The following is a 143,247-nucleotide window of genomic DNA, read 5'->3' as shown; positions in this document are numbered from 1 at the left end:
GGCGGCCATTAGCAATGGCCATCCCTGGACCCCCTTTTTTGATTTAGAACAGCTGGTCATACAATACAGGGTGTAAAATGCACACAGCTCAAAACTAACACACCTAAGCTGAAGCTCAGCTCTGACACTTTGGAGATATCAATTAAAGCACTTTAGCAAAATTTCAGCATCTGTTCCAGCTGTTTTAACTGATCAAGTGAAAGCAGCTGAATGGATATGCTACGTTTTACAAGTGACTGCTCACAACAAGGAAAGTTAACATGGGCAGATAGGAAGCCCCTAGATACTGAGATGTCCCCTGCCATTAATACAACTGACTGCAGGTAGCAGGATTCACTGAGCTAACTGATGGATGCTTTGGACTGGAGAGAATCAGGATCCCAGAGCAAAGCAGTTATCTCATACAGACCAGTAACAATTAGACAACTTGGACAGGGGGATATCTCCTGCTATCAGCACCCCAAAATAAACAAGACCATCTGACTCATATGTTCCAAGGTGCCATTCCTTTGAGCCCACACCATCATGAGAGTAACTGAGTTCCTGACATAAATCCCACTGGAACAACTGGTGATGGGTGGGTGAAACTTGACAGGAAAAACAGCCAGATGTTCAGGTGCTTGGCTTAACACTTAAGTGGTGCTAAATCAAACTCTGAATCTTGCAGCGAGGATGCGGATACTGCATATTAAGGACAATATGTACAAAGTAACTAGGTTGTATATCAACAGAGTCTCTTCTCCATACTACCCCATGAGCTTCCTTAAATATTATACACTCAGAGTAGCAGGTGTTTGCCCCTCCGCATGTTACAACTATTTCCTTTTAATTTTTTTGGAGTGAATTTAGTGTTGCTGAATTGACACCCTCAAGTCCTCTCTGTGTACTCAGAGCAGGTATAGCAAAGGCAGCTGCAGTTCAAACTCTTCCCCCTACCATCCCATGACATCCATGCCCTGGAGAGAGACCCCTCTCTCCAAGGGTTTCTCATTGGCAGTCTCAGCAGAGAGGCAAGTCCAGGGGCAATTAATGCCAACTGTGGTGGCTTTGTGATACTGACACTTACCCATTAGGAACTGGACTGAGAAATACCAACTCAATTCACATAAGACACCAGTTTTCAGACACTTGCCACCATCCTGATCTGTGACTTAGAGGCAAATGCCTCTATATCCCATTCAACTTCTTGAGCCATAACTGACATATTTATGTGGTGCACTTTGCAGGACAACGGCCTACAATTTATTTTCAAGAGCCTTTCAGACGGTTTCACTAGCCACAAGAGTTTACCTGGCTATATGGTGGGATGTCCTTGAAGGGCCCATATTCAATCATGTCCTCTGACCGGGTGGGATTGCCCAGCTTGGTGTAGTTCTCTACGTTCCTGGAGGCCAGTTTCACACGCGTAGTTTGGGTCTTCGTTGGGTATGGCGAGTAGAAATAATGATTCCCTTCAAAGACCACAAACTGTTTCTCTGCCTGTGTGATGTGCGTGGGGTACGGCTGCAGGACATGCGTGAAAACTGTTTCGATGGATAAACGGATTTTGGCACCTGGCGCCAGAGGCGATGGCAACTTCACGGTGAAGAATTTGCCACTGAAAGGGAGAACAGCAGGAAAGGTATAAACACCAAGATCTCCACTGGCCTGATGCACACTCTTAAGCCCCTGCAACACACACTGGTGCAAAGGGGAACCTGGAAGTTTTCTATTTGCTCTTAAAGGGCTCCCTCCAGCAAAACTGGGAGTGCTGTACAAAGGCCTTGCAGGATCAGGCCTAACGTAGATTTCTGCCAGTAGCCTGGTGCTTGTTCCTCAGGAGGAGATTTCTGTTGTACTGTGTGGGTATATTTACACACAAATGGTGACAGGGCAGTCTATAATTGGATATCATTTGGCACAGGCCTGAATGGATACTCAAAGGGAATCAAGCCAACATACCATCTGTGTGATGTTTTTGGGGTAGACATACTGGTGTGTTCCTTTCACCATTTCTCTACAGCTGCACTTCACTGTGGATTTTCCATTATTCTCTCGGTGGAGAGAATAATATAAAATGGAGCATGGGCAATGATCTGACAGGAAAACAAGCATCCTAAGTTCCTACTCCTAGGAGTCTGTTACCTCTCAAGTCGGCACTACTTGTTCTCCCATTGGACTGAAGCTGAATAAGGATTAGGGTGACCAGACAGCAAATGTGAAAAATTGGGACTGGGGGTGAGGGGTAATAGGAGCCTATATAAGAAAAAGACCCAAAAATCGGGACTGTCCCTATAAAATTGGGACATCTGGTCACCCTAATAAGGATGTCCATGGCCAGGGACCCAGCAGGGGTATCATGCAGACAGTGAATTTTGGAGGTGTGGGACTACAGAAAACAACTTTTCACCTAACCCACAGCAGAGTTCTCTTGCAGCCTTCAAAGAAACAGATACCTCCACAGCAGGTTCACAGAACCTAGCAAGAGCTGCTGCCCAGACAATGGAAGGAGAGTAGCTAACAGCCCCATTGGATGGACCTTGGCAGTTGCAGGAAGGGAGCAGTCTCTAACTCACTGGTGATGCAGCCCTCCAGCTGGATTAGTTGGGGCACCTTCAGCCAATCATAGCTATGAAGTGGGCACTGATCTGCCTTGATAATTCAGTGTTTCACTCCATAGCTACCAACCTCTTGAGATCACCAGCAACTAGTGCTGAACCAGTTTAAAAAGCTCACCTTATTTAATAGCTAACATGCACAGCCTCTGAAAGAGCCTTGCACTACAAATTTTTGCTCTCCCTAGCATGGTGCAAATATGGGATACTTCCCCAAGTGTGGCAGATGTGGAGCCTCTGGCAAGAAAGAGTGCTCTATCTTTGGGTTAGGGGCTACAGGCCCATTTTAAGCTGCAGAATCTAACACCCTGCAGCAAAAATATGGTTCAGTATTGCAGTGTAAACAGAGCCAAACCAAATTTGTAACTGTATGTGATGGGCAGTACAGACCCTTAAGGGGCCCATGTGGTTCTAATGCATCTCCACCCCAGTTTCCCTAATAGTTGCCAGGGAGGTGGCAACAGATGTTCTGACAGGAGGGTTTCATAAGATGTTAGGGTCCAGGGGGAGTTCCCTACATAGCACAGGGGAGCTGAGGAAGACACCTGTACTGCATCCCTAAAGAAAGAGCAGTCTCTAGGAGGAGAGGCTGCCAGACAGACTTCTTCATTTCCCCAGGAAACTGAGGGCATCTACTTTTGCTGACCTGGGAATCAGCCTACAGTGTAGGACCTATCTGGTTCATTTGAGTAGCCAACACAGAGACCTAGAATTACATGCAGGACCTCCCAGAGGAGGAGGGGATTTTTTGTTTTGTTTAAGCAGAGGAGCTTCTGGAGCTTGCGGTTGGGACTGGAACTGGGGTTCTGCCATTATGTGTTACCTGTATTCTCAAATTGTGCTACAGGCTGTGGTGTGAAAGGTAAGATGGGTCAGGCTGTGGTGTGAAACATAAGATGGGCCTCTGAAAGAATAAAGGACACCCAACCACCATCAAGATTGTTGTAGGGGCTGCGTGATGAAATATTTAAGACCTGAACTTGTTCTTTAGATTCACATCTCTCTTGATTCTGCTATTACTCGACTGGGGAGGTCCAATTTGAATGAGTAAGTTACAAATACTGGTCCCTAACAGAACTGCTCCCTGTTATTTGGCATTACAGGCTAAGACTCACCTTTTACCTTTCACCTTAGTCTCCCGCACCTCCAGGGTGTTCTCCTCCTCTTCCTCCCCTTTCACCTGTTCCAAAACAAAACATTACAGCCTGATCACCATGTCACCATTTAGGCTTCCCATGTGAAGCAGCTGAATTTAGCAGGTCAAATACTACACCATTCCTATTCATTTCTTAATGGAGGACACACAACGCATACTAGTTGACAAAAAAATTGTTTATTAAAAACCCAATATCTATTAGCTTCACAGTCATTAGTACTGGCCAACTCAACAAATTGTGGTCTGTATCCAAGAATAGAAACTGGAGGCTCCTGTTGAACTTTTTGAAGCTTTTGCCAGTGTCCTAGGCTGATTCCCAAGCTAGCAAAGGCATGGAACTGAGTCTGTCAATGGCCGACCCTACTCCTCCAGCAGGCCCTTTTACAGAGTTTCTCTCACTGGAGCTCCTAGGAGAGTGGCCACCAAATGAAAAAGCAAAGACTGGCACAACCGTCTCATTCTGTTGTCATCAGAAAGCAGCACCTGCACAGCTACTCTCTCAAACCTCTTGAGGAAAAGAGTGCTGGATTGATAGCCCTAGAATTGGAAAGTCAAGTCTTCTAAGCATCCATAGGACAAATGCAGCCTGAAAGACGAAAGCTTTCCCCATGCATCTCGGAGTCCTGCTCCAACATGTATCCATACTGCTCTGGAAAGACCACATTTAGATGTGGTAAATGAGACACACCGATTAGCATCATTCTCCATGTCTCATTCCCTTTTGAGACACTATAAGCAAGGTTACCCAGCCTCCTTGTTTCACAGTCATCATAATGGCCTTTTAGTAGCCTAATTATTTGTAGAGCACCAGCAGCATGCTAGGAACTTTATAGACATCTGATGGTGACAACCCTCAGTCACTACCAAACTGAGCTGACTTTGAACAGGGGACCTAGAAGTGAAAGTCTCTGTATCCTACCACACTTGAGTGCTATCAAAAGCAGCACACAGAATACGCATGCAAAAGCCTTTGTTTCAGTACCACATTAACACAATGTGGACCAAAGTCTGCTCTGTTACACCAGCATAAGCCTGGAGTAACCCTTCTGAAGTTGATCCAGATTTATGCTGGCATAGGATAATGATTTATTCTTCGTACTGCAATGGTGCCTGAAGTGTGTTAAACTCTACTCACAGAAGCAGTTGCTGTCCAAGTGTGTACAGCTCAAGAACCTGAAAGCAAAATTTAGATCAAAGCAGAACTTGATCCTTTGTGTTTCAGTGGAGTTCTATTGATAATCTCTACTACTACTTTAAATCCCAACTGTATTTTTAAAGCATTAGGCTATTATTCTAATACTTTGCTCTTTTATAGGATACACCAGGAAATTTCAAAGGCTTAAGACTTACATCTCAAGCTCTAAGGTAGGGCAGCATTATTTATCCTTTATGGTAGGGGAAAATGAGGCAGAGTGGTGAAGTGACTTTGCCCAGGGTGATACAGTAAGTCAGTCGCAGAGCTGGAATCAAAGCCCAAAAATCCTAGCTCCCAGCTCCTTGAACTAACAACTGCTTTTCGGAATCATTCACCACTAAATACTGTAAGTGGTTCAAGTGCTTGAAAAAGGTTATAAGTGGATGAAAGGGTTAGGCAGCCATCTGACAGTTGCCCATTCAGACTCAGGGCCCAGCTTGTATTTACATCTTTCACTCTCCCGTTTATATGGATCTCCTTCTAAACTTCAAGCCACACCAAGCTGAATCCAAACAACTGCAAGGCTATGAATGTTAACCGTCAAATCACTAACCCGCCTACCCATGGCATAACAAAACCACCCTTTGCCCATGCCAAAAATAAAAACTTAAATCTACACTATAAGAGCAGGTGGGGTCCCTACTACTAAAGACATCCAGAAAGTGCAGCGAAATAATAAGGTTTAAGAAGCTGGATGGATCTCACGCAAGTGGCCTGCAGCAGCCAGCATTATGCCTTAGGGAACACCCATGGGGAGGTTTCTACTAAGACACCTCTTGGATTTCTCCATCTCCCCCCACGGTGTGGTTAGTGGTTGCATTGCAGCGGCTGAGGCACTTATGCTTACGTGTCAGTATCTGCCAGGCAGGGAAGTGGCTGTCACTGCACCATCAGCCCAGAGTCAAAGGCAGGAGAAAAAACAACGGCCACCAGCGGGGAAAGAAATAAGCACGCGGCTGGGGCTGCCCGGGCAGCCAGCTCTGCCCAGGCGCTGCCCTAGCTTGGCAGGCCGCTCGCACGCCCCGGAGGTGTCCATGCCTGCAATGAGTGACCGTTGGTTCCCCAGCACCGAACCGCTCACACATGAGGGGGGCCCGTGCAGGGGTAGGGGCCGCCCCCCGCCACAGGGGCACCGCCGTGCGGAGGGGGGTCCCGCCACGCAGAGGCCGCGCAGCAGAACGGGCCAGGCCGAGGGTCACTGAGGGGACGGGGACGGGGCCCCTGCGGAAGAGCGGGCGAAGCACAACCCTGGCGCACTGCCACGCGGGCCGGGGAGCGCACTCACCTGCACCCCGAGGTAGGCCAGGTGGCTCTCCAGGCCGGGGTCCAGCGCCAGCAGGAAGGAGCTAGCGGCCCCGGAGCCCCCCGCCGGGTTGGCCAGGCTCAGCTCGGCCGTCACCTTGGCCAGGTGGGTGCTGAGATCCACCGTCCGCTTCACCTCCTCATTGAGCAGCTCCGGGGCGGCCAGGGCGCAGCCCAGGCAGAGAAGCAGGCGGCAGGCGAGGCCCTCCATGGCCGGCCAGGCAGCGGATGAAACCGGATGGACTCACACAGTTAGCGGCGGGAGCCCTCATCCATCGGGGAGGGCACAAGATGGCAGCGCCCATGCCGAGGGAGGGACAAGATGGCGGCGCCCACCAATGGACCAGGGCACAAGATGGCGGCGCGCATAACAGCAAGGACCCCGTCAGTCTCTGCGACTAAGGGGGCTACGCGGATGCCTAACTAAAAATGCTATGGCCAAGGACAGCGCTGAGCATGCCAATTCTCCTGTAGGATCAGAATCCTAAGTTAGTGAGAGTTCAGACCTCATTGCAGAGAGCAGAGATTGTCCATATATTGTGCAGGGGGTGGATACTGAGTCTGTTCTTCATAGCTTCCTCCTGGAACCTAGATAGATCTGGGCAGAGCCTGGCCATGAAGCTTACAGTGAGGCCAACCCTCAGAAACCACAGAACAGGCTCCCGTATCATGAGAGTTCATTCAAACAATAAATGTGGGTATTTCCCCCTTTACTGTCTAGTTTCTGAGCCACCTTTAGGGTGCATTGGGGTCAAGCTTTTCAACCATGAGGGTTAGAGACTTTTTTAAAATTGAAAGATGAGCCTCTCATCATCATGACTCCAAGAGCTGGGGCTTTAAGAAAACCACCAAATATCATAAGTAGCATGATAAAATCATAAGAACTGGCAATGCTGCTGTCAATATCACTAACCCTTAGCTGCAAATTAATTAGTTGGGCCTAAAAATAATAAGGTTGGCTTAATAATAATGAGATTTTTAAAATATGTTTTTGTTTTCTGGTTTCCAAGCTATTTTGGATGCCATTGGTTCATGTTTTCAAGCTTTTTTCTCTGTGATCATGGAAGCTAGAAACTTGGAAGAACAAGAAGAAAAAGACAGCTGAGATTCTCATGTAATGACAGGATTCCAGGAGCTGGGGCTTCATGAAAAGCACCAAATAATGCAGGCCTTGCAATAATATTGTGAAAGTTGAAAAAAGGCTAAAATAGAGTACCTAATCACGGACTGTTGAGCCCAGCTGGAGAGCTGAGACAACTCAAGGGCCTTTGCCAGATTTTGGCTGGAAACTGTCCACAGAGATTTGACCCTTAACCAGCCATGAAGCCGTAAGCATTGTGTTTTGGGGCTGAAGGGGAAATGGGCTGTTATGTTTTCCAGGAGTCAGGGAAGATGTGTTTTGGGGCTGGTGCAGGAAATCGGGTGTTGTATTCTGTGGCTATCAGGGAGGGCAGGGAATGGAGAGGGGTGTTGAAGGTGTGTTTTGAGGGCTCTGAGAAGGGGTTTTAGTTGTTGGGTGTGGATATGATTATGATGCTCTTTACATGGAGTTCTGGTGCTTGTTTCATTGTCTCTTCCATTCTGAATTTATGAGCTGTATATGTTGAGAGTTGCCTTGTTTGTTTGGCATCTGACATTTTGTTTATCCAGGAGAAGGAGAGTAACAAAGGAAAGTTTAAACTGAATCAAAATATGATGTTCTTAAAAGGGAGCAAAATCACCTAGTGCTTAAAAAAGAAGCCAATAACTTAATCAATGGTGAAATAAAGCTGAAGTTTGAAAGATCCAAGACAGCCAAAGACATAGTAACCACAACTGACCTAACCCAGGCAAAGGAGAAGTTCTAGCAGTAAAAGCACCTAAAATAGGTAATGGCAAGAATCTGGCATTTTTTACTGTGATTGCAGGATTGGGGCCTTAGACTGCAATTTCTTTGGCGCAACAATCATCTTTTTATACTATTTGTACAGCACTAACACAATGGGGCCCCTACGTGCTACCATAATACAAATAATAAATCCTAATTTCTCTGAGCTGAGACTGCAAAATATGAGAAGGGTGTTAGCTAAAGATAGTCCTAAACTGCAATGTTTGGATCTAGAGGCAAACTCTCCCAAAGTTTGGGGGAGATTAGATCAGATCCAGAATTCCAGGTGAGGCCTTTTCTAGTACAGAAGAGGAGGGAGAGCCTTTTTTAATTTTCTGCCCCCTCCCTTCTTGCCAAACATGCTACCTCAGTATTTTTCCTTTATTTTGATATTAGTGCTGTTGAAACTTGTAAGATTGACAGCTCTGGATACTGAATACATTGAACACCAGAACAAGTATAGGATGGGCCAGCTTCCCTCACCCAGCCCCGCCAATGTGCCTCAGACATGCACTGTGCCTCACTGTGTCTGTGGTGACGTTTCTGGACAATACCAGCAACAAAAATGTGACATAATGGGTTGGTCTCATGTGCAGTCTAAGGCTCCCCTCTTGTGCTCTGGGGAGCAGGCAAGATAAGGAAATACACAAGGTTCCCTAAACATTTCAGATGAGTTGTGCTTACCATGCCCCTATTCTCCAGAGCCATCCGAGAGCAGTAATTTTGTAAATGGGAACATCCTTCGTGCTTTGAGAAAGCGAGATCAGAGCAGGCGGAAATGTGATGTATGGGATCCAAAACAAAGTTGCTGCTGGGTCTAATTTAAGGCCTGTCAGCCTGGCTGATGTTCTTGGGAGTTGTGGCTGATTTATGGTGATATTGTATGCGTGCAGTTTATTTTCTTCTGAAAGTTAATCTGCTCAAGATTCTCGTTTCACCTTTCTGGCCCTCAGCCTGAATCTTTGTTTTTTGCCTCCATTTCAACAGCAATAAATCCACTCTTAACTGTGGCTTCAGTAACTCTTCATACACCCAGCTCCAGGCACTATCCGACCCGGATTCCCAGGAACAATTCATCCTTGCAGCATAGGACCTTCACTGCTACAAAAACAAATGAACATTTCTGTGCATATTAGAGATGAATGGGCCCAAACAAAACCCCATCTTTAATCTTTGGATCCAGAGTTCTCTTTCTTGAATGGGCACAACCAGGGCCGGCTCTGGCTTTTTTGCCGCCCCAGGCAAAAAAGCCTCCGGCCGCTCCCCTCCCCCCCCCCCAGCGCGGGGGGGGGGGGGGGGGAGGGGAGGGCGGCCAGAGCGCCGGGGGGAGGGCGGCGAGCCCGGCCGGGGCCCCGCTCTCCCCGGCGGCCGGAGCCGGAGCACCGCGCCGCCCCCCTCCAGGTGCCGCCCCAAGCACAAGCTTGGTGGGCTGGTGCCTAGAGCCGGCCCTGGGCACAACCCAAACCCCAGATCTACTCTACTGAATTTGAACGAGGAGTACTTGTGGCACCTTAGAGACTAACAAATTTATTTGAGCATAAGCTTTCATGGGCTAAAACAGCCCACGAAAGCTTATGCTCAAATAAATTTTAGTCTCTAAGGTGCCACAAGTATTCCTCGTTCTTTTTGCTGATACAGACTAACACAGCTACCACTCTGAAACCTATCTACTGAATTTGTATCAGAGAGGTAGTGGTGTTAGTCTGTATCCACAAAAACAATGAGGAATCTGGTGGCACCTTAAAGACTAACAGATTTATTTGGGCATAAGCTTTCGTGGGTAAAAAAACCCACTTCTTGAAGAAATGGGTTTCTTATCCACGAAAGCTTATGCCCAAATAAATCTATTAGTCTTTAAGGTGCCACCGGACTCCTCATCTACTGAATTTGGAGATTCAAATTCTGAATCCAAATTTGAACCACCCCAAAGTCTGGTGTGTTCAGAATCAGATGTTACATACCATAGCATCAAGGTGCAAGTCAGATCTGACTCCATTGTTCGGATCCAGGCCTTTGTCCCATCTCTAATTTAAATCACTAAGTCACACTTTAATATTAGTATTAATGCTGCTTCTGATTTAAATTAAAAAGATTTAAATCTTGTCAATATGGGCCTAATTCATTCTTAGTGTGACTGTGTTGTTTTCAGAGATCTTGCATCAAGGATCATTTTGGCCCTGTAGCCCAATTCACCGGTGCACCTGACACCCTTCTGGCATTGAAACCTCTTGCACAGATGTAAATTAATACACAAGGTGCAGGGCATCAGAGAATGGGGCCCCCCTGTTTATTCACTGTGTCTGTGAGTAGTTTACATACTGCACTTGCACAGGAAGGGAGAGGCTGGTTTTTAAAAATAAAAAATATTATAGGTCACTTGCCGAATAGTGCATCAGATAATTGCTAGAGCATGTTTGCATAGTTGCAAATTTCTCAGCCTTACTATCCCTGATCAGACACTGCCCTGCTTCTCCCTCTTTCTTTCTTGTACTATGGGAGTCACCTTAAAATCATCTGTTTTGGATTAATATTTATTAAATAAAGCCAAGGAGCAAAGAAAAGAGTCCCAGCAGGTGTGCTGATAATATGCACTGAGTGGGAGGTTAGTTGCTTGTTAAAAGAGCTTTGAAAATCAGACGTCTGGTGACAAAGCATTACAGAAAGGCCAGGTGCAGGCCTGCATCATCAGCGCTGCCCCTCTCTCTGAGTGATATTAGATTAATAAGGGGGTTTTGGCTGTACTTCTGAGTGATCCTAGGACTCAAGTCTCCCCCCAAGGGACTTGAATGGAAGCAGGATTAATCCCTGAGAATAAATCTCCTTCATGTTACCATAGCAAAAATTCCAATTTTATTCATGGACTAGAGGCAGCAGCTGTACCCTGCTGTCACGAGGGAGCCTTTCAGAAGCCTGTGTGCTACAAGTGGCCTGTGGCCAGAATTATAAATCCTGCATGCAGCCAGAAGAGTGCCAGAGTTTAGCAAATGACTTCAGAGTCCACACATCAGAATCGGGGACAAGACGCTATCGCGTTGTTGTGGGGGTCATGTCCTAATCCCCCTTGAGCCCCTGACTGGCCTTTCTTTGGCCAGACAAATGCCCAGTGGCAAGGCATCACTCACTACCCTTTAAATGCTGAATATTGAGCACTCTGTCCCTCTCATCTCCAGGTGTGTGCATAGCCTGGATCACTCTGGATTTCCCACCTGTCCTGGAATGATGTCAGTTCATTGTTTTTTTTAAACTCTTGTTTCATTCAAAATAGGAGCTGGATGCAACGCATAAGAAATATCTTGTCTGAAAACCCCAACACTGATGACAATGTAGTGATGATGCTAATACTCTGCCCTTCTCTGACACCTTTTAGCCAAGGCTCTCAAACTGCTTTGCAGTAACTATACTTGACAACACCACAGAGGATCCAATAGGTACACATGCTATTGAAATAAAGGCAACCCTAGGGTAGAATAAGGCACTTGTTTAACAGTCATACAAGAGTGCTACAAAGGTATTGGACGGGAAGTGAATAAGAATCCTGTATCCAGATGAAACTGCAGGGGGAATTTTGATCAGCCCATAGTAATTAACTGAGATGGAGTATGATTAGGATGCATAATAATACAACTGCTCCTTAGCATTTTGAGATCAGTAACATTTTACAGCTGCATAAACAAATTCTCACAATGCTCTTCTGCGATAGGTAGGATCCCTTATTTGACAGAATCTGTTTTGAAGAGATGCAGCGACTTGCCCACGGTCACACAGGAAGTGAGTGACAGCCAGGATTAGACCCTTGGATACCCAGAGTTATAACAGTTAATGCTAACAAAGTAGCAGCAGGCAGATAAAATCTCCTCTTTCAGGACTTCAGTCAGACTATTAGGGATTAGGATGAGACCTTGTGGGGGTCAGAAATCCCTCATCTGCCTATGGTGGGGTTTCTTGCAACTTCCTCTGAAGACTCTGATGCTGCCTACTGTCAGAGACAGGTTCCTGGATTAGATGGGCCATGGGTGAGATTGAGCATGGTAGTTCCTGTATTCATGTAGCTTCTCTATAGTTAACACCCATATTTTGATGCAAAATGACATGAGAGCTTAATGACCATCATAAGACTTGACATTTTTAAGCTTCAAAAGTCAGTACAAGCCTTAGCTCATTGATCCTCCCAACACCCCTGTGAGAGAGAGAGGGTGTAGAGAATAAGTGGCCTGGCTTCTCTTTCATATCATATTTGAATAGGTGATGACCAATCTAGCAACACAGCGATCCCTCGCACCAGGCTGGGGCATCTGTTCCTTACAGAGATGGAAAAGCACCGCCTACTGTGTTACCCATATTTCTTCACAATGCCCCTAGGCTATCCTTGGAAATCTCCCATCTAAGTGATAACATTTCTTAGACTGTGGCATGTGATTAATAATCCTGGGTGCTGGGGCACAGGTGCTGTGTGATATGCTGAGAAAAAAATGAATTGATGGACTTAGCATCATCCTGGGCCTCATTTTTTTTCCGTTGGCAACAAATAATCCTGCTGGTGATGAAATTGGACTAAGTACCCCATCCAAAATATTAAAGAACCAAAATCTTACTGTACCCCCAGGGTAACTGTGCCCTTTACCCTTTTAGGAGAGATGACTCAAAAACTGGAGGACTGTGTTAAAGTCCACAAATATTAAACATACAGGACCAAATTTGTCCCTGGTGTAAGCCCACTGACTGCAGTGAAGTTACACCAGTAATACCCGTGGCTCATTGCATAATGTTTTGTTCTTTGAACAGTCTAGGTAAGGAGCGACAAAGAGTCCTGTGGCACCTTATAGACTAACAGACGTATTGGAGCATAAGCTTTTGTGGGTGAATACCCACTTCGTACTAAATAGTAGCACAATATACTGGATCAGCGGTGATAAACATTTTAAAACTGGGCCCAGTCCTACACCTTAGAAGTCATTGGGAGTGTTGCTATTGGTTTGCAACTTGTGAATGGCACTTTGAAATATTTTTTACTCTGTGATGTTGGCAATACCAGTAAGTGTGTTGCTCTCTGAGCTGCTAATGTAGTCCGCTTTAGACTTTAATAGTTTACTGTATGTACAGTGTTATATTTCAATAATCTAAGCAGCCTTTGAGATCTGTTTTTTTTCCTCCTGCTGCTGATAGCTCATCTCAATTGATTGGCCTCTTACAGTTGGTATGCGTACTTCCACCTTTTCATGTTCTCTGTATGTATAAATATCTTCTGTCTGTGTGTTCCATTCTATGCATCCGAAGAAGTGAGCTGTAGCCCACGAAAGCTTATGCTGAAATAAATTTGTTAGTCTCTAAGGTGCCACAAGTACTCCTGTTCTTTTTGCCGATACAGACTAACATGGCTACCACTCTGAAACCTGAGATCTGTCAGTAGCAGTTAGCAATAAACACCTCCTTGCTACTAGCCTATATTAAGGCCTTCTGAGGTTTTGAAATATCCACCAATGAGAATGTAGGTAAGACTTGGTCAACCAATGGCAAAGTTTGTTTGGTAACTCACTGAAAATCAACAGGAAGACAAGATCCTTGAAAAGCTGCTGAAAACCCCAGTGTCTGAGTTTCAGCATTTTCACAGCCCGAGTTTTCAGCCAGTCAGCAAATCCAGTTGTGGAGTCTTAGCCAATCAAAACATCATGTGGTTTTTTGGTATGGTTTAGTCACTGATTTTCATGAGAAATGCATAGGAGTGGCAGGCGTGGAGTGTGATTGTTCAGGATTTCATACACAGTGCTTTCTTCTGTATCCTGAAAATTCAGGCTGAAATCACACAAGGATATTGTTAAAGGGGCATCATCAATTTGAGCTCTAGTCAGTTTCAAAACAAAACAAAAAGGTACAGTTGAATCAGATACCTACCCCCGAGTTTCCCTGACGATTTTTGTAGTTTTAAAAGCACATTTTTCTGGAGTGTTTAAAGATGTTTTTCCTTCCCCTGTTACTATGTGAAAGATCCAAACTAGAAAAAAAAAAACCAAAGAAATTATTTTTCTGTAATCTTTTTCAGTCACAGTACTAGGCACAAACAGTATTTTACAGGGACTATAACAATGGTAGGTAAAAACTTACAGTGTGGGTTTTATGTTGACAGTATCCTTTTAACTCACTGTATAGACTAGAACTCGGAACTGCCATTTATGCAGTGGAAAGCGCTCTAGACAGACATTGCCTGAGATGTTGCTGTTGGAAGCAGCATTATATATATAATACAGTTAAAACACTGGCACCAATCCTGCAATTTTATCTGCATAGCATTGTGCATGCAAAGAGCCTCACTTCAGTTAAAGCTAGGAGGGATCCAATTGTAGAATCAGGCCAACGTTTATTTTTGCTGGGTAGAGGGGACCGAATAGAGTTCCGATTGTGTCAGGGGATTACAACAAGCTGCAGAGCTGAGGGGTGAGGAAGGGAGCATGGTGGGACCACTTTTTGGCTGGGCCAAACCAGAGTAGTGTGGCAATGCTGTGCACCAGGTTGCAACACCACTCACTCAGATTTGGAGAGGATCCGTGTAGGGGCTCATGGGCTCTATGTGTGTGTGTCAGACTGCTAATATGTGTGTTTGGGGAGTGCCTGAGAGGAGAAGAGGAGTGTCGGGTGTGTGGGGGTCAAATCTTTGGCCACCCCACTCTCATGTAGTGTGAATAGCGTAGGTGCAGGAAGGAGGCTGTGATTATTACTGGCACTTTCACACCTGAAAATACTCTGCAAACAATCACTGTCACATCACACATTCCACTTTATAGAAGGGGAAACTGAAGCAGAGAGAGATGCAGAGCAGGGGCATAGCCACCTATAGCCTCGCCAGAGGGTATGTCAGAGAGATACTCCGGCTAGCTCTCTATGTGGCCCTGGCAGTGCCCGTGGTGGGAGGGGCTAGCCACCCTGAATGCATGCCCAGCAGGGACACCAGGTACATACTAGGGCAGCTGGTCCCTCCTGCTGCTCATGCTGCCACGGCTACACTTCTGATTTGAGGCACCAGCTTGAGCAGAACTAGCATGGGTATGTCTACACAAGCAGGGGATCACACTCTTGCAGCTCAAATGTGAACAAGGGCATGTCTACACTGCACCTGGGAGCGCTTCCCAAGCTTAGGGAGACAGACACAGCTCTGAGCTAGCCTGCCTGAGGGTAGCATGGGCAGCAGTTCGGGCTAGCCACCTGAGTATGTACCAGGGGGTCTGAGCGGGTTTGTACTCAGGAGGAGGCTGCCCAAGCTGCCATCCGGGGACAGAGCAGGGATTTACCCTGGGACAGACACTTCCTAGCCATCTCCAGAAACAGCAATGCCGCCCAGAACATGTCCCTTCCCCGTGCCCATCCCATTCCCCTCCGGAGCAAGATGCACCACCTCATGCAGGAGTTGTTCGGTCTCCCCCACATCCACAGACAGATCATTGCCCTTTCACCATAATTTGGGGCCCACATTTCCACCCCTCTCTGGCCCTGCTGCAGAGCCTTGCCCAAAGCACACAAGACTAGGGCTGGAGCAGGAGCATGCCTGGCTCCCGAGTGCTCAGCCCGCCCAGCACAGACCCATGTACCCTGCCCATGGGGCTCACGTGTGTCACCCACAGATCTCTGTGCCATGCACCTCTGCCCTCTGGGCTGCGGGGCTGCTAGCTGCCAAGCGCCACCACCAGGAGCAGCAATGCCCCCTCGCAGCCAGGCCGGCAGCTGTGGCCTGGCTCAGCCCCTAGCCCAGGAGGGCAGAGAGAAGCTGTGATGCCAGATAATGGACCTTGGCATATGCCAGCCTCTTGGACCACCTCCCTGCCAGGAATTCGGTGGCCCCAGGCTGACCCTGGCGCTGTACCCCCCACTCCCAGCTATGCTAAGCAGTAACTCACCCCTGCTCCTGTGGGATAACAAGCCCTGGGGGCCAGGGCACCAGCCCCACCTCAGCTGGAGGTCAGGGTCCAATTTGCCAGGGGACCAAACTCAAACTCTTGGTCCAAGTTGGCCCGGCAAACTCATCTCTATGATGAGCCCACCCCAAGCCCTCTGCACTCCAGGCTGGGGCTGGCTTTAGAGCCAGTTCATGTGATCTGACTTCAGAGCTGAGTTTCAGTTTGGGCTCCTCTGAAGCTCAAATCCTCACTCAAGCTGTACGTGAAAATGTGTCGGGGATGCATTGCTAAGCACTGCATGGGTAGCCCTGGACTGGGCTAGCTGGGGGGCTGCAGGTCAGGGTTGAGGGGCAGCCACAGAACTGAATGAGGGTTCCAAGACTGGCATAGCAGGGAGTGCTGCAGGTCTGGCCTCAGGTGCACCGGCTGAGCTGGGGTCTAGGAGCGGAATAATCAGAGGTGATGCAGATCAGGATTGTGCGGAGGGTAGGAAAAGCTTGCTCAGTACCAGGCCAGTCCACTGCTATTTAGTCCTTTGCTTTTATAAATTCATGCAAAAAAGAGAAATTATTCATCATGATTCACTTCTAATATCTGGCTTCAATCTCATCCTCTTTTTGTCAGATCTATAAATATCAGGTGCTGAAGATGGACAAGGTGGGTGAGATAATATCTTAATAGAATCTTAGGACTGGAAGGGACATGAGATGTCATCTAGTCCAGTCCCCTGCACATGTGGCAGGACTAAGTATTAGACCATCCCTGACAGGTGTTTGTCTAACCTGCGCTTAAAAATCTCCAGTGATGGAGATTCCAAAACCTCCCTAGGCAATTTATTCCAGTGATTAACTACTTTGACAGGTAGGAAGTTTTTCCTAATGTGCAACCTAAACCACTTGCTGCAATTTAAGCCCATTGCTTCTTGTGCTATCCTCAGAGGTTAAGAAGAACATTTTTTCTCCCTCCTCCCTGTAACAACCTTTTATGTACTTGAAAACTGTTATCATGCCCTTACTTAGTCTTCTCTTCTCCAGACTAAACAAACCTAATTTTTTCAATCTTCCCTCATAGGTCATGTTTTCTAGACCTTTAATCATTTTTGTTGCTCTTCTCTGGACTTTCTCCAGTTTGTCCACATCTTTCCTGAAATGTGGTGCCCAGATCTGGATACAACATTCCAGTTGAAGCCTAATCAGCATGGAGTAGAGCGGAAGAATTACTTCTCGTGTCTTGCTTACTACGCTCCTGCTAATACATCCCAGAATGATGTTTGGTTTTTTTGCAACAGTGTTACACTGTTGACTCATATTTAGCTTGTGATCCACTATGGCCCCCAGATCCCTTTCTGCAGTACTCCTTCCTAGGCAGTCATTTCCCATTTTGTATGTGTGCAACTGATTGTTCCTTCCTAAGTGGAGTACTTTGCATTTGTCCGTATTGAATTTCATCCTATTTACTTCAGACCATTTCTTCAGTTTGTCCAGATCATTTTGAATTTTAATCCTATCTCCAAAGCACTTGCAACCCCCTCCCAGCTTGGTATTGTCTGCAAACTTTACAAGTGTACTCTTTATGCCATTATCTAAATCATTGATGCAGATATTGAACAGAACCGGATCCAGAACTGATCCCTGCGGGACCCCACTCGTTATGCCCTTCCAGCATGACTGTGAACAACTGATAACTACTCTCTGGGAACGGTTTTCCAACTAGTTATGCACCCACCTTATAGTAGCTCCATCTAAGTTGCATTTCCCTAGTTTATTTATGAGAAGGTCATGTGAGACAGTATCAAAAGCCTTACTAAAGTCAAGATCTACCACATCTACTGCTTCCCCCTATCCACAAGGCTTGTTATCCTGTCAAAGAAAGCTATTAGGTTGGTTCAATATGATTTGTTCTTGACAAATCCATGGTGACTGTTACTTATCACCTTGTTATCTTCTAGATGTTTGCAAATTGATTGGTTAATTATTTGCTCCATTATCTTTTCAGGTACTGAAGTTAAGATGACTGGTCTGTAATTCCCTGGGTTGTCCTTATTTCCCTTTTTATAGATTGGCACTGTATTTCCCCTTTTCCAGTCCTCTTAATCTCTCCTGTCTTCCATGACTTTTTGAAGATAATCGCTAATGGCTCAGATATCTCCTCAGTCAGCTGAGTATTTTAGGATGTATTTCATCAGGCCCTGGTGACAAAGACATCTAACTTATTTAGGTAATTTTTAACTTGTTCTTTCCCTATTTTAGCCACTGATCCTACCTCATTTCCACTAGCATTCACTATGTTAGGCGTCCAATTGCCACTAACTTTTTGGTGAAAAACTAAACAAAAAGGTCATTTATCACTTCTGCCATTTCCACATTTGTTTTCCCCCCCTCATTGAGTAACAGGCCTACCCTGTCCTTGGTTTTCCTCTTGCTTCTAATGTAGTTGTAGAATGTTTTCTTGTTACCCTTTATGTCTCTAGCTAGTTTAATCTAGTTTTGTGTCTTGGCCTTTCTAATTTTGTCCCTACATGCTGTGTTATTTGTTTATATTCATCCTTTATAATTTGACCTAGTTTACACTTTTTGTAGGACTCTTTTTTGAGTTTCAGATAATTGAAAATCTCCCGGTTAAGCCAGGGTGGTCTCTTGCCATACTTCCTATCTTTCTACGCAGTGGGATAGTTTGCTCTTGTGCCCTTAATAATGTCTCTTTGAAAAACTGCCAACTCTCTTGAACTGTTTTTCCCTGTAGACTTGCTTCCCGTGCAGTAGCGTAGCTAGGGGGGTTCAGGTGAAGCGGCTGCTTCCCCTGACCACATTCCCCAAAAGTGGCGCCTTTTTAATTTTCATACTTACTCGGCGCCACTTCTGGGTCCTTCCGCTGTCTCTTCTCTCTTGCTACTACTTCATCAACAATAAAAGAAGTCTCCTCCCCCGACTGGAACTCGTTCATCTTTCCTCCGGCTTGGACCGCAGCCGCTCACGCCGCCAGCCTGTAGCGAACGCCCCGTCCCCGTCCCCTGATAACTCCTCCGCCATTATCAGGGGACGGGGCATTCGCTACAGGCTGGTGGCGTGAGCGGCTGCGGTCCGAGCCGGAGGAAAGATGGACGAGTTCCAGTAGGGGGAGGAGACTTCTTTTGTTGTTGATGAAGTGAGTAGCAACAGCAGCGGTGCACTGACCGCCCCCCCCGCCCACCTGGGCACCCCCCCTCCTCCTCGGCTGCTTCCGGGTTTTTCTTTTCTTTTTTTCGCGGGCTGGCCTGCTGGCTCCCACCTCCCGGCGCTCCGGGCGGCCGGCGGAACGGGGCCACGGGCTCCCAGCGCTCCAGCCAGCGCAGCAGGGCCGCGGGCTCCCGGCGCTCCGGCCGGGACTCTGGCCCTGAGAGCGGGGCCGGGGGTCTCGGTGCCCCGGATAGTGCTCCGGATGGGGAAGCGAGGCGGCCCTCCGCATGCGCCGCTCTGTCTTTCGGCAGCATTTCGGCGCACGCGCAGGGCCGCCGAAATGCCACCGAAGGACCGGCGCCTTTTTTCGCCGCCGCTCCTCCTCGGCTGCAACCCTGGCTATGCCACTGTTCCCATGGGATCTTACCTACCAACTCCCTAAGTTTGCTAAAGTCTGCCTTCTTGAAATCTATTAGCTTTATTGTGCTGTTTTCCCTTCTACTATTCCTTAGAATTATGAACTCTACCATTTCATGATCACTTTCACCTAAGCTGCCTTCCACTTTCAAATTCTCAACCAGTTACTCCCTATTTGTCAAAATCAAATCTACAAAAGCCTCTCCCCTAGTTGCTTTCCACCTTCTGACATAAAAAAATGTCTCCAATACATTTCAAGAACTTGTTGGCAGAGGCGCCGAGGCTGGAGCACCCATGGAAAAAAACAGTGGATGTTCAGAACCTACCAGCCACAGCTGTTTGGCGGCACGCCCAATCAGCTAATCGGGAGCACTGCCAAACAGCTGATCGGTGGCTTGGGGAGCGGTTTGGGGGAGGGCAGAGGGCAGTGAGCAGGTGGGGGTCTCGGTGAGGGAGTGGAGCAGGGGCGGGAAGAGGTGGAGTGAGGGTGGGACCTTGGGGGTGGAGCATGGGCAGGAAGAGGTGGAGCAAGTGCAGGGCCTTGGGGGAAGGGTGGAGTGGGGGCGGGGCCTTGGGGTGGAGTGGGGGTGGAGCACCCCCTTAGAAAACTAAAAGTTGGCACATAGGCTTGTTGGACAATCTGTGCCCTGCCGTATTATTTTCTCAACAGATGTCTGTCTGGGTACTTGAGGTCCCCCATCACCACCAAGTCCTTTTATTGGACCAACTTCTGTTGGTGAAAGAGAGACGCTTTCGAGCTACACAGAGCTCTTCTTCAGGTCCGGTGCTGAAGGGTAAGCTGTTCTAAGCCTTCTGTCATTAGAAATTAAAACTAAAGTCTTTTTAAGCCATCAAAAGTCACCCTTAAACCACTACAGTCGCATAGTTGCATTGCTGCAGCACTGTAGTGCTTCAGTGTAGACACTACCTGTGCCGACGGGAGGGGTTCTCCCATTGGCGTAGGTAATCCACCTCCCCGAGAGTCGGTAGCTAGGCTGACAGAATAATTTTTCTGTTGACCTAGTGCTGTCTACACCGGGGGATGTAAGTTTTCAGTGTAGACCAGCCCTTAGTCTGATAAGGTTGATTCCCCACCTTTCGCTCCTCCCAATCCTTATGGTTTACAAATGTCAATACAATCTAACCCTCAATTGCCCACTTCATTTGTAAGTGGTTTCCTACAGCATGTTTGAACCCTTTATGCTTAACAATGTGCCCCAGCTTGTAGTTAGCTTAGACACTCTGGTTCATAGTTACCTACCTTCCCCAGACCTGAAGAAGAGCTCTGTGAAGCTTGAAAGCTTGTCCTTCCCACCAACAGAAGTTGGTCCAAAAAAAGGTATTACCTCACCTACTTTGTCTTTCTCATATCCTGTTGCCAACTGGCTACAACAACACTGCAAACATTAATTACTATTGTGCATTTGAAAAGTTGAGGTGAACTGCATTTATTTTGTTCTAAACAAGTGGTATGTGAATTACCAGTTTTCAGTGAATTCACTTATAAATTATAATATGTATATACTGTGACAGACCCAGACCAGTGGGGTACAGGAGTCTGGTAGAGGGAAAATATACTGGTCACTGGATGAGTAGTTTTCTGTTCCCTGAGTGACCAGAGCAGGGGCTGCACTAGAGTAATCAGGAACCTGCTAGAACCAAATAAGACAGGCAGGATAATTAAGACACCTGGAGCCAATTAAGAAACTGCTAGAATCGATTAGGACAGGCTAGCTAATCAGGGCACCTGAGTTTAAAAAGGACCTCACTTCAGTTTGTGGTGTGCATGCGAGGAGCTGGAAGCAAGAGGCACTAGGAGCTGAGAGTGAGAAGCCATATTGCTGGAAGACTGAGGAGTATAAGCATTATCAAACACCAGGAGGAAGGTCCTGTGGTGAGGATAAAGAAGGTGTTGGGAGGAGGCCATGGGGAAGTAGCCCAGGGAGTTGTAGCTGTCGCGCAGTTGTATCAAGAGGCACTCTAGACAGCTGCAGTCCACAGGGCCCTGGGCTGGAACCTGGAGTAGAGGGCGGGCCCGGGTTCCCCCCCAAACCTCCCAACTCCTGATCAGACACAGGAGGAATTGACCTGGACTGTGGCTTCTACCAGAGGGGAATGTCTCTGGGCTGTTTCCCGACCCACATGGTGAATCTGTGAGGTGAGCAAATTCACTAATAAGCGCAGGACCCACCAAGGTAGAGGAGGAACTTTGTCACAATACACATAGACAATCTGGCTTTAAACATACACAACTTCCCAGTACACATGCAAAACAGGAGCAGGAAATTGGGCTGGGCAGGGGAACTATTTACTTCCTAAATGCACACCCCTTGCTCATTAAATGGTTCAAATTTTGGGTCCCAAGTACACCATTCTGAAGTTTCCAGGGCAGTACTGATTTCACAGGTCTTCAGAACAGCCAGACTTTCAGGATGTTTGGAGCACCCAATGTGACTTCAGGTTAGATTCAATGTCATTGTGTTACAACATTGCAAGGGAAACATTTTGGCTCAGATCCTCAGAGATATTAAGCTCCTAACTTCCACTGAAATCAATCAAATTAGATGGTCAAATATCTTTTGAGGATTTGGGCCCTTGTTCTTTAGAGAAAGGGCATAGCGAAAACGCCTCTATCAAGGAGAGAAGTAACGAGGGTTGCCACTTTTCCCTGCTTGACAAGACAAACTCATGTATAAGAACATGACAACTTAATGTAAGAATGTGGTGTGACAAAACATTGCTGTGTTTATTTTGCTTGATGGCTCAAATTGGTTATTTTCTGATCCTTTAGCACCCTGCAAATTAGGATGCCAGATCACAATTCAGAGCTGGTGCAGTCCCAGAAATGCAACCCTTCCTTGTTAGTAAAGCCTGTGGAACAATTGCTACACTATTCTCTTTTTCTGTGGAATATGTGAGTTTCCATTTTCTAATGGAATCTTTTTCATTGAGAGAACAACTCTCATCTGTCATAGTTGTATATTTGTGGAAGGACGAGGTTGCTGTTGTATTTACCTTGGAACACAGCATATGCGTATAAAGCCGTGATTCTCAAAGTTTTGTGCTGGTGACCTCTTTCACACAGCAAGCCTCTGAGTACGACCCCCGCTTATAAATTAAAAACACTTTTTAATATATTTAACACCATTATAAATACTGGAGGCAAAGTGGGGTTTGGGGTGGAGGCTGACAGCTCGTGACCCCTGATGTAATAACCTCGTGACCCCCTGAGGGGTCCCGACCCCCAGTTTGAGAACCCCTGATATAGAGTGTGGCGAACCTGTGCTGTTAATGCATTACAGTAGGCTATAGTTGTTGGCAAGGACTGTGCCTAACCAGAATGTTGTAAGGGATGCTCAAACTTGCAAAACCTACTCTGGATTGCATGGAAACTTTTGGGTTTCTTTACAGGGTGTAGTTAACTGGCTTACAATTATTGACTTGCTTTGGGTCTCATTAAGGAAAATTGTGGCTGTACTGTTTTCAGTCTGACTGAGATAATGTGAAATTCATGCCAGATTATTAAGGAGTGTGTTGTTCGTTATTTGGAAGCAACAAACAGTGGATTTGATTAGATGGTACCATTCAAATTATTTATTTTTCGCTGGGAAAGGGAGACCTAGTTCCTATGAAGGTATACAATTAAAACCTCTGGACCGAGCCTGGCTATTTGCCAGGAAGACCTTTTCATGGTCCTATCAATATGTTTGTCCTTCATGAGCTGCAATAACCCCTCTCCTGGGGGAGATTTGGCTGTGTCATGTCAAATGTCTGATAAGGATTCCAAAGAGACTATCAAACAGGAGAGCATTAACTCTCTGTGTACACAAGCCACCCTTCAGTGTTGTCTGGCACTGGCAGGGTGTCGTATACCATTTCCTGATTACAGAAACTGTTGATCGGCTGTAAAAATCAAAACTCGGTGCCAGAAAAAAGTCTTTTTTTTTTTTTTTTTTGCAGGTGTGGAGATCATCATGGACAACTCACCTATACCCTGCCAAATTGATGACGGATGTATTTTGTGAAGTTTGTGGTGTTCTTTTCTGAAGCATTTGGTATTGGTCAATGGACTGATCCAAGGTAGCAGAAGGACTGTTAGGATAACCCTGTTGTTTGCACCAATGTGACAGAAGGCAGGACTCCAGAGCAGATGCTCCCATGTGGCATGTTCCCCATATTCTGCATTCTGAGCCCCTACGTCTGACCTTTGGGCTGATGTGGGCTTGGTGTGGCACTTTTCAGAGCCTAATTGCTCTTGGATTGACTGCAGGAAAGGCAAGGAAAACAAGGAGAAAATCCTAGTGGCTCGGCCCGCACTGCTTTCAGCAGCTCCCATTGGCCCAGAGCAGCGAACCGCGGCCACTGGGAGCCACGATCGGCCGAACCTGCGGACGTGGCAGGTACACAAACCGGCCCGGCCCGCCAGGGGCTTTCCCTGCACAAGCGGCGGAACAAATTTGGGAACCACTGTCCTAGGGAAATCTCTCCACCCAAACAAACAGGGAGAACAAAGAAGTATAATTTTCAATGTACACATTGATTTTGTCAGCAATTTGGAACCATAAACTACAGTTTTGACATGTAGTAACTGAAGCTTTACAGATCACCTTTAACAGATATTTTTAATAAGTCAGCAGCTTTTTAAAGAGCATCACTTCAACTTGGTCGATCAGTGTTTCTGAAGCAGTGGGTCATGACCTCAAGGGGAGATAAAAAAGCAATCCGGGACTAAAGCAAAGAAAATCTCGCCCCCACCCCCGCAGTCCCCGCACACTCTTGAGTTACCTTCAATATTGAGTTCCCTTTAAGACCAAGTCATCTCTTTCAACCTTTCGAAACACACACAAATAAATGACACAAGCTTATCATTATTATCACTGACACCTTATTTGCTCTTACATTTTATAACAAATGTAAGGGGGTTGTGAACATTTTTGACTTTGTAAAAGTGGTCAACAACCTGAAAAGGTTGAGAAACATTGGAGTATAGCAGTGGCAGATAGGTATTGGGCACGTATGCATGGCCAAATGGCATGTAATTGCAGCCTCTCTCTCCTTGCTGAACCTGTCGGAAAGGTATTTTGAGTATGGGAGGTTAAATTGTGCCTTCAGATAGGCTAGCAATTCCCAGTGACTTCAACAGGAATTGCATGTGTGTATCTAAGGACAGAGTTTGTTCCTAAGTGTACAGTTTTAAAAACTGGGACCAACAGATCTTGAAAAGTGTGACTATTAGGCCTTGTTGACAGTTGGTATCATATGCCCATATAGTCCACCTCTGAGAATCTCCAAGGTACTTTTTTTTTTCAGCTAGTAGTCTCTGAAAGGATGCCTTTCAGCACTGACACTGTGATCTCACATGACAAAATCAATACTATTATTCAGGAATAGCAACATGACAGAGTCCACCTGTCCCATGAAAGATTCAATTTACAGTGGTCACATAGCACAATGCACCTGTCACATGAAGCATTCTGGGTACAATAGCAACATGACACAATCCACCTGGTTCAGGAAACATTCCAGTTAAGAGTGGTGATGCGACTATTCCACCTGTCACACAAAACATTTTGGGTGCAATAGCAACATGACACAATCCACCCATCCCACAAAGCATTCCATTTACAATGGCCACATGCTTTTCTGTTTTCCAGTATGTACTATCTGACCATAGTACCTTGGACTGTCTTGTACCCATTTGAACTGTTGGACTGTAAGTTCTTTGGGGCAAGGATTTGGCACAGTATCTCTGTGTTATCTATCTACTTATCTGGCCCCCATCATGTAGAATTTGAACAAATATGTACACTCCTACCTTGTAAAGATCATGTCTGCTTACAGTGCTATATAACAGTAACAGGCAGAATCTACTACATAGGTTACCTGCTGCAATAGCAAACACTTTACTTAAAAAAGAATGCCCTTTACTATGTTTATAAAAGCATCACCTACTTACATGTTTATTGCATACACATTTTGTAATAATCTCTACAAATACACCATATCAAATACCTCCCTGTGTACTTATCTGGATGACTTCCTGTATTTATATACAGTTTTTCATAGTGTCTATATTTAGATAGATGTGGCCTAGGAACTCCAAGGTTCTAATTCTGACTTTGCCACTGACTCAATGTGTGACCTCAGGCAAGTTACTTCACCTCTCTGTGTCTGTTTCCCCATTTGTAAAGTAGCTCCTAGGCACTTGTAAAAATTAATTATCTAATATTCAGCATGAGGTGTAAAGGAAGGGTGTAATTCGTTCACCCTAATTTGCTGTATTACTAAAACCTGTGGCACACGAGAGTGTAAAACAGGAAATCATCACAGAACCTGTTGCACTGGGAAATCCAAACCTCATAATTTCACTATATGCTGCTGACAGACTCCTATATGTTAAATGCTCTCTTTTAGATACTACACAGACTCCTTAAAATCAGTTATTCCAGTCAGTGGTGACTCTTCTGTGTAAATGCCACTGAGATGGATGTCAGGTAAGTATAAATGTTTGGGTATTTGGTTTGCTCGGAGAAATTTAGAGTTGACAGGCAAGAGCTTCAAAAGGAGGAGCCAAATTTAGGTTTCTAAGTCCATATTTAGGCTCCTGAATAAGTGGCCTGATTTTGATACACTGAGCAGCCAGCAGCTCCCCTTAGAAAGGGGAAAGAGTATACTTTCCTATCAGCTAATAATCCCTTCCTCACTCCATCACACTCCCTCTACATTAACAGAAACATGAATAAGAACTGCTGTCAGTATTTGGTGTCAAGTGCTCAAGCACTAGTCATTATTAAGAATATAATACAATTTTCTCAAATTTTCCAGGGAAATTTTTTTTTAGACAGTGGAAAGATCTTAGGATTCAAACTTTGTCAATGTAATGCCATTGGAGAACAATTTAATATCCCCAAAACTCACTTCTTTAAGTTCCTACTGTTAGGACATTTCCTAGAAGAAGAAACTAAACTGAGAATGTCTGATGCGCCAAATTTTCAACCCTTTGGAGTAGATACTCTCCAGCGTAACCGTCACCCAGCAGTAATTCATTTCTGATAGGGAAACATTAAGGGTTAGGATGAAAAAATATTAAGTGAGTGAGGGATTTAAGAAGAGTATATGCTTATGACAAGTGGTCAGATACCTGTGAACAAGTCCAGAGAGCTTCCATGAATAAAGGATAAGTGTATTAACAGAACATATGACACAAGCAATAAAGACCACAATGAGAAATGTAATAAGCATCAAACTGAGACCAGAAGGGAGGATATGCTGTTGTTATTAGTATCCGTACAGCAGGATAGATGGTCAGGACTTTTTCAGACAAATTGAGAAGACAGGAACTGAGGTGTACAGGTTGTAAGCAGCCCCTATGAGGTACTCAGAACTCTCACTGCTATAAAAGTCAATTGGAATTGAAGGCATTGTACACCTTGCAATAAGTACTCAAAACCACACTAGCCCAGACCCTAAAGCCTTGTGTACACAGGCTTTTCACTTAAATCTGCCATTGTTGTAGTACCAGTGTAGATCCATCGATGGTAGCCACAGTGAAAGCACTAGTGCTGACCACTAGCTCAGCATTCATACTGCAAACGGGTTAGACAATACGGTGGTGAAAAGGCAGGTGATCAACCTACAGTAGCTTCCACCAGTGGAATTGCATAAGTGGTAATGCAACAATGGGAGATTTTTAAGAAATATGCTAGTGAGGTCACAGCTTCGATTAGCCAAAATGAATCAAAGGATGACAAATAAAGGATTGAGTCGGGAGAAAACTAGACTACTCCAGAGTTACAAAAGTAAGAGATCTTGTGTTCACATCTTGTTGCTTCCTCTTTTTTTTTTTTTTTTTTTTAAGTAAGTTAAAATATAATGTTAGTTTGAGGAAGTCAGTCAGAGGGTAGAGGTGGTGGAATTGAGATTAACATTGGAAAGCTAGTCAAGAGAAGTGAGTCTTAAGGAAGGATTTGGAGGAGGGGAGTGAGGTTTCATTGAGAACGGTTAAATCTTTTTATAGCTGGTGCTGAATATTCCCAACATTCACAATCCACAAGTCTGTCTCTTCCTTCTCGGTAAGTCAGGCTAAACACCCAGGGAAGTTCTTGAGGAGCTATTCAGTGATGTACTGGAGCAAAGGATTGCAGCCATCTGAAGGGGGTGGATTAATGTGCTCTGGAGGGGAAAAAATGAAAATGAACAGAATTAGTCCAGTCTTTTGATAAAATATGTAGCATGTGCCCAGACATGGGCTAACTGTAGGCCAGCATCTTTGTAATCCTCTGAACTTTGAACATTCAGACTGTGTTATAGAACTAGGGTCCAGAATTGGACCCTTAACGTGCACTCCCTGTTTGGGGCCAGATCTTAACTGTGGAATGCCCCTAAACTGTAGCTTCATGCTATCTAGCATTGCCTGAATATCTAGTTGTAGTTTTTTGTAGAGATCTATTTTAAAGTTAATAAACAATGTATACCAACAATAATTATTTCATATTTGTAAAGTGAATATTAAGATGAAAAGTGCATTATAAATGCAGGCACCATTGAGAATTTGAGAGATTTACAGCCAAAAGCACCAATTGAAGGTCCAATACCATGTCATGAATTGGAATTCAAGATACAACAGGGACTGGGTCCATTAAATCGAAATAAGATTAGATATAGATGGACTTTTCTGCTGATTCTTCTATTAAAATGTTGAATATGTTCTAATATGCTATGACATTCCAGGGTGCAATCCAGACCAGTGAGGGGCTGTCACCATCTCCCCTGCAACCTGCGGTGCCTCACAATGCTTTACTGCTGTAGATCCCACCTGGATAGCTCATAAACAGCCTGCCAGTAGGCAGGTAACACCCTGAGTGTCTGTCTATAGCTGCAGCCTGTCAACACGTGTCAGTCACACTCTGGCTTCCACCAGTCTTGGTTACCACCTGCAGGATAACCCCAACACACACCCAGTCCTGGATTTTCCCCAAAAAACCTGTTCTGTACTGTCCAGACCTGTGATGGACAGATGATATATATTCTGTCTCTTGCCCCTCTAAATGAACTTACCCACACAGTTCACAACACTGGGATTGTTTTGATTAAAGAATAAAATAAGTGTATTTAACAAAACAAGATAAGCTTTTAAGTGAGTACAAGTAATGAGGCTTTGTGGTCAGAAATGGTTAAAAGAAAAATAAAGATAAAATTCTTCCTATTACTAAACTTAACAAACTAGACTTGGGTCAGGGTGGAATTCTTACCACAAGTTTTTCAGTAGCATTCATGACCAAATTTTAGGTCTGGATCTACTCCCAAGGTCCAACGGCTGTTTCTTTTGTTGTCTTAGTTGCAAAAAGAGAAATGGACAGGGAGAGATAACTCGGGGTGTTTTTGCCCCTCACTTTTATAGTTCAGTCACCCTTTGAAATGCATTTTCCTGAGAGTGACCCCCTAGATAGAATTCTTTTCAGCTGAGAACAAGGAGATATGGAGTCTGGTGGGAGAAGAGATGTTATGCTGTTGCTGTTCACCTGTTTGCTAAGCTGCAGATCTGTTTGTCTCTTGCCTTACCCCCCTTCAATGCCAAAGAATGGCCACTTGATAGGTGACTGCCCATAAGCTTTGATGACACCTGACTAGACAAACTTGTCCTTTGTCTTTGAGAAACAGGTTTACCTACTTCCCAGACTTGTCTGGTAAACACACTTCAGTTGTGATTTCATCTTATGTTCATAATTTTACATATAATGTTGTTACATACATTTTGCCATATTATTGACCAGCAAGTTATCGGTTTTCAAATGATACTTTACAAGGCATATTTTGTACAAAGATTAGTGTGCAGGGTATGAATACAGGGGTGCATTTCATCACACATGCGTTCATCCAAGAAAAAAATAGCACATTGTCTGGTTTACATAAATAGGATTGTATTGATACATTTACTCTTATTTGCACTGATACAATGGAGAGAATGAACTATCTTGTATAGCAGGAAAAAGGAGGGGCCACGTTGAAACAAAAGCCATGGAAGGAGGCATTACAAGGGATCTCACATACTATTGTATTTAGTTGGAGTAGGCAGGTTGGATTGTTTGTCACATGAGGATCAGGACAAGGATGGGGGAATTCTTATTTCCTAATGTGGAGGGATTAGTGTATGGAGTGTGTTGATGTGTATTATCTTGGTGAAACTGACAACCAGAAGTCAGGCAATTATGAAAAGGGACACATCCACTAACACTTGTGAGACCACTGATTTCCCCAGTAACATTTTTACCTGGAAACAACTGACATTTGGTTTCAAAATGATCCAATTTTTAAGGTTTCCATTTTGTTTTTCTCAACCAAACTGGTCTGTCAAGAAACACTGACTTCCTAATAGGCTATGAAAACTATTTGTGCTGGCCAGTCACCTTATCAGGGTTTCCACTGCATTACACTTTTTATTTTAGCCTACGCTTGTTTTCATTTTCATTGATAGGTGTGTCAATATGATGCAGATAGAAAAATCAAAGAAGAAAGATGTAACTATAAAGAGATGCAGGTATGGATTGAAGCCTCATGATTATTCTATCTTTTAATTTAACTATGATGTTTGCAACAAGCTGTGGCCCTTACATATACAACTCCATATCCTGCTCAATGACAAAATTCCCATTCACTTCAATGGGAGCAGGATTGGGCCATGTTAGTCTGATGAGAGAAAGCATTACCTGCAGGGATTAGCAAGCCATGATAAGAGAATATTGCATGGCACAGCTGCTGGTTGTGCAAAGGAAGAAATAAAATATCATCCCAGCCTTGTGTTAGGTTTTCTCTAACAATGCATAAAAAAAATATCCCATTTAAAATAAACGTGTTGCACTTTTGCCAGAACTCCTGTGCTCCACAGAAGGCACAATTTTCAAACACTGAAACTGGCTCCTCTGAGTACTGTACAGAAAAAAAGGAACCTTTAGAAGTGGGCAGAGCAGCACCTTATAGCCTGTCAGTAATGTCTGTTCTTTGCCCACCCAGCATTTTATGGTCTTTTTTCAGGAAACATACAGGTGGAGAAGTTGAATGCTGTAGCCACTGCATGTCTGGACCCTGTGGTAATTAGTCTGCACAGAGAGGATGGCACGAGCAACATGGCCAAAGCAGTGATGCACCTTCACGAGTTCTGTTCTTGAGCTTTTCCCTAAGTCTTTCTTCTTTTGTTCAATGAAGCATCATCATAATAATTAACACATTGTCCAGCACTTTCCATCCAATCTCAAAGCACTTTATAACCATTAATAAATTTTAAAAAAATCATCCCCCCTGTGAGAAGGGTCAGTATAATTAACACCATCCAATAGATGGAGTAATTGAGGCACAGAGGAGGTAGAAGATCTTGCGCAATCTCACACGTCAGGGATCGAACCTAGTGTCCTGACTCCAACATCCTCTGCTCTGATCCAGCTCCTATTGCAGTCAACATTAAGACTTGTATAAACTGCAGTGGGCTAGATCAGGCTGTAAGATCCCATTCTCACTTAAACCTAGATCTGAACCTATATAGAGAACTACATACAAATTATGAGAGATGGGATGTAATGAAAAGCAAGTGATCAAAGTAATTAACACTGGTGTGGATTTATCTATTTAATCCATCATATCTGTCCTTATCCATCTTTTCTATCCCATTTATCTGCCTGGTCACTCATCTATCCATGGTAGGGCGACCAGACAGCCAGTGTGAAAAAATCAGGATTGGGGTGGAGGGTAATAGGAACCTATGTAAGAAAAAGACCCCAAAATCGAGACTGTCCCTATAAAATCAGGATATCTGGTCATCCTAACATGGTATTTCTAGTGTGCCCTTAACCATAATGACTAAAAGTGTGGCTACGTGGGGAAATTCACCAGCGTGCTGGTACCCCCCAAGTTATGCAGTGTAACTCCCCCCAGGCGGATACATTTCGGGATACATCCACGTGGGCAGGGATACCACTATAGCTATGGTGGTGTGACTGCACCCCTGTAGCCGTGCCCTCAATTTCCCCCAGGCCCTTGCAAAAGTTGCACTGTCTGCTCTTCCAGGAGGGCCAAATCCACTGCCGGCCCAGAAGGGACGAGGAACCCCGTGCCGTGCGGGGCTGCCCACAGCGAGCTGAGCCGTGCGGGCCACTGGGCCGGGACCATGCCCCTCGGGCGGGCGGCTCCAGGCCACCGTCGGAATGCACGTGCCTCACGCCGAGGGCCCAGGCCCCAGGATGTGCACGTGACACAGCAACGGGGCGAGGGCGGGGCTGACTCGGACGCTCCACACCAGGGCCTGGAATCCAAGATGGCCACCCAGGTGACGCCAAGGCGAGCGTGCTTGTACATGTGACGCGGGTCCAGCTGGAGACTGCCCCACGGCCTATCCCGTGCGTGCTGACGTCGCAGCGCCGGATGGTCCCGTGACCGGAAGCTGGCGAGGGAGAGGCGGAAGTGAAAGCGGGGAGGCTGTTTGGCCCCATTAAAGCGGAGCCGAAGGGAGCAGAGGAGGTAGCGAGGCTTGGAGCAGGTGTCGTGGGGATACTGAGCGCGGTGAGTGGCCGAGCTGGCGGGGTCGGCGCCGTGGGGCTCTCTTCTTTCCGGGTGGGCCTAGGGCCGTGGCCTACTCTCTGCTTCCCCTCTCTCCCCTTGGGGCTTTGTGGGGGGGATGGAGGCGGGGGTGTTCTCCTCTTGGGAGCGGTCCGGGGGGGCGGTTCCCCGGCGGGGTGGCTGTGGCTGGGCAGAGGCAGCGGGTTGTCGCCGGGGTTTGTGTTGTGGGCAGTGTTTCGCTCGGGCCGGGAACGTAGGCCCGGCGCTGCGAGCGAAGGAGGTAGCGGAGCTCGCTCTTCCGAATCGGAGGGGGGCAGCTGCTCCCCGCTCTTCCGAATCGGAGGGGGGGGGGGGCAGCTCCTCCCCTCCCCCACCCACACACACGCACAAGTTTTCTGAGGCTAGGGGGAAGGCAGCCGGCTCCACCCTACCCTCTGTGAGGAGGGGGTGGCAGTAGGTCCCGATATCTAGGACTAAAGCGAGAGGAGGGGCTCCGGGAGGAGGCGGCAGCGGGGCTCCTCCCTTGTTGGAGTAGGAGGGGGAGCGGGCCTGTGAGGGGGCCTTCTCTTCCCAGCTGCAGGCACTAAGGAGGGGGGGGGAGATGATGAACCCGGAAGCTTGTTCCTTTGTGTCTCGTGCTGTGCCAGATAAAGGGGCTCTTCCCTAATAGTGGGATTTGCATGATTGAGAACTCATTGAGCTAGGCGTTGTGGGGCTGACAGAGGTGGAGTGTATAAGGACTGAGACAGGCTTAGGGATTTCTCTTTTTCTCAGCCCTCCTGTGTAACAATGAAGCTTTCTTAATGCTTCAGAATCATTTAATAAGAAAACTGATTGTTTTGAATATAAACCCCCTGTGATCAATGTGGATGCTGTAGCTAAATTTAGTTCTTCTTTTTTGGGGAAGAGGCTATCCCTTCAGCCTTTCTAGGTGTCTGTATTGTTCAGATGCATTGTGGTCTACATGAAAATCAGTAAGGGCTGAAGTAGGATTGAGGATGAAATTTATTATAGGAACGAGTTTCATTTTCTTTCCTTTTTTCTTTTTGGTCACACATAGCTACCATATTTTGTGCTCAGATTCCTGCAAAGACTCTGGATAGAGGAGGGGGGTAGCTAGAGGCTAGGAATATCCCTAAGTGTTCTTCAGAAAGAAATACTATAATCATTTGCTTGAAATATACTCAGTGTAATCAGTGGACATAATTATCTTACTAGCAGACTGCCCTTAATAAATTAATAACAGGACAACACAGGCAGCTGAAAAGACTGGCAGTTATTGTGCAAGTAACTTCTTTGCATGTGTAAGGACTGAGTCAATGATGGAAAGAATTAAACCAAATGCTAGTGCTGTAGGCTGTGATAGTATCTTATGGGCTAAATTAAGCATGATAGCAATGTTTAACTTTTTTAAATATATAGAAGCTAAGTTAATGAGGGACTTAAGTACTTGATATTCATATTTAACTACTAGTATAGATGTATCTTAAAACAAGTTCTGATCATACTGACTTGTTACAAGCTTTTTAGCTTCAGGCTAATTAGTTGGTGCGCGCTGTGTGTGTGTGTGTGTGTGTGTGTGTAAAATATATCTATCTAATTCTAAAACTCTTTACGTCTTAAAGTGCCTCGGTAAGACATAAACATGCTGGCCATTGTTTTAACTTTTTTCCCTTGCATAATTTTTCAAAAACTCTTCCTGGTGGAACTAAGCTGCTATAACATATAAGGAACTGTGTGCAGACACGTAAACTGAAAACACAGGGTGGCACAAACTCCTCCCAAACAAGGACCTTTACTTTTGTACAAGAATTATAAGGGCTTAAGATTAAAATAGCTTTTTCACTAACAATGCTACTGCAATAACATGTCTAGTAGTGAACTGTTACCAGACACTACCCACCTCTTCTGTGCTATGCAAATTGCAAGTCAACATCTTGCACCTGATAAAGAAACATAGATGGGATAATAAAAATATGTACATAACCCAGCCCACTCTACTAGAGTATCTGAATTCATTTGTCAGGTTATGGCTTTAAATAACTAACTTAGAACTCTTCTTTACAGCCAAGACAGCTAGTATTTGATAAATGCTTTACATCTCAGCTTGGCCCCTGCACTTAATAAGCATGGCTGTCTGGAGTGTACTAACTCTTGTTTATAATAGTCTGTTGGAGTGAAGTTTGGTTAAAGTAGGTAGACTAGTATGTATTCACTGTTTAAATCAGTAGTTCTATGCCATGCCCTCATAGTCAGAAAGAACGCATATTCTGTCTTTTCCTTGTGACTTCAGCAGCTGACAAAACACATGACTTGTTATCCACAAACTAATAATACTTTGTCTAGATTTGGTGGATCAAGTTCAGAATGTGAAGTATCTTGTTTTCCAAGTGTAAGAAAATAAAATGCTTAGGCACTTAAAATGTAATCCCAAACTACATGTGCTGTTATAGTCTAATGCGATTCCAGACTTCTATTGCAGAAAGGTACAAGATTGGGTTAAGCTATAAAGCCATACAACAGTCTTTGACTCTGTCAACAAGTAATCTACTGCAACTGCAGAATCTAATATATGAAGATCTTCAGAAATTGTAATCAATTAGTAAGGTCAAGAAACACTTCTCAGACTCTTAAAGTACAGTATAACAAATTGTTCTTTCTAGAGTACTACTCTACAAAGATGTTTAAGGCAGAACACTAGATATTGTGAAGCATGGCTTAAAACACTCAAACTCTAATGTAATTGGTCACACTGGAACAGCTCTGAAATAAAAATCTAACTAGCTTCTCCATAGCTGTCTGTGTGGTGTGTGGTTTTCTTTTTTTGTTGTTGGTGGTGGTAAGTCAAAGTGGCTTCTAGCTTAATGCCTATTTGCTTTTGTACCATACTCAATGTCCAAGGACAAGATTGCCTTTGGACTCTGAACTTCAGTAGCAGGTTTTATTAAGAGTTTCATGCTGTAAGATTACATCTTCTGTGTGGGCAGTTTATGTGACTTACCTGTCAGGAACAAATTTATGGGCAAAACTTGTCTTTGGGGAGAGCCCATTGTTGTGTGAAATTTATAGATAGCTTTCAATTTCTAACTTGTATTCGACTCTATCTCTCTCCTGGGGAAGAGGAGAATGGCTCTTCCTAGAAAATTAACAGTTGCTGCAGAATATTTGCAAGTGTTCGTAATGTCATGCTGTGAAACTTTAGTGTCTTACCTTCGGACTGGTATAAAATGCCATTAAGTAGTGTGTACACACAACTGCCTACTTCACTGCTGTTGGAGGCAGTTGTTCTGACAGACCTAAATTATTTTGATGTAGGTGGCCTACAAAGCCTGGCCTAAAACTAAAGATTAAGGAATAGGGCAAAGGATGCCACCATACTACTAAGGTGCATTAAGAAACTACGGATCCTCTAGAATGGTGGTGGATTGCTGTGTAGCAGGATGCCAAAAAACTTTGGGCTTTCTGACTATAGGCTACTCAATTCAAAATGTGCACCAGTTTAATTATTCCATTTTGGAATCCATTTTGTTAAAATGGTGCAGTTTTTGTAGACAAACCTAGAGAAAACAGGACTAGTCTACACTTAATTTTGAAGTCAACATAGCTGTGCTGGTCATGATTGGGTTGGGGGGGGGGGGGGGAATATACCCCTGGCTGATAGAACTATGCTGATCTAACCTCCAGGGTAGACCCAGATAAGAATGCCTCCGCTGGCCTAACTACTTTTGCTCAAGGATGGTGGTTTTACACCAACTGGGGAAAAAACCCTTCAGTCAGCATAGATAAACTGTGTCTATATTATGGCAGCGTCGCTATGCTGGCATAGACTCTGTAGTGCAGACATACCTTTATACTATAAACATACAATATAGACTCTTCTAGCTAAGGCTGTCTACTTCAAGTTTTTGCAGAAAAGCCTGGTGTTTTATCACTGGGTCACATTACCAGTGGTAGAATTCTCTTTCCTAGTGTCAAAAAATCTCAGGGCTGTGACTTGCAGAAAGTAACTCTCTTCCCACCTCTCCCTAAAAAGCTTGCTTTCGTTATGCAGCCAGAGTAGGAAACGTCAAGTGCCGCTTAAGTTCAGTTTTCTGTACTGAGGAAAACATGGTGCAGACAAACGCTGGAGCAGTTGCAGTTTAGGTAAAAGACTCTGAATTGGCATGACAACATAGCAAGCATTTCAGTGGTAATATTAGTCTTCAAATGCTGACTTTACAGTTAAAAACTGTGCCCTAATCTAGCTGTCTGAAGGCAAAGCTTCACATATGAAGAATATGCTACTTGTAAAAACATTCTGACTTCTATTCTAACACAACATTGTATTGGTAATCACTGTCAACTATTAATATCAGCTTGCTTTTCATCTGTGTGGTCTTCTAAAACAATGATCTCTTAGCAACTGCCTCTGTCAAGGCTAAACTTAATTTTTCCCTCTCTTTAGAGAATACAGCTCACAAATAATTTTAAATTAGCCTGGTCAACTTAAAGACCATGTCCCTGTCTGGTCCTGTAAACTGTGTAGTTAAACTGACATAGTTGATAAAATACTACTGTCCTGCAGCTAAATACTGGAATAGGGCATCTTTAAACAGTTGGAAGCATGACTTATGGAAGCACAGAGGATCAAGTAAATTTCTAAACTTTGTCTTGACTAGGTTTTCTTAGCCAATGTACAAGCACAGTAACCCAATATGTTTCTTAGAAAATACAGACAGCACGGTTTTTGTCACATATTGGATTTTCTTCCCTGATGTTCCCTAATTCATATGTCCTTGCTGATCTTGTGCTCCTTTCTTGAGCAAGCAGCTCTTAAGGTTCAGTTTGCTGTTACATTTTCTGCTCAGTACAGATCTGCCTCAGTGATGTCATTGTTGCTGTATTTTAGCCCAGTGTTCCTGTGAGACTGCTCCATTGCTTCTACAGCCAGGAATGAGAAATTCCATGCATGAGGCAAGTTGTTTCTCAAACAGTGCTTTTTGCTAATGCATACTTGCAGTGATGGTGAGGAAAGCAAGACTTGTCAAGGCCACAGATACGTCAGTTTATAGCTAATCTCATGACCTTGGGTTTTGTCCCTGGGGAACCTTTTCTTAGGGAGCACCAGCTATTCTCTTAGTATAATAAACTTCATACGTTCAGCTTTCAGTGAGACAAGGTTAAAGTAAATCTTGTACAAAACTACAACATAAATCCCTCCTACAAACTATTTGGGGATGATGAGTCTTTTTGTTTTTTGCCTGTACACTTACAACAAACGCTGTTTTTTACATCAATTACCTCTTTATGGCATCAGTTTGCCCCAAAGACAATGGTGTAAGCATCAAAGCAGTGGAGTTGCTGTCACACTGCAGCATTGTGAGTAGCTAAAAAGTCCAATTTTTAAGTAACAGACCTCAGATAATGGAGGCACAGGGCCAGAAGATGAAACTGGCATACTACTAGCACTTCACTTTGCTCGTGTGTGCCCACACATACTACCTATCTTCAGCCTCTTGGACTCCCTGATGGAGTGCAGCCCTCCATGTAGCCTGTTAGTGGCGTCTGCCCATTATGGTATTGCTGTTTGACAGTTTTTTCAATTCCTTTTTGCAAATGTTTTTGAACCGGAGCTTGGTCAGCTCAGTGGCCTTAGAGTATCCACAAGTCTCCATGCAGAAGATCCTTTGTGACTAATTCAACATTTTATATAGCTACACTTCTAGCTTTCTCTAGGGTTTGGATTGTACGCCCCATACTTAAATTGGGTATTAATAGTAATAGCTGAAATATTCCTCTTCTGGTTTGAGATGGGCATACATGTTGGCTTTTTGTGGGGGGTGTTTTTTTCCCCACTACTGACAAATGGTGGCCATGTTTTCCTAGGAAAATATTACAAATTCCTAGTAGTACCAGATTTGAGTGAATAAACTTAAGAGGGGGGCTGATTTGAGCCTGTAAATATAAGCAGTAAGAAACTAAACTGACCAACAATGAGGTTTAATTTGGCTAATTAAAATAGCATTCCTGGTATTCTGTAACAGAAGCTTCATTAAACACTTTCTGCTGTATAACACAGACGATCTTATAAAATGTACTGCTTTAAAATTGTACTTGTGTACTAGGCTTTAGACAGGTTGGTTTATTTGGCTTTGGAGCGGACCAGATGACACTATTTCTATTATCCGTATTATCTATTGTACAAGTTCTTAGATGCAGTTAAATAGGATAGGATATCTTTGTACTGTTTAAGAGTTTGACTTTTAAAGAAAAAAAAATCAAATATGAAGAGGAAATGGGTAGCTGCTAGTTCTCATCTAATAACAAGATGTCTTCTGTTATGGTTGGGGTCTCGATCACTGTTTCATTTAGCTAATTATAATGCTTGATTTAGGCTTTTTGCCACAAGGTGTCTTGTGTTGGAGCACACTACTATTGCACCTGAGCTAGTAGGGTGAGACTAGTAAAGCTGCATAGAACTGAACTGATGTACCAAGTAAATGACTCTGCAGCTAAAGATGTCTCATCAGTAAGAAGTTACAATTGTCCTTGTTTTGAGCTGTTAATCTTATGTCACGGGACCATTTCACATTAAGTTGTCTTGGCTTGCTCCAAACCTAAAAGCTTTCAGGAAAAAGAAGTAGGACAAATAACCTTAACTGTCAACATAGCAACTGGTCCTGAAACAATGTTCTGCTCCATGAACTCTCCTGGTGCAGCTGCAGGTTCAGTTTTGTATAGCTGGCCTCCAGAGCCCTTGCAGGATGCAAGATTACTCTTCTGGAATCAATAGTCTCCTAGTGTTCCTCTGTGGCTTCATGCTGCAGTAACTCCCCTGGTTCAAGTGACCCAGAGCAGGACTTCCCTAGAACATACACATAATGCAACAAGGGCAGACAATTTAATATCAGGATGTGGTATCTACCTCTGATTCTACCAGTCTGTGGAGTAAAACACCCAAGTAAAGGGAAAAGAACCACTACTTGTTTCCCAGACAAACTTCTTCCTCCTGTAATTGAGAGGGGAGAAGAACTGTGAGTAACTTAAAGGTGATGAGGAGTCAGTGCCCTCACTTCTGTGTAGGTGTACCATGTTCATCACTGGATCTGAGCACCTTATTTGCTTTGGAAACAATGTTCAGATCTTCTTGATGTCTAGTTTCTACCATTAGAAACCTCAGTGTCTTGTAATACTATTTTTAAGGCTTTATTGGAAAACTCAGATGTCTTCGAGGGCTGAGAGAGAGCTACAAATACTCATTGGATATGCCTTTGCTAACAATAGCTTTCAGGCCCTTGAGTTAAGCATCATAAACTGAAAGAAAATCACTTCTCCTTCTCCTTTCTCTTCACTTGCACCCCCCCCACCACACCCCCCCCCCCCAAGCCCTCAGTCAGGTTTCACTACTTTAGTTCTCCAGTCTAGCCTTTAAGATGGGGTAGACAACCCATGCATGTCATTTGGTAGGCAAGCCGGCACAGTTTTAAGACCATCTAGGGCCTCCTTTGTTGCATAGAGGTTAAATAGACATTTTTTCTGTCATACTTCCACTCTTAAGGTACTATGCAGTGTTAGAAACCCAGGAAATCTAGAGTCTAAACTCAAAAGAAATCCAGTTCCTTTGCAATAGATAAACACATGTTAAACATCTAAGCAACTTTAATTCTGTCTCTGTAGAGTCCGCCTTCAACTCCATAAAACTTTCCCACTGTTACTACCAGTTAATCTCTTCTAGTGGGGAAACTAGTGTTGACATGACTAAAAATGGCAGGCGGTGTTGAGCACTCTATTGGCTAACCCTACCTAAACAGACATGAGGGTTAAAACCTGGTGCATTCCTGCAGCCTTCTCTAATCTAGAAAGGGATAGGGGATATCCTATTTTCCATGGTAGTAATACCTACTGGTATAGGCAAGACCCTAGTGATGCTCTGAGGCTGGATAAGGGCTCAATCTCAGAAGTCATTTTAGTGTTTGGTCCTGATTCAGCCTTCCTTAGGGCTTGTCCATCTGAGCAAGTGATACTAGAATAAGCTAAGGTGTGAATTTAAACCGATATAGCTTTACCTGCATAATTCTCATGTAAGCACTTATTCCTGTATGAGTGACTTTTTGTCTCTGGGGAAGGGGCTTAAACTGAACCAAAAAAGGCCACTCTTGTACTAGAATAAGTGCCCACATGGGAGTTATGCTGGTAAATCTTCCTGCATAGAGAACACCATTAACAGTAAACTTGGCTCATTGCTTGGTCTCCCAAGATCCAGAAATGCATTCAGGAAACACTTTTCTTTCACATCTTGTAAGACTTGTGGGAAGTTGTCACCTTAGGTACTAGGGTGAGGGGTTTTGTAGAATACCTGCTTTTTGCTTCAACGGGTAATTGGGTGCATGGTGAATGGAAGATTCCACTGGTACCTGATCTCTTTAAGCCAGTGGTTCTCAAACTTTTGTACTGGTGACCTGTTTCAAATAGCAAGCCTCTGAGTGTGACACACCCCCTTATAAATTAAAGACCAAAATATATTTAACACCATTATAAATGCTGTAGGCAAAGTGGAGTTTGGGATGAAGGCTGATAGCTCGCAAACCCCCATGTAATAACCTCATGACCCCCTGAGGGGTCCCGACCCCCAGTTTGAGAACCCCTGCGTTAACATTCTGTGGGGGAGGAGGAGAAAATGCCACCTGCTGGTGGCACGGCAGAGTACGCGGCAAGAACACTGCTGGTGAGGATGACACCGACATTTAAACTGCTAGGAAGTTTTAGGGTTTTTTATTTTGGGGAACAAGGATACGGATGGACACTTATTCATTTTAAATAAATTAGCTCCCCGCTAGTTGTTCAAGGTTCTGGAGAGTGGAGAAGATAACTCCTTCTCTCGGCAAGAGTGTTTAGGACTTCGTCTCACTAGAGTTTATCCAGGAGAAAGAGCTAGCAAGGACTAGGAGTAACATTGGGGGAGAAGGGGTGGAAACCCAGGACCTTTTCCTTCTAAGCAGCTAGGGGCTAGGCTTCTCATTGGGTGTTCCTCATAGGGTGGGGATGGGGTATGGCAACCCTTATCTAATATCTGAGTAGTATGTGTAGCCTTGCTAAAATTGCTCATTCTGTGAATCCATTCTAAAATTGCAAGGATGTCCCCTCTCCCTGATGGGAGAAGAATCTTACAAGGGTATGTCTATGCTGCAATTAAAAAACCCACCGCACTGAGGCTTGGAACCCAGATCAGCTGGCTTGGGCTAAGGCTGCAGGGCTAAAATTGCAGTGTGAACATCTGGGCTCAGGCTGGAGCCAGGCTTGAGGCCCTTCCCCTTGTGGGGTCTTAGGGTCTGGGCTCCAGACCAAGTCCAAACCTCTACACTGCAATGTTTAGCCCTGGAAGTCTGAGTCGGCTGACTTGGGCAATGGGTCTCTTACTGCAGTGTAGAAGTACTCATCTTTTTTTGCCTCTGCCATATTCCATCTCACTGACTGAGACCTTTGAAATCTTGCTTGAAAACACCCTGTAAAAGTTGTGTTGATCTGATAGACATCCCTTGCTAATGCTGAAGAAAATCTTATATGGTGGTTTTTCTTCAAACGGAGTGATTTTATTGGTATTAAAAACAAACCTAAGGACAGCAGTTGTGAATTTTTTGGTTATCAGGCAAGGCTGACTTACTGCACTTGCTTCCACAGTGAGGGAGTTTTCAGGTGATTAAACATGCTGAGCCCACACATGATGCTGTAATCTCAGTCTGTGCAACAGAGTGAGCCAAGTACTGTTCCTATGGACACCAAAGGGAGGGAGCAATGGCGGTAGGGGAAAACACAAGGCCAGGAGGAAATAAAAATGTAGTTGGCAATCTGATTCAACCTGTACAGAAACAAATCTCCTGACAAAGGGACACCAACCTACATTATCCTGTAAACCAGCAAATTTGCCTGTTTAACTCAGTGGTTTTTTAAATCTAATGTCCCACTATTTAGTTTTTTGGGTTGGACAAATCTATCTAGACAATTTCACTTCCAGGTTCAATGTTGCAGTGTTTTACAGCATCTCCAGTTGATTGTCCCCCCCCTCCCCCCTGTCTTTCTGGATTGCAAACACTCTTATTGGACTTGAACCTTTAGGCTCAATTTTAGGTTTGATGTCCCTCAAACTGCCAAATGCTTAATTCAAGTTTTGACTTTTACACTTGTCCATAATCCATAAGGTTATGATTTTTCAGTTGCTTTTAGTAAGTCAGACAGGTCACAGGCAATAACCAAAGGTTTACAGAAGCCCATGATCTATCTGTCTGACTTTTACTAAAAATAATTGGGGGGGGGGGGGTGCGGGCATGGCTGATTTTGGGGGAATGACTAAAGCCCAAGCAGAAGGAGGGGGGAAGTGAGAACATGAGCCCCACCGAGGGGGGCGGGGAGGGGGGGGTGTGTTCCAGCACCTACTGCCCACTGTGGCTGGGCATGAAAAATATCGTGGAGGTCTCTGAAAGACACAATCCATGACCTCTGACATAATGTTATCCTTAATCCACAATTTTAACAAACTTGTTGCTCTATGGTGCAGCTTTATGTTTGACTCTAAAATAACTTAGACACACTTTTGTGCGCAGCTAATGTTGACTCCCACCCACAATGTATTTGGAGGGCAGCAGAAGGTATTATTGAGCCATGGTATAATTTTGATTCTAAATCTTTCACAACTTTGAGACAGACTAATCACAGGTGCTGTGTCCTCAAGAATTCTGTAAACTTCAAATCCTGGGTGTCAGTTACAGGGTTAACTGTGCCTCTGATTCCCTTCTGGTTTCTTCAAGTACATCCCCCCCCCTTGGGCCTCACACTGAAGTCTCTCTTGATATGCAGTCACCTGACTTCAGCACCAGGCTGCTGCTGCAGTCCCCTCCTGTGCATCAATGATTTTTATCTTGGCAGGTCTGACTTGTGTCCAGGACTTAGGATTCTATTCCCCCGTGACAGTGGTGTGTAGTAACAAAACTGCTTCTAAATACTATGCGTTAAGAAGTCCAAGTATTTTGGAGAAAGTGGATCTTAAAGTAGCTCTGCATACAGGCGACTTGTCTACTTACTGCTTACCATCTCCTTGATGTTCGTCTGATAGGCCATCAGTCTAAAGTCGGGTGTCTGTCTCCCTCTCTCGACAACCTATGGCATCTGTCTCCTGAGATGGCTTTTTGACTGCTTTGTCCTCTTGATCTCTAGTCTCCCAGCCTGGCAAAGCAGCCTTGCAACTTCTGACTGGAGCTTGGAAGTAAGCCATTGTCCTGTAGTTTCCCCCAGTGTGTAAGTTGCTTTTCTATCACTATTGTGTTGTCGTGCTTGCTTTTTCCTATCAGTCCCCTGTCCCACCCCCTTAGGGTGACTAGACAGCAAGTGTGAAAAACCGGGACAGGGGCTGGGGGGTAATGGGAGCCAATATAAGAGACCTAAAAATTGGGACTGTCCCTATAAAATCGGGACATCTGGTCACCCTACACCCCCTTCCCCATTAAGCTAGTTTAATGTTTGTATGGGAAAGTCTAAATACGTAACTTTATGAATACTATTTCTATATTGGTATTAGATGGAACTGCTATGTATCTCTAACTTAATTGTATGCCAACATCAGTACTTGCTGTTTGGCATATACCAAATAACTATCAAAACAGAATAGCAAATCAAGTCTCTTCCTAGTAAAGCAGGAAATTAAAGTTAAATGTGTTGAGTACTAGATAAGACTCCCTGCCTCAAGGAACTTACTAGATACTTGCAAGTAATTCTTTTGGGACCCTTGAAAAAGCTACTCTTTAGCATGCCTTATCCATGATGTACAGATAAACTGAGTCACAAGAAGTTGTCCAAAGTGAAAATCCTAGTCCTGGCTCCCATCCTGTCCTCTAACTACTGGACTCCATGTCCTCTTCAGCATATAACATACTGAAAAATAAATAACAGCTTAAAGTAATGTTGTAGCTGTGTTTGAAAACTTTCCCTTCCACCCACAGAAGTATCAGTTCACCCACCTTTAAATGTCCACAAGAAACTGGCCACTGGATTGACTTCAGGCATCATTTAAGACAATGTGGCTGAATCTTAAGTTATAATGGCTGCATTGCTGCATCTTTTCTGAGTATTGGCTTCTGAAACCTGGTTGGTTGGAACCCTGCAGGATGTAGTACCCTCTGTAAAACAAAGCACTCCAGCAGCATGTCTTGCTAGCAGCATTTCAAAAGCTGACTGGAAACTGAGGCTCTAGACCAGGGGTCCCCAACGCAGTGCCCGTGGGTGCTGCAGAGCCCACCGGGGCATCTGTGCCCACCTACTGGCCGCCGGACAAGCAGCCACCGAAATGCCGCTGATAAGCAGCAGGGCCAAGAAGCGTTGCCACCGAAATGCTGCCGAATTTTGGCGGCGACGCCTCTTGATGCTGCTGCTTTTCAGCGGCTGCTTGTCCAGCGGCCGCCACATGGAAAAGGTTGGGGACCACTACTCTAGACTAACTGAAAATTGCAGTAATTAGTTTTAACATTTCTCCCAAAACAAGTCTACTGATCACTTGTTGACCCATGAGGCACTAACTGGTCACATGGTGCTAGCTGCTCATTTTCAGCTGTATCTATGGGTGTCTAATCTGCAAAGAGAGGCTGGCTGCTCCTTGTTTCCAATCTGTTCCTTAGGGTGGCTGCTATTTTTTTCTTTTGGGACTGGAGCTGCCAGCTACCACTGTGGTGGGGGGAAGAGCACAGTAAAGGGAACAAAACAGGTGGGTAGTAATATATGATTTGAGAGGGGAAGTAGTCTGTGAAACACTGAATTAACACGTTGCCCATATCAAATCTTAAACCCAACTTGGTGAAGCTTCTCAAATTATCAACTTTCTCAAAACATGCTTGATTCATATTTTTGTGCTACTGCTCATCAAGAGGTCTATTTGATATCCTAATTGGCAAGAGGATACTAAATTCTACAGAAACACCCAGTCCACTTAAGAATACCATTAACACTTCCTGTAATTTGGGAGATTTAATTATTCTCATACGTCTGACAGGAAGTTGCCATCTCCTGTTGCTACTATACAGATGCATCTGAATGTACAGGCACCATCTGAGGTGCTGTACAAGCATAGTGAGTTCCTCAAGGATGGTACTAGATACTTAAGTGTTTGGAGAAAAGCTTAAAGTGAGGTTGTTTTTGTGTAACCATAACACAGCGCACACACACACACAATTTGCCTGTAATAATAATTATTATATTTGAGTTTAAGGAGCACTTCATCATCCAAACAGTAGCTGTTAACTGACTTCAATGTAAATAACTCAGGAGCCTCCTAAAGAAATCTTCATCTTTTGGCTTTAGTTACAGTAGTTGTGTAATTCTAATGGCATAGTTTCCCTTATGGAACAAGTTAAGTCTAACTGTTGTAAATGATGCCTGAAGGGTACTTACAGATGAACAGAAGGCATTCCCTTAACATGCCAGCAAGAAGTATTTTGTTCTGTGGACCTCTGGACAATGTTCTCAAGGTAGTTTATAATCCATTTAAAAGTACTCTGTATGCACAGTGACTCAATAGGGTCAAGGAATGTTTGCCTGGCCAGAGCTCTCTAATGTCTGAGTCATAACAGAATAAGCAAGGCTGTACCTAATGCTTAACTGTGACATGCCATTCTGGGTTGCCACTCAACTGCATCACTTACTGCATCAAATCATGTCACATGGATCTGTTCATTCAGTTAGATTTCTTGTATTGGGCTCTCTACTTAATGGCATCAAAACTGGATTGGTTATAATGGATATCCCATCCTGCCCAAAACCTCTAAATGCATGGGTCAGACTAGCTGTTAACAAAGCTGTTTTAACAAGCAGCCAGTTAATTAGTTCAATCACTAAATTTGCTTCATCTCTAAACCACCTCTGGTTTAGGTCACACTAACGGCCTAATGTGGCTGAATCCTGCTGCAACAATGTGTGCTGTTCAAATTTGTCCTTTGACTGAACAGCTACCATCAACTCTAGTTCTGATATCCAGTGTCAAATGAGCATCTAAACTTCAGATGTAATTTTATTCACCAAAAGGTCACAATTTGCATTGGTGGTATGTTGAACCTATGGTAGACTTTACTTCTGACAGCACAAGTCAGAATAGAAAAAGGCACTTCAGTTAACCCATCAAGTTGAAGTATTAAATTCCTGAGAAATTGCTTTCTCGGCTGCCCAGTTAGCAGCAAAGTTCTGCTGCTCTCTTGCGAAGTATTGTAAATAGACCTCTTTCATGGGAGGTGACCAGGCCTCCGGGTATCTTGCCACTTAGAGGATGGAGTAGTGGGAAATTCAGTCACATTGCAAGCTGTAAGAATGATTCAGGACCATGAGTGTCCACTTAGCTTAGTATACCTTTTATTCTGTATTATTATTTGTCAAAAAATCCACACATACTCTTTTCACTTTAATGTGTCTTAAACTACTTTCCCTCATGCAGAATGTCTTGACTAGTGAGTAATAGAAAGATCTTGAAGCAGACACCATCCTCTGAATGTTTAGCTCAACTTATGAGTAACTTAGCATGATAGGGAAATGTCTTAGTTTCTTCCACTCCAGGGCTAGTGTAGGGAAGTCACAGTATAAGCCTTGACTGTAAGCAGTTGCATGTGAAGTTTTGTTGCATCACTTACTGAAATACTAACTTCAAATAACCTGGCATGATTTTCAGTTACACTGCTACTGGGACGCCTGCTTGGTCAAAGATCCCATAGTATTCTTCTACAAGAGCAGAGGTGTTTGCCATGGTGTCCTGGCTACCTCAGGCAGGATGAATACCTGTACCACTCTGCTTCCTACATTTTTAAAGACCTAACAGAGCACTGATTAGTGTAATGGATACTACCTGTTTAGTTTCCTCTTCCTTAACTCCATCCATCCTTTGCCTCACATGGAGGCACCAAAGAGAACACTTGTACTGTATTGTTCCATCTGCCCCACACATTCAGTGATAGTCCTTTTTCCTCTCTGCTGTTTAACACTTGCTCACCCACGATTTTGTGCATCATAGCCACTCACCTAGAACTTAAAATTTACCAGAAGATTCATAGTCACATGGCTTAAACACACTTTGCCACCACTGAAGATACAGGTGGGAAGCAACTGCCTTCCCTCTTTCTGTTGGCTGGCAAGGGGAGGAGGTAAGGGTTCAAATTGCTCTGGTTCTAACCCTTGTATGAGTCTCTACTAGTAATACCCAAGGCTATCTTTTCCACACTCTGCAGAAGGGAAAACACTGTTCCACTTCCAACCTCAGGGCTTCCAAGCTATTGTCATGAATGTCCCTGCTACTCTGCCCTCCATTTTTGGGCTGTTCTTGGCAGTATTTTCAGTTTCTCCATGCTTCCACTGCTTGGAGTGGAAAACTGGTAACCTTGCAGCTTGGCAATGCTACAAGCAACAATCACTGAGACTCTCTTCAGACCTTAAGACAACAGCAATGCATTACTTACACAGGTCCCAATTGAAAGCTTAGACTTGGCAGGAGCTGATGGCTTTCTCAGGAGAGTGCTTATTCCTTGCCCTGAAAATGAACTTTTCAAGCCCCCTTCATGCTCTAGGGCCAAGGCTCTCAACCTTTCCAGACTGCTGTACCTCTTTCAGGAGTCTGTCTTGCATACCCCAAGTTTCACCTCACTTAAAAACTAGTTGCTTACAAAAGTTACAGCACACTATTAATGAGAAATTGCTTTCTCATTTTTATCATAGAATCAACTTGAATATAAATATTGTACTTGCATTTAGTGTGTATATATGTGTGTGTGATATATATATATAAAATAAATAAATACAGGGACAGGAAACACAAGGGCACAATCACAACGGTATCATCTCATGCTGCCTCTTGACAATTGCAGAGGAATTTCTAATAAATTGCACTTTACATAAGCACTTACATTTTCTCTAATGACCATTACACCATTCTGTAGTATACTGAGTGGAGTTGGGGGAACACCACTTCCTAGGTAACTTCTGACTCTTCTTGGGAACTATCCAACAGTTTTAGCTATGAAGCTTATCTGAAATCGGAACTAGTAAAGACACAGCTCTGCTCCTTGCCTGGCTAGCAGATTTGAGCTATGGGGTTTTATCTTTTGAGAATGTAGATATCTGAATTATGCACATTTCAGTATGGCTTTTAGATTTAGCCTCCAAGGCCGCTGGATCAACCTGTGCACTTGGGAGGGAGAACTTCCTAAGTCATGAATACAGCAAAGGACTCTTTCCTGTTTAGAGACTACCTAGTTCCCCTAGCAATGATTAAGCCAGCAGAAAGGAATGCTGCTGACTGGTTTAGTGACTGACAGGAGTTTTCAGATGGTCTCCAAGAATGGCTAGCTGGAGCCAGTAGTGCAAGAAATGTGAATATGCTCTCCTACAAGATAGTAACACTATCAGAGCTGAATGACTCTTATTAGAACAAAGTCTAATTCCACACTAGGAGGGTCTACACACTTGGTATAAAACAAAATTGGTATTTCAGCTCAACATTTCTAGTCTAACTTTTGACAACTATCTAGACTGGGCAATTGGACTACTATTTATCCAATGTAAATCTCTTCTTTGGGCCTGCATAGCTATTCTGATAACTAACTTGCTTATCCAGGCCAGCACAGTCTTCTTAGAGAACAAGACTTGCGAACAAAGGAAGCTGCTTTAGAATAGCAATTGATAGTTCTTCCATTTCTACTATAAATGCAAAAGAATAAATGGACACATCTGACATCAGGAATCATAACATTCAAAAAACCAGTAGGAGAACACTTTAACCTCTCTGGCCATTCAGTAACAGATTTAAAGGTGGCAATTTTGCAATAGAAAAGCTTCAAAAACAGACTCCAAAGAGAAACTGCTGAACTCTAATTGATATGCAAATTAGATACTAGCAATTTAGGCTTAACTAGCGACTGGGAATGGCTGAGCCATTACACACATAATCTATTTCCCCCATGTTAAGTATTCTCACAGCTTCTTGTCAAACTGTCTTAAATCGGCTATCTTGATTATCACTAAATTTTTTTTTTTTTTCCCTCCTGCTGATAACAGTTCATCTTAATTAGCCTCTTACAGTTGGTTGGGCAACTCCCACCTTTTCATGTTCTCTCTGTGTGTATGTGTGTTAGATAGATCTCCTCGCTATATGTTCCATTCTATGCGTCCGATGAAGTGGGCTGTAACCCCCAAAAGCTTATGCTCCAATTTGTTAGTCTCTAAGGTGCCACAAGTACTCCTGTTTTTATAAACCTACAGCAAACTGTCTTGTATCTCTAGTTCTCTAAAGTAATAGGTTCCAGGAACCCAATACCACTGACTTGTTTGTGATTATGTAAGCTTGGTAAAACTTAAACCAGTTCAGATTAGGTGTAACAGGTTTACTTCGGTAAAGGGACCAGGTCATACCATGCTTACCTTTGCTTTGACTAAACTAACACAGATTCATCTGACTAAACTGACAAACATGGAGCACAGGCTGTGATAATCTGGAGAGGAAGAGAATCCCTAAGGATTTGCCACTGTAGCTGAACTGGCATTCCCTCCTTGTGCAGATTTTCGGTGGTGTAGATTACACCAGTTCCCTGAACAACAAAAGCTTATACCAGCAAGAGTGCTTATGCTAGTATAACTGCATCTCCATCGGGGCTCTTCCCAGCAGAGCTATATCAGTGAGGGGTGGCTCTTCACTAGTATGTGCACTTTCTCCTTCTCTTTTCCCTCACCTCACCACACCACACCACACATGCTAGACCAGCAAAACTAAGCCTAGACCAGGCCTCAACTAGAGCAATTTTGCAAAACTACTCCAAATGGGCATGCTCTTGACAAATACCCTCAGGTTTTTGTCTTCCTAAATGCACGAACACTATCCACCTCTGAGCCTATGTCTATATTTTGCCAATTGAACAACACAGCTTCTGTCTTAAGAGGTATTAAACCTCTTCTCCCTTCTCTTCTTTTCCTCTTCTCCCCCTCCCTCCCTCCCCCCCCCCCCCCAAGACAAACATTTTGGCAACAAGTGCCACTGAACAGCGCATTGTTGGCAAACCACACTTGTTGGGTGTGGAAGCTTTTTGTCAGCAGGAGAGCCGACAGACAGCAGCTACACTGCCCCATTTTCAGCGGCACAGCTGTAGCAACACAGCTGTGTTGCTTCAAGCTGTGTAGTGTAGACATAGCTGGGGGCTGGGGAGGAGATACCACACTCTTCTCTCCCCCCTGCCCCAACGAAGGGGCGGGGGGGAGTGGCACTTTGCTGCTTGAAGTGCTTTAACAAAAAGCTTTGGTTCTGAGGCTGTCTCCATAGCTAAGGCTATGTCTTCACTAACCGCCTGAATCGGCAGGTAAAATCGATCTCAGGGATCAAATTATAGTCTCGTTGGGATGCGACAATCAATCCCCGAATCGACGCTTGTACTCCACCAGTGCAGGTAGGAGTAAGCGCTGTTGACGTAGGAGCCGCGGAGGTCGATTTGCCGCCGTCCTCACAGCGGGGTAAGTCGGCTCGGATACGTCAAATTCAGCTACGTTGTTCGCGTAGCTGAACTTGCGTATCTTAAATCGACCCGCCCCCCCAGTAGTGAGGACGTAGCCTTAGAGTAGATTCATGACTGACAGTGGAAAATCTATTCAAATGCAAGTTTCACTAAAGGGGAGGTAGTTTAAGAAGCTGCACCTTCACAATCCTCCACCACTGATTTAAAAGACAACACAAATATCCTAAGTCCTTTTATGTTGATACTAAAGACACAATATCAAACTTAGCTTGGCATAGCCTTTGTAAAATCTCTCAAACCTATTGGAAGAATGAATGTCCTATAGAAGGCTTTCCATAACACACACACTACAGCACTGGTGTATGAGAACCTGCTTAAGCGTGCAACTCCTTCCATATGAGGATGTCTTGCCATGAGACTGAAACTCAGTAAATCACACAGGTATCCCCAAAGACAAGAGAACCTCCTACTAAGGTGCAGAAGGGTGAAGTTTCTAGAAGTTATGCCCCTTTGGTCTTGGGCATAGACAGGTGCCTGTTCCAAGTGACTTGTATTCCCATCAGGCTGTGGCCCAAGCAAGGGAAGAAACAGACTAAGGAAGAAAGCACAGTTGGAGGGGATGTCAGGCTCATCTGTACCCTTGTTTAAAATCTCCTATTGTACACCAGGGCAGCTCCACCAATCATTCTGTAGAGACTGTAAAGCAAATCTGGTGTAACCCAAATAAGTAACAGATGGCTGTACCTGCCATGAACAACAAATGGAGAACAGGAATTTTGATCATCAATGTAATAAAGCCACACTTCTGTACCCTCTTCATGCTCTCCTGGCCTGCTTGTAGTGATGGCAGTAATGCACTGATCCAACACCAAACCTGGCCAGAAAGGCTTCAGTGCACAGGTCACTGACTACATCTCAACTCAGATGGGTTCCGTATGGCTTAGCTATAGCTTTTAAAGCTGTCAGGTCATGTTTATGAATAAGGGACCCAGCTGTTCATGCACAAGCAGTAATGAGTACAGTTTTCAAAGAATGGACACTGGCTTAATGTCCTAGTCAGACTGTAGTAGGACTGTCCATGCACAGGGTGCTCAGTAAATAAGACACAGTTCTTAAAAAGATGAGGCACATCTTAATTTCTTTCAAGTAAGAGGGATCTGTCAGCTGCAGAACTCAGTGCTCCAGATCTCTACACTCACTGTTCCATAGAGCTTGCTACCTTCCTGGGAACCAGAGCCGTAATGCTCAACAGTTACTTCAGACTGGCGTCGATGGAAACCGAATATGCAACTAAACTTGTTTTCTAAACTTGGTACCCTATTTGGTCTATAGAATTCTAGATGGGTCAGTCCCTTAAAATGCCATAATTTCAGTTTGGCAGTTGATATTAAAACACTCTTTGATGCATCAGAACTTCACATTGCCACTTTGAGCAGTACAGCCAGCCTCCTGAAAGGCTGTAATGCCAATGACTGGTACTTAATTTCTAAGGGTGAGGTGTCTGCCTAGCAATTCACATGTTGTCTAAAGCGCTTCATAACCTCTTAATTTCCCTCTTAATCTTCAGTATCAGAACTGCAGGGCTCCCAATGGAGCAGTAAGTCAAGTCACTCTACAGCCAGAGTATACGTAACTTTCTAAGTTACTGGGAGCTCCACAAACACCACTTCCATTTACTTGACACAGTACATCTGAAGTGACAAACACTGCCTCTAAATGCCAGGAAGAAGTGTATTGGCAGTGGTACTGAACTCTTTCCGGTAGGAGTAAAACAGAAACTGTAGTAACTTGTTTACATGTAGAATTTACTTTCAGTTTTTTTTGACAACTGTCTTTACTTTTCCTAGAGAAGTGACTCCTCAGTAATTGAGGGCACACCAGTAAGACTAATCTCCGTAAAGATTCATGATGTATAAAGTAAAGTGGTTTTATAAACCAGTTAATTTGTCTAAACTGTGCCATAGAGTTAATTCTCTGCAAGCTGCTACTTCAGGGTACTGTATCACCCTTCTGAGGTGAAGAAGGTAGGGTGGACTGTAAGGCTTGGAAAATCAATTAAAAAAAAAAAAAAAAATCATAGTAGTAGCATAAGTGACAGCTCAGATTTCACATGGCTGCCAACTGCTGCAGTTTTTCCAACACAGGGAGGTGGAAGCCAGCATCCCAGCTTCCACCTTCTGGCTGTGGCTGCTTGAGGGGGCACAGCAGCTAGTGAGCTGGTCCTATCCTTGAGGTGGAGCAATGCTGTTTATTCTCACGCCTCTGGCTTGGGGAAGGGATCAAGGCCTGGCTCACTCCATGTTCATCTCCAGCCCAGGCTGCTGCTGTTTGTCAAGCCAGCAGGGGGAGTGGGATGGGAATGGTGCCCCACAGCAGCACCCATCAGACCCAAAGGAGGCACCACAGGAGCTGAGACTGAGCTCCATTGTTACTAGTCAGCACGATAGCAAGCGCCACTACCATTTGTAACCTGAGTAGGTGTTATGGGGGTCCTTGCCCCTGTGATGGGATCAAAGTGGGGGGATGGATCCTGGTGGGGAAGTCTTAGCTCCTTGTCAGCTGTTGTGGCGGTGTCTTCCTGGGTGTGACCAGGGGTGGGGGCAGCAACTCCTAACAGTCAGATTGTCAGGGCTGCTGGACAGTACTGTGTGGTGAGATGCCCCCTGGCCTGCTGGCCAGTCCAATCCTGGGGGAGAAAGGGACAACTACATGACTGGCCCACTTCTTCTCTTCTCCCCCTTCTCACCCCTGCCCACAAGTAGCTGGGGCCTCAGTGGGGAGGTGGAATCAGTGATGCCTGCTTCAGTCTCCTTGCTGTTGGGGAAAATGACAGTATTAGGGCTAACAATTTTCTTGCAGTCCATGAAATTTACTCTCACGGGCTTGATTATAAGGCATAAAAGTCTGTGTTTACATTGACACCACTCAGCAGTGCTATGAGAGTAAACCTCTGTGTACCCTTCTCTTGCTAAGAGTATTAAGCAGTTGACTGTGCTGGTCAATGGCAAATGGTATCAGTGAATGCTCTTCAAACTCTTCTTCCAAATAAGAAAATCTAAAAATCACTCCTGACATTCCTATCAGTTGTCAGTGAGTCCAAATCTCAGGTCCATCCCAATTCTGTCTCTCTAATGAATTATACCATGACTGTTTCCTACACTGAACTGTGTGATTACTTAAGATTGGATCAGAATCTGCTGAGACACTAGAATATTAATTCAATGCGAGCAGTTAACCCCAACAGAGCCTCCTTGCCCTGAAAAGGGGGTAGTTGGATGGGGGAAAGGAGCTCTGTAAAACTGGATGAAACATGAGTAACTTTTTAAAAATTTAGCTTAATATACTAGTGCATTCAACTGCAAAATACTCCTTTTCTCTCTAGAAAACAGATTGAGAAATGTGTAGGCCTCAGCAGAATGCTAAACTGGTGAATTATGGGGCACCCTCTGGCTTTGTGGGACCAATAAACGTGATTGTTCTGCAACAGTCAGACTTTTTTTTTATATAAACACAAAGCAGTACTGAATCTACTTTAACTGGTTTAAGTGTTCCTAAAGGGTTTTACAATGGTTTAACCCAGACTTATTTATATTGTGCTAGTGCCTATGGGTCCTAGACGAGGGCTGGTGCTCCTTTGTACTAGGCCCTACTAAGTCTACAATCTAAGACAAGGTAACAGATGGATGTAGACCGATAGGGAGCACAAGGAAACTATGGTATGTAGATAAGCTCAAAATGGCAACAGAGTATGCCCCCATCTGTGCTGAGAGCAACATTAAAAATGCCATTAAGAGCCCTAAGCTAAATCTAGTATAATCCCATCTATGCTGGCCAACCACATGCTTTAGAAAGCAGTGGAGCTAGAGTAGTATCTAAACTTGGGTCCTCAAACTTCTTCTAGCCTAGTGAAGAGGACCTCAGAAGCAGAAATTCTATCAATTGTTCAGCTCCAGTCAGCTACTCCAAGTACACTATAGTGTCTTCAAAACCTCCTGATGCCACAGCTGACTCTTCTAAGAAGCTTACCATGGGGGAAGTTCCTTTCAGAAAATTGATAGACCCTTAGCACCATTTTTTTTGCGAAAACATTTAAAATGAAATTGAGACACTCCTTGCATGCAAGGATTTTGGTTTTAATTGCATTGGAGTCTCATTGGGGGTGAGGGGATGTTTTTTTTGCAGAGCAGTCAGGAACCACTTTTTCTAGCCTTAGCATAGAGTGCCATTACTCAGTGCCCCTGCACATACCATAGTGATCTAGACTCCAGTTGAAAACACATGTGACAAACCCTTATAGAAATGGTACTAGTAAAGCTCCCCATCCTGGTTCCCTTGCTATTGCATGTATCCTCTAACCTTACTCTAGAACACCTAATACTTCCCTCTTAGCATGACTTACCTAGAAATAGAACTCTAATCTGTACTGTCTGTGTCCTCACAAGGAGACTTGGCAGGGACAAGCAGCCCACCTCTAACTGGTGCCATTAGGCTACACTAGTTAAGCTCAGCACTACCAGGTGAGTCAGTTTGGGCCAACATGTCCAGAAGAAGCCAAACTGGACAGCCTTAAAATGTAGTGGGGGCTGTAGTTCAGTCCACAGTAGCAGACAATCTGCCCACCTCTATGCCATAAACTTGGTATAAATGGTGTGAGGCAATCAAAGCAGCATAAACCAATGAGCAACCACTAATTAGTAACTTGGTGAGCCAAGTACTAATTGTACTCTAAAGCTCCAGAAGTCTCTGGTTGCATTTAAAACTTTCAGGCATACAGGATGGATTCCCTCTAACATGTTTTAGCTAGGAGAGCCACAGGATTTCTGAGCTGTTTCAATGCCATGTTAATTGCCTCACTTTTTGTGATAACTATGTGCAGTCACTTCCTCATCTGAGTGATGGAAACTCATCTTTCCTTTTAGTTTGAAAGATGACTTCTAGGAAGAAAGTGTTACTGAAAGTCATCATCCTTGGAGACTCTGGGTAAGTGGAGCCTTTATTAACTTAATGTAAATAACTTGTGTCCAGCTGAAGTGTCCCATAATGTGGCTTGCAAATGCTTGTGTTCTGCCCTAGGTAGGGCCAGTGAAGTATTGGAGTGAGATGGATATTTGGGTTGTGGAAAGCAGCTGACTACTATGCTGCCTTTATGGCTTTAAGGACACTTGATTGCCCCTTGTTCCCAGTGTTTGCCCCCAATTCAGTATTTAGAAGTACTGGCAATCTACAGTATTGCCAGAGCTTCTATGGTAACTCAACTTGGTTAAAAATAATAATCTTCTAAATCTCCCAGGAATAAGACTTCAGATCTCAAAGCTTTTACCTTCTCATTGGACAATGAGGAATGGGATCCTAAAACAACTAATACGAAATATACTGTGCTAGCCACCCACTCGGTTTGGCTTAAATGTTGTGATCTGGGAGTACTGAACAATACACTTCAGTGATACCTTGAGCAAAGGTGTAAAACTTCAGGTTCCTGTTAATCAGTGAAGCAGACACTTGCTTTTTGTTCCTGGGTTTACTGCATGAACAGTAATTTGACCCTGAATCTCATCAGATAAACAAATCTGTCCCACCACCACATCCAGCAAGCTGCTGAACAAAGAACACTTGGCAGCCTTGAGGGAGTGGATATAACCTGGTATCTCTAGGAGAATCTCCACTCCCTAGGCTACTTCACTAAACAAGTATGTTAAGGTCTGATGTTACCACTGGACATGAAGGAGTTGCTTGGCTAATGTAGCAATATCATTGAAACTGCCTTATTCATAGTGTTAGATTCAATTAGCTGTTTTCACTACCTGGGGCAAGGGTCACTTCATAACCTGAAGCAACTTGAGGTGAGCAGTATAGCTAATTTCTATGGGAAACCAGTCCCTGCCCCTTGTCTGAAGGCCTAAAATCATGTTTGCGGGGGGGGGGGGGGGGGGGAATGGGATCTCCTTTGCACTGGGTACTACCTCAACATCCTTTCTGAGGACTAGAATCTTCTAAAGCAGCGTCTTCAAACTGGCACACACTTCTGGGCCAGGGGAGAGGTGCAACAAGCCTATGGTGGGGGAGGGGTGGCATGGGGCTGTCTGGGCCAGGGCAGCAGAGTGCACAGGAGTCCCCAGTGGTCAGGGATGGGGGAGAGCTGCCCTGCTCCAATTGCAGTCTGCTAAACTCCAATCCCTGCTGCTGCCCTAGCCCAGACACCTGACTGGCCACAGCTCTGAATATTTCCCTCCAGAGCTTGGCCCTATGCCAGGGGAGAGAAGGCAAAGAGCCCTGGTCTGCACCAAGTAGTTCTTTGGGGATGGGCGCCAGCCAAGCCCTGCTGCTGCTCTAGGCATGAGCTACCCACTCCCCCAGTGGGTCTTTCTGTCCCTGGGAAAGCCTTCCCCGTGGAGGGAGGGGATGGTGCAGCAAAAGTTTAGGAACGTCTGTCCTAAAGCAACACTTCCAAAAGTGCTTGCAATTACTCCCTTTCCTGGTCAGAACCAAATGGGCTGGTTGAGCTTACACAGCCCCCAAAATGAACTGTATTATGCAGCCTGAACATCTCTCTAGCTCAAGGAGCTTCATAGTCACTTCTCCTGTCTAGGATAATGCAAGTGTCTTCAAATGCCTGATCACAGTGAGCTGGACATTTAGGTCAGCACACTGAAAGTCTTGGTGCCTCCATGATATTAAATAAAGCAAAAACACTTGGACTGAACCTGCCATGCATATCAAAATGCTGTCTGCAGAAGCTACTTCTTGATTAGTCTTGGCTCACTTTTTTTTCTTCTTCCTACAGGGTGGGGAAGACATCACTCATGAACCAGTATGTGAACAAGAAATTCAGTAACCAATACAAAGCAACAATAGGAGCAGACTTCCTGACAAAGGAGGTGATGGTGGATGATAGATTAGTCACAATGCAGGTAAGGGTAGTGACTGGGCTGCTAGCTCCTCCATCTCTTGTTTACTTGCCTATTTTTAAGAGGCTTTCACAGCTCCAATGTAGAGTGCTGAGGATTATGCAGAAGTACACATTCATGCCAAATGTAAGCAGCTGATGTCAGCATTTCTGTGCTCAACTTCATAGTAATACAATTCCCTGCATGTTGGCTCAGGATTGGATTAACTGCAGGTGACCCGTAGCCATAATGATTCTACAAATATCTATGCTGGCTCCTTGGATCTCTTGCATTTCTTAGCTACTCTTCTCCATTTGGCCATCAATTTCTAACCACCTCAGATATTAAATGCAGCTCCTCAGAGTTCCATTTAAGGGAAGGAGGGAGAAGCCTTTCTCAAGGGGCAAGAAGTAGAGATCAGAGGAAGGCCTCAAGGTGAAGCCATGACATGGTGGGGAGTTCTGTTTTGACTGGTTACAGCCAGCCTTCAGAAGTCCTTTTAGTGACCAAGCAGAGTACAAGGGTGTCATAAGGAAGACTGTATCCTGGGCTAAGATCAAAGAACTTTAGTTCAGATACAGTCCCAACTTTCTTAAATGGGAAGTATCCTTGACTTATCCAGTTATCAAATGAATAAATCTTCCTCATGTGGGAGGGAGGAGAAGGCAGAGTACTTTGAGCCAGGCACCCATGAAAGGCCCTTTACAGGAATTGCCCCTTTCTCTAGCAGACTGTACATAAGTCTAACCTTCTTCTGCTTGTAAGACCCTGTATTCAGTGGCCTAGACAGTAAGTTGGGGAGACTTGTTTACCAACAGTTCCAGCCAAAATAGCTTCCCATCCTATGTGGAGGAGCAATGTAAACAGGACTCTCTATGCAGCCTAATAACACCAGTGCTTAGTTGTTTTGGGTGTTCTAACACTACTTTATTTGCGTATGGGACACTTATAGAGCTGTTGGGGTAGTATTCCCACCAGGTCCCAGGCTGGAACGCTATTGGACTTGATTCCTTAAACATGCTAATACAAGGATGCCCCAAGGATACGATAGCATGTCTAGACTTTTAATGTATGCATACCCTTAATGTTCTAGGCTAGAACACTACTGCTGTTAGAGTGGCTAACCATGACCTGTTTGGCTTGGAGATTGCTTTTTTTTCCCCATAACTTTTCCAGTTCTCTCTTCCCTCCCCCTCCTTAACAGAATCTCTGTACCCCTCCTCCACTACTGCACAGCCAAGGCTTCCTCAGCAGCGGAGCTTGGGCTGAAGGTGGAGCTGGGGATTGAGGAGGAGCTGGGGCTACAGGTGGAGTGGAGCAGGATTGGGGGGGCAGAATGGGGCTAGAAGTGTGGTGCTCCCTCCCTGCCCCCAATGGGACAGGGCTAGGGGAGGGGCAAAGCAGGATTAGAAGCCTGGCACTCCCTCCCCACCCCCTGTGGAGGCTGGCCCAGGCCCTGCTCCCTGCCTCCCAAACATTCCTCTGCACCTAAGGAGGCCGACCCCCACAGTTTGTGGATCACTGCCCTAGGCCTCTGGCAGGGGGTGGAGGCTAAGAGGGAGTGTGCAGTAGATTCAAACCAATCAGAGTGATGGGTGGACTATCTTCTAGAATAGAACACAACTGGCTTAACTCTTCCCATACCAAATGGCAATATTCCTGATTGGGTAACAGAACTGCCAGGTCACTAGTCCAGTCTCTAGTACTGGTAACTAAACTGGATCCTCTGTAGGAAGATTCAATAAATCCCCCATTGAAATATTATGAAATAGGCAGCTGAGGGAAGCCCTTCCCCAGCATTGTCAACTAATGGTTGGCTTACCCTCTGAAGCATGAAGACTTGTATCCCTCAACTTCTTATTCTGATGCTCTCATTAGCCAAAGTCAGTCTTCTCAAATCCTAATCTCTTCTTCAAATATAAAAAGCTATAGACGGGACGTTATCTACTGGAAACTCTCGTGTTCCATTGAAGTATTTCAGGGGGTAGCCCTCTAGTATGGATGCTCTGCTGTGGACAACCTGTCCACCCAACTTCAAATGGGCTAAAACACAACTGCCATCATACTTGACTTTTCCCAACTTTGCTGCAGATTTTGCTCCCCGTTCCTTAAACGGGAGTGAGAGAAGGCAGGGAAGAGACTTCCCAAGACTCACTTTAACAGAACCTGCTGTTGAACTTCCAGCTTGCAATTAAACTCAAACCAGCTGCAGGCAGGAATTCTAAATAAGAACTTCTAGCTGTCTTGTGGAAACAAGAAATGGATTGAGTCTGACTGGAAATCACTCTGGGAGCAGGGGAAGGAATTGCATGGTAGAATATTAGTGCATAGAATTCCTGACCAAGTCACATTGGCTTGTAGGGAAACAACTAGCTTGTAGTTACCTTAGCTTATTTCTGCTGGTTGCTTGGCTATTGGTGGGGTTGAGGTACCTGGTGAAACTTGTACAAGAGGTACATGAACATATGAAAGCACTACTGAATTCTCAAATCTAACAACAAATTTGTCTGAAAAGCTCAAGGGGAAACTTACCTTCCAAATATGACTCAATGTTGCTCAGATCTAGACTCCCTGTGGCTGCCTACTCCTGTACCTCTTGTAACAGTGCAATACACTTCGGGATTTGATAGCTGAGAGATTATACATAAGTTGGTTTTCAAAAGCAAAGTATCACTTATTTTAAAAACCCCTTTTTAGAGCAGTTTATCAAGATTGAGACAGGATTCTGAAATTTGATACAATTCTGAAACTACAGTAGTCTTGCCTCGTACAAGGAGCCAGAGGCCTTTAGAAAAGGCCCTTTTTGCTCAGCTTATAGTGACTTCTTGGACGCTATATATGTGCAGGAGATGTAAGGAAAAATCCCTAATTTCTCTCAACGCTGCCATGAGGCTGGCTGAGGACTGCAGAATTCCAAGGAGCATTCAATGAGCAAACATGCTAGATCCCTCCATTTGAACAATGGCACTAGAGCTGCCCCAAGACCCACGTCTGGGCTAGTAAGTAACCTCTACTAACTTGTCCCTCTGCTTTTTCTGTAGATATGGGATACAGCAGGACAGGAACGGTTTCAGTCTCTGGGTGTGGCCTTCTACAGAGGAGCAGACTGCTGCGTGCTGGTATTCGATGTGACGGCTCCTAATACATTTAAAACCCTAGACAGCTGGAGGGACGAGTTTCTCATTCAGGCCAGTCCAAGAGATCCTGAGAACTTCCCTTTTGTTGTATTGGGAAACAAGATTGACCTAGAAAACAGACAAGTAAGTCACAGCCTTTCTTTAAAGCTACTGAATTGGAGAGCTTGTCAGGACAATTCTAAGCGGCAGCTTAGTCTTGCCCAAAGCATCAGGGCGGCTTATAAAGAGTCACAGCTAACACTGTTTAACCTGGGTCCTTGGGAAGAGAGCTACCCATCTGGCCTCTACAGAGGCATACATTCCCTTGGAGAGAAGGGGAATAATATATTAGAGGAAATATGAGGCAGTGGTTCAGGATGTGCAGCACAGATGCTAGTTCAGTCTTATTTAGCTGCTCCAAGCCATCTAAAAGACTGTCTTACTCCATGCAGTTCCTGGTCACCTCTGACTTGGAGAAAATGTTGCTGGTCTGTCTTGCATGCTGTGTGGAGGAGAGGGGTGTCCATTGTGACAGTAGGGTTTGCAACATACATAAAGGGGAGGCTTCCTCTCAGGAATCGGGGCAGGAGGGGATGGGTGAACATCCTTCAGAATACCCTCAAGCAAAGGTTTAATCTCTGCCCTAAAATCCCAGCCATTCTCAAACGACTGACTGGGTTTGCTAAAGCAGTTCTCTCGCATGTTGCCTGTGCAGTGAAAGTTAGGAAGTACATTGTAACATCCAGCATATACCTGACCCTTTGTATCCCCCAAGGGCTAGGGAGAGTTTGACCATGCAGGTGACTCCACAGTTCTTGGGGAACTGATACCAAAATGCTAGGCAGTGGAGTTAATCTAGCTGCATTCTAGACAAAGTATCTAACACTTACTACAGCTGTAGCAAAATCTTACTGCAATTAGGATTTAAACCATACCATGTTGGCCTTCTGCCTAAGGCAGCAGCTTTGGCTGATCAAACTGGATGCTAGCTTTCTGTCCATAGGTGTGGTAGGTGTTTTCTTAATTTAAAAAAATCTCCACTTGGCAACCAACACTGGCACTGAGTGCCCTTTGCATAGATGAAGGTGGTGATTTCTTCCCTGTTCCTCATACAGGTTACCACAAAACGAGCACAGGCCTGGTGCTACAGCAAAAATAACATCCCTTACTTCGAAACCAGTGCCAAGGAGGCCATTAATGTGGAACAAGCTTTCCAGACGATTGCACGAAATGCACTTAAACAGGTATGATATGAAGAAATATCTAGTGCCCTCTAGTGGCTGTCGAGTCACAATTCTGCATGTAGAATCTAAGCAATTGATGTTGCATTTAAGCTAATGCCACTAGCAAGAGACATGCTGAATTTGCCTTCCCTGCATCAGTATCTGCCCCTTCCCAAAGATGGTGTCAAGTGCTGACTTGGCACACTCCAAGTCTGGAAAACCCCAAAGATAGCATTCCCTACTCCCTCTTCAGGCAGTCCTCTTCCCAGCAGAAAGCCTCCTTCTTCAACAGCTATCTGTAACACTCCACATTACCCCCTTCCCTTCAGTGGTGTGGACCTAGCTGAGAATAAGGAGTAAAATCTATAACTGGTGACTCTCTTCTCTCTTCTTAGGAAACGGAGGTGGAGCTTTACAATGAATTCCCTGAACCCATCAAACTAGACAAGAATGACCGAGCAAAGGCCGCTGCAGAGTCCTGCAGCTGCTGAGATGGAGATGGAGGGGTTGAGCACAGTCCTTCACAAACAGATCACACTTAGGCCTTCAAACACAAAGCCCCTCTTCTGTGTAAAAACAAACAAAATAAACTCCCATCTCCAGCTGCCAAAATCCTCCCCATCTACCGTGAGCAACTGTAAGCCCATTCCTCTACACAGAACTCCTCCATGTCCCTACATCCTTCCACATCACTTCATGGTAGCAGGCCTTTCTCTTAGTTTAAAATGGAAATTCTTATGTATGTTTGGAACGTAAGCTAATTTCAGGTGTCCAATGGAAAGAAACTGTTTACAGGTAATCTGTGTAACAAGTGACATACATTTTTAACTGTCTTGTGTTCCCCTGTGAAGGCTGCAACTGGAAAGGCTGATTACCCATAGTTCATCGCAAGCTCAGCACTCAGTCCAATTAGGTTGAGTTTTGTATGTATCTCTGTTAATGCTTGTTACTTTTAACTAATCAGATCTTTTTACAGTATCCATGTATTATGTAATGCTTCTTTAGGAAAAATCTTATAGTACATGTTAATATATGCAACCAATTAAAAATGTATAAATTAGTGTAAAATTCTTGAATTACATGTTTAAGTACTGAAACACAGATTCACTAGAAAGTGAGGAGGACGCTGAAATGCAGTGTGCTAGCAACGAAGTCCAGATAGAGGCAGTATTCTGTACAGTAGAAGCAAGAATTATGTAAACCTTTTTATTGACTTTGAGAGCTGAAAAAAAACTTCATCTCCTGGAAAATCTGTCTGGCTTCCTTGTAGTTAAATTTTCAGAGGATGATATGCATACTGGATTATTGGATTCAAAAAATTAAATGCAACTATCAAATGCTCACTTTGTTTGTTCACCTTCCCTGCCCACTTAACTTTTTTTTTTTTTAATGTTCTGTAAAGAATGCAAAAAGGAGTCTGAGGTGTTCCAGTCACTTCCCACCTTTGTGGAAGGAGCTCATCTTTCCCTTTTCTGGGTTGAGGTAGTCATAAATCTTTCCTCCCTTCTGGCTGACCACTAATCGGGAATTTTTGGTATGGAAAAACTTGGTTGTCCCCTCCCTTTCCTCCTCTCTTCCCTAGTCTTTGTTCTTGCATTTGTAGCTTGCTTCAATGGAACACTTCTACCTGTTTTCCAGAGGTCTACATTCTAGTACGTAGGCTGAGCGGTTCTGTAAAGAGACAAACATGATGCCAATAAACTTAACGAGAACAAACTGCTTGGTGGTTTTCCTCCTTGTTTCTGATTATCTTCCCTATTACTAAACTGTCCCCCACCTTCTGTAATGGGAACTCTTGGAACTTAAATTAAAGTGAGCCCTTCCTAAATGAAGGGCCTTGTCTACCATGCTTTATTAGATTTTTCTCTATAGAAAACAGCAGTGATCTCTCTAGCTTTAAGCTTTTGAATAATGGAAATGAGCAAGCCTTTTAACTGCTTGATAAAACTCCTAGAAACAGTTTGAGTGGAGCTGTCTTCTAGAGACTCCAGCAGATGATGGAACAGGTTATGGGGAAGCTAGGGCTCTAATTGCATCATCTGCTGTACAGCAAGTGGACAGTCAGCTTCATTGTACCCCTGATGTCTGATCCTCTTGGGGAGCCCTAGGCAGTTCCTGGAAGATCATGTTTGCATTAACATAATGCAATTGGCTGATGTGCAATCCCTGCAGGGTAGTAGTGCTCTGCAGAACAAGTGGTGTCTAACTGCTACACCCAGGCACTCTTGTGTCTGCAGGAAGAAGTGGGCACTACACTTCAGTGCTGTGGAATCTCCTTGACACTCCCCTCTCCTGCCATCTTAGCATGGACTGTTAACCACAGTACTAGCCTACTGCTAAAGACAGATACACCAAGTCAAGGTCGGGGGGGGGGGAGGGGGGAGAAGAGGGAAGGGCAACCCAGCTCCAACTGACTTTTCTCTGCCTCAATATCTACAAGGCCTCAAATTCCAACACTAGCTTTTTACACTGACTAAGAACCCACAGTAGGGTTAAAGTGAATATTCTAAGCTTTGGCAGCCAGTCACGTTACTTAAGCTGCAGAGGCAGGACCATGGCTTAATACAGCAAGCAAATGTATTGGGGTAGAACTTTTCTGAGGAGGGAAGGATATATCCCTTTTCCCTGCTTTACAGATAAAAGTCTGGACTGAGTAAAACTCAGTTTGTGTTGTGGGGAGGGAGACCAGTGCCAAGGCACTATCTTAGTTAATCATAAACAGACCAGAGCAGACCCCTGTCTCCTATAGCTATCAGCATTTAAAGCAAAGCTGCTGGCTGGAGCTTACTTCTAGTGTAGGAAGCCTCTTACCTTTACAACCAACTCCTCTCCATAGTGAGGAGAGCATCCTCTTTTCTCTCTCCTTCCCCCCCCCCCCCCCAATTGGAGACAGGGACTCCTTCAGAACTCTAAGTGTCTTCTTCTTTCTGTGATGGCTCTATAGTGCTACAGGCCACTCCACAGTTCCTTTTAATCCATTAAAGCAGTACTTAAATCCCTGAGGGCTGTGCTGGTGCAGTGTGTTCTCTCCTGCTGCTCTTTCCCATAGTGGGGTGTGTGTGTGTGGCCATTGCAGCACTGTGAGCCCCTTACTTGGTAGAACAATGAGGAGTCCAGTTGTACCTTAGACTAACCGATTTATTTAGGTATAAGCTTTCATGGGTAAAAAACCCACTTCTTCAGATGCATGGAGTGAAAATTACAGATGCAGGTGCAAATATACAGGCACATTTAGGAAGGCAGGTTAACAGCTACCCCTCTGATACTTTACTTGATAGTGTAGACTGCACTGGCTACATATAAGGGCCATCTGTTCTTTCCCCTACAGCAGGCACCTTTTGTGCTAAAGGCATAACATGGAATGCAAGATGGCTTGCAGAGCCTTCAGGTGGACTTAGACCAAGGTGTCCTGGGCTCAGGACGCAACTTCTTGTTCCATAGCAGAGTCAAAAGGCATAAGAATGAAGCTTGAGACTCTCATCTCAGTACCTTATGGCCTGGCTGATGGCAGTAGCCCAGTGTTCCACAACAAAAACACATGTTGCAAAGGCTTTAGGCTGGTCTGATGGCTTTCAAAACACAGGCCCTTCCTGGGCAAGAGCTGCTGCTGTTCATAAGTCAAAGTAACTATTAAATAGTCCTTATGTCTGTCTGCCACATGTTCCTTTCTAAAATCTCTAGTCTCAGGCCCATTCTGCTGCTAGGCCCATCTCTCCAAATCCCACTTCAAACCATCTCTTAATTTCTTTCCTCTCAGTACCACCTTTGCTTTAATTTAGTGTCTCCTCTTTACACTGCTTTGCATAATCTAGACTCTCAGTGGGTGCTAGGTAAATCAGCTCCTGTCTAGGCTAATTAATTTCTCTGCCCCATAAAAGCAAGACTTTTTGCCCAGTGAGTGGGAGTGTAACTTATGTGCTCAGTAAGTTATGTAGCCCAGCAAATAACATGTTTTTGAATGCTCATGGGGCTGCCGGCTGCCTGCAATACAGTGTTAGAGACTTACCTAGTCCATTGAAATGCAATTGCTGATCAGCAAAGGGAAGGTCACGTGCAGCCGTTCATGCGCAGTAGCTGGATTGCTGTTGGGCCACGACCTCCAACCCTGGGCTGGGCCTGGAGAAAAGGGCTCCTTTTAAATTTGAAACAGCAAACAACTCTAGGATGTAAGTGGTAAGGCTGGCTTGGAATGAGCAGCAGCATGTCCTTTCAGTTACTAATAGATTACACTGAAGTTAAAACTAGCTCGATCAAGTTATTTTTCAGATAACTCAGGAGCCCCCTTATGTGGGTCTCTCCTTAGTCTCAAATTATATTCTATTGTCTCATTTAAAGGCCAAGGGAATTTCAACCTCCCTGAACCTCATTGTACACTGTGGTTGGTCATAGATTTTAAGTCCAGAAGGCACCAAAGAGAGCTTTCAATAATGCTTCCCTGTTTGATTTATTATCTGTATTGTAACAGCATCTGCCAGCTTCTTAGGATCAGGGTTTCGTTGTGCTAGGTGCTGTACAAATATAGGAAGACTTAATCCCTGTCCTGAGCAGCATGGGAGCAAGCTCATTCAGCCCCTCATGCACTTGAATAGTATTTGATATTGCTTCTAGTCTAAAGAAACAAGCCTCTTCTGCAGTTCAGCTAGTGTGGAGAAAACGGCAGCAATTGGCACACCCAAACCACCACCTGCCTCTATTCTGTTTCCTGATGCCTCAGTCCTTAGTAAACCAAGTTCAGGTCTGCACTCAGGACACCTATTTCACCATGTGCAGTTTAACGTTTGATTTAGTACCCTTGTTGTTTGGATGGGGATGCACTCTTAAATGTTGGATTATGGGTGGGGGAGTTGATCAATAGCCAGACCTCCCAGGCCTGCTTCATTTGTGAGCAACCGGCACAACAGTGACATACGTTAGGTGAAGTGAATGATTTATAGATCTGGAGCAAAAATCTCTATTTGCCCAATGCTGCTGAGATTTGCTGTTGGCCTTGAGTTAGAAACCAACACCGAAAAGAATCAGACTATGTGGAAAGCTCCAACGTCCAACAAATGTATGAGAGAATTTCTAGGGATCATCACCCATGTGTGTCAGCCTAGAAAGAAGGGATGCTTCTGAGTTTGAGGAGGGGGGCAAGTTTGGTTTGAGTACAGGTACACGTAATTAGGTTTTCTGAAGAAGAGGATTGGTGAGGAAGGAAATGATTCTGATCTCAGCTCTAATATGGGGGACAAAGTTACTAACTCTCCATTAAGCTGCTGTCCACACTAGGGTTGTCTCTGTGCTAGCCCCAATGTTTTGTAAGAACAGCTGTTGTTAGCAGCCATCTAGCACTGTTTCTGTAGTATAGCTGTGTTATGCTTTAAACCCCATTCAGGACACACAGGTCAGTGAAGCTGTGCCTGCTAACTGTTACTAAGAGATTTTCAGCTCTAGTGTGAATCCTAACGTGCCAATCTACAAACGGCCGACAAAATAGGATGTGGAACTGACTAGCAATACAGTTTTAATCCACAAAAACAACAAGGAGTCCGGTGGCACTTTAAAGACTAACAGATTTATTTGGGCATAAGCTTTTGTGGGTAAAAAACCCACTTCTTCAGATTCTTCTCCTTGTTGTTTTTGTGGATATAGACTAACACTGCTACCTCCTGATACTTGACACCATGCAAGGCACTGAGTTTTAATCCAGTTTGCCTGGCTGCTGAGGCCAGGGCCTATAAGGGTATGTTTACACTGCAGCTGGAAGTGAGCCTCCCAGCCCATGTCAACAGGCTTGAGCTGGCACACTAATAATAGCTGTGTGTGGACATTGTAGCTCCAGCAGAGACTTGGGTTAGCCACCTGAGCTTCAACCGATGGGGTCAGGTGGGCCAGCAAACCTGAGCTGCTTCCTTCACCACAACATCCATCCTGCTCTTTCTAGTGTGATAACTCGAGCTGAGCTAGTGCAAGTCTGTGTACCCGGGCTCACTTCCCACTGCAGTGTAGGCCTAGCCTGAGGGTTTGTGTACGCCAGACTTTGTACTATTCACTGCCCATGAGTATGCCAGCTGGAGAATGTGACCAGCTGATGGGTTGAATGGGCTGCATTTGGTCCCTAGCTCTCTGAGCATCCTTTGCTTATAAAAGAGCAACTCTGTAAATCTTACTGTGTTGGCGTTTGCTAGCAGGGCTGCCATTCTTGTGATTTTCACGAAAGTCTTGCAATAGAGTTTTTCTTAAAGCCTTAGGTCCGGAGTGATGCAGTTAATGTGAGAATCTCTTACATTGAAACACCACATGTTTCTAACCCTCGTGGTGGTGAGGGCAAGCCTGGAAATGTGGCTCAAGTGTAGCCCAGTGGCTGGGTGAGCTGGCGATGGCACTATGGGGGTAGGCATTCCTGCCCTTTCAGCACCCTCAGCCCACTGTGGTGAGCATCGCGCCCGTGGGAGTGACAGTGTGTTTGCCACACTGGTGTTAAGGGAGGTTTTCAGTAGAGTTAAGCTAGCTCAGTTGAGCTAACTCTATTGGAAAACAAAAACACACAATTTTTTCCCTAGGCCAGACAGGGCTGTGGAAGGTGGTCATTAGACTGAGCTGGATAACAGGATCTAGCACCACACCTTTAAATCTGTGTGTGTGGCTGGGCAGTGGTGGTCCTTCACTATCGTATTGTGGTGTCTCCCAAGGTGGCTGAACACGCCCTGTCCTAGCCCTCTAAAGACACAAACATTGAGTCAGCTCTGGGGGAGGGAATTGCTGGTCGCTGTAGGGGTGGGAAGTGGGCCTAAGTGCTACTCCTGGGCCCAAGGGGGAAGGGGGGGGCAGGAATTGCAGCTTGACCCTTTAACTATAAAACTCCACCCCACCCCCTGGGTAAATTCGCTCCCCTAAGGGGATGAGGGCAGGGCTCCAGGCTGCTCTGGAAATAGATGGGTGACCCGATGCCGGATCGTAGTCCTGGCATGGGCCCTGTCTGCCCTTTGCAGCTCCAGAGAAGAGTCTCTCCAGCATCCCACTGCTCCCTCCCTGAGCCAGCTGGGTCCCGGCGTGGTGGAGGAGCAGGGTGCTCTGGCGCCATGGGGGTAGGCATTCCTGCCCTTTATGCACCCTCAGCCCACTGTGGTGAGCTGACATGTTCCCATTGCTGCTGCTGCCGCTCCCCTCCGTTCTCTGCGCTGAGGCTTCCCAGCTCCCGCACCGCCTCATGCATAGTCATGAGTAAAGTGTCCTACCTCCATGGAGACGGTGACGTCACAATGCCTGGGGCCCCAGGTGGCCAATGCACAACATTCCAGCCTCATCGGTGGTTCCAGTGTCAGCGGAGGGACATGGGAACCAGGGCCGGCTCTAACTTTTTTGCCGCCCCAAGCAAAAAAAAAGAGCGCCGCCCCGCCGAAACACCCCCCGAGCGCCGCCCCGCCGAAACACCCCCCGAGCGTTGCCCCGCCGAAACACCGCACCCCGAGTGCCACGCCGCCCCGCTGAAACACTCCCCCGAGCGCCGAGCCGCCAAAACACCCCCCCAGTGCTGTGCCGCACCGCCGAAATACCCCCCAAGCACCGCCGAAACACCCCCAAGCACCGCCGAAACACCCCCCAGCGCCGCCCCGCCGAAACACCCCCCGAGCGCCACGCCGCGCTGCCGAAACACTCCCCCGAGCGCCGAGCCGCCAAAACACACACCCCAGCACCGCGTCACCGAAACACCCCCCCAGTGCCGCGCCACACTGCCAAAACAAAAACAACCCATCCCCCTCGAGCACCGCCCCGCCAAACCAAAAAACAAAAAACCCCGAGCGCCCCCCGCCACCCCAAGATTGGCTGCCCCTTACAAGGTGCCGCCCCAAGCACGTGCTTGGTCGGCTGGTGCCTGGAGCCGGCCCTGACAGGAACCCCCTGATGGGCCTGGGCACAGCCACAGGGCTATTCCCCAGCTCAGCACTGAGTGACTGACTCAGAGCAGCTCAGCAACTGGGTATCTGGAGAAGGGAGTTTTTCGGATCTCCCAGGGCAGAAGGGAGACTCCCGCCTGAGACAAATAGCTTTTGCCAGTTATGTTAAGCTGTAGGGAGCGCACTAGATGATATTTATACCGGCTCAAAGGGATTTTCAAACGGCTATTTAAGTCTCTTGGCCTCCTGGGAGGTGGGTAAATATCATAGCCACATTTTCCAGATGGGGAACTTGAGGCACAGAGAAGTTGAGTGACTTGCCCACGCAGAGTTAGTCAGCAGCAGAGCTCAGAAATACACTGAGCAGGCCTGCCTCCCAGGCCCCTGCTCTAACTAGACCATTGCCATCTGATGATGGCTGCACCTCTTCCTCTGGGTGCTACCATTTGATACTTTGGGTGGATGAAGCCCAAGAAATTCACAGTGAACTCAACTCTCAACCTGCATCACAACATCCATGGTGCAGGGATTGGAAGCTAGTGCTCCTGAACTCCATCACCTGAGTAGCATTAACAGGAAGGGGTCAGCCACCTGGTGAAGTAGCCGGCTCAAAAGAGCCCTTGGCTCTGGGAACCCATTCCTAGAGTGCAGGGCTGAGAGCGACTCTCATATTTCCATCCTGTGCACCAGGACTGCAGGCTTTTCTTGCAGGCAGCATCCTATTGCCCTGTCTGTGGGACTCAAACTCCATGCCTGGGTTCAGTCTGATGGAATCCAGTGTGACTCTTTCAGGCTGGGACTTTGATGTAAACCTTCCAGCCAGTCCCTCACAATTAGCTTATCTCCTCTATCCTTTTCTTTGGCATGAAGTAGATGCTTGAGCTGCTGCCACACTGATATTGTTTAGGGTACTGTCCCACTAGCCAGCCAATTATTTGTGTTCCAGTAGTGCCTAGATGCCCCAGCTGAGATCAGGGCTCTATTGTGTTAGGCACTGCACACAAACATAAATACAATCCCTGTCCCAAAGAGCTATCTCAGCAGACAAGCTGGAAAATGGAAGGATTATGATTGGGGGAGGGGGGGGGAACTGAAGTATAGAGAAGTTAAGGTCCAGATCTACAAAATGACATACTTAGGCACCAAGCAAATCACTGGTACAACAATGGGATCCACAAACCCTGAGTTAGGCACCTGGGCTCCCTATACAATGAAAGGGAAGAGACAAGCAGCTTAGAAGATGAGCCACACAACCAGCATGCTAGGTGGGGGCTGCCTAAATTAGCCACTGGGACATGCTGACAAGAGGGGTGTGTCCTAAACTCTGTCCCTCACAGAGTCTTCTCTTCTGCTCTTAAGTCAAGTCCAGGCTGAGGGAGGTGCCTGTTTTTGCTTGTGAATCACAACCAGAACCGCTCTTGGCATCAGAGGGCTTCAGTACCTTAGCCATTTGTTGAGAGGCACCTCTCTCATTCATAGGTGCTGGAACTGGGGTGCTGGGGATACTGCTGCACCCGCTGGCTTGAAGTGGTTTCAATCATATACGGGGTTTACAGGTTGACGTGGTTTCTATCATACACAGGGTTTACAGTTTGGTTCAATGGCTCTCAGCCAGGGCCAGCTCCCGGCACCAGCCGACCAAGCACATGCTTGGGGCGGCACCTTGTAAGGGGTGGCGGGGGGGCGCTCGGGGTTGTTGGTTTTTTTGGTTCGGCGGGGCGGCGCTCGAGGGGGGTGGGTTGTTTTTGTTTTGGCGGCATGGCGCGGGGCTGGGAGAGGGGGGGTGTTTTGGCGGCATGGCGCTCGGGGGGGGGGTGTTTCGGCCACGCGGTGCTCAGGGTGGTGTTTCAGCGGCGCGGCGCTGGGGGTGGGGGGGGGCGTTTTGGCCCTGCTCTCAGCACCCCCACTGTACACATTGTTCCAGCACCCTTGGTCTCGCTCCACACAAAGTGGCAGGGGGAAGAGGTTATCATCCTTATAACTTTTATCTCAGTGATTAGGGTACTCACATGCGATGTGGGAAATCCTCAGTTCAGATTCCCCTGCTGCCTGACGTGAATGGATCTCCCACCTCTCAGGTGAGTGCACTGGACTATGGAGGGATTCTCATGCTTTCTCTGGCACAATTAATATTTAATTATTCAATTAATTTATTTAATTAGAGTGGAACAACTTCAATTGTAGAGATAGAGGGAGACAAACATCAGACTATTCCATAGCCCAGGGGCTAGGGTACTCACCTGAAATCTGGCATAGTCCCATTCAAATCTCTTCTCATCTGGCAGAGTGGGACTTGAACTGGGGGGGGGGGTCTCTTACAAACTGGGCGAGTGCCCAAACCACTGGTGCACAAGTTATAAGGGAGGTCATTGCCTTGTCTCCCCACACACATGGCTGTGTGGAGTGAGGTGGCCTCTTAGCATGCCTACTGGTGGCTCAGGCCCCACAGGCAAGCTAGGTGCACCTCTGACAATCTTCCCCGGTCTGTGGCCCTAAGGTAGGAGCTAGGTATCCAGATGCCTAGAGGGAGGCAGCAGTGCACATCCCCAGATGCAGCAAGATACATGCCGAGAGACCGTTTACAGTGGAAAGGTAGGTGCCTCTAGGGGTGGGTGTCGGCCATGTGGGGGTTTGTGGAGTGCAGTAGTGTCTAAAATGGGGACTTAGGCAGCTATGTCCCTTTGTGGAGCTGGACCTAAGTAACTTGCATTCAGCAGGTCGGTGGCAGAGTCAGGAACTGAACCCAGATCTGAGTCCCAGTCTAAAGCCTTAACTGCAAAACCATCATTCTTCTCTTGAGGCCATTGATCATTTATTATTGTTGATGCAACATGGACAGAGTAAGCGAGGTTCTGCTAATTTCAGTTCTGGCTCCCATCTCAGGTTACTAGTGCCCATACAGAATGACTGCTTAGCAAAACATAGCAGTACTGGATTGTCCCCTTTTTCTTCTCTGTCCCTACTGCTACTGCCATGAACAGTGGGCAGTGTTAGCAGCGACCAGCCTCTGGCATTTTTACTTCCGTGTCCTCTAACCGGCACAGGGTATAGCTAGATAACAGGATGATAAATGCTTTCAGCCAAGCCCTGTGGGCCACAGGTGCCTGGGGCTGGCTCTTCACTTGGATAACCCCATAATTAAGGACAAATCTAAATCTAAATCGACTTGCTAAGAGTCCCCATAGTCAATTCCATTGTTATTGAGAGTCTGTGCTAACTGCTGTTTGGGAGCATTGAAGTGGGAGCTGGATTTACTGACTGATAAAGCATTTCTTTCCCACTTTCTAGCTGGGATCAAAGGGTAGTTGAGGGGCCTGGTGTGGTGTGGCTTGGTAGCCAAGGTCTGGGTGTGTATACAGGATACAGCTGTGCTGCCTTCAGCTGATAATTGTGGTTTTGGCACATGCCCATTTTTAAGTGTCTCCATCTCTGCTGGGCTGTGGTGGAGGAGAGCTTATTAAATGCACAGTTTCACCATACATGAAAGAAACGGATTGACAGCTCAGGAGGTTGAGTCAGCGGTAGCACTAGAATCTGGGAACGGAAATTGCAGTGTCTTGGTACTTCACGACCCATTTTCCTGGTCTCTCTGCAAGAAGTGATCTTCATACATGCAAGGCATAGCGACAGAGATGCTGTTTGCTGTAGAACCCTGGTTTCTGCCACAATCACAGCTAATGCACCCAATCCTGCAAGATGCAGAACCCATTTATTTCAATGCAGGCAGGACTGGGGGACAGTGACTAATAAGAGCTGAGTGCTTTCACACAGGATGCGTTTGAAAATAGCCATGTCAAATGTCGGAACAATCGGATGTGATCTCCCCCTGGATTGTCAGGCGTTGAAGGTTGGGTCCTAGATCACGGGAAATGTCATTTCTCCCAGATTTGCAGTGAGGTCTGAGATTTGCTCTGTGATTGTAGTGTAACAACATTCTGACAAGCTATGTTAGTTATTGGAGCTGAGTTATTAGTAATACTTTGCTTTTCTTTAGTGGCCCCCCGCACTAGAAACTGTCAAAGTATGTCATGGACATGTAGTAATAATATTTAACTCCTACATAGCAGTTTTCAAGAGTAAATCTCCCAGTGCTTTACAACCTTATCCCTATTTTACAGCTAGGGAAACTAAGGCAAAAGGAGGTGAAATGGCTTGACCAAGGTCACCCAACAAACCAGTGGCAGAGGTGTTCTGAATCCCAGGTCCATGTGCTATCCACGCTGCCTCCCTTGTATGTATGACTTCAATCACCAATGAACTATTTTTACTCCCTAGTGCACAAACAGGGAAACTGAGGCATGGAGGGTAAGGATCAGATTTTCAGAGATGGTGAGCACCACAGCTATATGGAGTCAATGGGAGCTGCAGCTTCTTAGATGCAAGTTGAGTACCTAGAAATCCAGGCACTCAAAGGCTGCTTTGAAATGTTGGCCTGTATGTGTTGACCCCGTAATTTTCAGAGGGATATGACTCAGCTAGATAAACTCTGTCAGGGATGGAACTTGATATACAAGAGCTTTATTGATGCTCACCAGTTCCCAGGGCTGCTACCAGGCTTAATTCATTAGTGTTTGTAAAGGAAGAGATCCTGCACTGATTGGCTAGAGATGTATTTAGCATTATTAGCCCAGCAACAGATATCTTAGGGACATTTCCCACTAGCTTACCTTTGCCTTTTCTTCCCTGTATTTCTTCAGCCATGTCTGAGAGGGGGGGCTAAGAAGACCTGGTGCCAAGGGGCACAGGCTGTGAGGTGGCCCTTCTCTAATGCCTCTGCCCAGAGGGCATACACATCTCTGACATAAGGGAGGGGGAGAAAGGGACCTCAGCTCTCACACAGAAACTCACAGGCTGTCCCCCACAAGCTCTGTCAGATTAAGCACAGATTACCCTTAAACTGTTGTGGGATGCAGGGCTCAACAAAACGTTGATTTATCCGGAGACAAGTAAGGAGAGGAGGTAGGGAGGCCAGCAGGGGCTGGGCCTGGCTGCTCTCCTGCTTCACTTTGGGACAGTACCATTCTGTGTATGATGGGGCATCATCTGAGACCTAATGCATCATACAGTAGTGTGCTACAGTCAGTCACAGAGAGAACAAAGGCAGGACAGCAGCACATACAGCAGACCAAGCCCTGAGATAGCTGAGTCCCTCAGAAAATTAGCATTTGCTATGGAAAGAGAGCGAGGGAAAGTGCAATGGGAACTACGGGAAAGAAGGGTGGGTGTAACGGAAAAGATGGAGGAGGGGGGTGTTTCTGTGCACAGAGGGGAGTGGAGCGGAGGTGGGGACAGCAGAGAAGGGAGCAGAGATCGGTGGTGGGGCAGATGGGGAGGGGAGGTGTGGGGGGGCAGATGGGAATGGTTGTGGGGGGGCAAACATGACGGAGGTATAAGGGAGTGGGGGAGGCAGTGTGAGGCGCTGACAGGAAGGGGTGTTAAAAGGAAGAGGATGTGGGGGCAGAGGGGCAAGGGAGTGGAGGAGATAGTGGCGCAGATGGAGGCGATGTGGGGGGGGGCAGATGGGAAGGGAATGGGGGAGGTGGTTGGGCAGATGGGAAGTGGGGTGGAAGGGAGTGGGGGTAGAAGAGAGTGGGGGAGGTGGTGGGGCAAACAGGAAGAGGGACTGGAGGGGTGACCAGACAGCAAATGTGAAAAATCGGGACAGGGGGTTGGAGGTAATAGGAGCCTATATAAGAAAAAGACCCCAAAATTGGTACTGTCCCTATAAAATCAGGACATCTGGTCACTCTGAGGGGGAGGGGGCAGACATGGAGAGGGTGTCGGGGCAGATTGGGGGGGCAGACGGGAATGGGACATGGGGGAGGCAGCACAGGGGTAGACGGGAAGGGCGTGGGGCGGTGGTGTGGGGGATAGACAGGAAGGTGGAAGGGAGTGGGGAGAGGGGCTGCAGGGATTCTCAGGATTTGTCCCGCCACCGAAGTGAGTGGCGGACTTTGGGGGACGGGACGCTGCTCCTCTCATGTACAGGGGATCTGGGGGGGTGCAGCTGAGGAGCGAGGGAAGCAGGTTTCCCTTGGCCCCGAAGCGGGGCTGACAGGACGGGCGTTCCGGCGGGCCTGACCCCCAGTTTGGCGGCGGCGGAGGGAAATCGCCGCTTTCCCCACACACTGCTCTGTGCCGCTGTAACTCCGCAGCTCCCCTCCCCAGCGCTGCCCCCGAGCACCGCACCGACGCCCACCTGTAGGGGCGGCGGGCGGAGCTAGCGGGCGGGGAACCCAGCGGCAGCCCCCGACAGCGCTCCCCTCGTGGCATGGGGGGCATCGCTCAGCGGCGCGCTCCGGTCACCGCATCGTCCCCTGCCCGGGTGGCTCGGGGGCGGGCTTGGGCGGCGGGGGTAGCCTGCAAAGAGCCGCGCGCCGCGCTGCACACGCGCCCCTTTCTGCGTGGGGGGAGGCGGCGGCCAGTGCCAGTGATGTTCTGCCCTCCCAGGGCCCTAGCCCTCTACATCACCCCGGCCCCGCACCCCCGCCCGGCCCCAGGCGGAGAGAGGCGGAGGTGCACCAGGGCCTGATTCCCCCGGCGGGGACTGGCTCTTGCTGGAGAGGCAGGGTCAGTGCCCCGCACCCCAGGACAGAAGAGGGGGCGTGGCCCCCTCCCATGGTGACCCAGGCAGCAGCGATCTGGCGAGGAGATTTGGATATATTTGGGGGGGGGGCGATCTTTCGTGCGGTATCCCCCTTGCCACTGCAGCGCCATGGGGGAGCCCGCAGACACCCTCTGTGCCGGGAAGGGAGCTGGCGGGGGGGGGGGGGGGGGACACATGTATGTCGCACCTTCCAGTGGGCACGGGGCAGCAGTGCACAGACAACCGTACGATGTGTGTATGGGGGGGGGGTTTAACCCCTTTTTCCTGAGCGACACGCCTGAGAGCTCCCCCTCTTTCCGCAAGCCCCCAACGATACAACCCCCTCGCTGTACCCCCCCCGAGATTATCTGGGGCGCAGCCCGCAGCCATGCACACGCACCCCACCCTATAGCGATGATCGAGGGCTCCTGCCCGCCCCCGAACCCCTGTATTTTAATATAGGTACAAGCAGCGCCTGTGGGGGGGGGGGCGGAAATCTAACCACCCCAGACACAAACTGGGTGACGCCGCTCAACCGCCCGGTGGGGTCCTTCTAGCAGCGGGGTCCCTGCCACGGAGACCCCGGCTTCTCAGAGCCTCGGCCCCTCCATATCGGGCGGGGACCCCCCTGGAAGCGTCTTGCTTGCTCCGTGCTGCTGCTGCCGACCACGTGAGGGCGTCCAGTGTGTTAGTTACAACAAATTATCCCCGGGACAGCAAAGCCGCCGGGGACCGCCGCCACCCGCAGAGGGGACCCAGCCCAAGAACCCCCTCTTTGCTGCCCGGCCTGTGGGATTGTGCGGCCGGATAAGTCCGCCTGGGAGGCCCAGACCCCCCTATTCGGGGCGCCCCCCTCCTCTGTCTCTCCCCAGCATAGGGTGTGCTCTTTAAATCGCTTCTCTGGGACCTTTCTCGGGCCCAGAGAGCCCCGGCTGCAGGGCAGCGGGGTCAGGCACCGTCAGGAGCAGGGTTTTGTGGGGCCGTCTCAGCGCTGGGGTGTCGGACCTGGGAGCTAGGGCCCCGCAAAGGGGCTCCAAGAAGCACAAGTTGGAGCTGGCCCTGGCCCAGGCTGTTGTTGTTCTCAACGTGGTCCGCTCATTGTGCATATAAAGGGCTGCCTCGGAGCCCGCCCAGGCAGGCAGGCGGATTGCATCTCTGAGTGAGAGCGGAGCGAGCAGCCCCTGGTGCTTCCCCCCAGAAGCCGGCGAGCAGACAGCCAGCTAGCCAGCCAGCCAGCCCGGGACAGCCCCAAGTCCGTGTACCGACTTGCTGCGACATCGATCGGCCTCTTTTCCCTGCAGTCTGCGCAGTCCTGGCCAGCATGTCGGTGGAGTTGGAAGAAGCCGACCTGCCTTTGACTGAAGCGGAGGAAGCGCCCCTAGCCCCGGAGAAGAAAGGTGGTGCCAAAAAAGCTAAGGGCGGGGGCTCGTCCCTGTCTCCCTCCAAAAAGAAGAAAAACAACAAGAAGAAGAACCAGCCGGGCAAGTACAGCCAGCTAGTGGTGGAGACGATCCGGAAGCTGGGCGAGCGCAACGGCTCCTCGCTAGCCAAGATCTACAATGAGGCCAAGAAGGTATCCTGGTTCGACCAGCAGAACGGGCGGACCTACCTGAAATACTCCATCAAGGCGCTGGTGCAGAACGACACCCTGCTCCAGGTCAAGGGCACCGGCGCCAACGGCTCCTTCAAGCTCAACAGGAAGAAGCTGGAAGGGGGCAGCGAGGGGAGCGCTGGCAGCAGCGCCCCGAAGTCCCACAAGAAAGCTGCAGCCGCCACCTCCCGGAGGGCGGACAAGAAACCGGCCTCCAAGAGCAAGAAGCCCGAGAAGAAATCTCACAAGAAAGGAGCCAGCAGCGCAGCCGCCAGGAAAGACAAGGGCAAAGCCAAGAAGGCTACCAAGAAAGCCGCCTCCCCGGGGGGCAAAAAGGTCAAGAAGTCTGCAAAGCCCAAGGCGCTGAAGAGCAGGAAGGCATGAGGGGGGGCAGGGCGCCCCCATCGCCCCACCACGCTGGGGCGGGGAGAGAGAACATTTTCCCACCCTTCACACCCCCTCTCCAGCCATCCAGGGCTTTGAGCCCTAAGACAGACTCTGCTCTGAGGACAGACCCAGGTTATCCGCGTTGTATTTGTATTGCTGGCCTCGCTCTGTAGTCGTCGCCGCGGGCAGGGAAACAGGGGTCAGGGCGGCTGCCCTAGCCTCGCAGCCCATCACCCTTGTTTTCTTACTTGGCAGCCCCCGACCCCCCCCACCCGTGGTTTCTGTTCGCCCCCGCCACAGCCCCATATTTACAGGGCTAGGTCCCGCCCCCCCCCCTAGTTTCCATAGTAGCTATTTTTCATAAGCCTCTTCGCTTTTATTTTCCCTGCTCCACCCCCGATAGGGGGCGATGCCATGTAGGTCCCACAGGTCCCGGCACTGGTGCACTGTAGCGGGGGGTGGTGTTTTTTGGCCTACTTTAGAATTTTTCGAACAGTGACCACGCCCTCTATTGGTTCTCGCCCTGGCGCCATGGAAACGGCCAGTTAGTTCTAATGGCGCCTGGGTACCTCTTAAAGGGCACCTCCCCCCGTTCGGTGAGCCGCAGCCTGGCATGCAGGCAGTGCCTGGGGTGCTGTGTGCGGGACCAAGCGTCGTTAGCAGCAGCGGGGCTGCCGCAGCCTTGCGAGTCTTGTACCCCTGTTGCGGGGTGACGCTGGTTGTGCGCGTCCTGGGGAAGGTGGGGCGGCACTGCCCGTTGCGGCTCTCCGCCCCCAAGTGTTTGTACCACGTGTTCAGGATTCAGAGTCAATGGCCTTTTTTGTTGTTGGTCAATAAATTGTTTAAACCTTTGACTTGTTTTCTCCGTGTGTGCGGGGGTGGGATGGGCTCGGGGAGTGGACCGGCGCTTAGCGGGGCGGGGGGAGATGGGCTCAGGGACTGGACCGGCGCTTAGCGGGGGGATGGGCTCTGGGAAATTTGGCGGGGGTGGGTTGATGCGCTTGGCGCTGCAGCGGAGACGGTGGGTGAGGGGTGGGGAGAAGCAGCAGCTCCGCTCCCCGCGCCAGTCCGTACCCCTGTCCCTGGGGGGAAGGCGGGGCTGGTCTGTGTGTGTCGCGGCTCAGGTTCGACCTTTCCCCCTCTCGTGCCCCCGTCTCCTTGGGTGCGAGCTTGTTCCCCCCACGGTTCATGCCTGAGTGTCCCGTCCCGGCTAGCTCGAGGCTGGTGTGAACCGGTTTAAACCTCTGCCCTGCCGGCGTGGCGGGGGCTGGCGCATCAAAGCAGCTCAGGGCTAGAGAGCCAGAGGGGCCATTTCTTCCCCTGAGTCTGGTCCCGTCCGCTCCTCTCCCGCACAGGACCAAGCCCCCCCATTATGATAGAAACGGGTGACCCTGCTCTAGCCCCTGTCTGGTGCCAGGGGCTTTTGGAGGGGGGGGGGGGCAGCCCTTGTCAGAAACCCAGCTGGGCTGTGGGCTCAGCTCTCCACCCACACCTCTGTCATTTGAGCTGTTTGCTCGCAGGGAGGGTAAAAGCAGGGCCCTGGCCTAGATTATGCTCTTCTAATTGTCCAGACTGGAGCAGGGGCAACAGCAGCACACCATAGTTTCAGTGCCCTGCGGCGCATCAGCCATGGGCCTACCTGTGAAATAATATAAACGTTTTAAAAACAGCTGTCTCATACCTGATCAGAGAAGAAAAATAACACATACCCCCCCCCAGCTACTACTGCAGCTCTAGACCCCTCGTCTACCCCCCAGCCTCCTTTGCATTCTATAAAGCAGCAGCAGTTCTCAAACTTTAACAACCCAATGACCCCCATTTTGAATTAAAAATTTTCACAGACCCTGCCACACGTCTTCTCATTTTCCCTAGGGTTACAGTTGCCAACACGCCCCGGGTTCACTGGGAGGCTCCCGACATCAGCCCCTACTGCCCGGAGGCTACTAAGCCAAACCAGGAGATTTTAGGCTGCTAAAAATCCAGTGGCACAGCAGGACTAAGACAGGCTCCCTGCCTGCCCTGGCCCCATGCCGCTCCCAGAAGCGGCCAGTACATCTCTGCAGCCCTGTGGGGGGTAGGGGGGCGGAGAAGGGGTCAGGAGTTCAATATGCAATGCCCTCACCCTGAGCATCAACTCCACAACTCCCATTGGCTGGGAACTGCAGCCAATAGGAGCTCTGAAGGTGGTGCCTGCTGGCAGAGGCAGCACACAGAAGCCCCTCCCCCCAGGGCAGGCAGGGAGCCTGCCTTAGCCCTCCTGCCACCAACAGGGAGCCACCCAAGGTAAGCACTGTCCAGCCAGAGCCTGCACCCCAATCCCCTGCCCGTCATGAGTCCCCTCCCAGAGCTTGCCCCACACCCCCCCTCCTGCATCAGGCTCAGCCCAGAGCCCCCTCCCATACTCCAAACCCATAGGCCCCAGCCCAGTGCCTGCACCTCCTCCCACACCCCTGCCTCAGCAGAGGGAGGGAGGCAGGGCAAGTGTGTTTGCTAACTCTCTAAAGCCAACCCTACACCATTCCCCCAAGGCTCCAACCCCACCCCTTTTCTTTCTGCCCACTCCCTGAGGACGGTACACCCCATACCTGCTCCTCCCCCTCCCTCCTGTACACAGCTCAACAGCTGTTCCAAGGCTGCAGGAGGGAGGGGGAGGAGTTGAGCAGCAGTGCTAGAGGTCCCTGGCATGACTCTCAGACTAGAGTACCCTCACAGCCTCTAGTTTGAGAACTGCTGCTATAGAGCCTCAGAAGGATGGCTGGGTCTTAGGCAGAGCTGCTCTTTAGCATAGGTGCCTGTACTGCACAGAGCATTATGCCCTTACTTGCACCACATTTATGTCAACTACAAGCTATTGAAAAGAGGGCACATGCTTCCAGCCCCTCACTCACTGTAAAGTAGGATGACACCACTGCTTGAAAGGGGATTAGGTCAAGTTTAATGACAGTTTAGAGTAGTTCTTGCAGCACTGCTGCCAGGTGGGACAGTGAGGAGAGAATATCCTCCCCCATTGCCAATCCCATCAGATTTCTTCTCTCCCCCCCAAAACAAAGGATACTACACAGACTGTTGTTCACATTCACCTTTAATTCAATTAAAAAGAGGTAAAGCCCAAGCTGACTTGACTGCTGGATAATGCAGCAGCCCCACTACTGCCATCTTCAGCTTGCTCTACTGGGCATGCTTTCTTGGTGGGTGGTAGTTAGAATGTGAAGGCATACAATTTACTAAGCACAGCTTTGTATACCTGGGAATAATCTTTAAGAAACTAGGGCTTAGATTCACTCCCATGCTCCCTTCCCACAGCAGCATCATAGCCTGCCCCTGGGCTTAGCAAAAGGTCACAGTAATAACTTATTGTAAAGAGTTCAGCTAGCAGTAAGGTGAGGACTGATGCCCTTTCCTTATTACTTTTAAGCAGGACTTTACAACTGTAACACAGCCGATATGGCAACATTTGGATTTGTCCTCTACACTACCTTACACATACACCCACACTGAGCACAGTATTTGCCTACAACGTCCCCATCAAACTGAGTGGAATTGATTGTAGCTCGACTTCACTTGCTGTAGAGTTTTGTCTTCACGGGCTAGGTTTTAAGCCTTTGCCGCCCATGCATCTTACTCTCAGCATTTTTGCACTTCACTGATTAGTGGTTCAGTGTAATAGACTCATCATTCCACATAAAACATCAAGGACATCCATGCAGAGTTTTCCTTAGTTTGGAGCCCAGGAATAACACAGAATGTTTTTTCTATGCATTGTTTTTTTGGAACGGTAGAGGCAGCATGACAGTTAGTCTACGGCTGCCCCTTTACAGCCACCACCACCACCAATAAGGTTGCTAAAATGTGAAGTTTTCAGAGAGATAAGCCAATTGCTTCAACCTCACCCTTCAGGAGCAGAGCCAGAGCACCTAAAAAGGGAAAGCTGAAGCATAAGCAGCAAGCTTTAAGCATCTCCCTTCCTATACTATAACAAGGCAGAAGAATTGATGCACAGGAAGAACTGCACTCATCTCTTGCTAGAGCACTGCCTTCTCCTCCTATCTACTTGGGTTTTTAATCATGGCACCTGGCAAGATTTCGTTCCAGCCCTTTTATCCCAGATCCTTTCTGAGCAGCAGTCTACAGAATCTGTAATAAAATGCAGGAAAAAAATAAAAATAAAGAGTAGGTGGGAGATATCTAGGAAATAGAAAAGATGAGTGCAGTTCTCAAATCTTATGTCCAACTCATAAAATGTGGGGTTACATGACCTCTGCCACATCAAGAGTATACTGCAACAAGCAACCACCTTGCATGCTGTAAGATGGACAGCTGTGGACTATTACAGTAGAATATACTTTAGATACAAAAGTAGGCTCTAGTCAGGACAGATTCAGCTAGGAAAGGAGTGTGAGAAAGCAAAAATGAAGAGGCCTAGTAGTGTGGCTGGCAGAAGGAAAGTCTCTTACTCATTTGAAGTGCTATAGGTATCTATGGTCTCCTGTAAATAAGTGTTTTCCCTTGCTATAAGCTCCAGGCAAAAAGGGAACCCATAATCATTAGGTGAAGGGAAGTACAGTGTTTGTGTCAGTAGTCAGAACTTGTTTGAGAGGAACAAGCTTTCAGGATCTAAGGGTCCTACTAGAATCTGGTTTAGGAAGGACTGTGGGATAAAAATCTTCAGAGGCCAGCTCCTGCAGCCAAATGTTCCTGGGAATTAGTAGCACACCCTTCTTTTGCTTATGAGTGATAAAGGCAGAATTTTTTCATTAGAAGTTCATCTCCTTTCTAACCTGGAAGACTATAGTGACCAGAGGCCTAGCAACATTACAAGAGTCAAGAGAACAAGAGGGATTTTTAGGCAGGCCATCGAAAGTTCTGTGATTTGAGTTCGCTTTTTTATTTAAGCCTGTTTAACTCTTATGTTTTCTCCAAAATGTTGATCAAATGTTAAAGATTGAACAACCCTATTCCTGGTCATGAAAGAGGTAGGGAGCTCACAATATCCATCCAAGATGTTTTTCCTCAAAACCAGGGGAACCAGATGAGATATTCCTGATATTTAAGGGCTAGTCTACAGGGGAAAGTTGCACCAGTTTAACTTTAAACATTTTTAACCAGTGTAGTTAAGCCAATGCAAACCTCTACATGTTCACTTAGTTTGGTTTGAGAGTGGCTTATTGCACTTTAAACTTAACTCCGTTCCCAACAGACTTTTGCTAAAAATCAAAAGGAGCCACTCTTACACCAAAATAAGCATGGCCACAGAGGAGTTTGCACTGGTTTAAATTCACATATTGGTTATGCTGCTACAGCTTCCCCATATACACCTAGAAAACCACACAACCCCCCCCCCAGCTATAATTTAAAAACAAGCCACTCCAACTCCCCTCTCAGCCCACCTGTCAGGCCTTTCCTGTATAATATATAGAAGCAAAAAGACGAAGAGGCAATACAAACCCAGTTTAAAAAACAAAAATAAAACCTGTGTGATTCATCTTTAAGTGAACTTAGTCATCACTCTTTTCTGCCCAAAAGCCCGAGCCCTAGAAGGCAAGTGTGTCATAAAAAGGACTGGATGGCTTCCTGACTAGGCGCTCATCTCATCTCTACATCATTGCTTTAAATCTAGCCCAGGTTAGTAGTAGTTGTAGAAAAAAAAGTCATCTGATAGACTGATGAGCCCTTGGAAATAAGCTCATAGTCCAATTCATAGTTTTATTATTTGCATTCCTGACTGGAACCCCACAGTTCTAGGCAATGTTTGTGTGTGCGCGCGTGTACACAGCCCTTGCTCCAAAGAACTTATAATCTAAAAAGACTTGAAGATCTGGGCAGCCAACAGAAAAGCAGAGCTCGCTGGACGTACAGCATGATTCCTTCCCAGTTTCTCCTTCACTTAACAACCCTGCCAGTTTCCCTAGTGTCATAATGAATAAGGGTCCCTGATTAAATGTATACAGAAATCAGTAGAAACACCCCGCCCCAGGCATCAGCAAGCTTTGGGTAAAGCCCTAGGAGCTTACCTCACAAGAGCAATCCCCACACATTAGCAGTCTCAGCAGAGACTGCACTCCCCCCTCACCTGCAGCACTGGTTCCTGCAGGCAAGGGCAGGCCCATTGATAGGACAGCATGGAGAAGACAATTACTGCAGTTACACATGGAAACCCAAGTCATGGACCAGGACTCCATTGTGCTAGGCCCTGTACCAAGAGAACAAAGACTTTACTGTATAAAGACAAGAGACAGCAGCTGGAGACAGACAGGGAGCACAAAGAAACAATACAAAACTTGCACTGTCACTGCCCATGGTGTATACAATCTGTGGGCAGACAGGACTGCCCACAGATTGTATACACTACACTATCACAGCACAGAGGCCAAGTAAATGACTAGATGAAAATGGCCCTTCTTAACTCAGTGTAGCTACTCCCTTTACGTCAGAGCTCTCTGATTTACTGCCACAACTTGTGCTCCTTGTGGTACAACTATACAGAATGGGGAGGGGTGAATTCTATTCTATCAACAAAGCCATCAGCTAAATTCGGATTACAGAATCTTTGTAATTGACATGCAGAAGAACATAGCTCGATTTTCAAATCCCAGGTGGAGTTGCAGGGCTGGTGGATATAAACCTGCAATCACGGAGAAGCTAAAATACAAGAGATTTGCTAGGTTAAGTCAGTCGCTTCAGTCCATTCTCCTAATGCAGTTTTCACTTTTATTACCCCCTGCCAAGGTTATTGTGGCACTATAAAAGCAGGTCTGGGGTAGTTTCCTTAATCACTAGGGCTCAAATCCTCAAAGGATTACAGTGGCAGTTGGGTGCCCGAACACAATGGGAGCTAGGCACCTAAATACCTTTGAGGAGCTCAACCAAGTAGTCAATAGACGACCATATTTTACCAGTCAAATAATTGGTGAAGTATTCCAGCAAGAATGCCCTGATGTAGGCAGCAGCCTACCTTTTTGACTGTTTTGCATTTTTCTGAGTTAAAATAACTCAGTTAACTTACTAGGCATAACTATTTAAGGATAAGTCTATCGGAGACCATAAAAATCTTACTCTTAGTTACTGTTTTAATAAATTAGTGCTTTCAAATATTTGACTTGCCCAACCCTAATCTGGGCCTAGATGACAACACAAGTTTTTGCAGAATTAAAAGGACACTATTAATTTGAAATCTAATCAGTTTTAGAAGAGTTAGAAGCAGTTTCAGTTGCCAGACCTGTCCAATTCCCTTCTGATAATTGGTGTTTTTCCTGTTGTTAATGGAACTTTTCTTCTCCCATGTTGCTATGCAAAATAGCTTCCTGCATGTATTTGTGGGTAACTGTGCATAAAATGCTGCCAAATGCACAAGGTAGACTAAAGGAAATTGAGGAAAACATTTTCTTCCCTCTTTGAGCAATAAAAAAAAAAAAAAAAAAAAAAAAAAAAAATCTCATGGCAGGCTACCAGTTAGTCACAATACTATAAAAATCTGACAGTTAAAAAAAAAAAAATAGGAGAAGTTTTTAAAGTAGGTTTGGAATCCAAAATTGCACAGTATTGTTATGTGACTAGTGCGGACTGGGATGGAGTTTAAATACGCACAAGTAAAGTGTACCTACCTATGCTAAAGCCAAACCCCAGCTAATAAAAAATAAATAAATCACCTGCTTTTATCAACTATAATAAATATATCTGTTAAGAACACATCAGCCTGCCTTCCACTGGATGCAGGGCACAAGAGAAACCAAAACTCTTTCCTAAATTGAAAGAGCCAAATAGGTGGCGAGTCAGGCACTTCTGACACTTACCTAGAATTTAACAGACAGAAGACCCAGTAGTGGGTAATGTTTTCATTATTGCCCCCCCCTTCCTCCATTGCCAGGTTTCCAACCCCCATTCCTTCAATTGTTTATTACACACACACACACACACCATCCTGTCCTAAACTGTAAGCTCTTCACAACAGGGACAGCCTTATTTGTGTTTGTCTAGTGCCCAGAGCAAAGGGGCCCCAATCCTTACTGGTGCTAGTGGCATACAAATAATTAAGTTGCTCAATATCTTCTATTTACAGGTTCTTTAAAAGACAACCAGCATTTTTTTCCCCCCAAGCTTGCCTGCATGCTCTCCGGGGATGCTGGAACAATTTGTTCAGTGGGGGTGCTGAGAGCCATTGAACCAAACTGTCAACCCTGCATATGATGGAAACCACTTCAAGCCAGGGGGTGCAGCACCTATGGTCCTCTCCCCCTGCACCCTTCTCCACCCCACCCTGTTTTCTTTCAATTGGCTGCCCACCCATGGAAGAGAAAGTCAGGATTACAAGTCTTGCCTTTCCTGGCTTTGCAGAATGACATCCTAGATGTCTCCTGGCATATCTATTGTGAGCTCTCCACCTAAGTCCAAGTGGGAAAGGGTATATGAAACTTAAGTCTGCACAGGAGCTGAACTTCTAGTGTACAGTCTCAAGCTTCTTATCAGCCAGTTGAGTAAGTGTTCTAGTCCATCTCTGCTTTTCCTTGCCGGTCACACCTTCTGAGGGAGATTCACATTTCTGTGTGTTTGCCTCACTGGCTGGGTCATCAAGTAACTCTACATTGCCAGCAGCGGGGAGAAAAATTTGGAGGATGACTATTATGTTTGTTCACACAGATAGGCGAGGGGGATCAATCTGGAGTGAAAAAATAAATATAACGCCCATGGCAACTGGGATTGCTGGTCTAAATCAGTTATCCCTCCCAGGAAGACTGAATCCAAATACAAAGTTATTGACATAAAAATATAAGCCTGTTTCCTCAGATATGCCTATTCCAATGCAAGCAAGAGTTAGGTGATGTGGTGATAACAGACAGCAAGTTTCACATACATTCAATACTGAACCAGTTTAATCAGATTTTGGGTTTGCATTGTTTTTTTGTCAGTATCACAAGTTCTGCATTTTCTAAGAAATACAAAGCAATCTCCTTTGAGTTGTATAGAATGCTGGTCCTAGAGAAACAAAAGAACACAAGACACTAAGATACAGAGACATTTTAGAATCTCCATTCTCTAAACAGTGGTTTGTATATAAAGAAAAATTCCTAATTGCCTCCCGCATCCACCCCAGTATGACGTGATGCTCAGTTTACAGAAGGAAAAACCCAAATGGGTCCCGTGCAACAGCAGTAAGATACAGCTGCCCAGAAACAAGACGGTTTCCCCCAGGCCTGCACTGAGGAGGGGTGAAACCACAGAATTCCCCAGATAGCCAGCGCCATATCCAGTTTACTTCTCCATTATTACTAATCAGTACTCTAATAACATACCTTTTCCACATTCTACAATGGAGTGAAAAACCCCTTCATAAAACCACTTACAGGCATCCAAATTCATCTACTCTAGATAATAACATAATTGAATCAGAGCAAGTTACTTCATCTACAAAATTAAGAGCTGATTTGATAGGTGGAACACATGCTACTTACAGCACAGACACAGTTGTCCATTGCACTTTAAGAAGATTATGAAGTTCTACTGTCCAACAGCCTGGACACTGCTGCATGCACATGATTCTATCAACCTTCCACATAAACAAGCTGCCCTCACAATAAGGAACAAGGTTGCTCTTTATACCAATTTCTATAAGATCACAGCTACTATGTGTCACAGGGACTGCTAGGCTGACTTTCATGCTCATACATTATCCAAATAGCCATTTAATAACCACCACATTAACTATATATTTGCTTTATGTAAATTATAGGTTTTTAAAAAAAAAGAAACATTAATCCATTAAGGAGGATTACTGTTAACAGATGTATAATTAGCACTTCATTTTAAGACCCAGAAGTAGTGATGAACAAAAACACTGCATGTCATTATAAAGTGCAATTAGGGTACAAGTGCTAAGTTCTCAATAAAAGTAAGAGGTTCTGCAACATAAGGCTATTAATCTGACCAAAAAAAAAAAAAAAAAAAAAAAAAAATAGGGAAAGAAACCAATGGCAGCTTCCATTCCCTGCCAATGGTAAACTCATGACCTTGTAATGCTCTTTTAGAGTATTTTCAAGTGCACCCTTTCCCCCAAATCATACAGGACCCACACTAATGAGAAATAACTAAATCCTACTAGTCCACTGAGTGCATGAACTCAGCCAAACAGCTACAGTAAGGTGACTTTGCAAGAAGGGATTCAAAACGTAACAGGAGACCCAAGTTAGGGCTCTTTTACAGTTGATGACATCTTAGCTTATACCACTGGACAAAACAAGACTTGGTAACTGAATGACTAGTTCCTCCCAGAAACAGATACTTCTTTTTCACATTTGGAAAGTCTCCTGGCCTCCCCACCCTCCTTGTACTTACTAAGTCCATTTGTGATCACATTTATGGGGATGTGCAGCAACAGCAGGTAAAATTATCACCCTCCTGAACTTCCCTACCTCCTGCATGGAGCAAGGTGAGAAAGTAAAGTAGATCATTTGTGCAAAAGTTAAGCAATAGGGAGAGATCACCCTTCATGATTCTCCCACCCCCCCAAATAATATCCAGGTACAATACAAAGGAAAGGTACATGGTATCTTCGGTTACATCCACAAACACAACATAAATAAAAAGAGCATTGACTGAGCCCAGTCTCTTCCTGCTCCAGGCTGGAGCTTTCACTGCGCAAAATATTTTCCCTTGCAGTTAGTTACACCCTCCGGAGGGGGGGGAAGGGGGAAGGAAAAAAAAAAAAAAAAAAAACACCAACCAATTCTTCCTTCTCCCAAACGCTTCTTCCAACCGAATGTGAGCAGGTCCAGAAAAACAAGCGACCGACCCTACAGATGCTGCTCTGAGAAGAGAGTTGTTGACCAGCAACACTGGAAGGATAGCTTTGCAGCCAAACAGTCCAGAAAGCAACCTAGGAGCACCAGGCAGGGTGCTGGTACCCGGGTAAGGGATTTTTATTATTATTATTTCAAATTCAGACTGCTTGCTTCCTTCCTTCCTGCCATACCTCCCCCCTTGCTGGGGGCTGGAGAGGAAGGGAAAGAATCACAGGCTCATAATCATTCTGTAATAAGAGCTACAGCCTCCCCTGCTGCAGGACGGCAAAGCTAGCACATGGGGGTCAGGAGGGCAGCAATGGAGGGAACGTGGGGGCGGGAGGGGGGGAGTGGGCACACGGAGAGGATACGAGGGGAACGCCAATGTTGGCTACACCGCATCGCGGACCGATTGACCTCCTGGGAATGCGGATGGCTCGGGGCTCATTTCTTGGAGCTCTGGGTTTTCTTGGGCAGCAGCACGGCCTGGATGTTGGGCAAGACGCCGCCCTGGGCGATGGTCACCCCGCCCAGCAGCTTGTTGAGCTCCTCGTCGTTGCGGATGGCGAGCTGCAGGTGCCGGGGGATGATCCGCGTCTTCTTGTTGTCCCGAGCGGCGTTACCGGCCAGCTCCAGGATTTCCGCCGACAGGTACTCGAGCACGGCGGCCAGGTAGACGGGTGCCCCGGCCCCGACCCGCTCCGCGTAGTTGCCCTTCCGCAGGAGCCGGTGCACGCGGCCCACCGGGAACTGCAGGCCGGCCCGGGAGGAGCGAGACTTGGCTTTGGCTCGCGCTTTGCCGCCGGATTTCCCTCGGCCGGACATGGCGGGGGTGACGCGGGGAGCAGGGGCCGATGCCGGCAGCTGCCGGCCGGGAGGAGAGGCGCCGAGCCGGTCCCGGGGCCTAGGGAGGGGGACACAACACCGTTATAACGCGCAGCTGGCAGCCCGAAGGGCAAGACCCGCTCCTAGGGACCGCGCCGGGAGCCGCCCGCCAGGGCTACGACGTACCCGCGGGCTGCAGCGCCGAGAGGCCCGGCGAGGCCGGTGACCTGCACCCGACCCAGCAGGTTACATGCCCCCGCCTGCAGCGAGCCACACGCGAGGCACCCCGTGCAGCGATGCACATGCAATTAAAATAAACCCTCCAGGGACTAAAACCCAAGGCACAGCCCTGGCCCTCACCACCGCACTGAGCCCGATCCGCCCTGCCAGACACCCGCAGCTGCAATGACAATAATACTCACAGCCGCTAGCGGATATAAATCAAAGCCCAGGCCACCGGCCGCTTCCCATTGGCGGCAGTGCGAGCCGACCAGGCTCCCATTGGCGGATATTCCGATCCCTGATTTGCATAGGGCTCGCAACGCCCTGTGCTCGGATTCGGATGGGGCTGGAGTGGCAGTCGGAGACGCTGGCTGGGCCGCCTGCAAAGGGAGCTGGTGGTGAAGCATATTAATGTGCAGCAACAGCAGCTGTAAGAAGACGGGATCTTTGGCTGCCTCACAAAGCGATGCACCAGGGAAAGGAGATTTCTTCCCCTGCTTCGGCTATAGTGCTTTAAGTAGTCACGCTAGGCTTCTTTGGCGTCTGATCTGCTTCATATCCGGCTCGGAGAAAACCCTCCACGCTAGAGTTCACCTTTCAGCCCCGCTGTAAACACCAGTTCCTTGCACTGCACTGTACCCCAATAGCTCTGTGGCTCACGGCTGCGCCTCTCTCTTTTGGTGTACAATATTCCCCTCTCTTCGTGCCCATGTATGGGCCAAGTCACTTTGGTATTGGATGGGGGGGGGGGGTCGTCACAGGCAAGAAAAATATATTTCCCTCCCTCTATTGTTATGAACAATGTGGGCAGGTAGATTTTGTGCCAAGGCAAATGACTACTGCTCCTGTCTTTCAGAACAGGGCACCCTAGCTGTGTAAACAGGGAACTAAGAAGGAGGAAGCCTCAAATTCTAATTGCAAATCTAATACTGCCTCACTCTAGCCTTTGGCACCACTTTACCTCTCTTGAGCATCAGCTTCCACAGCTTTAAGACTTTCCCCAGGGCTGCTATGAAGTATTTATGTACATAAGGACCACATATACATGTAGACCACTTAAACGTGAATAAATGTTTATAAAACATTTGGAAGGGCTGTATCAGTGTTAAATGCTCTAGTAGGAATAAACATCAGACACAAACCTGGCTGTATGATCCAGACTCTGCCCCTCCTGTTCAACTGTGCTATTTTGAGCCATCATGAATTTTGGGTAGCTCCAAACTGCAGGTTTATGCTCATGAGCAATACAAATGCTAATGTGGGTTGAAGCACACCCAATGGAAGGGGGAGCAACCAGCCATCAGGCTCCTATATTAAAGTAAAAAGAGGAATGTGTAGATTATCAGTTTTAACAGCTGTAAGTACCACCACTGGTACCTGTCCTGCTTGTGCTGGGAAGATGGAGAGCTTCTGTCTGCAAAGCAGCAGGACTCTGAAATTAAGAGAGTTTTTTAAAGGTGTGCCAACATAGTGACACTGTAGACCACAAACAGAAGGGCAGCCAGTAGATCACTCTCTCCCTACTTGAGCAAGCTGTATTTCCCCTAGGGGAGTGCCACGGAGGAGCAAGCAGTCTCTCACCTTCTCAAATATTCTCAATAAAATCAAGGACAATCAGCAAAATAAAGAGGATCCCAGCTCTCTTGTTGTAGATCCCAATTTTGGTAGGGCAGATCTGCTATCCAATAATCCTTAGGTTGTGTTTACATTAGCCCTTTTTCAGCAAATAAATCCCACCATTTCTAATACTGGAGTAATTCCATCACTGGGAGCCCTAGCGTACAGCAGCTGCATCATCATATAAATCTACATGACAGAGGTTAAAACCCTAGTTGCTGCTGCTTCCACCAACTTTTTCTATATTAGGGCTTCCATTTTGCTACCACCAGTGAGGGAGTGTGAAACTTTTCAGAAAAAAGGCTAATGTAGACCTGGCCACATTGTCCGTCTTTGATCAAACCGATAATGCCACTAGCTGCCCTTCTAGAAAAAGGCCTATTGTCTCACTGTGCAAACACCTAAAGAAAATCGCATTTAATTTCAGTCTCCTGCTACCTTAACAGGATGGGCTTTTTCCTTTCCCAAAACTAATAAACTTCCCTGGCTATTGGCAATGGGTTTGCAAGCCCCTGGTTTTAGTGGTAGGTTTTATACTCACATGTAAAAGAAAAATTCCTCATTCCTGAGAGATCAACACTAAAAAAAACAATACATTTGTTTTCTAAGGTTACTGACACAGCTGTTGGCATAACTGGAAGTGGGGGAATTAGGGCCTGCAGAACTGGCATTTGCCTTTCAAGAGAAGGGCTTCATTTGAAGCAAGTATATGAGCTTCAGGATGAGATTATGGCACCAAGTATGTTCATTTAAAAAAAATTAACAGTTTCTGAATGGAGACACATTTGATTTGGAAATAGATGTAAGTTTAAAGGTGTTATTTAGAGATAACAGTATATAAATATAAATATAGTTATTTAGTGATAACACTTCCAGGGCTTTCTACCTGCAAAATGCTCTACACATAATCAGCCCTTATGAGTGTTAGGGGGAAGGATTATTCCCCATTTTACAGATGGGAAAATTGAGGCAGAGAGGGATTATGAGTGGTCCAAGGCAATAAAGGAGTGAGTATTAGGAGGAGGATTAGAATTCAGGTATTCCTGATTGCCAGGTCTATATTCACCTCATGCCTCCCTCCATTAGTAGCAACAGGGAGTTTTAAAACAATTATTAAATGCACGCTTGTGACTTTTTGTAGTCTGTTCTGTAATGGTTGCTGTTTACAGCCAATGCACTGAAGAAGGGCAGCAAAATCATTCTGTCTAGAGAAGAAATTACTTGGCAGAGGAAGAAATCTATTTCTCACTTTCTGCATGTTGCTTGCTGAAGCACATAGATGGTGTTGAGGCAACAGTTTCAGGGACCACAAATCAAGCCCTCTGATTCTTCCAGTCTGGAATGGGACTGAAATTAGATAATAAATTATTTTGTCTTGAGAGATTAATGATGGCAATGATAGGGAAATAGACTGCAAAACTGTTTCTGGCTAGTTTACATTAAGCATAGACAAGGGGAAACACTAAATCCACCCCAAACTACTGATCAGCTAGCAGGAGACATTCCCTAGCTCCTCAAAGGTGTCAGAAATGGGGCTCAATGGAGCATTTCCCAATGAATGTAATGTAATGGGTTACCGTAAGATTCTCATATATCTTGGATACAGTTTGATACTTTTAAAATAACTCACTTCCTTGCAGCAGCATGGATTTGGTTCTCCCCGGTTTAATGGTACTGTATCTCACCACACTCCTATTCGACACTCCAAGGGCTGCTGCTCAACCGCCCATCCCCCAAGGCTCTCCACAGCAGCTAAGAAGCATCTGTGGAGCTCCGTTAGAACAAAGCAGTTCTGAGTGGAGCCATCGATCTGCCTTCTGAGAATATTTTAATTTGTAAATAAACTCTTACCTCTTCAGGAACTTTATCCAGCCAAAAGTCTTACAGCTCACTATACTCTGTGAAGTCGCTCTTTTCCCAAGGGTGAGGAAGACACATTATTCACATTGCTTGTGGAGTGGATGAGTATGGATTGATAACAAGTACAGAGAGACAGACTCACACAAGGACACATCACAACAAGCCAACTGATCGCTTTTTATTTTCTACAAACTACTACTTCAAATACAAATAAGTGATGCTCTCCAGAGAGCTCCCACATGCTAAGGGCTTTGCTCTAACATTTGACTCTCACTGTTTGTTCAAGTCCCAGACCAAAGACAAAAAAATATACTTTAGTGACAATCCAGTGATCTACCTACTCAAAAGAGTGATTGTTCCCTCTCTGGATCAAGAATTCAGAAAATACTCTCTCAATCTTAAAATCCTATTAATAAAAAGATTGCACAAACATTATGGCCAAGACAAGTTTTCCCACACAACTCCCCACAAAAAATAATAAAGCTAGGAGTTATGGCTGCCACAGGAGACAGATTAAACCCAGTAATTCCCAGGAACCTGCTCTCTAAGGTCATGCCAACACATTAAAGCTTGTTTTTCAGTGATACTGAGTACCTGCAGCTTCTATTGACTTCATTTGGAGCTGTGGGCACTCAGCACTTCTGAACATCAGGACTTTTTTCTCTTTAAATTTACCAGTGTTGCTACTGTCAGCGTGAGGTCTGGTGTAGACAATATGCTGCCATTTTACCATTGTGTCATCTAACCCTGCTCAGAGCAGGGTTAGACAACACTGGTTAAAATACTGATTCATGCCTACATTATAACTTCCATTGCTACCCACCAGTGGTAGCAACAGTGGGAAATTTGAGGGGATATTTATAGAGTCTTCCATAATATTATAATACCACTGGGGAATGGTTTTCAAAGCAGCCCTTGACAATAGCACACAGACTCCTTAAAGGCAGGTCAGCCTGTCAGAAATGGGACAGACAATGAGCATGGAAAAGGATTTAAAGGTAAGGCCACTTTTTACTTTCACCGGCAAAACTGACTTAACAAGGCATTTCTCTCTTATTCTTACACACACACACAGTCCTCCCCATTTCCACAGTAGAATGCTTCCTCAGTTTTAAAAGGCACCTGTACCCATGGCACTTGCTTCCAGGATCCTGAACATCCTCCTTTCCACATATGACATCAGGATCCCACTGTTCTGGAACCCGTATGCAGAGGCCCATACATGTTGCTGAGCTGACACAAAGCAAGGCAGTGTTAGCCCAGAATTTCCTGGCCTTGAAAAATGGGGCTCTGTCTCTGATTTAAATACCAGTTTAACATAGGTTCTTTTGTTCATTTTTCAGCTGCAGAAGTTCTCAAGCATCAAAACATCAAAAGTGTCCAAAATAATCTGTATAGAACAGACACTATATAGGAGAATTAACACAAAGGAGAACCAGCTGAATACCACTGCAGGAAAGAATTCCATGCAGTTTTTCTGTTCCTCATCCAATGGGAAGAGCATGGATTGGGTTTAAGTGCCTCTCACACATGTATCTGATTCATAAATGTTCCCAAGGCAGGTCAGTGCCAACCACTAGGCTGCAGTGAAAAAGTTGATGGGAGGTGAGCATTGCACATTAAATCTATGTCCCTGCTAATGGAAGACAAGAAAGAAAGTTTTAAAAACCAAACACTGCTCTCCTGAATCAGTAAATCATCAGCACAAGAAGGGCAACAAGCTACAAAATCACATCAGTGCTAGAGATCATGTTTAAATGCTCAATGCAACAAAGTCACAGGAGTCTAACAGGCTAACACGCTGCATCTACTTAGGAACTCAGAACTGAAAGTCAGTTCATTGAGTTTTGGGCTTCTTTGCACAAGGATCCCCTTCTTCCTTCTTCAGCCACTGGTGCATTAAGCCTGCACTGGTTCTCTTGGGTGCAGTGATTTGGATGAACTGGCTGGACCATCTGGGCAAATCATCTTCCTCTTTCTTGGGAGACTTGTTTTTCACCCAGTCCAACATCATTTTGCTGCTAGTGCTGACTTTGGTTTCCTGGGAGGACAAATTACAATAAGAAAAACAAGAACCGCAGAAATAGCTGGTCATATATTCAAGGCACATCGGAAAATGCCCACATGGGTACCAAGTCAATGAGCTGGGTCCAGTTTCAGAATGGGGAAGGTGCAGCAGCAGCATCACTCCCTACAGTTACACAGCCTTGCAGAAAGTCCCCATGGAAGTCCCAGTCAGATTAATCCTAAATGCCATTCAGGAAAGAATATACCGTATTAAGCCGAGTGATCCTGAGACTTTACAACATGGTTTATTTCTGGAAGAGCAGGAAAAGGAATGGGAATCCTTGAGGGGCCTTCACTGCAGTGACCCTCTCTCCAACTGGGGATGGATGGCTGCCTTTGGGAACATAAAAACAGCCATACTGGGTCAGACCAAAGGTCCATCTAGCCCAATATCCTGTCTTCCGACAGTGGCCAATGCCAGGTGCCCCAGAGGGCAATGAACAGAACAGGTAATCACCAAGTGATCCATCCCCTGTCGCCCATTCCCAGCTTCTAACAAACAGAGGCTAGGGACACCATCCCTATCCATCCTGGCTAATAACCATTGATGGACCTATCCTCCATGAACTTATCTAGTTCTTTTTTGAACCCTGTTATAGACTTGGCCTTCACAACATCCTCTGGCAAGGAGTTCCACAGGTTGACTGTGTGTTGTGTGAAAAAATACTTCCTTTTGTTTGTTCTAAACTGCTGCCTATTAATTTCATTTGGTGACCCCTAGTTCTTGTGTTATGAGAAGGAGTAAATAACACTCCCTGATTTGGGAGTTTCTCAGAGCCATCCTGAATCAGTTAGAAGGGGTAGCTCAAGCATCTTATATGGCACAATCTACCTCTCATCCTCAGGCGCTGAGTGAGCTGCCAGCCCCTAATGAACAGCTAACAAAACATGTGATTTATTCTCTTATATTCTATGGAGTGGCCTCCCCCCATTTGTTAAACTTTTGAATATCTTATTTTTATTGCATTTGTAGCCCATTTCACAACTTTGATGCATGATTTATCCTGTCATATAAGATGATAAATTTGCATGCTAGGATCTGCAATCTGTATTTATATTTTACTTCAAAACATTCTATTTTCCCTTTTGTCGCTATTAACAAAAACAGCACCCCCCGAGCCTGGTGCCCCCTAAGCCCGGCACCCCAGGCGGTCACCTGAGTCACCTGCCCCTAAATCCGGCCCTCCATTTTCTCCTCTGTAAAAGGCACTTCCAGCCTGAACAATCTATGCATCTATGAAAATGGGTATAAATTATCTACCTCACAGGCAGGATTAATTCATTAATGTTTGGCAAGAGCAGCAGAACCCCCAGTTAGACAGAGGACAAAGTACAATTCTATTTATTATTATTAAAGAGTATTATGGTAGGGAAGTCTGATTTGTGTCAACCACCAGATCTCACCGTCTTTGGTCCCAACCCAATGGGAACGAGGCATTCTGGTGTATTGTTTCTGGAGTTGTTTACTATAGTGGAAACCGGGTGGAAAGCAATGTTCTCTGTGGAGTGGATGAGCCTAAGGGCTTCCTGTGTTGATACCTCTGTAAAGTCCAACCATTTCCTGATGGCCTCATCCCCATCCAGGATAGCTGGCATCCTAAACATGGGAGGAGATGCAGAAATCTTAAGACCACATAGAGACACACAACTTATCCGCCATGTCGCAGGACTGAGTGATTTGGGTGAAAGCCAAACAAAGATCCAGAATTAACATAATCCAGATTCCAGCTATCTGGGGATTAACTGTGTTGGCAATAACTATTATCATGTTAAGAAATGGCTAGAAGGCACACAGACCTCATTTCTGAAGCCGTGGGGAAAGGACTAAGCAATACAATGTTTTTCTGTGAGGCAAACAGTGTGCTAATTTCACCAAAGCAGCCTGCTTCCCCAGAGGAGGCAAAGGGTCTGTCAATCACTAGGCAGCCCTATGAGCAATTTAATTCTTATTGCTACCAGCAAGGGGCCAAACACAGTGATTTATGGCAAGAGCAAGATTCAGTGACCTGAAACAAGTCAGTAATGTTCTAATGTACTTCTCTAAGGGGATCAGGTAGAAAGAGCATGGAAGAATTTCTGGCCTGTGTGTTCTTGGCCACCAAGGCTATGTATGTAGGGGAATACAGTCACACTACCTGCTCCACACAGCACAGAAGTAAAGGGAAGGTTTTCTGCCACACACTCCCCACAAATCTCTGCCATCCTAAACTCTACCAGCCACAGCCAGTCATTCTCACTTGCCTGTTATGGATATCACTTAAGCCTTTAGAAGCATCTACTGTGATGATGGTGTAGGTGTACAATGCATCCCCTCCATCAGGGGGCTCCCAGCAATCAAAAATCCCAGCCATGGTGAGTAACCTCCAGCCTTTCCACTCTTCATCATCATCTTTCCCATCTGCCTGGAAAAGAAAGATACAGAATGATCACAATCTTTCCTAACCTCCTTCCTATGCTAGGTAATTTCAATACAAAGATATTTAAAGGCTATCTGATACCTCACAGAAAACACTGAAAGCCAGTGTAGTTCAGCTACCCATGCCTCATTTGCTATTTTAATTACTATTCTCTATTTCTAGGGATGTTTACCCAAAAACTTTATTAGGAGCGTCATCTTACATTGATACTTTTCCCTCTCTCAAAGTCAATATCCTCCACCTGTGCATTGTAAACTGTTACTTTGGAAATTATTGTGAGGTCACAGGAGAGAAAGGATAAGCAACAGTAGCAGATAAGATATTTCATGTAACAGATTAAATTTCCATGAAAAAATAAATAACGAGGGGAGAAAGCACAACAGGCAGAGAAGAGTTTCTGAGATTATTCAGAACTCTGTTCTGTGAAATTTTAGCAAGGGCCATTGACTTCAATGGGAGCACTTTGTGCTCAGCACTTCTCAGGATCAAGCCCTACATTAGAACAGTGATGGGAAGCACACTGTAGATCAAAAGGCCATGCACAGACTGCAGCTTTGGGTGTACCAACACATATTACAGCAACAGTTCCAAACATAAGAGAAGTTAAGCTTTCTGCATTTCAGGACTTTAATATATAGGGGATGACTACGTGACTGCGGGACATCTTCCATCACCGCCAAAGCCCTCTTGCCACCTGCCTGGAAGTTAGGCCTCACCACACATTCAAGCTGCACTGTCTCCAATATCCTATGCCTGAACCTCAATCACGAACACAGCTGGAGTGAGCAGGAATTTACAAAATAAATATGTTTTTCTTCAGAATAAGTGATAACTAATTAATATTTCTAAAGCCTTTTCAAACCAAAAAGTGCTATATTGCACTGCTGAGTATTAGAACAACATTGTTGCTGGGAATCCAGTACCATTTCTTGCTTGGGCTGTGGGAAGTAAATGAAATAGGGCTGCTTCTTTCCATTGTGCTGCTGCCATTCATAGAATCCATCTGCCAGCACTACACAGCGCCTGCCCTTTATCAGAGGTCCCTTTGGGAAGAGAAGATTTGACCATGTCACAAATCAAAGCAGATGGCAGCTTGGGAGGTATTAAAATAAAAGAAACATGTTTGTTGGGGTGGGAGAAGGAGGGGAGGACAAGGCCATGGTTGAAGTATAGGGAACATTTCTTTATAACCCTTTTCGTATTCTATAACTGATCCTAAAAAGCATAGACATAAAAGCTGTAGATCCACACTGGGGTTCTGTTCACATAAAACTATGCTCTGCTATCAGGGTTTATGCCACCACTAAAAGCTCTTGAGGAAGTTAGAGCCTTATTATGTAGTTAATTACTGTATACGTGTCTTATACATAGTAATCTAGTAGTGTCCCCTAACCACTTAAGAATTAAAATGCATTAATACATGGTGGTGGCAGCATGAGAACTCCACACTAGCACAAGATGGAAATCTAGTCATTCTATTCCGATTCATTCAGGAAGTTTGATTTAGTTTAAAATATGTCACTGTAGTAATTGGCACTCTGTCTACTCCCTTTCATTAATATCAATGGGAGATAGGCACCTAAGTCCCCACCCCACACCAAAATTAAGTTGTAGGTGTTCTGCAAGTAATACTCAGGGTAATTCTGAAAGTCTCTATTTCACTGAAGGTTATGAGCAGTAAGACAAAATAATCCTTCATGTTCTCACCTTCCATCATTTAGAGCACGACAGAACCCCCTTTTATAGACTCCCACCAAACAGTACACCCACCTTCCGGCTGAGGGGGGCAGGGTAAGTCTACCTATGGAGCTCTTTGTGCTGCTGCTCAATTGGCTTAACAGACAAGCTTTTTATTAATTTCAAGTAGTATTTTATTCCCATTCCCAAAGCTTTCTTTTTATAGAACCAATGCCTTTGTTTTCTCCAGTCTGAACTGTACTTGAACCAAACAGTGGGTTATCTTAAAGCCACCTGGTCAAATACAGCATGCAAAAAGCTATCGTTTGTTGGGTTCTTCTATTTCAATGAAACTGAGATGCTAGGTTTTACAATGTGTCATTCAGAAGGATTTATTTTCTGTGCAACAGGGTGGTGGTGTCCAATTCTTGTTAGGAAGAGGTTTAGATCTCTAGTTTACAAGTCATTAGTAGCACTGCTAGGAGCTGATGATTATAAAATCTTCCTTCTCTCAAGACTCATTAAATGCAGTAATATTGTAAACTTACCTTGTAGGAGAGTTTCTCCATCATGGTATCGCTGCGACAGTTGGACGTTTTATACTGCATTTTGGAAGGGTCAGCTTCTCTAAACCAGGCTGGGACCAGTCCCCAGCGCATAGCAGCAATGACACGCTCAGAAGAGTCAGCATCCTGTCACATAAAATAGAAAAGCACCTCATGCCAGTACACGCAAGACAGGAGCAGACAGCAAATTACAAAGTAATCAGCACATATTGTAGCTCTCTGCCTTCTCCATTATATAGTGGAGACTACAAACAGATCACAGCAAACTCACTCACTACAACTAGTGGCAGAGAGCCTAACAAGAAAAGAGGAGCTTACAGATAACTTATTAAAATAACATCTTATATTTTACGAAGAAAGGTTACTTTCTGACAAGAAAGAAACTTTTGGTTGCTGTTCTGCTAGTTACTTTTCTTTGCAATTCTATCACTTCTGTTTTGTATGGGTGTGAGAATATACTCTGTGCTGATACGTGACTGCAACCGAAAAATGATTCAAAAGTAATCAGTAATTATTACTCCTCTGAGAAAGTCATTGAAAATATGCAAGGGATTAATTTTCAGACCCAGCAATATGCAATAAGGCTATTTTTCAAAAAAAATATAAACACCACTGGTTATAAGGAACATTCACTATATAATACAATATTTGCGTATAATAGTAAATTTGCAATTTTTATTTAACTAATACTATTCAGGGATCTTCCACTCTAAGCATATTATACATTCTGTCCTACTAAAAAAAGTCCCAGCAACATGGTCATCTTAGGGCCTTCCCCAATGCAGTGAATAATTATAAAAGGACACTGTTAGGTTCCTTATCTTTTTTTATTTAAAAAAAAGCTTACAAACGTTACAAACAATAACTTTGTTTTAATAATCTGAGCATTTTTAAAGTCTAACTTACTTTCACTGTTCACATTTTTGCATTTTTTCTCAGCTTTGACAATGGAAACAGACTGTGGGTTTCACTTCTGCTTCTAGTCAAATTCACTTTCTGATTCTCAGGTGCTAGCCAAAAGCTGCAATGTTTGGGTGGCTAATACCACAGGGAAATGGTTTGTTAAAAAAAGTTCCCAATGAACAAAACTACACAGAAACATTTCTATTGGCCTTCAGTTTTGTAAAACCTTTCAAGCCTACAAGCAGAACAGAAAGCAGCAAAGAAAAGCACAAATCCAATTGTTTCTGCTTCAACATTGTAAATACAGTGTGTCACACTGTCCCCAAATAGTGAATAAGCATGGAAAGTAGTTTAATAAAGATGACTGGATGATCAGATGTTTGCCTGTGTTAATAGTTAGGTTGCTGGTACGCTTGAGACCACTACCTATCATACTGACCAATACCATCTCATTGTTTCCTTGTACTCCCTCCATCAGTCTGCCTACATCCATCTGTTGTCTCTGGTCTTACACATTGATTGTAAGTTCATTGAGACAGGGACAATCTTTTTTGTTCTATGTTTGTATAGCGTCTAGCATAATGGGGTCCTGGTCCATAAATGGGGCTCCTAAGCACTACAGTAATACAAACAATAAATAAACATGTTTCAAGCACCATCTTTTTCTTCTTTGTGATCTCATCAGCTATTGCAGGAGAATTGTGGAATTTTAAGTATAGTATTTAAGCAGAAAAGTAAAGGAGGAAGTAGTTTTCAAATGCTGTGCAGGTGTATTGATGATAAAGTGTTAATGTTTTTAAATTTCACCTTTAAACATTTCTGGTTCTACAAATCTAAGCAGTTGTAACAAATAACTAATTCCTGACATTTCAGCAGAACTTAAAACACCTTTTTACTGTAGAAGTGGGAACACATACGGAACCGTTAATATGGCAAGCATGTGTACTGAAAAGCCTGAAATGTCAGTATGAATTCCTGCAAAGCACATACTAGCAGTAGGAGTCTGGAGATACAGAACTAAAACTAAATTACTAAGGCTTGAAGAGGCTGCAAACTGTGATGCTCCAAAATATAAAGACCTTTATACCAAATTGGTCAAGTACAGTTGTGAAATATACAGTTACCCCCCTTCGAACTACTAGTCATTGTATATGATGCACCATAATGCATGCTGAGTAATTTGTTCTGCTTGAAGGTTACCTTCTCGAAGTGTCGTCGGGAAACCAGCACAGCGCTGTTGGACTGGGGACTCTTGTTGTAGGAGGGGCTGTATTTATCAGCATCTCTCCATTCAGGTTGTCTTGTTCTACCATGGTTATCACGGTACACACAGGCCCGGCGGATGCGATCTGCTCCCAGAGCGCAGGCCGTGCGCCCACACATTCTTCACAAGTTTCCTAAAGTAAGAAGACATTATATGCTGTGGAACAATGGCCTCAAATCTGACTTCAGGTGACAAAGCATGATCACATTTCTCCTTCACACCGGATACAAAAGGAGCAATTTACTATACATGCATGTCTTCCCCTAGGACTCAGCCTCTTGTCCACTCTATGGCAAGGTGTCAGGGGTTTATTATTTACAGAGCCCAAAAGTCTGCTGGATATTGTAAAAAAAGGCCCTAAGACTTTAATAATCTAAGGAAGCATACAATGAACAGATGAGAGAACAAGTGGTGAGTGACTGAAGTGTCATATTTAATACACACCATATAGTTCCATGGGCTTTTTAATACTTGATTCCCCCAAACCTTTTCCTCCATCTATGATGTTAACACTTCTTTCAGTGGGATGACTAAGGATTGCAGTTGAGTAACATTCAGTGGAGCAGGGGAGGCTGGGAGGCCACATGCTCAAAGCTATCTTTAATTGTTACATGATGCTCAGATAGAAGGAATAGGTGCCTTGGGGAAAAAAAATAAGATGGATTGGTGTTGCTGCCCACTATATCCACTGAAACAGACCCCCGGACACAGGCTGGGGGAGCCCTTTGTTCCCCTGTATTTACTTTAACCATACATTTAAATCTACAGGAATTAGTAAGTCAGGGGACGCCCCAAGCAGCACAGCTCTGGGAAAGGGGGAGTGGGAATTGCTACTCTGGGTCACTGGTTGTTGGACTGAGGTCTTTCACTATGAGAGTGATTTGAGGGCCGCCTGGTGGAGTATGGAAAAGGGGGTCCCCTGCCCAGACAGAGAGGGGTTTGGGGATCCCTGCTCAGAGGAAGGAGGTCAGGGGACTGAGAGGGGCTGCTGGTGGGGGGAGGGGGAATTGTAGGGGGTTCCTGGCAGGGAAGGGGGCTGCAGGGCTCCTTGCCGGAGAGCTGTGGGGCAGAAAGGGGCTGGGAGAGCTCCCTGCCAGGGGAGGAGGGTGCAGGACTCCCCGCCCAGGGACTGAGGGGGTTTCCGGTGGGGGGCAAAGGGCTGTAGGGGGGGTCCTGCCCAGGGACTGAGGGGGTTTCCGGTGGGGGGCAAAGGGCTGTAGGGGGGGCTTCCTGCCCAGGGACTGAGGAGGTTTCCGGTGGGGGGGGCAGAGGGCTGTGGGGGGGGGGGTTCCTGCCCAGGGACTGAGGGGGTTTCTGGTGGGGGGGCAGAGGGCTGTGGGGGGGGGGGTTCCTGCCCAGGGACTGAGGGGGTTTCCGGTGGGGGGCAGAGGGCTGTGTGTGGGGGGTTCCTGCCCAGGGACTGAGGGGGTTTCCGGTGAGGGGCAGAGGGCTGTAGGGGGGGGGGGGCTTCCTGCCCAGGGACTGAGGGAGGCTGCAGGGGGGGCTGTCCGGGGGTACACTAGCCCCATGGTGGGTTTCTATTGGGCTCGCCTCGCCTCGATCTCCCACAGGCCGCTCCTCCGCCGCCCAGCCCAGGATAGGTCCCGATCCCGGTCCCGCTCACCCAGCCGTTACCGACACCTCAGCCCGCCCGCTGCTGCCGCCAACAGCCCGGCGGGGGCGGGTCCGAGCCGCCGTCTGTGAGTGGGCAGCGATGGGCACGTGACGGGGGTGCTGCCGCGCCCCGCAAGGCTCTGCCCCAGGGACTGGCGAGGGAGGGGGGCGCGCGCGCCTCTGGTCCCGGCTGGCTGCGCTCCCCAGGGGGTGAGTGCGGGGGCAGCCCCGCTTCTCCCTGCCCCGTGCGCAGCCCCAGCTCACCCGCTGCGGGAGAGCCGGGCTCCACGCTGGGCTGCGCTATGTAACGGCTGGGTAGGGGGACCAGACAGCAAATGTGAACAATCAGGACGGGGGGTGGGGGGTAATAGGAGCCTATATAAGAAAGAGACCCAATTATCGGGACTGTCCCTATAAAATCGGAAATCTGGTCACCCTAGGGCTGGGGGCAGGGCCACGTTTGGGAGCTGTCCAGGGTGGGGAGGGAAGGCACGGGGGGGGGGGGGGTGCCTTGACCTGCTGTCTCTCTCTCTAGAGCTGTAGGCCCCCAGCTCTGCTCCGCTGTGGGGCTCTGGGCACAGCCCGGATGCACCTGACAGCCACGAACCTGCCCCCAGTAGCGCTCTGCACAGGCACCCTGTGCAGAGCACCTTGTAACCCCTCAGTCAGGCCTAGGTGGTGAGGCCATTTCATCAACCGCATCAGAGCGCGGGGGCCAGCCTGAGCTGGTGGAATGAGCGTTCCTGGCTCCCCGCCCTTCTGTCAGCTACACATCTCTGGCAAAGGCCTTCCCAAGCCCTCCCTTCTGTGCCTGCAGGATGCGCAGTCAGCTGCCCACTCAGCCTTGTGTTTTGCTGCAATTCCCGTAGTGCTGCTGCAAATGCAGCGAAAGGGGAAATAGGACCACTCTAGTCAGAGGAGACACAGAGTTCATTCTCCTAGCAGACAGACAGCTGCAGAAGCCTCAGGCTAGCAGCGGGGATTGCACAGGTGCACGTGTTTCCCTATAGTGGCCAAAGCCTCAGGACCAGGGGAGACAAGGTTTGCTTAAAAACAAAAGGAAGAAAACTGAAGTGGGAGGCTCATGCAGAAGGTGATGAGTAAGGAGAACTCCTTGAGTATTAGCACGGGATATGGTGAGCCACCCCCCCCCCCCCCCTCGTAGGGTGGTGAGAGAGGTGAACAGAAGAGGCAATGACAAAAAACTGGTGCTACCCTAGATAATCCCTCTGTTTAAAGCATGCAAGACAGGCATTGTCTATGACAATATCCCAACCAGTCGCACATGCCTTGTCAGTCTTGCAGGAATGAGTTGGTGCAATGCCTTTGGCTACACCTTTAGGCCAATAATAAATAATTATGTAAATTCCATCAGGATCTTTTAATACTTTGTTTAATGTTACATTATATGGTGACATTTTGCATAAAAAAAATACAGGCAGAGTAGAACAAAGATCAATTACAGGTGCTAAAAACAGACATCTCTCCTGTTTTCCCCTTATCTGGCATAACTGAAACTCACAAATTAACCAAAATGATGGCTCCAGAGAGGAATGACAACAGCTCTGGTTGATATATTACAGTCTGATGTTACACATCACCACATTGCTTCTTTCGTACTCAAAAATCTAACTGGTCACTTTTCCTCAGGATACTACACATCAAAAATCACATAATCCTCTACCACTTATACAGTAGGCTTTCAGTGTTGGAGCTAACAACAACTGAGAAACCAGTTACTGATAACTAGGGGAATGTGAACAGCCAAACCAATTATACACAGACAGTGTGTTAATTGATTTGCACTTTACAGAGACTATTTCCTTCTGACAGGGTTGTGCAAAGCTAGAGCTAGGCACTTATTTCCCATTCTTTGATTGAATATAACTGCAAGCCAGCCAATCCCAACCCACTGTGTTGAGGGATAAGTACCCTGGGAGAAGATCAGCCTGCCATTTTCCATGAAGATGGTAGTGGAAGGCAGCCAAGTTCTATACCTGCAGGAGAGGGAATTTTATTATTTTATTTATTTACCATGTCCTGCTTTTAAGGGTCTTTTAAAGACATACAAATACTAGCAAAATTAGTGATAATTAAAAGCACACTAATTTCAGATTCCAAGTGACCACTTAATGGGTTTGATAGTGTTACCATAATATGAATGGTTAAATAAGGCTTCATTGGAAACACAGGACCCTCAGACTGCAGAGTTCAGCAACTTGGTATTAAATGGGCTGATTCTTCAGAGGGGTTTATAGATTTAAGTGAAACTGAATGCTTCCTAAAACCTCCTGTCAGGGCATAAAAACACCACAATTTTATTTAGAAAAACCCAAATAACTGTCCTAGTTTTTACTAATGATAAAAAGCTGCTGTAGTGAAGGTGATTCCAATTCAGTGTCCAGAACAGAGGGGAACCAAGAAAACCAAGAACATTCTCCCTTTATGGGCCTTATGTCAGAGTGCAGTCTCAGAAAGACAGTTTAGCCAACCGAGGCCATGATTATGTCCACAGGAAGCTCTTCTCCACTGCGGGCTGTGACCTGCATTGTTACAGTGTCTGTCAGGACGAGACGAGAACGCACCAAGAGGTCATGGCCACCCCGAAACACACCTGGAACAGAGAAGAGAAGAGGGAAGAGAATAAAGTGCTTGAATGCCACTAGCTCATCCATCAAATTCTAAGGATACTCATGTGGCTGGAGCAAGGTCCCCTCTCCAAAGAGCATCAGCTGAACATAGTCCAAAAAATCCCCAATGCAGCTGGATAGTTATAAACCCCACCGTAGCACATTAAGGTACCCAGATGAGTTAGTCACTAGTATAAATCTTTCAAAACCCCACAGACACACAAATTAAATTTATATTTTAGACTCAAATGGGGAGATCAAGACATTTCTGATATCACCATCAGTTGCTCATCCAGTGTGCATCTTAGTTTAACATCTAGAATTACATTCAGTTGTTGCTCAAGTCCTCCTTGCATCTCCCATAGGATACCTCAGTTCAACTCATTCTGGAAATCCAGGGACTCCCACAAAGGTTGGGGTAACAGCTCCCTGAAGATCATGCAGGGCGGTTCTGAACTCAATTCAAACCATCCCAAGGGATTGGGTTTGTCCCCAATCCCTATCCCCAAGTAATTCTTCTGATCCCAACATTATCAGCTACCCTGAATTTGAAGGGATGAGCACAACAGGAACAGGCAAATGAATGTTATCTGGGGCTGTGGCAACTGAGCGATAGGCTGTGCACTAGTTGGGCTAACATCCTGAGCACTACTGTTCAGTCTCAAAACAGACAAATCCCTGCGTATCCCCAGAGTCGCTAAGAGTGTCACATAAGGTGGGGCAGAGATCCCGACAGAGAATCCCAACAGCTTACCTGCCAGGTACAATGTGTGGGAGTTTTTGTTGTCTGGCACTTTATCCGATCGCTCACACGGCTGCATCCCCAGGAACTTCACAATATTACTGACTGCCTCTGTTAGAAGAAATAACAGAGGGTCAGTTTCATGGGTTTATTTAACATCATTATTTTAACAGTGTTCAAAGGTACAGTAAGGCCCTCCTCCCAGTACAGAGAAGAGATATGGTCTCTGCCCCAACGGGCTCTTCACGGCAGAGAGTGCCTCCATATGTGTTCGTACAGGGCCCAGCTCAGTGTGGCCCGGATTCTGAGAGAGATCTTTGGACACTAATGCAAAACAAATCATCAATAATAATTCTGTACATGACACAGCAAGGGTGCATGGGTAACATGAAGGTGAGCAGAAAGGAGGACATGGACAGCCTCAAGATGACTCCACAGTAATTCAGCAAGGCTAGTGCACAGCAGTGGTATAACTTATTTGAGGAGATAAATGTGGATACAATGAAAGACACAATGAGCTTCTTTCAGGCCTTGCAGGACACATGGGTCTTCAGGAGGGATTTAAAATAAGAGAGGGTTGTGGCTTTGAGTACCAGCTCAGGGAGGGTATTCCAGGCAGGGCCGGCTCCAGGCACCAGCGTAGCAAGCAGGTGCCTGGGGCGGCCAATGAAGAGGGGAGCGGCATGTCCGGCCGTTCGGCAGCAATTCGGCGGCGGGGCCGTCACTCCCTCTCGGAGCGAAGGACCTGCCGCCGAATTGCCGCTGTAGAAAGAAGCAGCGGTAGAACTGCCACCGATTGCGCCTTTTTTTTTTTTTTTTGGTGCTTGGGGCGGCAAAAATGCTAGAGCCGGCCCTGCTTCCAGGCATGAGGTGACATGGAAGACAGCACAGAAATAGCCAAAGAGAAGAAACAAGGGGCAGCAAATTAAGGACTAATCCCCATCAGGCAGTGACTATTAAAGGGAGTAACACAAAACTGCATGATGAGGGCCCAATATAAAAGTACCCCCAGAAGCTGGCACCCTAACAGACTTCAATGGGCTTTGGAAGAGGCACAGATAGAGTCTTTAAAATTAATAAACTGAGTGTGAGGATGAGAACAAGAGGGGTCATTTAAGGATCCCTCCTCCCCAGCTTCATATTACCTCTATGGTTTACTCCTCCTTCCTGCCCTTGGGCCCTAAGGCGCAGCCTATCTCCGCCTGTGCAAGGACAGCTAGAGTTAAGGCTGAACCATGTTCCAGCTTCTTGAAAAGGGTGTTGCTCAAGACCATTGCAAGGTGCTCCCTTCCTCACCATACGGCATTCCCAGTCCCCAAAGGCTCAGGATACTCAGAATTTAGGATGTGTTTCCATCACAACAATGACCAAACCAACATGGTTTCTTTTGAAATTAAAAGTAGCTTTTTGTCACGAAAGGCCAATACCGTGCACAACAGGACAAATCCAATTCTATGAACCTACGCCAGAGATGAATTTGGCCCGTCACAAGCTCACTCAGAAAGAGGTTTGTATTGGACCTTAAACCTGAACTGTGACTCCAATTTCAGAGTGTAGAACTAGAGGCCCAAAGGAGCCTCAGCAGACCATAGGGAGCCACAGCTCTAAGGGTATATCTACATTGCAGCTGGGAGGTGTGATTCCCTGCATGGGCAGCCAGACTTTCGCTAGCTCAGCTCAAGCTAGTGCACAAAAAACAGCAGTATGGATGTTGCAGCAGTGGCCATGGCTTGGGCTAGCCTCCCAAGCTCAGACCCAGGGGGGCAGGTGGGCCTGGACTTGGGCGGCTAGCCCAAGCCACCACTAGTGCTGCAACATCCACGCTGCTAGTTTTAGCATGCTAACTTGAGCCGAGCTAGTGCGAGTCTGTCTACCTGTGCTGGGAAGCACACCTCCCTGCTGCAGTGCAGACATACTCTAAAAGGCCAGAGTTCAGACTCTGCCTCTTGCAAGCAGGGAAATGCTAGGAGTTCTGTGGGGGTCAGAGACTTCCTTACCTTCCAATGTTTTAATGGTGGATAAAGTGAAGGTCTCTTCCTTTTCAAACTCATCACCCACCTCGTCCCAGGCTGCTCCAAAGTTTGGCTTCAGAACCCTCTGGATGTGATCAGCTACCGTTACCTCAATGTCTTCAAGCTGATAGGGAAAGAAAGTTTTACATAAATAAGATAGTTCTTGTTGGGGGAAAGCTATAGACTTGGCTCACTGCAATCAAGTAAAGATGGTGACATTTACTTTTGATCATGGATTTTCTCAGAATTAGCTTCCTGTCTCCCTTCTGATTTATTTGAGCAATGATATTTTGGTACAATCTGTTTTGATTGGGTATTGGAGTTGGAAGAGCCTTCAGCTCTTCCATGCCCAGGGTTTTATGATGGTATTTCCCATTCCGAGCACAGCTCTCAACCTGCCAAAGATCAAAATGTCTGAGAAAGATCCAAAAGGGGACAACACAAAAATAAATTTTAACAAAATAGAGGGAGGGGCTTGGACTAATGCAAGATTTGCATTTCTGGAATACTGAAAAACTTCTCTATATTCTGCATCCCAGCTCATCATTTCTGAGATCAATAATGTACAGTGAGAACCCCAGGTCCAAGGAGGACTGACATCGGAGTCCATAATGGAGAAGGGTACATGCCTACATTTGAGACCTTCTCAGGACGTATCATATCTGATACCATCCACCACTGAATGTTCGGTGAGCTGAGCTGTTGTTGTGGCCACATTTATGGGAGGTGGAACTTGCCTCACTGGATAAGCCCATCTCTCCAGTGCATATACACCTGGAAACACTCCTCTGAAGGGGCATGATCAAAATCTCCTCATCATTCTAGTTTAATTAATGGATGGACTATGGTTGTTATTTAAAATTGCTCAAGTGCCGTAGCAGAGAGGGATGAGCGTCTCGTATAACCTGGCACAGAGGAGGGTCTAGCTGCGCAGTGTCTTTTGGAAAATCCCCTCTATTCCCTCTGCTTGGACAAAGCTCCACCGGCTCTTACTACAGCTCATGCTGAGTTACTGCCAAGTCGTTTCTACAGTCAGATACTCACGAGTGTCTGGTGAGAAAGGGGCAGGAAATACAGGAGCCAATAGAACAGGTTAAGGTTCAGACACATCATATCGTCTACTCCAAAAGGCAAACAAAGCCACCCTGTGTGAAGCACCCAAAGCTGTTGGCTAAGCTCAAGGTAACTTTTCACTCCCAATGAGCAAGAGAGTCCTCAGCACGAAGATTGGTTTTGTGCTCAAAAGCTCTGTCTGGATATAGCAATGGCCTCAGACAGAAGCCCTTACACAGAACCCTAATACAGCCCTTGTCTCACTGCCAAGAGGAAGGAGCCAAGGTTCCCTTCCAGGCTCAAGGGCCAGGAATGGAATTTTCCTGGTACCAGAGTCAGACTCTGGCCTATAAAGTGAAACTCATTCAGTGCAAGAGCTGACCAAACAGCCTCCATTCACTAAAGCAGCTACTGCATTGGTGGAGCCCACTGTCCTGAGCACCGACAGGTTATTTTTAAAGTAAAAGCACTTGTTCAAGAACAGAAGGAGCTTTATTTACCCTCCAACAGAGAGTTCTAATTCACAGGAGGGCTGCCCATGCTGCCCAAGGTGTGGGTAGGAACCATGCCAGCTTTTCCACACAGCTTTGCCAACACCTTTCATTCCTGATGCGTGACACAGCATGCTAACCCAGGGCAACCCAATCTGAGGGAGACACCACAGCCTCCATAAAGACAGATGTCCAGTGTAGCCAGGTATGTGCATGAAGAGTACTCATAGGAAGGTACTCCAGGTTAGGTAGAGTAAACCATCTGTACATGCTGAGATTTTACAGCTTGTGAAGCTCAGAGCTTCATTAAATGTGTGTCTTGGCCCAAAATCAGAAGAGCAGCTGCAGAGACTGGGGAAACTCAGGACAAGGAACTTCTGTCTCTCCATGGGAGGAACCCCACACCCCTCTTCACAGAAAGTGCCCAAAGCTTCTGTGGTCAGATTACATTTCAGAGGAACAGGCTATTGGTGCACAGAAAATACAAGGGAAACAAAAGCCCCTGGACCCACTGAAGCTCCAGTTATCAGATCCTTACCACATACTCATCCTCATAGCCCTCATCGTCCGCTTCACCAGTGTTTAGGTCACAATCCTTGACGGTGAATTTCATCATGCAGCTGAATGTACAGGCCACTGGGGAGGGAGGTGGCAAAGGAAAGGCTCATGTTACCATGTTACATGCATTTCTCTTCATGGACGGGACCATGGTACAGTGTTCAAAATAGGGGACTGGAAGAGTCCTGGGTTCTATCCTCAGTTCTGCCACTGACTTGCTGTGTGAACTTGGACAAGTCACTTCCCCTCTCTGTGCTTCAGTCTCCCAAATGTGAAATGTGTACATTCTATTTATTTAGATTTAGTAAATGATTATAGATACAGGGGGTTGTGAGAATTGTTTGTAAAACACTGAGATCCTTAGATTAAGTTATATTATTCTTCATGGGAGGATCAAATAATTTTAGGAATGCTCATTAAATAAGCCTCTCTGCCCCTGCGAGATACTCAAGATATTATCTAGGAGTCACTTCACCTACCACTGAAATGTTGTCACCTCTGCATTGTAACACAGCAGCTGATTAATACTTCATTACAAATTAAGACAGGCAGCGATGAACCATCCCAGATGAAACAGAAACTACGCAGTGAACAATAAAAGAGATATAGCAGTCATCAGTTGTGTTACTACAAAGAAAACCAAATGAGACTGAAGCGTGGAGAAAGGCCATTTCACTTTCTGATTGGTGAGGGCATAAGTGAGCTGGAGACTCAGCTGTACCCATTCTAGTAGGCATTCCAACTTCTATCCACTTACTGTAGGTACTTACGTGGCTCCCATTCCCACAGTGTCTGAGTGCACTACAAACATCTCATATCATCCCCGGGAGACAGAGCAGTATTATTATCCCAGTTTCACACATGGAGAACTGAAGCACAGAGAGACTAAGTGATATCGGTGGCAGAGCAGGGAACTAAATCCCAGTCTTCTGAGTCCCAGGCTAGTGCCCTCACCACCAGACCATCCTTCCTTTCTTTACAAGTTGCCTGAGCAATCTCAGCTTTCAGTCATAAAATCCATTAAGGGTACTGGTAAGGGCACTTCCAGTGCAACGGGTGTCCCAGGCCTATGCTGCAGGGGAAAGACGACTACTTTTAAGAGGTAAGATTAGGCAAGGAAGGAATTTAGGCTCTGTTAGTGTGGGACCCTCCAAATGTAGCTCCCAGGCCCACCCCACAGACCTCATCAGTAGCCAGCATCACATTAATTGTTAAATTCACGCCAAGCAGTTTTCCTAGTGTCTGAAAAGAAGGGAGACAAAGGGCTGTGCACAGCCTCACTCTGAAATGCTCTGAAGCAAGTTAACCGAGGAGAAGAAGCGGGAAGAATTCTTCCAGGAGGGGAGCCTTGAGAGGCTATATTGCACAGAGTAGCGAAGAGAAACTGTACTCGGTGCTGTTGGATGGTGTGTTCACTTACCAGCTATAGTAAATGGCTTGTACATGGGGCGGAGGGTATAGGGAATACAGTTTGGGTTATTTGAAGGGAATGGCAATCTACGAGGACAAGCTGCTTACCTGCTGTGGGGTCCTCTTCAGGCAGTGCCACCAGCGTGTAGCAGATACCAGGCTGGTTATACAGTAGGCTTTTGGCAGGTATGTAGCTAATGACCTCATACCCCTCTGTCGGCTCCATCTGTACCGTGACGTTCTCCAGGATCTGATCATTCAGTGTATTTGTACAATCAAACTATGCAGGGAAGGAAAGGGAAGCAACAGCTTGAAGCCATTAATGATGGACATAATAGGAGATAGTGTTTCAGGCAGAGGACTTGCTCAGTGTGATTTTTAACGCTGACTCCCTTTTGCAATATCTGCTACGTAAATACAAACTCTGTTCTACTGGATGTCGACTTGTGTAGTCAAAGGACCTTCCTGTGAAGGTTTAGTTAGAGACATGTACCACAGAGAAGCTGGCATTTCTACTTTTTCAGCTGAGAAGTTAAAAACCCCAATTAATGCAGAGACCTCTGTAAATATTTAATAGGAAAAGAAATTTAAAATAAATAAAGACACAATGGCGCAGTGGCTCGATCTTAGCCTTCTGCCTGAGAGAAATCAGAGGGTAGTTGTTCTCTTTCAGTGCAGTATTGTGTCTTAGTGCTTTGTGCAGGGCAGTTTTAAATGCCTCCAGAAAGACAGATTTCCAACACTTCCCCAGGGAAAGTATTCTAAGATCTTCACTATAAGGAAGGCTAGACTGACATATATATAGCCTACATTTTCCTTCCTCAATTTCATACAAGTGCAGTTGAGTTGTTGGTGGCCCTTCTAATGGCTAGAGCAGAGGAGGGGGAATCAGGACACCTGGCTTCTATTTAGGCTCTGCCACTGACTCATTATATGACCTCAGGCAAGTCACTTCATCTCTCTGTGTTCATCTGGGTGTAAAATGGATGTAGATAATGCATGTGTGTCTCTGTAAAGAATTTTGAGAGCCTCTGTAAAAGGAGTTAGGTAAGCATAAAATAGTCATACTCTTCATAAACTAACTAGCTGCAAAACTCCTCATGCCCTGGGCCACTTGCAGTCTCAGATGTCCAGGTGAAAAGTTGCACATGCATCAGAAAGAATGTCTCTTAGACATAGCACGAGCATGCTGGGGGCATAGCCAAGCAATACAGAGGGAGTATAAATATTATTCATGGCTTAAATGAGTCTAAGTCTTCTCTCCTCTTGGCCTGTCTTTCTATTGTAACCTTCTCACACTGTCAAATTAAGGAAGCTCCATCCTTTCTTGACCCTGACTCTGAGGCCTCTGGTTGAGGAACCTTTCCCTCCCACCCCATAAACAAAGTAGCCCTCCGCTGCTCACATACACACTATGAATGAGAACAGCACCTAGTGACTGTGTACATGCTTTAGATGTACAATAGGCACACACGCTTAGGTTAAATTCAGATTACTTGGGCCCAGAGTATGGAAGAAGCGGTCTCAATACCATTCACCTCTGCTACATATTGTGAACTAAACAAGATACACCACTGGGAAGAAACAGCCCAGTGGGTAATTAACAATTAGGAGATTATTTTTACAACCCTGTAGCAGCAGCCTACGCACCTGGAACACCATGTGGTTGACAAATGTGTGCTTGGTGCAACGGATCACGTATTCAGTCTCAGATTCTGTAAGAGCCACAGGCTCTGGAGAGGACTTGAAGAGTGGGCCCAGCCCTCGGAACTCTGGGATAGCTGCCAGTTGCTCTAAAACAGAGTTAACAGAAAGAACCCAAATATCATATGAGTGAAAGTGCCCAGAACAGAGAGAGATTTCAAAGCTCAATTAACTCCTGCTCATCTCTGTAATAAATCACTGATCCAACACTGTGCACAGGGATAGATTCAGGGTGAATGTGACCACACTGACAGGAGCAGTGAAGGGCCCCAAACCTGGTCCTAGGGTGTGCATGAGCAGGGGGAACAAGAAAGAAAGAAAAACACCACACACATACAGGAATTAGGGGCTTAGATCAGCCAATCTCCTGGGCCTGGTATTGATCGGTTATTGAGTGCACACATTCACCATTCCTGCTGCATTTATAACCTGCAAAATCAGAAGCATTGTTGGCCCTTCAAGTTTGGAATCCCCTCCAGATGAGGAACATAGGAATTGCCATATTGGTTATGTCTAATGGCGCATCTAGTCCCTGTATTCTATCAGTGGCTAGTATCGGAAACTTCAGCAGATATGCAAGAAACACTGCTGTGGGCACTTGTGAGATAACCTGCCCCTAGGAGAAGATCCCCTAACCATTACTCCACTAATTAGAAGTTGGCTTGAAGCACAACGGTCTATTTCCCTTTCATGAGGGTCAACTCAGATGGTGAAAGGCTACAGGATTTAGGCAGGCCCAACAAATCACATGACCGCTACATCCGCACCTCTTCCGCCTACACAGGGTTAATGAGAGATGCCCCACATTCTGCTTACCTTGGAATATTTCTTGCCTTGTCGCTGCCACTTTCTCTGGCTGTTTGACCACAGTGATAGGAATACTTTCTGCAGGGGCAGAAGCAAAACGGGACAGAGAAATTAATTAAGAAGATCACTAGCTCACATACATAAAATGTCTTGATAGGGACTCCTTCAGAATATGAAGGAAGCCCATTTTTTGTCTTGCTACAGACTCCATTACTCTCACCCAAGTAATGCATCCTATTGTACTCAAAATCCTAACCTTTACTTCCAAAATAGCTTTGGAACAACAGCAGCTTCAGTGAGGATTATGAGCGATTACTATTATTAGCAGGAGGTTTACAACAGAATCCTAATCTGGGAGCAACTGAATTTACCAGCATGGACTTTACAGAAAATAAACACCCCAAAATTCAAACAAGATGGATCTTAACAATTCATAGCATCACACAAACTGGAGATAAAGACGCTCATGAGGTCCCATCCAGCCCATCTCCTGAGGGGATGTTGGAAGCAATCAGCTTTAATACTGGAGAGGAGTGCCCCCTGTTATTCCATGGGTACCTGTTCTTTGTTCTGTGATGGGAGCAGTTGCCAAAGGAACAGATTTCAGGTCAAAGGGTTTCTCAGAGGGTTCCAGGGTATACTGCTGCAGCGCCCTCTCCAGGCCAGGGATGGATACTGTCAAGCCTGAGGAAAGAAGGGAGATCACTGAAGTCAGAGCAAACACCAACTCTGTGAGCCATTGAGTCAGAGTCCAACTAAAATCTCCATCTCTGCTCTTCTTAATTGGCTAGTGCAGTAGAAAGCATATGTACCCAGTGTTCATGCACTGGACACACTGAATCCAGTATTTCTGAAAATACTATGATGACATTTATACAAATGATTATCATCCCCAGAGCAAACCTGTAGGGTGCAAACAGCTGGAATGCATTTGACAATTCTATTGTAACCACATTCCTCAGGGCCTGAATCTGGGTCTTTGATGCACAGCCATCACTGCACTACAGCCTGAGAAGTCAGCCATCCTACTGCATACATATGAGCAGATTTGGAAAGGATAGCAGAAATGCATGTGTCCTTCACATCAAGAGGTAACCTACCAAATGTCTTTACCTGCCCTTACCATTCATGCAATTACAGGCCAATTGACAGATTTGTAACAGTCTGAAGGATGTTCAAGCTCCCTGGAACCAGTCTGTTCCCTAGGGACCTTGGGTAAAAAAAATGCATCTTTATTCTGAAAAGCCTCCACATTACCATTCAGGATGTAGCCAGCATTGAGAGCTTTCTGCTTCTGCTCCAGGACATTTAGGTAGAACGTGGCTCTGTCTCTCACTTCATTATCATCATCCATCACGCACCTGAAAGCAAGACAAAACCCAGCTGTGAGCATTGTGAATGTATGCAGATGACTGATCTAACTTGGTGGTGGCCTAAAGAAACTGAAAATATGCGCTGTAGAATAGGGCGAGTTGTGGCACTGGTGATCATACTAATACGGCAATAAATCAATCAATAGTTCACCTCCTTCTGACAGCCATCCTGGGCAAAAAAACTTCAAAAACAGACTCCAACGAGAAATTGCAGAATTGGAATTAATTTGCAAACTGGACACCATTAAATTAGGCTTGAATAAAGACTGGGAATGGATGGGTCATTACACAAAGTAAAAGCTATTTCCCCACGCTAATTTTTCCCCCTACTGTTATTCACACCTTCTTGTCAACTGTTGGAAATGGGCCATCCTGATTATCACTACAAAAGTTTTTTTTCTCCTGCTGATAATAGCCCACCTTAATTGATTAGTCTCGTTATAGTTAGTATGGCAATACCCATTTTTTCATGTTCTCTGTATATATATATCTTCCTACTGTATTCTCCGATGCATGCATCCGATGAAGTGGGTTTTAGCCCACGAAAGCTTATGCTCAAATACATTTGTTAGTCTCTAAGGTGCCACAAGTACTCCTCGGTTTTTTTGCTGATACAGAGTAACACGGCTACCACTCTGAAACCAGCAATATTACAATCTGTCATGGGAGGCAGTGTTCTATATACCCAATAGTGGCTCTAGGACTGTCATAAACATACAGCTAAGGGTAGCATCAAATCCCTCCTTTACCTGTAAGGGGTTAAGAAGCTCAAATAACCTGCTTGGCACTTGACCAAAAGGACCAATAAGAAAATAAGATATACAAAACCTCCCCCCCGAGATTTGAAAGTGTTCTCTCTTAGGACAAAGAGAGAGCCCAAGCCGGTAATCCAGCTCCTACTGAAATGATACATCTAAAATTACAGAAGTTGTAAGTAATAGCAAGGAAATGTGTTAGATTATCTTTTGTTTTAGCTTGTGAATTTTCCCTATGCTAAGAGGGAGGTTTATTCCTGTTTTGTAACTTTGAAGTTGAGCCTAGAGGGGAATCCTCTGTGTTTTAAACTTTTTATTACCCTGTAAAATTACCTTCCATCCTGATTTTTCAGAGGTGCTTCTTTTACTTTTTTCTTTATAATAAAGTTATTCTTTTAAGAACCTGATTGGTTTTTAGTGTCCTAAAAACCCAAGGGTCTGGCCTGTGCTCACCTTGTTAGCCTATTGGTTGGTATATTATTCTCAAGCTTCCCCAGGAAAGGGGGTGAAGGGGCTTGGGGAATATTTTGGGGAGGATAAGGCTCCAAGTGGCCCCTCCCTGAATGTTTGTTTAAATCACTTGGTGGCAGCAATACCGTCCAAGGACAAGGAAAGGAATTTGTGCCTTGGGGAAGTTTTTAACCTAAACTGGTGGAATATAAGATTAGGGGGTCTTTCATGCGGGTCCCCACATCTGTACCCCAGAGTTCAGAGTGGGGAGGGAACCCTGACAAGGACTCTGCACCCAAAATATTGTGCAAGTCCAGAGGTCTCATTATATTCTACCAAGTGGGTCAGGAGCGCCAATATGTCAAGAAAATCCCAGGTTTGTCCAAACATTTAAAGTTCTTAGGAAAAATCTCTGAAATGTCTGCTGGGACAGAGGGCAGACTATGTAGCTCACCTTTTCAATAACACTAAGATGCTGGGTAACACATCCTCGTTCTGGGCTCCAAATTTAGCCAGAGCACTTACTGCACCTGTAGCAACAGCAGGGAAAACAGGATCAGCTGGCAAAGTTAGCAACTGAAAGTTCCCTCTGTTTTGTGATCTTACTTTAATGCAACAGTTTTAGAGACAAAAGACAAAACTAACAGCAAAAAAATTTTTTTTAAGTTAATCAGAAGCAGGAAGCCTGCCAACAATCAGACGATACAAATTACTCAAGTTAGTTAAGTCCAAAGCAGACTGTGAAGTTACAAAGGGATCTCACAAAACTGGGTGAGGGCAACAAAATGGCAGATGAAATTAAATGGTGATAAATGCAAAGTAATGCACATTGGAAATCATAATGCCAACTATACATACAAAATTATGGGATCTAAATTAGCTGTTATCACTCAGGAAAGATCTTGGAGTCATCATGGATAGTTCTCTGGAAACATCTGCTCAGCGTGTAGCAGCCGTCAGAAAAGCTAATGTTATTATCTATCCCTTTCCAATGGCTCATAAGAGAAAATATCATAATGCCACTATATACATCCATGCTACGCCCATACTTTGAATACTGCGTGCAGTTCTGGTCTATCCATCTAAAAAAAGATACATTAGAATTGAAAAAAGTATAGAGAAGGGCAACAAAAATGACTCTGTGAGGAGAGATCAAAAAGACCAAGACTGTTCAGCTTGTAAAAGAGATAACTGAGGAGGGACATGACAGAGGTCTATAAAATCATGAACGGTGTGGTGAAAGTGAATAGGGAAGTGTTATTTACCCCTTCATGTAACACAAGAACCAGTGGTCACCCAATGAAATTAACATGCAGCAGGTTTAACAAACATAAGGAAGTACTTCGTCACAAAATGCACAAACAACCTGTTACCAGGGGATGTTGTATAAGCCAAAAGTAGAACAGGGTTAAAAAAAGAATTAGATAAGTTCATGGAGGATAGGTCTATCAATGATTATTAGCCAAGATGCTCAGGGATGCAACCCCATGCTCTGGTATCAGGGGGTAGCCGTGTTAGTCTGTATCTACAAAAACAACAAGGAGTTAGTCTTTAAGATGCCACCAGACTCCTTGTTGTTTCCCATGCTCTGGGTTTCCCTAAGCCCCTAACTACTAGAAACTGGGATGGATCACTCGATAAACTGCCCTGTTCTATTCACTGAAGCATCTGGCATCAGCCACTGTCGGAAGAAAGGATACTGAGCTAGATGGACCATTGGTCTGATCCACTGTGGCCATTCTTATGTAGAACACAGAGCCAAGCATAATGCAGCAAAGTGCCGGCAAATCTTCCTCCATCCATCTCAACCAAAACATCAAAACCTCCCACTGTGTATTCCTCTACATGGAGACCAGCACTCCTGCTAAGGGATGTTGGAGTTTTCTTACTATGGACAAAGGGTTGTTAGGAACTAAGCCGAGTGCCAAATCGTATTTGAACTCATTCCACAGAAGGTAAAAAGCAAGTGGATTAGCCCACTGAGAAACCCTTTACTTGAAGTTCAGTCACAGAAATTTACTCAACCTTGAAGGACATGCATCTTTCTAGGCCTGCACCTTACCTGCACGGACCTCCTCATGCTCCAAGACGACCCTGTTGTAGATGAAGCGAATGTATTTTGAAGGGTTATTTGTCTTGGGCCCTTCCTGCCCCAGCAGGTGGAGGATACGGGTGGCCAGAACAGTGAACTCGCAGTCCTCAATGAACTCGCACAGGTGAGACAGGCCAGTCTCTTTGCTCTCAGAGTTTTCCTCAATGATGCTGATGATGCAGTCCACGATGGCTCGCTTGTATTCAAAACCACCCTATGCAGCAAAGGCCAGTGAGAAAATTCAAAGGAGGCCAGAAGTTCTAACTGGGAATGTTAACCAGCCAGGGAGGGATTTAGTTAAAAGAGACATCTGCAACTGCTAACTTTTAACCTGTGTTTGGGTAGCAACACTGCCCTACTCCATCAGGTCTGCTCAGCTACTTCTATATGTGTTCTGCACCTCAAAAAAATTGCACTGACAGAACCATACTGGGTCCAGCTCTTATAAACATGACAGGAATTGGAAGCACATCACAACCCTTAGTTTTTCAATGGGACTTTGGAGTTTCTTCTGTGCTTACTTAGGACCTGCTAATATTCAAGGTCTCTGTGCAGCTCACTCCAAACAGAGAACAATTACAAACACAGCAATTAAAAAGCAAGCCTTAAAGAAGGGGCTGCAGCTGAAGGGTTTACATCTCTTTTAAGAAAGGCCCCATTTTGAGCCACTCTGCTGGTAGAAACATTACATAAAACAACCATATGGGGGGGGGGGGGAAATAATCCCTCTTCCCACACCAGACATCCAAGTGTGAATCACAAAAGCAATACATTAGGTATCAAATGCAGGGCCAATCAAATACAATACATTAGAGTGGGAAATGAAAGATCAGTATCTTCCCTGGCATAACCTGCAACTGGCTACTAAATACACATAAGATTACCTTCAGATGTTACTTACTCATGTTCATTCTGAACAATGGGGGATTAAACAGAGTGATGTCCTCTTATAATTTACGTGCACAATTGTGGGTGCTCTGAATATATTAGGAGCTACATTGGATGAAAGAGCCTTAAAATTGAGTGGTCTGAACTCTGAAACCATATTTCAAAATTATACCAGCCACCCAGGCAGAATCTGCAAAAATGGAATATTCTATTTTCAAAGTACAAGATAAGAGGTCTTGGTATGATCCAAAATGGGAAGTTTTAATAGGCAGAACATGATGTCATAACTGACAATGTTAATGCCAGCTGGGTAGCAGGCATATGTGGAGTCCTGAGTGCTATAGGAGATTATTTAGAAAGGGTTTCAGAAAATCTCACACAGTGCCTTTATGAAATTCTGTATCTGAAGGCACACAGAGAATGGCTTCAGGTACGATCCCTCATTGCAACAGCAGGGGGAGCAGAACTAAAATAGTTTTAGGTCATCTGATAATGGATTTTTGACACAAGACAAGGCTTCTTAGAATTTAATGTCAAAATACAATGGGCAGCAACAGAAGCTGGTTCAATGTTATGCAGACATGTATTGCCAGTGGATCTCCTGTTACGTGCATTTGCTTTGAAAGTTAATAAAGCCCAGCAGCAGAATCCCACTCATGCTGCAAATCAGATCATGGAAACACATTGATAAATAGTTTTTGATGTCACTTTGGAGACAATTGTCACATATCAAGCTTGTCATTTCTACTAACCATGCTTACATTGGGATTGCAAGCTTTTCACCTGCTACATAGCAGGGAGGGATAGCTCAGTGGTTTGAGCATTGGCCTGCTAATCCCAGGGTTGTGAGTTCAATCCTTGAGGGGGCCATTTAGGGATCTGGGGCAAAAATCTGTCTGGGGATTGGTCCTGCTTTGAGCAGGGGGTTGGACTAGATGACCTTCTGAGGTCCCTTCCAACCCTGATAGTCTATGATTCACTTGCTATACAGCACTTAACACTACAGGGCCTCGTTCTTACTGCAATACAAATAAATAATAATAATACAAAGTAGTTGGCCAGTAGCCTTACCTCTTCCCGGAGCATAGTGAAGAGGAAATTCATGAGGACTGCATGCTTACGTGGGTACTTCTGACACAAGGCACTGATAGCCTGCACCACCACGACCTGACCAGGTTTAGAAACAGTGCATTTAACAAGGAGAATTCTGTCTAATTTCAATTTGTTTTTTTCTCCCCTCTACATGAATTTTAAGCTAGACTGAGAAGCCCAGGAGACCAGAGCTCTCCCTTCATCTACAAGATGGGTAGCATGCACTGGAGAAGCAGCCATAGGGATGAGATGGGACTCCTCTCTCCAGGCACTAGTTAGTCCCTGGAGAAGGCTGGTAATGGGGCCCACTGGAATAGGGATTTCATTACTATGGGTAGTCTCCAGAACAGAGCCTACTAATGGTGGCAAGTTATAGAGACTGTGGGATACTTTGGGGATAGGTCAATACCATCATCCCCTTGCACTCATGTCTCCAGCAGATCTGAAGACCAGTTTCTGGACGTGAATGTGGTGTAACCTGACCGAGACTTCAGAAGGCAAGTGTACACAGAGAAAGACAAAGGCCCAGTACAGTTCTCACCAGGGGACACCTTCCATACCTTGAACTCATCTGAGATTTCTGACATGAAGGAGGAGATCTGCTTCATGAGCCGGTCAATGCTGCTCTCACTGCCAGTTTTCAGCAGCGTGGTGATAGCCAGCGTAGCAATGCTGCGGTTGGAATCGGTCACTAGGTTCTCCAGGTCCAGGTTACAGGCAGTCACAGCAGATGGGTGCTTCATGGCAACCTAGTGAGGAGAAACAATGGAATTCACTGAATACATGGAAAGGGCCCAGCTGACAGAACCAAATGCTATACAGACCCTATACAGCACTCAAGCCTGTCTACCAAACCAAATAACAGGTTCTAAGAGGCCATCCCAGATAACTTTACCCTCAGGTGAGTTATCAGCTTTGTTCTCCCAAAGAAATATACCCCCTTCTGAAAGACAGACATTGGTAACATAGCCTTTAAATGCTGTGTGTCCGTTTTCCCGCCCTCCATTTATTAAGGCTCAGACCCTATCCATTGCCACACAGGAAGCCAGAAGTCCCTGCAGGAGGTCTGAACTTCAGTTCTCCATGGACCTCAGCTCTGCAGTGTCTTTGGAGCCAGGCTCAGACCAGCCACTACACAGACTCTGTAGCTCTTCCCTTTGGAATTGAAGGGAGCAAAGTAAAGGCTATGAAAGGTGTGTGGGACAGGGAGGGAGGAGGGGAAGAGTGATAGAAATCAAATCTTTACATAGCCTGGCCCCCTTTTTCTTCTCTGGACCCTGGACCTGGGGGGGTCTGGAACTCATCATCCAGGGGAGGCGAAAGCTATTCCAACTCCTAGAACACAGTCTTACCTTGTTGAGGGTGCGGACAGCTGCATATCTAAGAGCTGCTTTCGGGGAGCTGCAGAACAACTGTAACACTGAAACAGCATTAAATGCAGACATTTAGAAATCGATGAACCAGGAGTGCCCCACACCCCGCACAAAAGATTCTGATTCACTGTAAGAGCAACGGTGAGCAGGGAATAATTGGAAGCTCTCTGGATTTACTCTCTCAGAATCATAGGGACCCATGGAAGGTTAGCTAGTCTGGTGGTTTTCAACAAGTGGTCCGCGGACACCTGGGGGCCCACAGACAATGCCTAAGGGGTCTGCGAAAGGTTGTCGTTACCATAGAACAGTGGTTTTCAACATGTGGTCCATGGACTATATCTAAGATTTCCAAAGGGGACCACGTTTCCATTTGAAATTGAAAACCACTGAGCAAGTCCATCTCCCTCCTTTCCCTAACATCACTAAAAGATGCTCATCAAGCCATGATTCAGAAATTTCTATCTCCATCCCCTAGTTGATCTTCCCATTGAACCTTTATTTCGACTGCTACTTAAACCCATTTTTTCTTGTTACAGTTTAAATCCCATTCTATTCCATGTGTTGTTGGCCAACAGAGAGCATTGTTATTGCAGATGGAGGTCTCCTACACACACCTTCCCCAGAGCCCAAATGCAACACCTCAGTGAGCATCTGAACTCCATGGGGCTGGGAAGCTAGAGCCCCCTGGTTGCTTCAGAATCCAGGTCTCTCACAGAGCTGCTGGCAGGTCACAAGGCAAAAGGATTTTTGTTGTTGTTGCTAATTAAAATGAGACTGCATCGTAGAGACACAGACCCTAGAACAATCCACACTAAATGCAGCAGGGAAATACCTTCTAGCACCAGCAAAGACATATATAGGCAATAATGACATCTCAACAAGCTTCAGTACTAATAAAGGCCTTACATCGCAGGGTAGTCAGCAAATGCAATTATCATAGGCCCACAATCCCCCAGTTACACCCTTAAATAGCACTTGACTTACCAGACACGGCAGGTGCCAGCTCTTTGGCAGTGCAACTAGGCAGGTTAACAATGGCAGAAGCAGCTTCATAGACCACCATCTCGTGTTTGTTTCTTAAGCAGTTCTCAATGAAATCAAACAAGGGGCTGTCATGGCTAGGAGACAAAGTCAAGAAATTAAAAGGAGCCTTAGGCACTAGGAGGACAGACTGGGCTGGCAGAGAAGGAATGGCTCTCAGAGCTACTGGAAGTTGCATTTTATGAAAAAGAAATATGATTGTAATCAGTTTGTGTTCAGTTAAGGCTTTGTGGTTGTCACTATGCTGCAGTAATTTGCATTGCAGGGATAGAACTGAGACCCTCCTACTCCAAAAGCATAGACCCCTCCCTGATGAACTAAAGGGGAATTTCCATTAGCTGTTAGACATATAGGGCTCATGACAATCAATAGTGCAGTTCTGGTGCTATCCAGCAGAGGGCAATGATACATACACACTAGCCACTTGATTACAATAGGCTATGGAAAATCAAATGAAAGATTTCAATGAAGTGTGAGAACCGTACACAAGCGGACAGCATAAACATGGAAGCAAAGTGCCAGATCACCAAACACCTGGATTAGACTCACATAGATTGTCCAGTTACAAAATAAAAGTGACAGGGAATCACCTCCCACTCCCTTTTCTGTGCTATGTTTTAACTATTAATAAAAGGAAAGGGGTTGCATCATCTTGCATGTTATTTCTTAAAGGTTTAAACAAAACCAGATAACAGGACAAGCCTGTAAGAGGAGATTCCTCAGATCCCACTTTGTAAGTCTTCCAATGTGGCAAAATAACTTCCTCACCTTCCAGCCTCTTCCTCCAGCAATTTGCTGGCCACTCGGATCATCATGCAGTAGGCAAAGGGCGACTTCAGGCCATGACGCATGAACTTGCTGAGCATCTTGTTGACTGCCAGACGGTCATTCTTACGCACGTGGTAGAGTAAGCCGAGGGCATGATACTGTGCAGATTAGCAAAGGAGAAAAGAAAGGGATTCACAAACCACATGCTATGTTATTTATGCATTTACTCATCTATGGCCCAGAGATGTACAACTGAGCTTGGAGAATACCAAAACCCCTGATCTGCTCTTTGATCTATTGCATGCGCCTGAGGGTTTCTTACCTGCACCATGATATTGTCACTGGAAGCTGCCTCCTGCGCTTCGTTCACCCAGCGTTTTACCACATCAAAGCTGGTCTTCAGCAGGTGCTGTGGGCACAGAATAACTCATAAGAAAAGAGCCCATCAAGGTCCAGGATAAACTAATATGAATCAGTGAATCACAAAAACAGCAACAACCCCCATCTTCTCCAACTTGGGTTCTGGAGAGAATGATATAGACCTACTTCATAGGGGTGTTGTTCATCAACATTAGTACATGGAGGACAAAGGGAGAATCTTAATAATGATGGATTTATATTCCAGTAATTCCCTGAGGCCCCAATCAGGATTGAAGCCACACTGTGCTGGGTGACCAACACCCTCTCCTCCCCCCCCCCCCAAATAAAACCTCAGTCCCTGCCCAGAAGAGCTTGCCATCTAATTCCAACATTGTCTCAGTTAAGCAATTTCAAATCTACTTTTACAGAAAAACAAATCACCAGACCTGAAGGGATTTCTGCTTTCCCCTGGCTCCAGTCTCACAGCTCTCATTAATGAGAGGAAGAATTATACACACCACAATGGAGGAGAAGCCCTGTGTCTGATGTCATGACACCTCCACAAAGCACCATGTAAACTTCCTGCCAGAGTGACCACAAGTGGGAGATTTCCTGGCGGCCAGGCTGTTCCCGCACAAATGCTATTTCTCATCGGGTTCTGATCCAAGTCCAGTTTTAAATCCAAGACCAAATTCTGCAGACTGACATTCAGGGTAAATGCTGTCCATGGGAGATGTGAGCATTACAAAGGACCATGGGTCAAAAAGCTAGTCCAGCATGAGTAGGCCCAGTAAGCTTCCTCCTCCTATCATGCCTATTTCCCAAATGGACCAATGCAGACCCACAGAGGATGTGACTCAGTGTTGTCAAGTGTGTCCTAGTCAAACATACTTCATATTTAAAGAAAATTTTTCTCTACTGAAAAGACGGCTCCTATTTTAACATGTGAAGATACTGGAGAACGTGCTGCTCAGCTCCCAACACAGATATTTGTTTCCTGGTTTAACTGGCCCTCACACAAATCCCTGCAGGTGCATACGTACCAATGATGACACTAGGGCAGAGCTGGACACACTGGGCACCTTGTCCACAATCGCCTGCTTCATGTAGCGCTCAATGGCCTGCAGCATGGTACTCTGCAGAGAGGGAAAATGAGAACCAACTCCTTTGAGGAGTTACAAGGAAAGCTGACAAGACTGCAAGGGACGGGGGGGGGGGGGGGGGGGAGAAAAAGGAAAAGCAAGGCCAGATATGGGATGCAAGGGGAGGGTTGGGAGGAGCAGGCAGACAGGACCAAGAAGATAAGGGCCCAGCAACACGCAATCGCCTGAGTAGCAGGTGGCACTTACATCAGTGATTTGGCAGAGTGCTCTCACAGCAGGACCTCGGTAATTGTCGTCCTTCCCAGTCATGTCTTTGGTTAAACTGTATAAACGTGAAGGAAGTTTTTCAGTATTGTGTATTTTACCCACTAGTGCTATAAAAAGCACACAAACAGTGTTGCACATACCAACACATGGGCACTGGATTTCACAGCCAAAATCCACAATAAGAGGGTGAGAGGATACGACAATGCTGCCTTCAGCCTAGTCCTGCTCCAATCGGGAAAGTTTGGTCACAAGAGGAATGACAGGAGCCCTTATGCCATTCAGATCACCTCAAGAGACCAAAACACCAATGCAGCTCCTTAGAGTTAAAGGATAGAGTAATGTCTGGATTCCTTCCTGAACATCCTGCCCTTGCCCAAGGCAATGGACTGTGTTTGATGCAATACTACATGTGGGGGAGGGGACTGACAGTCCGTATACGTGGGGGCTGATTTCTAAATGCTGCATGGGGGGGGATGCACCTTTGCAATTCCCATCAACTCTATCATTGCTGTCTCCCACTGCAGCAGCCTCCTTTTAGATCAGGACTTCCCATTGGGAAATCAGTGGTTCAGAGATGATGTGTCAGAGAGGGCTTGGGCCCAAGTAGTGGGGTATGTTAAGCAGCGCCCAGTGAGGTTAGAACAATAGAAGTCACATGGCCAAATCCCTGCCTACCTATTTGGCAATGTATCCCACAGAGAACACTTCAAGACTCTGAGAAATGTCGAAGTGCTCAGACAGAAAAGCAAGAGTTAAAAAATAGCCCTTTACAAAAGAAGGTGATCAGATGCCATAGTGTGGGCACAGCATGGGAACCCAGAGAGTCAAACTAAACACACAAGGGCCTGGCATATGGTATTTGCTGCACTGTCCGTTCACATATATTGTTGGGATTTCAGTGCCTATATTTCAATGGCCCCCTTTAAACAAGAGCATTTCCTCAGCTTCATACCTCCCTGCAGGGATCACAGCTATCTAGATGGCCGGAGAAGACTTGTTGCAAGGAACATGCAAATAGCAGTGAAAGGAAGGGGGCACCCCAGCGAGGACTCACCTACTGGTCACAATGATGACATCCTCAGAGATGGAGGACATCTCTTTGATGGTCAGGTAACACATCCTGCGAAGAGTCGGCTGGCAGGGAAAACAGGCAACACAAGCATTAGCTGGAAGCACACCAACCCTGGCAGGATGGCCAGAGTTGCCAACTCTCATGATTTATTATTGAAAATCTGATGATATTTGTCATTTTCCTTTAAATCCCAGCTCCTGGAGCCAAGTGACTATGTGAGAATCTCAGCTTTCATTTAAAAAATAAAAATAAAAATAAAAGGAAGGGGGAAATCCTGCCCCCATTGAAGTCAATGGAAATTTTGACATTGACTTAAATGGGGGCAGGATTTCATCCTGTGCTTTGTGGTGCTCATGGTTACAGAGAAAAGCTTGGAAGTGTGACCTGAGGGAACTCTCAAGGCTCAGACACCAAAAGGCCAATAACAAGAACCAGACTTTTTTTTTTTTTTTTTTAAATGATCAGATTTTTAAGCCAATTTCATGATTTTGAGTCCTGACTCATGATTTTGAACACATGGGGCTGGCAATACTGGGTACTCCGCTGCTCATCATACCCTGTAGGGAGGCACCAACAGAGTGTTTGCTGCTGGACTGCTCGGAACTGCAGCACCACTTGTCTAGTTGGTTACTGGAGTGGTGCTAGTTCTTTGCCTCCTTCAGGTACTGCTATGGGCAGGGAGGAAGGTCACTTTATCATGGGGCACACAGCAAGGCAGACCATCATCTATTACATATGTGTACAGTGCTTAGCACAATGGGGCCCAAGCTGGTCATAACTTTTAAGGACTCCCACAGTATAAATGTTAAATAGTAAAGGCACTTAAGATGGAAGAGCCCAGATGGATGGTGAAGCCTGATGAGTGTGTCTTATCAGATGGTTTGGTTATGCAGATAGCACACATTTGGAAGAGCTGGGAATGAAGGGATGGTGAAGAAAGCCATTTGCACATGGTGACTCTCTGAATACTTTATGTGATAGCACTAGCCATTAAAAAGTTCATTTGCTTTTTATTTTTGAATGGGAAGGTTCCCAGCCAGGAAATGGAGTCACCCTTTCCCTTCAATATATTTGTCTGTAGGTTGTATTAGCATTAGCTAAAGTGCTATCTACTTTGATATGCAGCTTCAGAACCTTTGTGCAGGTTCTCACCCTCTGTAGGAATCTCCCAAAGAAGTGCTTCTCTACACACAGACTTTGTGGAAATCAAAGCACACTATGGAACTTTTAATGTGCAGTAGCAGGGTCCACAGAGCAGTGTGTGTGTGGCAAGCTAAATAGTAATAATATATGGAGATATACCTATCTCATAGAACTGGAAGGGACCCTGAAAGGTCATCGAGTCCAGCCCCCTGCCTTCACTAGCAGGACCAAGTACTGATTTTGCCCCAGATCCCTAAATGGCCCCCTCAAGGATTGAACTCACAACCCTGGGTTTAGCAGGCCAATGCTCAAACCACTGAGCTATCCCTCCCCCCATAAGCTAGTGTGCTCTAGATTCACACCCCATCTTGCCACATACAAAGTCTTCATGTAGACAAGCCCCAAGTCACCAAAGAGCAACAGGGAAAAATGAGGCACTACTAAGATGTCAGTAACTAGAAACAGATGCACTTCATAACAATCATGTGCATGTGGGGGGTATGGATCAAGTGATTCTACCCGGGGAGAGCAGCTTGTCACATAAAGAGATAGCTCAGGGCTGAATGTGAGGCTCTCACCAGCATCACATCCTGCTAGACAGATGTACACACAAAATGCATAAGTATAGGACATACATCATTGGACTGGAACAGCTTGGTCATGGCAAAGAAGGATTCCGTAGCTTCCATCACACCCAGGTGCTCCCCCTAGAATGGGCAAAATAGGGACAAAAATTCTTATTTACAAAAAAGCAGTTTTTGTACAGGTTAAAAGTTCCAGGACAACAGACTATTTATCCAAAGAACAGGTACAGCTTGGGTCATGACCAGGTGAGTTCCCCCCAAGTTTGCCTCAACACTGGCAGGGAGGAACCACCTCCAATGCCCATCGATAGGGCCCTACCAAATTCACAGCCGTGAAAAATGCGTCGTGGACCATGAATTCTGGTCTTTTGTGTGCTTTTACTCTATACTATACAGATTTCATAGGGGAGACCAGCATTTCTCAAACTGGGGTCCCAACCCAAAAAAGGATGGGGGGGATTCGCATGGTTATTGTGGGGAATCGCGGTATTGCCACCCTTCCTTCTGCGCTGCCTTCAGAGCTGGATGGCCGGAGTGCGGTGGCTGCTGGCCAGGCGCTCAGCTCTGAAGGCGGCGCCCCACCAGTAGCAGTGCAGCATTACCAGACCATGCTCTCCTTATGCGCTGCTGCCTTCAGAGTTGGGTCAGGACCCCCACAGTTACAACACCGTGAACTTTCAGATTTAAACATCTGAAATCATGACATTTACGATTTAAAAAATCCTATGACCCTGAAATTGGCCAAAATGGACCGTGAATTTGGTAGGGCCCATCGACACTAGAAATTGGCCTGCGTGGCCCCCTGATGTGGCGCTGAAAGTGGTTTAATTGCTGGCATAGGTGGAAGAAAACCTTACTCAGCACTGTTACAGAAGCATGACAACATCTGTCAGCGACAAGCCAATGTCCTGAAGGATGAGAAAGGAGTTCAGACTACATAGCCCATTCAATACTCCATCTCAGCTGAGATAGCTAATAAGGGGCCAGTTAGGTCCAGATTTTTAAAAGTAGTTAGGTACCTAAAGATGCAGATTAGACACTGAGTGGGATTTATAAAATCCCACTAGGCGCCTACCTGCTTCTTTAGGTGCCTAAATACCTTTATAAATCTGGTTCTTAGTAACCACTGGTATGTGAATACCTGATCACTAGGAGTTGGATTTAGAACCAAGGTGGTCATCAAACAGCTGTAAGACAATAACTTCCAGTTGCTACCAATCTGTGCATTTTGTTTTTTAAATTGCCCATTCTATCACTCCAGAACTCTTTGGGCCTGGAGAAAGTGGTAACTTACTGGAACAGCTGTTTAAGTAACATTTCATAAGGCACTAGCTAAAATTAGCAGGCCAGACTAGTTTATAAAAGAAAAACGTTTAAAATCTAAAGAACTCCTCGCTCATGTTCTCTCCATTACCTGGTTTATGAGGTACAGAATCTTGGTGAGGATGTGAGCACATTTCCGAGGGTTTATTGGCGTCTCATTAAACACCCGAGCCTAGAAACAAACAAAAGCATGAAGAAGAGCCCAGAAGACAGTCTCTGTGACAGTTTATCTAACACATTGTGTGAACTGAGCCACTGATGCAAGTTACAGACTGGATATTTTAGGATTCTCTCGATGACTTCAGATCAGACTTTCTCAGTTTGCGACAAAAGAGATGCCCGCACCTTCCCAACAACCATCCCTACTAACTCACCATGGGATCTGAAAGCCACACTGTGATAAAGGTTCTATAGGCCAAATTTCAATCTCAGCTACACTCATGCAACCCCACTGTAAGAGGAACAATTCTGGTGACGATGCACAAACCAGAATAGAATCTAACTCCCTCTCTCAGAGCGGAGCTGTTTCTGCAGGGCTAACAAGAGCAAACAGTACTAAAAATGTTATTTCTGTCACTGAAGTGAACAGATATAACTCTGAATTTCAAGGAGCAGGTCTGCGGACAAAAAAAAAAGGCCTTTTTAAAAACAAAGTCATTTTTCAGAGCAGACCCACCCTTTAAAGGCAAAGATTGTCCAATAGCCAACCACATCCTGTTTTTTAATTTCCCTATCCTACTAGAATTTTAGGGCACCCAAGGCAGATTCCCCCCCTAGTAAGAAGAGTTGGGAAAAACTGGGAAAATCTATTCTTCCTACATCCATTTACTCACATTTACAGTTTACTAACTCTTTTCATTGTTATACAAACATGATCCAATTGTGCCCCCTCCAAAAAAAATCAATGGGAACTTCCCCTTTGCTATTTATTTAAATACCAGCAGGATTGGGACAAAAGTGTAGTTAATTTCTAAAGATCTCTAACTTCCTACCCCAGAGAGGAGACTATAACACTGAGGATGTCCATAAAAGACATAGGATTTTTACAATTTACCTCTTGCAACACTGCACTCTTCTCCAGGTGCTGGAATGGATTGGAACCTCCACCTATGAAATAAGATAATTAACAATGGTGATCCCAGGAATTGTGCTGTGTGAAAAGACACTAGAAAGCCTCCCTTTTGATCATACCTTTTACGCCTACATCTTAAAATAGCTTAAACATGAACTCACTTTTCAGAGAATTTTCCAAAAACATCAAGTGATTGTTGTTGTTTTTCTTGGCATTTCTAATTAGTAACATAAAATGCATTAGTATAGGGATGATTCTTACAACTACTGGTCCCAGTTTGTGATGCTTCAAGTCCAGATCATAACAGACCATTGCATTCTGCTGATTCTTAGGGAAGTAAGATGCAGCCATTAGGCTCAGAATAAGTTACAAAGACAGTACCTGGCTGGGCAAAGCTTGGACGCTTACATGTTGGAGTGGGAAAATAAGAATGAGAAGTGAGTAGGTTAGCATAAAATCCCAGTGTGTGCATGTGCACATGTTCCAAAGAGGGATTTGAAAAAGCAAATCCTAGTAATTTTACTGGCAACTACGTACAACTAACTCTGCATCCTGACAGCCACTCTGACCTCTATTTGTGATTCTAAAATCTGCCATTAACAGCAACAATCATCATCAATTACTTCACCCTTCTCTAGCACCTTCCATCTAAGCAGCTCAAAGCACTTTACATATTTTGATCTAAACAATTATCCCTATTTTAGAGATGGCGAAAACTGAGGCACAGAGAAGTTAAGGGCTACACTTTCAAACATGGCCTCTGTTTTTGGGTGACCAACTTGATATGCTTTGGGTCTGATTTTCAGATGTGCTCTAAATTGACTTCAATTTGTGTTGGGGGTGCTCAGAACCGTTACATGTCTAAAGTTGGGCCCCCAAAATTAGAGTCCACTTTTGAAAATATGTCCTTAAGTCACTTGACCCAGACCACATAAGAAGTCTGCTTTATAAACTTGCAATTGGAACATCAGAATATCAGCCATATATTTTTAAAAGCTATCCACATGTATGCCAGGTAGGCCAGTGACTGATTTGGGGGTCAAAGAGCTAGGAGACCGGGCAGGGAAGAGAAGAGGAGGCAGAGCATGACGGGACGGAGTAGTTAGGGTTTCTCTAGATGTCATTTCAGGTGCATCCTCTTTAATCACCTGCCCCTCGCTGTGCAGCTGGCTTTGGGACATCACTGCAGTGCAACGGGTAAATAAGGACTTCTATAAGTCAGTGGGGCGCTAGGTGAGGTGAGCAGCCCAGGAAATAAAGGACCCCACAACTTCAAGTGGCTGGGTCTGCAAAGTTGGCGTGGGCAGCCAGAGCCCTGGGGAGCGCTGTGGGCAGAGTTAAGGAGAACGCCTGGAAAGGTCACTAGCCGGGGGCACCTCACAAGCCGAGCCGGGAAGGGGCCGAGACCCGGGGCAAAGGGCTGAACGGACACTGCAAGGCAGCGCCCACCCCTGGAGCCGCGAGGCCGGGCCCGGAGACCAGCTCAGAAGGAGACCCCAGGCAGCGGCTGGGGGAGGCGGGCAGCGCTGACGGGGACAGACAGAGGGTCCCACGTCGGCACATTCCCCCGGGACGGGGCCGTCACACACTCACCGGCCTCCTCATCCTTCTTATCAAACTTCTTCAGCATCCTGCCCCGGGCTGGGGGCGCGGGGCCTGGGGCGCGCGGGGCGGGGGGGTCTCTAGCCCAGCACCTCCACTTCCGGCTGCGGCGCCGCTTCCTGCCAGCCTGTCACTGGGACAGCTCAGCCGGACAGCGCCGCGCACGCGCGTTCAGGCCTGGAGGCTGGTCGGGCTGACGTGGCTGCCTGGCCCAACGCCCGACAAGGGGAGGAGGCGTTGGCGCTGTGCGTGGGCGGGGCAGTGACTGAGGGGGACCCAGAGCCTGGGGGCAGTGATTGGGGCGGGGCAGTGACTGAGGGGGGCCCAGAGCCTGGGGGCAGTGATGGGGGCGGGGCAGTGACTGAGGGGGGCAGTGACGGGGTGGGGCAGTGACTGTGGGGGCCCAGAGCCTGGGGGCAGTGATTGGGGCGGGGCAGTGACTGAGTGGGGCCCAGAGCCTGGGGGCAGTGACGGGGGGCGGGGCAGTGTCTGGGGGCCCCAGAGCCTGGGGGCAGTGATGGGGGTGGGGCAGTGACTGAGGGGGGCAGTGACAGGGGGTGGGGCAGTGACTGTGGGGGCCCAGAGCCTGGGGGCAGTGATGGGGGGCGGGGGCAGTGACTGGGGGGGCCCAGAGCCTAGGGACAGTGATGGGGGGGGCGGGGCAGTGACTGAGGGGGGTACAGAGCCTGTGAGGCAGTGATTGAAGGGGGCACATAGCCTATGGGGCAATGACCTGAGTAGTTAAAAGTTTCTCTGGACGTAGGTTATTTCAGATGCTGTATTTGTTAATCTCCTGCCCCTCTGCAGTGGGTTTGGGACACAGGAATAATATTTCCTGGGGAAGCTCAGTGCTATTAGAGGGAGAATAACTCCTGCCAAATGTGGGACCTGGCAACATATAATTGATAGGGTCGGGCCAAGGCATCTCATTTACCTACTGCACAGTGGTCCTGCCCCACCAGTTTCCTGGGGCCTTCCATTGGCAGCAGGGCTCAAAAGTGGGTGACATTTCCAGCCTATAGTGAAGGATGTGAGAGACCTGTAAGGCTTATATTGAACCTAGGATTTGGTTTAACATTTCACAAAAGTCTTTTCTGCCCATATCTAGAGGGGTCTGTTGGAGGAGAGTATTAAAGATCACAGGACGTTCTTTGAGAATCTGATGGGATTATTGAAGGGGTCTTGGATCACGTTCCCTTCTGCAATAATACACCTGCTGCCACATGTGAGCTATCACTGAGGACAGGATGGCTGCTGGGGTCATTTCTGCAGTCCTATTGTGGCCAGTGCCTATTTTCTTTCTATATAGGCCATTGGGACACCCTGAGTGCTCTTTACAATCATACACTGTTCTGTTATTCTAGGCTTAAAAGCCAGCTGCTGATTTCACATGGTTATATTTAAAGGCATCATGTCAGGGGGTGCTGTTCCCCTCTGAGTAGAGCTTGCATTCCCAGTCAAAGCTTAAAGAAGGAAAAATAAATGTTTCCCACTGTTGATGTGTATTTTTTTAAAAAATAGGAGTACTTGTGGCACCTTAGAGACTAACAAATGCTCCAATAAATTTGTTAGTCTCTAAGGTGCCACAAGTACTCCTGTTCTTTTTGCGGGTACAGACTAACATGGCTGCTACTCTGAAACCTTTAAAAAAATGAATCCCTTCCCTCATGTTGAAAGTTGTAGTCCAGTGCATGAGTCACACCAAAGCAGTAAAGGGTTCTTGTCCCACAGAGCTCACAGTAACTGTAAGTGAGCATAATATAGAAAAATAGAATACTCAGCTAAGACAGAAGGTGGTGCTCATAGCTAGACACTCCAAACTGGAAATAAAGTGCAAATTTTTAAAAGTGAGAGTAATTATCTATTGGAAGAATGTATCAGGGGATGTGGTGGATTCTCCATCATTTGAAATCTTTTAATCAGAAGTGGATGTCTTTCTAAAAACTAGGCTCTAGTTCAACCCCAACTAAAAGCTTTTCCATTCCTGCCTTGCCCCCAGAAATACCACAGCTGTTCCCTGGCATCATGAACCCATCTACTGCCCACCCCCCAAAATAGCAGTAATGCATCCCACAGATGACTTTGCTCCTCTTATCTACCTCTTGAATAGCTCTAACAGTCTTCTGGATTGTGTCAGGATTGTTTCAGGCAAGCAAGGAATAACTAGTAATATCTCACAGTTCATTTATATTGCTTCTTTCCCCCAAAGCAGATACTAGGTTATATACTGGGATTCTCTCATCCAGCACTAGGGTGCAACATGACAGCTGTTGAGAGCACAGTAACACTAAACAATTTAGAAATATGAGAAAACATACTATATCCTATGTAAACTGCATGGGAAATGAAGGAAAGCAGAATGGAATTAATCAAGTCCAATTTGGCCAAGACACTGGGGTTAGCAGACTGGCTCTTGTAAAAAAACACCATGGGATTGCTAATGACCAAATGAAATCATGACAATTTTGACATCTCATTCTAACAGATGGCACCTCCAGCCACACAGCACAGCACCCCCTATCATCATGATGGCACATTTGTTCCGTACTGACTCAGGGAGAAGGGCGTTACTTACCGAACCACTGAAACTCTACACTACCTTTTACAGGTGAGCCATCAAGGACTAGTTCTGATCCAGCCCAGCCCTACTTAACTTGTGAGATTCAAGATTTGACTGGGTCACAGCACCAGCTGGTATGGCTGTAAATCAGACAGTGCTGGGTGAGATCATTTAGTCCTTTTAACAAATGGGGTGGTCAGCCACCCTGTACTGACACTGAGCTGTGGATTGCATCATCATCTTCCGTAGTTATCCCAACTTGGATTCAAAGTGCTTGCAAAAAGAAACCTGGTATGTTATGAATCTACCCACAGATCTTATTATTGTCAAAGTTAGTGGTGTTTTACCTAAAGTTGCCTGCTAATGGCATACTGTTTTGTTCACTTGCCTGATCCCCTAAATCAAGAAGTGCATAGGAGGTCTGTTCAAGGGCATGTAGCCTGACACGGTAGCTCTGCTTTAATGCCTGCTGGGAAAATATGTAACAAGAAATGTACTTACTGTAGAGTAAGTAGTCCTCAGAGAACATGGTAATGTCTGGGATAAACTCCAGCTAGTTTGAGGACAGCTTCTCATTCTGGTCTGTCCTTTACTTGTTCTGTGTAAATGGCCCGTGTACTTTGTACCAGTGTGTCAGCCCCAGCTCTCTGCTGTTATCTCAAAACCTCACTGAAGGAGTTGGAGTCAGGGTCCAACAGGGAAAGCTGACACTTCACACTTACACACAATTGCATTCATGACTTGTAAAAGCCAGCAATTCTGCTAGATCTCTTGCTGGTGAGGGGACCCAGACAAAATACCAGAGGCAGGGAGTCAGATCCATTGCTGATGAAAACTGGTGTAACTTCATTTCTTTCAATGGACCAGTGTTTAGTTGTCTCATTTTTTAGATGATCCCTCTCTTTTCATTACCCTGCCTTTCATTTTTATTTCCCTACACTGACCCCTGAATCTGGTCAAGGAAGGCTGGGCACAGCTGCTTCTAGAGCCCATCAGTGCTGTGCCTGGGTCAGCCAGAGAGCAGTGGTTTATCCATCTGGAAAGAAAACAAACTCCATGGGATACTTAGCAACTCCTAGCCCTCTTCCTCTCTCATCTCACCCCTGGTCCATCAGTAAAACACCAAGGCCCATTTCCCTTTCCAGGTGGTTGACTTCAGGGGTGACCTTGGGGCAACTTCATTTTCTTAGGGTCCTGTACGTGGTAAGGAGTTCTGTGTTTGTAGGATTTGACTTGCTTGTACTGACTATAGAAATGCATGACCCCTTGGGGTGTAAGGGTCTTCCGGCCTATTAAAGATGTAGTGAGATATAGAGTGACAGGATAGTCCAAAATGTTGTAAAGAAATCAGATTGGATTTGAAAATGCCACTTTTTATTTTACATGTCACATGTCTTTCTGTACATTCTCTGCAGAATTGTTAAGGGTGGTAAATAAAGCTTTATTTAAAGAAAAAAATTGTCTTTAACAGAGACACAAATAGAGAGGGAAATACATTCAAGAAGTTTCATTTCAAATTTCTTGAAGATGTTATCTTTAAAACTTATCAGCAGTTTGCTGTATTGTCTAGAAAAGCTCAGATGTAGTTGAGTCACATGAAATTACGCTACACTTGCAGCTTAAGGGTTTACTGTAAAGAGAAAAAAGTGATGGGCCTGTTTCTGATATAACACTGATGTAAATCAGGAGTGACTCCTCTGAAGTTAATGGCGACACACTGATATAAAAACAAGAGAAAAATCAGGCCCCATCTATTTAAAAACAAACACTCCCCCCCCCCCATGGTCCTAGTAACACCAAAGATTATTAAAACAAATAATTCCATTGTTTCTGTTAACTAACTTTTAGCCTTTCACTCAGATTGGCACAGTAAAACTCACCCGGGCAGTTTCATTTTCTGGTTCTCCAAACTCCTGCACTAGCCGGGATGGCTTGAGTTTGTGTTTCCAAAACTACAGGGGAGAATGTTTACATATAAAAATAACTTGTTCTCATTGAAATGAAGAGATCAGGAAATTTGTCTGAAATGCATAATTTTTTTGGTAGGGGGACCAAACTACCTGCCAGTGATCTTTTTACACATGAAACTATTGTTATGTTGACTACAAGGGACAGAGGGGTGCTATTTATTTAATGTTACCTCTTGCCTGTTCTGCATCGTCCAATAACACTTATGCATCCCACATGTGTCATGTTCTGACAGAAGCCAAGATAATCACACAGAAGAAACACCTGCAGGAGGTCTTGGATTTGAAAAATGCTCTGTAAAACACTAACAGCAGCTACTCCAGAGACCCAGTTCCTCACTTTTTTATTTCTAGCTTTTTCTTAGGCCTCCATTATTGTAGCATCTGAACACATCAAACATTAATAATGTTATCCTCACAACACCCCTATGAGGTAGGGAAGTATTATTATTGAAATTGAGACACAAAGAAATGGATTAAGGGTCTTTTCCAAGGTTGCTATGGAGGAAGTCTGTAGAACAGCTGGGAATAGATGCGAGGTCTCTTGAATTCCAGTGAGGAGCCTCAATAACAAGACCATTCTTCCTCTGGATACAGATCACTTAGATGCCAGCTCGCTCAACTCAACAAAATGCCATCACTAAATTAATAACAAATAAGTCAAATTCTGAGACCCTTACACAGTTTTTACTGGGTTTTCCTGAACAAGGACTGAATAAAAGCCTCAGTATTTTGCACATTAATAATACGCAATTACAAACTGGGTTTCATCCATATATCAGCGGAGCACTTTATAAAAGTGGGTCAGCATCATTATCCCCATATTACAGATGTGGAACTGAGGCAGAGAAGGGACGTGACTTGACCAATGTCACATAGTGAGTTAATGGCAATTGCTTGCATGGACAAGTAAAATTAGGAAAGTATTTATGTATTTTTATAGTCCTGCTTGTGGCTTCAGTTCTTGAAAGTGACTCCCATTTCCTTGCATCTTCCTCCTCCTCTTATATAGTAGTGACTGCTAGTAGAGGTAACTAAGGTGTGAAACAAAGAGCCTGGACATCTGTAGAAGCGGCTGAACATAAAGAGGTGGAGCTGGCTCCATATGGATAGCCAACTTTCTGTGGACCACAGACCACAACTGGAGAATCCATGCACTAGACCACATCTGTGCTACAGAGATTTCCGAATTCAGCTGAATCTGACTGCTGTAGCTTTTCTGAATTGGAATGAGATTTATTTTCTGCGTCCAATTTGTGCCATGAGCTCTGCATTGGCTGCTGCTTTGGCTCGCATCTGCTTAGCTTTGGCCAGGTCTATCAGGATTTTCAGGATATGGGTGGGGACATCAAGTGATAGGGAGAACTTGGTCCCAGGGCTGCTCTTTTTGACGATCATGTCTTTCTTGTGGCTGAGTGAAGGCAGCAAGGAAAGCATCCTCTTGGCTGACTCCTCCAGTAATGCCCAACGTGTTTCCTTGTGGCTAGACCCAGCCTCGTCACCACTACTATAGCGACTTCCATTTACTGCTGAGAGGTTCAGGATCTTGCTGTTTTCCATGGTTTCTCTGCTCACTGGGTTGTCTCTCTTCTCAGGGCCGGTTTGGTGAAAGTTTTCTTCAGCATCATAGATATTCTGAAGCATCTCACTCCCCATTTTCTTAGAGGCTCTTGCTGGAGCCCAGGACAGAATCAGGAAGCTCAGTAACACTAAGATTCTGTGGCAGGGCATCTTCTAGGAAATCTGCAAATGAACATGCAGTGCACTTTCAGTAATGAGCAGGGGCCATTCCATGGAAAATCAACAGGCTGTGTACAGAAAGAAAAGGTCTTTACACATGTTATAGCCGCAAATCCTTGTCCTGTATCAGCCATGTAACATTCTGCAAAAGGAGGATTTTCTTTTAACTGACATTAACTTGTGTTGCTGCCAGCTGCACCCAAGATGTTTAGCAGCAATCACATTCCACCTGCATGCAGCTGGCAGGTGCACACTGTCTGGATGTGCCTCACAGATGCCTACTTGTTAGTGGTGAGTGAAGTGATTTGTGTGTGTTTTGTATATCACTTTGTAAAGTGCATTGGGACCTCAGGAATAAAGGCACTGGAGCAATGTAAAATACCATGAAGGTAAGTAAGAGAGAGAGAGCCAAGGATGTGGTCAAGACAAGCCCCCTGCACCACCTCTACACGTAGGGATTCCTCTCTGTTATGGGGGAAAATCTTGGGGGAAGGGGCTCTTCAAGGCAGCTTTATGGCTATTTTGTGTTGCTTCACCAGTGCAAAGCAGCTGGAGCTGGAGCCAAGGATCTGGCCCATTACCTACAAATTACATTGCTTCTCGTATAGTATGGAGAAAGGGGCAAAAAGCACCTTAGACATAGAGAGGGCCAGAAAATCATGTTTTGAGAATGACAAAGCCCAACGTGTTTAGGGCTGCAAATGAGCCCTTAGAGCCAGTGAGGAGTGCTGGGCACCCTGCGTCAATGGGTGCCAAATCCTCAGAGTTTGAGGGACGCCTTTGGGTAAGTGGCTGGGGTTTTAAAAATATATTATTTCAAGTCTTTCTTCAAAATAAAGATTTGCCGTTTTGTGCCAAGATGTTTGATTGAGTCCATCTCTGCCGAAAGCTTGCCTAGCATTTCAAGGGAGTTTGAGGTACACTGATGGGGTGGAGGCAAATCCCTTTCAGTTTGCTGCCATCTAGGAGGCAGGAATTAGCGTGTCACTGGGAATGCACTGATCTTCGTTTCCAGGTGGGAATGCTAGCAATGCCTAGGTCTGTCTCCATGGGAGTTGCTCTCTACTGTTCTAGGTACATCCAGGCAAAATGCCCCTGCTTTGCTACCAGACATGATAGGTGTGTCCTAGGTAGAACACACGTACTGTCCTGTCCAGTGTACCAGAAACATCCAAGTAAAACACTTCTGCTGTGCTGGCAAACATACCAGGTAAACTCACATCTGGGATTTAATCTGTTCATGGCCTAGGCCAAAAGTGACATAATCTGGGACTATCCCCTTAAACACAAATCTTATGGGGGGGACTAGTCCATCACCTCTCCCAGCTCCAAAGGACAAGCATTTTGCCCATTTAACATTTATTTTACAACTTTTATTTTCACCACAATCTTTTTAAAGGTTATTGACTTGTTAATGGAGGAGACAGTTCCCTATTGTTTTTCCATATGTTGTTTAGGCAGTTAGTTCCTTTGCCCATTATTGATGCTGCCTCTTCTGAGAAAACCCAAAAAGCAGAGAACACCCCCCTCCCCTAAACAGCCCTTTGGAAGGTCTTTTTTCTATGCAGCTTCATAGAATTTGCCCGAAGTTATTTGCAATGATTTATTTCTAGGGGGAAAGGCAGAGAATTCCCTCCCCACTTCCAAACTGCCACCTCATTCTAAATGCTCTGTACCCGCCCCCCCTTGCCCCCAGCCAGGGAACATCCTCTCCCCTTCCCCCACAGTTGACATTTTAATTTGTAATTATCGTACAAGGTGCTATTTAGCCCAGTCTGCCTCCAGGCCTTTGTGACCTCCTCCCATCATCAACCCAACTTCACAGAGACCCTCCTGGGTATTTCTTGCCAAAAGGGGTTAGAAGCTTGATTTTTTTTTTTTTGGCGACATTAGAGAGGGGAGAATTGGAAGGTTCGTTGGTGAGGTGTATGCCACAACTTTACCTTTGGGCCCTAAATTCTGAGGAATGTAGTTAGTCTAGGCAGAACTTCTGGGATGAATGGGTTTTGGAGGTAATGGATAGTAAGGTAACATTTCAATGGATTGGGACATTCCAGTTACCTTCACTTTTCTTTGTGATGTTGTTAGCTGATCTTCTTGGTCCTTTTGCATTTTTTCTCCCCGATTAAAATGTTAATTTCCTCTTCATTTCATGCCCTTTATCTATTCCATTACGCAAGGAAATAAGCTCGAAAAACCTTTTCAGATTGGATCATGTCAGTTTAGGGAATTTATCTCAGGCTGGCAAAATAACAAGCTGAATGAGCTATTAGATATTTCCCATGACTAAAAACTTATGATCTTTCCTTTGAACATTAAATTGGAAATTAAAAATGTAAATCTAAAGATTTTTTTAGGCTCCCTTTCCCTCCTGCAATCTATTCTTGATACCCATTTCCCTATGAAGCAATAACATTTTACTTTAGTTGAATCTATGTTTTCTGGGGCACAAGCTAACAGACTGGTAAACTAAGGCAACAAGAGATTAAGTAATTTACGTAAAATCATACGAGTCAGTGGCAGGAATAGAACTCAAGTCCTGACTTCTAGGCACCTGCTGTAACCACTAGATCACAGTGTTTTGTATAGCCAAGTATAGAACCTGTGTCTTGATGCCCAGTCCCTTCTGCTCTAAACACCAGACCCCACTCCATACAGGTTAGTTACTTGTGTCTCACAAGAAGGAGCTTAAATTGATCCTCCATAAACGTAGCTACCCTCACCTTGAGCTTCTCTCATAATTGGCCCAGAACTTCAGTTGCCACACATCCCCAAACTCATGTATCAGTCCCTCAAGTTTGAAAAAGAATTGAAGAGACCTTGTGCTATGGATGCAGCCATGACCACACCTATCATTGTATAAGTGATGGGATCAGGAAAGATTCCAAAAAAGGTGATTGCCTTATAAGCACCTCACTGGGGAAAGATCTATCAGACTGGCCTTCCCATCAAGACCTTTCCCTAATATCCAGGTTGTATTTGTTCTTCTTTTAAGTCTAGTTCTTTATTCTTCATTTTAGCACCAGGGGCCAGTGGGCTTAAATCTCCCTTCTGCTAGATTGTCATCCTGCAGGCATTTTTGTAGCTTTAATTCGGTCACATTTTGCATCATTGGTTGTGCAGAGTGAGTTCCCTCTA

General features: G+C 45.8%; 6 protein-coding genes across 6 annotated transcripts in view; 2 read left to right on the top strand and 4 right to left on the bottom strand.

The window, feature by feature from the left end:
• Nucleotides 1-6,458, bottom strand: part of RPN1 (ribophorin I) — a 14,154-nt gene extending 7,696 nt beyond the window's left edge. Inside the window, exons 1-3 of the mRNA XM_065407184.1 lie at nt 6,231-6,458; nt 3,710-3,774; nt 1,291-1,597 (exon numbers count right to left, since the gene is read on the bottom strand). Coding sequence (XP_065263256.1) covers nt 1,291-1,597; nt 3,710-3,774; nt 6,231-6,458 — 600 coding nt within the window. The remainder of the gene's footprint in view (nt 1-1,290; nt 1,598-3,709; nt 3,775-6,230) is intronic.
• Nucleotides 6,459-31,963: 25,505 nt separating this feature from the next.
• RAB7A (RAB7A, member RAS oncogene family) lies at nt 31,964-63,552 on the top strand. The gene is made up of 6 exons (XM_065408704.1): nt 31,964-32,118; nt 55,529-55,589; nt 57,391-57,517; nt 60,535-60,753; nt 61,725-61,853; nt 62,228-63,552. The coding sequence occupies exons 2-6, from the start codon at nt 55,537-55,539 to the stop codon at nt 62,321-62,323; spliced, it is 624 nt and encodes a 207-aa protein (XP_065264776.1). The 5' UTR covers nt 31,964-32,118; nt 55,529-55,536; the 3' UTR covers nt 62,324-63,552.
• A 13,870-nt stretch (nt 63,553-77,422) lies between these two features.
• Nucleotides 77,423-79,127, top strand: LOC135880879 (histone H1.10). Its single transcript, XM_065407261.1, has one exon. It carries the CDS (start codon nt 77,617-77,619, stop codon nt 78,268-78,270), a length of 654 nt encoding a protein of 217 aa, XP_065263333.1. The 5' UTR covers nt 77,423-77,616; the 3' UTR covers nt 78,271-79,127.
• A 10,362-nt stretch (nt 79,128-89,489) lies between these two features.
• Nucleotides 89,490-89,870, bottom strand: LOC135881068 (histone H2A type 2-B). Its single transcript, XM_065407569.1, has one exon. It carries the CDS (start codon nt 89,868-89,870, stop codon nt 89,490-89,492), a length of 381 nt encoding a protein of 126 aa, XP_065263641.1.
• Nucleotides 89,871-93,726: 3,856 nt separating this feature from the next.
• HMCES (5-hydroxymethylcytosine binding, ES cell specific) lies at nt 93,727-104,156 on the bottom strand. Its single transcript, XM_065407494.1, has 7 exons — nt 104,088-104,156; nt 102,400-102,596; nt 100,279-100,422; nt 98,977-99,096; nt 97,878-98,038; nt 97,041-97,233; nt 93,727-95,610 (listed from the first exon to the last, which is right to left on the bottom strand). Exons 2-7 carry the CDS (start codon nt 102,580-102,582, stop codon nt 95,407-95,409), a joined length of 1,005 nt encoding a protein of 334 aa, XP_065263566.1. The 5' UTR covers nt 102,583-102,596; nt 104,088-104,156; the 3' UTR covers nt 93,727-95,406.
• Nucleotides 104,157-105,454: 1,298 nt separating this feature from the next.
• Nucleotides 105,455-133,870, bottom strand: COPG1 (COPI coat complex subunit gamma 1). Its single transcript, XM_065407291.1, has 24 exons — nt 133,834-133,870; nt 132,223-132,275; nt 131,260-131,340; nt 129,897-129,968; nt 128,101-128,180; nt 127,026-127,101; nt 126,720-126,812; nt 125,639-125,725; nt 125,317-125,474; nt 124,492-124,625; nt 123,487-123,554; nt 122,695-122,883; nt 122,114-122,209; nt 120,125-120,368; nt 118,517-118,592; nt 116,742-116,845; nt 116,043-116,168; nt 115,494-115,562; nt 114,624-114,766; nt 113,082-113,253; nt 111,544-111,641; nt 109,447-109,585; nt 107,462-107,560; nt 105,455-106,691 (listed from the first exon to the last, which is right to left on the bottom strand). The coding sequence occupies exons 1-24, from the start codon at nt 133,868-133,870 to the stop codon at nt 106,561-106,563; spliced, it is 2,625 nt and encodes an 874-aa protein (XP_065263363.1). The 3' UTR covers nt 105,455-106,560.
• Nucleotides 133,871-143,247: the final 9,377 nt, after the last annotated feature.

The sequence above is a fragment of the Emys orbicularis genome, chromosome 7, assembly GCF_028017835.1.
Source record: "Emys orbicularis isolate rEmyOrb1 chromosome 7, rEmyOrb1.hap1, whole genome shotgun sequence".
NCBI classification, from domain to species: Eukaryota; Metazoa; Chordata; order Testudines; family Emydidae; genus Emys; species Emys orbicularis.
The sequence above is the reverse complement of the archived record's forward strand: the minus strand, read 5'-3'. Positions and strand labels throughout refer to the sequence as shown.

Coding starts and splice junctions, on each gene's coding strand:
- RAB7A (XM_065408704.1), top strand. CDS start 55,537: ATGACTTCTAGGAAGAAAGTGTTACTGAAAGTCATCATCCTTGGAGAC. Junction 57,518..60,534: donor ATAGATTAGTCACAATGCAG/GTAAGGGTAGTG, acceptor CTTTTTCTGTAG/ATATGGGATACAGCAGGACA. Junction 60,754..61,724: donor TTGACCTAGAAAACAGACAA/GTAAGTCACAGC, acceptor TTCCTCATACAG/GTTACCACAAAACGAGCACA.
- LOC135880879 (XM_065407261.1), top strand. CDS start 77,617: ATGTCGGTGGAGTTGGAAGAAGCCGACCTGCCTTTGACTGAAGCGGAG.
- LOC135881068 (XM_065407569.1), bottom strand. CDS start 89,870: ATGTCCGGCCGAGGGAAATCCGGCGGCAAAGCGCGAGCCAAAGCCAAG.
- HMCES (XM_065407494.1), bottom strand. CDS start 102,582: ATGTGTGGGCGCACGGCCTGCGCTCTGGGAGCAGATCGCATCCGCCGG. Junction 100,423..102,399: donor CCCGACGACACTTCGAGAAG/GTAACCTTCAAG, acceptor TTTATGTGACAG/GATGCTGACTCTTCTGAGCG. Junction 99,097..100,278: donor TGGAGAAACTCTCCTACAAG/GTAAGTTTACAA, acceptor CTCTTCCCAAAG/GGACCTCTGATAAAGGGCAG.
- COPG1 (XM_065407291.1), bottom strand. CDS start 133,870: ATGCTGAAGAAGTTTGATAAGAAGGATGAGGAGGCCG. Junction 128,181..129,896: donor AGCTGTTCCAGTCCAATGAT/GTATGTCCTATA, acceptor TTTCCCTGCCAG/CCGACTCTTCGCAGGATGTG. Junction 116,846..118,516: donor ATCTTAGTGTTATTGAAAAG/GTGAGCTACATA, acceptor TCTTGCTTTCAG/GTGCGTGATGGATGATGATA.